Source organism: Onychomys torridus, chromosome 1 (assembly GCF_903995425.1).
Source record: "Onychomys torridus chromosome 1, mOncTor1.1, whole genome shotgun sequence".
NCBI classification, from domain to species: Eukaryota; Metazoa; Chordata; class Mammalia; order Rodentia; family Cricetidae; genus Onychomys; species Onychomys torridus.
In genome coordinates, this window is record NC_050443.1 from 2,433,413 (window position 1) to 2,566,847 (window position 133,435).

Genomic DNA, 133,435 nt, shown 5'->3' on the forward strand with positions numbered 1-133,435 from the left:
TATGCTTGTATCAACACTGGACAAGGAAACCCTGTAAGAGGAACAGGGTCCCAAGTGTAGATATAAGAATAAGAGACAGCGCCAACTCCCAATTCTAGGAGTCCGAGAAGAACACCAAGCTACACATCCATAACACATATGCAGAGTAACTATCTTAGACCCATTCAGGTCCCCTGGTGGACTCTTCAGTCTCTGTAACTGAAGGCCATGAGCCCATCCTTGTTGAATCCTTGGGTCATGTTCTGGTGACGCCTTTGGCCTCTTTGGCTCCCACAATCCTTCCTTCCCTTCTTCTTTGGGCTCCTGGAGCACTGCCTAATGTTTGGTTGTGGATGTCTGCATCTGGTCCCATCTGTTGATATATCTGGTTTGATGTTGAGCTCTTTGATCCACTTAGACTTTAGTTTTGAAGGGTGATAGATATACATCCATATGCATTCTTCTGCATGGAGGCATCCAGTTAGACCATTTGTTGAAGATGCTTTTTTCCATTGTATATTTCTGTCTTCTTTATCAAAAATCAGGTGTTCATAAGTTTGCAGATTGACATTTTGGGTCTTCAATTACATTCTATTGATCAACCACTCTATTTCATTTTTTCATTTTTTTTGTTTTTTTAAAACAGTGTATATCTGTGTAGTTTTGTTTCCAAATTGCATTCATACAGAAAAAGTGGACAGCCTTGTGTTTTTCCTGATATTAGTGGAATTTCCTTTAAATTGATGTTGACTAAAGACGTTCTGTATATTGCTTTTGTTATATTTCAGTATGTTCCTTGTATCCCTGATGTCCCTTTATCATGAAGCCACATTAGATTAATTTCAAAAGCTTTCTCAGCATCTAATAAGAAAATTATGTGGATTTTTTCTGAATTATATGGTGGATTACATTTTCAGATTTTCAGATGTAGAAACACTCATACATCTCTGTGATGGAGCCTACTTGATCACTGTAGATGATCTTTATGACATGTTCTTGGATGCATTTTGCTAGTATTTAGTGGAATATTTTTCATCAATATTCCTGAGGGAGATTGGCCTGCACAGTGACATACTTCTCCCAACAAGGCCACACCTACTCTGTTGAGACATACCTCCTATAAGTGACATTTCCTATATGCCATGCAATTAAACAGATGAGTCTCTAGGGACCATAACTATTAAAAAACCACCGTCTTTCACAATCATCACTTTAAAATGTCCCTATTGTGTACAACACATACAAATATACTCAACTCATAAAAGAAATCCATAGCAGCCCAAACAGTGATTGCACCAAAGATTAACTCTGTGAATACATGGGTTTACTGATAGCAGTGTGAATTACAGGTTACTCACTGAAGCAAAGGTGACTCAAACCTTACTTGAAGCACACCCCAATATGAGTGATTATCATGAAGCCAAAACCCTGGAGCTCAGTGCTCCACTTGCAGGCAGCCCAACACGTTTTAGACATTAACACTTAGAGATCAGCTGGTCCAGTATCTTAATCCTTCTATAGAGCTGGGAAGGGCCACTGATGAATCTCGAATGTTCCAACTTTGCATGACATAGAAAGTTTGTTTATTTCTGAATCTCCTAAACATCTCATCCTCTTACATTGAAGCAGGGATGTATCAATTCAGAGAAAAGTGTTATACAAAGGACCCCAAAGAGGAGAAAACTGGAGACACAGCTCTCAGGGATGAAGAAGCATCATTCAATATTTTCTCTGTGCATCTCTCTGCAGGATATCATTACAAGCCTTCACTCTCTGCCTGGCCAAGCCATATTGTTCGTTTTGGACAGCATGTGGAACTTCGATGTGACTCTCATAGTAACTATTACATATACAAGTTGTACAAAGAACATGGTAATCCTATTCCTCAGATCCAGGGAAGACCATTCCAGAACAAATTAGTCTTGGATCCTGTGACATCAGCACATGCAGGGACATACAGATGCTTTGGTTTTAATCATCATTACCCTTTTAAAATTTCAGCCAAGAGTGACCCTGTGAAGATCATAATTTCAGGTTAGAGATGATGTTTTGAGTGCCTTTCATTTCTCCAAATCTCACAACCCTGGAATTTTCAGAAACAGTGTTAGTAAGAGGTTTGGAATTATAAAGGAATATTCAACACAGAGAAATATGTAATGCTCTGGGCATAATAAGATATACAAGGTCATGCATTTTTCTAGTCCCTAAGGCTTCCTGTTTGTTCAATAAGCCAAGGAAAATTTGGGCTGGAAGATGGAACTCAGACCTTAACAAGTTGATATCAGGAGACAAGAATATCTTTAATTATTCCTGGTCTATAGAACTAAAAGGGTTGATATAACAAAATAGGGAAAAATTCAGTTGTGGCAAAACAAATCATCATGAGGGAGACACTGTGTCACAAACTCTAAACATGGAGAAAGGGGCCAAGGGCCAAGGAATGCATGAAGCGCTAGAAGCTGGAAGGCAAAAAAGATGGGTACTTTCCTAGTGATTTCAGTAGATACTATCCTTGAAGAAACCTGATTTCTTATCTCCACAACACTTGTATTCTTTTTAAGAATGAAATTTGTGGTAATTTGTTATGTTAGGAATTGGAAAATAATAAAGGTACTCGTGTCAAGGGCAAATTTAGAAACTTGGAAGGGATGCTCTGAGAGCACTAAAGTCAGGATGCTAATTCATCAACATGTTGGGAGGAAACAATACTTTTAATTCTGGATCAGGAATGCCTTATAGAGATTTTAAACCATGCATAGGGCTAGAAGTGTTTTGTTGAAAACCATGTTCACTACTAATTCCTTCATTCTGCCAAGGATTATACTTTATCCAAAGTTGCATTAAAAGGACACATAGAGCAGCCCTGGTGTGAAAATTGCCATGTTTCCTGCACTTTCCAGTCTTAGAAAAAGACAATAGTGTCTATGGAAAAAAAAGGGTTCAAAAGACACACTCTTGCATCATGTCAGTGGGAAAATATTGTGGTAGTCCTAGAGTCATATAAGTAGGAAATGGACACAGAAAGATGGAGGAGTCTGTGTCCAGAGTTGAAATAGACAAGAACAAGTGCACTGGAGCACTAACAGGGAGCACAGAACAACTGAGGGAGAACCATAGGTCTTCAAGGGCACAGAGATTTTGATCAGGTTCATATAATTTCTTTATTTTAGGAATCTACAGAAAGCCTGTCCTTTTGGCCTTACAAACTCCCCTGGTGAATATAGGAGAGAAGGTAACCCTGGAGTGTCATTCAGAGATTATGTTTGAAACCTTCATTTTGACATCACACAAAAATGGGACAATCAATGACTCTTTCGAGCTTTCTGCAGAACATCATCTTGGGGGTTCCCAGGCCAACTTCAATGTAGGTCCTGTGACACCTGACCATGCTGGAACTTACAAATGCTACGGTTCTTACACTCACACACCATATGAGTGGTCAGACTGTAGTGACCCCATTGACATAAAGATCACAGGTAAGAGGGTGCATACTTGCTTTTCATTCTCTTTGTGATACAGAAAAATATTCTATACAATAAAAGCTGTGGGAGGTCACAAAAAATGAGTGTGGGAAATTTACATGAAGGCAACCTTGTTGAGTGTTTTACTGACACAGAGAATGAAAATATATACACAAGAACAGACCCTTGGTTATAACATAAAGCATAGATACAGGAAGGTGCAAAGGGGTCATAAGTAGAGATACACAGAAAATGGCAATTGGGTGAACGGAATATGAACCAGAGAGAATGAAGCCTTTCTACTAACATTCAGGAAATTTGTGACTTCTACCTCTATAAGAAGTCTGTCAAGAGAGCCAGACAGATCATGTGTCTGACCAGACTCCAAATGCATAATTGGGCTTGTTATGAATGAATCCTTATGCCTTCACACAGGTGGAACCCAGGAAGGACTATGAATTAGTAAAGATGGAATGTGTGCTAAGAGAAAAACTACAAAAAGACAGAAGCCTGAATGGAAACTTTGAAAGTAGAGATGAAAAATTATAGCAAATGTTAAATATGCCAAGATAGAGCTTGCCAGACACATGATATGCCTGTTTCCCTTGGTAGAAGTCTTATAAAGGTAAAAGTGAAAACCAAATTCTAAACTAAGTGCTTAGGAAGTAGATTACGGATCACATTTGAGCAATACACAAATTAAGACTAACAATACAGGGAAGATCACCATGGCCATTGTTCAAGAGAAATATAGATAGTTATGGATTATAATGTACTTTGAAAAGAGAGATTAATTAACACAGATATGTAAACAAATACAAGACCTGCAAAGAAAAATAGAATGATATTAGATTATAGATTTTTTCTTTCTTTTGTTTAATTTTTTCTTTATTATTATGTGTTTTAAATTTTATACATCAGCCATGGGTTCCCCTGTCCTCCCCTCTCCAGCACCCACCCCCTATTCCCCCCCAGCCCATTCCTTCCATTCCCATGTCCTCCAGGATCAAGACACCGCTGGGGATTCATTTAAACCTGGGGGATTCAGTACAGGCAGATCCTGTCACCTCCTTCCAGACTGAGCAAAGTGTCCCTGTGTAAGCCCAAGATTTCAAACAGCCAGTTCATGCACTAAGGACAGATCCTGGTCCCACAGACTGGGTGCCTCCCAAATAGATCAAGCTATTCAATTGTCTCACTTGTCCAGAGGGCCTGATCCAGCTGGGAGCTCCACAGCCTTTGGTTCATAATTCATGTGCTTCCATTCGTTTGGCTATTTGTCCCTGTACTTTTTCCAATCATAGATTCAACAATTCACGCTCTTGCAGACCCTCCTCTTTCTTAACAGTTGGAAACCTGGAGCTCCATCTGGGGCCTGGCTGAGGATCTCTGCATCCACTTCCATCAGTTATTGTATGAGAGTTCCAAGACGACTGTTAGGATGTTTCCTCATCTGATCACCAGACTAGGTGAGATAAGGCTTTCTCTAGACCATTGCCAGCAGTCTACAGAGGATATTTCATTGTGGATTTCTGGGGAAATCTCCAGCACTCTGCCTATTCCTGTTCTCATGTAGTCTTCATTTATCATGGTCTGTTATTCCTCATTCTCCCTTTCTGTTCTTAATGCAGCTGGGATCTCCTGCTCCCCTTAGCTTTCTTTCCCTCAAATCTTGCCCTTCATTACTCCCACTGTCGTCCAGGTTGTTCATGTAGATCTCATCCATTTCTCTGTCATTTGGGTGATCCCTGGGTCTTTCCTAGGGTTCCGTTTTCTAGGTAGCCTCCCTGGAGTTGTGTAGCAGTCTAGTCATCTTTGTTTTACATCTAGTATCTTCCTATGAGTGAGTACATACCATGTTTGTCTTTCTGGGGTTACCTCACTCATGATGATTTTCTCTAGATCCATCCATTTGCCTGCTAACCTCATGATGTCATTGTTTTTCTCTGCTGAGTAGTACTCCATTGTGTATATGTACCATATTTTCTTTACCCATTCTTCAGTTGAAGGGCATCTAGGTTGTGTCCAGGTTCTGGCTATTACAAACAAAGCTGATACAAACATAGCTGAGCAAATGCCCTTGTGGTATGATTGAGCATTCCTTGGGTATTTGACCAAGAGTGCTATAGCTGGGTCTTGGGGGAGATGGATTCCCAATTTTCTAAGAAAGCGCCATATTGATTTCCAAAGTGGCTGTACAAGCTTGCATTCCCACCAGCAGTGGAGGAGAGTTCCCCTTGCTCCACATCCTCTCCACCATAAGCTGTCTTCTGTGCTTTTGATCTTAGCCATTCTGACAGGTATAAGGTGGAATCTCAGAGTCATTTTGATTTGCATTTCCCTGATGACTAAGGATATTGAGCAATTCCTTAAATGTCTTTCAGCCATTTGAACTTCCTCTGTGGAGATATCTCCGTTTAGTTCTATAGCCCATTTCTTAATTGGACTGTTGAGCATTTTGATGTCTAATTTCTTGAGTTCTTTATATATTCTGGATATCATCCCTCTGTCAGATGTGGGGTTGGTGGAGAACTTTTCCCATTCTGTAGGCTGTCGCTTTGTCTTGTTGACCGTGTCCTTTGCTCTACAAAAGCTTCTCAGTTTCAACAGGTCCCATTGATTGATTGTTTGTCTCAGTGTCTGTGATACTGGTGTTATATTTAGAAAGTGATCTCTGGTGCCAATGCATTCAAGAGTACTTCCTACTTTCTCTACTATCAGGTTCAGAGTAGCTGGATTGATGTTGAGGTCTTTGATCCAGTTGGATGTAAGTTTTGTGCACAGTGACAGATATGGATCTATTTGCAGCCTTCTACACATTGACATCCAGTTATGCCAGCACCATTTGTTGAAGATGCTTTCTTTTTTCCATTGTACATTTTTGGCTTCTTTGTCAAAAATTGTATGTTCATAGGTGTGCGGGTTAATGTCAGGGTCTTCAATTCGATTCCATTGGTCCACATGTTGGTTTTTATGCCAGTACCAAGCTGTTTTTATTATGGTAGTTCTATAGTAGCGCTTGAGGTCGGGGATTGTGATGCCTCCAGAGGTTGTTTTATTGTACAGGATTCTTTTGGCTATCCTGGGTTTTTTGTTTTTCCATATGAAGTTGAGTATTATTCTTTCCAGATCTGTGAAGAATTGTGTTGGTAATTTGATGAGAATTGCATTGAATCTGTAGATTCCTTTTGGTAAGCTCGCCATTTTTACTATGTTAATCCTGCCTATCCATGAGCATGGGAGATCTTTCCATTTTCTGACATTTTCTTCAGTTTCTTTTTTCAGGGACTTAAAGTTCTTGTCATATAGGTCCTTCACATGCTTAGTTAGAGTAACCCCAAGTTATTTTATAACATTTGTGGCTATTGTAACGGGTGATGTATCTCTGATTTCCTTCTCAGGCTGTTTGTCTACTGTATATAGAAGGGCTTCTGGTTTTTTGGAGTTGATCTTGTATCCTGCAATGTTGCTGAAGTTTTTTATTAGCTGTATCAGTTCCTTGGTTGAAATTTTGCAGTCACTCATGTATACTAACATGTCATCTGCAAATAGGGAGAACTTGACTTCTTCCTTTCCAATTTGTATCTCCTTAACCTCTTTATGTTGTCTGATAACTCTGGCTAGAACTTCAATACTATATTGAATAAGTAGGGGAGAGGGGACTTTTTGGGGGGATCTAGTGTGTTTGGTGTTCTCTAGGCTTCTTGTATCTTCATAGGCATTTCCTTCTTTAAGGTGGGAACGTTTTCTTCTATGATCTTGTTAAATATATTTTCTGTGCCTTTAAGTTGGTATTCTTCTCCTTCCGCTATCCCTATTATTCATAGGTTTGGTCTTTTCATGGTGTTCCAAATTTCTTGGACATTTTGGGTCATGACTTTGTTGGTTTTAGTGTTTTCTTTGACTGATGAATCTATTTCTTCTACCATATCTTCAACACCAGAGATCCTCTCTTCCATCTCTTGCATTCTGTTGGTTATACTTGCTTCGGAAATTCCTATTTGTTTACTCAGATTTTCTATTTCCAACATTCCTTCTGCTAGTATCTTCTTCATTTTTCCTATTTCCCTCTTCAGGTCTTGGATTGTCTCCATTGCTTTCTCATGATTTTCATTCAAGAATTTATTGTTTTCTTCTGCTTTAATTGTCCTTTCCTCTAGATTTTTTAGCTTTCTTCCCATTTTTTGTTTGTCTGTTCCTCTACTTTATTTTTGATTTCTTCTATATAAGGCTCTGGCCTCTTCATGATGTTACTTATAAGTTTGTTTTCTTCTTCTTCTTCTTCCATTCCGTGATGTTGAGGTCTAGCTTTTGGAGAAGGGCTAGGTTCTGGTGATGCTGTATTGCTCTTTATTTTGTTGTATGTACTTCTGCCTTGACATCTGCCCATCTCATCCTGTGTTCGTTCTTGGTCTTATCAGTGTACTTGATCCAGAGAAAGTTGACGGATTTAGGGTGCCTCTCTCTGGTCTAGATGGAAGTTCTGTGCGAGATGGGAGTGCTTGTCTAGATGAGAGTGCTGGCCAGATAGAAGCTGGGGGGCTGGACTCTGAGTCTCAGGAAGTCCCTGGGGTCTCCTTATTTTGTCCAGATGGGATCTCCTCTTGTCCAGATGGGAGTTCCTCTGGTCTCTGGTCCAGATGGGAGTTCCAGGGCAGAATGGAAGCTTGGGGCTGGACTCTGATTCTCAGGAAGTGTCTGGGGTCTCCAGCAGTTTGGTGTTGTGGCAGGGTGTGGAGACTGCAGTGTCTGCCTGCAGTCTTGGAAAAGGGGAGCCTTCCTGCAGGGCCTGCTGATTGGTGGTAAACTGGGGCCAAGTTGGTCAGGTCCTCCCAGGATGGCCTGTGTCCAGCAGTGGGACCCAAGGGCAGTTGCCTCTCTGGCTATAAGCCCAGGCACTCACCTCTGGTCCAGATGGGAGTTCCGGGGCAGACCTCTTTTTTATTATTATTATAATGTTTTTAAATGTTACACATCAGCCATGGGTTCCCCTGTCCTCCCCCCTCCTGGCCCCACTCCCACCTTCCCCCCAGCCCCTCCCCTCCATTCCCATGTCCTCCAGGATCAAGGCACCCCTGGGGATTCATTTAAATCTGGTAGATTCAGTACAGGCAGGTCCTGTCACCTCCTTCCAGACTGAGCAAGGTGTCCCTGTGTAAGCCCAAGGTTTCAAACAGCATACTCATGCACTAAGATTTTTATTATATATAGGATGGCAAAGTTTTAGGTCATGAAATTAGCAAGGGACCAAGAGAGGAAGAAAAATTTAATAGAGCGGGATGGGAAACAAATGAAAGACATATGACATGGAAGAGGAAATGAGGGGAGTAAAGAGATCAGCAAATCTGGTACAAGGAAGGGAAGAAGGAGGAAAATGAACAAAAGAAGCTGTATGAGAATGTCATGATGAAGACTGTTACTTGGTATGCTAATTAAAACAAAATCATGAATAACTCTAATTGAACCCATTGTCTTGCAAAACAATTGGAAATATTGAAATATAGAGAAGACAAATTGGTATATGAATGTGATTGTTGGAAGTAGAATGGCAATAAAGAATACTAGCCTTAATATAGTTAATATTATACATCTATAATTATATATGTAACAACAGTTTTTAAAAACATTAAATGATATATAGTTCAATTTCAAAACTTAAAACAAGCATAAAATGTATTATGTATGCATAGGAATATTTCATAGTGAAGTTGATTGCTACATAAAATTAATTATGCTCATAAAAACAAATTTTAAAAGACATATGGTATGAACCCATGCAAATAGAGGCAGAAAATGTCCGTAAGCAAAAATTGGCGTGAGTTTGAGGCTAGCCTGTGCTACCAAGTGAGTTCCAGGAAAGGCACAAAGCTACACAGAGAAACACTTTCTCGGAAAAATAATTGGCATAAATATTTGAGTACAGAGTGAGGTCATAAACTAAAGATGGTAACATGAAAATAAAGAGAGAGAAGGAGAGAAAGAGAGCAGGGGAGAAACAGAGAAATAGAGAGAGGAAGATGATCAGAAGCAGAGAGAGATCAAAGAAATAGAAGCAGGTAGAGGGAACACTGAGGAGTGAATGAACACTGGGGTAACTAACTATCTAACCTTCTCTGCCTTTTTTCTTCCAGGGTTATACAAGAAACCTTCTCTGTCAGTCCTGATGGGCCCTGGGGTGATGTCAGAAGAGAACATGACCTTGTCCTGTGTCTCTGACCTTCAGTTTGACATGTTCCATTTGTCCAGAGGAGGAGTACCCAAGGAACATGGGCTGCCTTCAGTGCAGAACCACAATGGGACATTCCAGGCAAACTTTCATCTTGGTCCTGTGGTCCAGGCAGGGAACTATACATGCTATGGTTCTTTTAGGAACTCTTCCTATGTGTGGTCCACTCCAAGTGATGCCTTGTACCTTCCTGTCACAGGTAAGAGAACTTCATATATCTCATACTTCGTGACTAATGAAATACTGAAGCCATGTCTCAGAATCCTCCAATTGATAATAGAGATAAAGTAACATTGGGAGCTACAGAGGATTGCTGAGTCCTAATGTCATGTGTGTGTGTGTGTTACATTTATATATGTGTATGCATATGTGATGTTTATATATTTACATGTATGTATACATGCATGTGTATATATGACATGTGTACATATATGTGTGAATATGCATATCTTTAGACAAATGTGTGTAACAATAATTTTTGATGAAAAAGAGGCTATCAACTTAAGAGTGATGTGGGCATATGAAAAAGCTTGGAGGAAGGGTTGCTGGGAGGGACTGGAGAGAGGAAAGGGAGGGGAAAGGCAAAGAATTATATTTCAACTGAAAACCTTTTGTAAAAAAAAAAAAAACATGGAATTTGGGACTTGGTAGCAGATTACAAAGTAACAGACAAGGAGCCTCCCAAAAACTCCTTATATGACTTTGCATCCACACTGGGATATCTATGTATACAGTCAGATATAAAAATGGGGCAGGACAGGCTCATTAAGTATGAGGTTCAAATCAGTTTGGGCAGAGAAGAGATGGAACAGCCCTCCTGAACTCTTGCTCACATAGATCTTCACACAGCATTCCTATGAATCATCACAACTTGAAATCCAAGGAGAGAGCCAACACCTAGAAGCAATCCACTAAATGTCATCCTATAACTCTACAGGCTCAGCACTTAAGAGGTGGAGGGTGGGTAGTGGTCACTGTCCAAATTTAAAAACTTTACATAAGGGGAAGGCAGACAGCCTTTGATGAACTTTCTCCCTCTCCTGTCCCCTTCTCTAGTAAACTCAACAAGAAACTGCATTTCTTGCATAGAAGCAGACTCCACAACTCGTGAGTAATTGATTCCTCTTCTCTATTGTGGAAACTTAGTGACCCAAAGCTCTTTGGTTCATTTTTGTCTCAGCTCTTCTTGACTCTGTAGTCTTATCATCATCATCTCCCCTCTCCTACTCTTGATCTCTTCAATGTTAGATGTAATTTAGGAACAGCATGGAGGATATAAGGACTATTTATCTCTAATTTCTGTACCTGAGACCTCTGTGAGTGAAAAGGAGAGTAAATGTTACTCTCTTCCCAGGATCAATGAAGTGCTCCTTCTAGCTCTGTTCCTCCTGGAGAGCCAGTGATGGGGCCTGAAGAAGGAAACAAGTGAGCAGACGGGGGAATTTTTATATAAAAGTACTACTTCTGACAGATTAGAGTTGACTTCACTTTTTCCCTACAAGAGAATTAAATGTTTAGCTCAAGGTAATACAGAAACAAAGCAGATCTAATGAGCACTGCTGTCAATCTCAGATTTAGCTACTGAACATATGATTTGCACCTAGTGTCCTGCAGTTTTCTGCCACTGGCATAACACCAATATATTCCTGGATGTGTGGGCTTCTGCTGGAGCATAGTCAATTTACTAGTAGCAACACTCCTAAAACTGACACCCATTCCCCAACAGTCACCACTAGCGTATAGCCCCTTGACTAGGGGTGGAAATTTATGTTCACCTCCACTCTCCACTGGGATTTGGTCATGCTTGAGCTTGCACCACTCTTGGGCATTCTATCTCAACCTCCTGTGAAGTTCATATATTCACCTGCCCTCGGGGTACAGAAGACAACTCTCTTATAGTTATCCATAGCCTCTTTTTGCAGTCTCTTCTTCAATATCTTTCACAACGATGCTGAACATTTGGAGAAGGATTTGAGATGTAAACATCTCATTGAGTGCCATAGTTCTATAGTCTCTTGAACTCCACAACTTGCCCAGCTGTTGGTATCTGTATTAATCACCATCTATCACAAATATAGATTCCTCTGGTGAGAGCTGAGAAATATATTCATATATAGGTATAATGGTAATTCATTAGAAGCAGAATATTATTAGTGGGTTCTCCGTCAAGACTCTTGTCCTAAAGCAATATTACATCAATTATCCATCAATCGATAAATACTATGCAATCTGTCAAAATGGGGATACTAAGATTATCCTCTTATTGGGTTCATGTCTTCCTCCAGATAACCACAGGAACATGTATATTCTGATTGGACTGTCAGTGACCACGATCCTTGTCTTCCTCATCTTCCTCCTTTATTCTTGTTGCTCCGCCGAAAAGAGTAAGTCTCAGGAACAAGCCAGTGAGTGTCGTCTGAGTAGTGTGAGAAAACAAGACCAAAGAAATAGAGGTACGCTTTCTTAATTTATTTAAAAAAAAATTCAACCAAGACAGGTAAACTAAGGCAGAGCTTTCTAGAGAAAATCCACATCCCTTGCTCTTCCCCACAGTTTTCAGACCACTGAATAATTCCTCAATGCATCTTCTGCATCTTTGCATCCAAAGCATGCACTAATATCAAGGAGAAGGTTCAATGAGAGATAGAGAGAGAGAGAGAGAGAGAGAGAGAGATCGAGATCAGGAGGCAGGGAGAGAAGGAGGGAAGGAGGAGGAGGGCAGAGAGTAGGTGCTGAAGAAAGAATTTCTAGGGTACAGCATTATAGAATGGGGCTGTGAACATAAAGCAACAGAACATCTGGTTCAAATTTGCAGTGGGTGAGCAACCTTGGGTTTTACCATATGTCTCACCAGTACCTTGAATTTGAAATGAGAGTGCAGAAGTACTTTATTACATGGGTTTGCTTACTTCTGTCTCCTAAATTGCAGTCATCATGGACCAAGACTCTGATGTGAGAACAACACTGAACAGTCTGGTAATGACCTGAGTCTGCCCTCTTCCATACAGCCTAATATGCCTTCATTCTTTGCAAGATTCTGTGCACACACAACATCACTTAACGTTTACCTCTTCCTAGGACCCTGAAAGACAAGAAGTGCAGGAGGTGACATACTTAGAATTTGATCAGATGAGCTTCAAACAAAAATTGACCAATCCCATTTCTCAGATTCCCAAGGAATTTTCCACAGATCCCAGTGTGTACATGGAAGTCAGGAAATGTTAAGCTGAGATGAAAGATCTTCACCCCATGAGTTCTCAAAGAAAGCTCCGAGGAAGTCCTCTGTGGAGACCACAGTTCTTGATCCAGTAAAGACTGATAGATGCAGTGAAACAACAGCTGGAATGTGAAGACAGAGGTCTCTAACTTTGGGACCAAGCTTCATTATTGTAATATGGTTATGAGCATGGCTTTTTTTTACTTACAAAGGTTATGGTCCTCACTACCCATTCTACAGAAATCGAAATCTTTTGCTTAGTTCATGGGTCTCTATTTCATTTCATTCTGACAGACCTCTACAACCTGACTAACTGTAAGTTCTTGATGTTCTAGAATCTGTAACCACATTGAGTATCTCATGATTGCGGATCAACAAGAGGCTCACTCTTTTATTGGTATATATTACTAATATGTAATAATGTTAGACAACATAATGGGTTTCAAAACAATGTGATAGATAGATAGATACATAGATACATAGATAGATAGATAGATACATAGATACATAGATAGATAGATAGATAGATACATAGATACATAGATAGATACATAGATACATAGATAGATACATAGATAGATACATAGATAGATACATAGATAGATACATAGATAGATACATAGATAGATAGATCATATTCACACTCAATTACCCAAACTTGTCTTTCTAACTCTCCTGCTGATACCATTCTGAAAGCCCACTCTTAACATTAGGTTTTTCTCATTTGCTGTACTGTGTACCCCAAATGCTGTATGTCAATGTCTTCTCTCATCAGAACCATCCTATTTCTTTTTTTGATTGTCTCCATCTGTTTATTTTTTCTCTCCTTTTTAAAAATTTATTATATTTGTGTCTTAATTTTACACATGAGCCATGGGTTCCCCTGTCCTCCCCCCTCCTGCCCCCACTCCCACCTTCCCCCCAGCCCCTCCCCTCCATTCCCATGTCCTCCAGGATCAAGGCACCCCTGGGGATTCATTTAAACCTGGTGGATTCAGTACAGGCAGGTCCTGTCCCCTCCTTGCAGGCTGAGCATGTGTCCCTGTGTAAGTCCAAGGTTCCAAACAGCCAGCTCATGCACTAAGGACAGGTCCAGGTCCCACAGCCTGGATGCCTCCCAAACAGTTCAAGCTATTCAATTGTCTCACTTATCCAGAGGGCCTGATCCAGCTGGGGGCTCCACAGCCTTTGGTTCATAATTCATGTGCTTCCATTTGTTTGGCTATTTGTCCCTGTGCTTTTCCAATCTTGGTGTCAACAATTCACACTCTTACAGTTCCTCCTCTTTCTTGACAATTGGACACCTGGAGCTCAACCTGGGGCCTGGCCATAGACTGCTGGCAATGGTCAAGAGAAAGCCTGATCTGACCTAGTCTGGTGATCATATGGCCAAACACCCTAACGGTCATGCCGGAACTCTCATCCATCCTCATATTTCTTTAATATTTCAATTTATACATCCCCATTATTGAAACATTTTCTAAGGTGTGGTTGAAGTAAGCACCTCATTCTCTTATTTTTCATTTACCTTCCTGTTGAAAAGTTCATTCTTCAGAATTGGAACATTGCCTTTTGGAAAAGAAATGATTAAGTCACCAGAAATAACCTAAACTTCAAAAGGCTCAGGAAGATGGTGAAACATACGTTATTCACAAGGGTCCTTCCTAATTTCATATGAGTAATAATAAAAACAGAGGAGACCCACCAGTTTACCAAGCTGCACCATAAGCAGGAGCCCCTGGGATGCAGGTTTCCTTTCTTTTCACCCATGCTGACATGGCTTTCAGGGGTGCACCAAATTTTGTGTCATTCATGCTCCCGTAAATATCTCTTCATACACTGGGATGATTAATGTTACATTGATGGCTAACTATATGTTTAAAAGTTTAAATTTTCTGTGATTAAGATAACTAGATATCAAAATTGAATTTGCAAATGTTTAAGTCTGCTTAGTGATTATTTTTTCATTGTCTGCATTATATAAATTTAACATTTTTTTCTGTTTCTGCAAATAAAAGCTTTCTTGGTACCAGATGACATTCTGTTTGCACATAGACAGGTACTTGGCCTTTAAAAATCACCAGACTGAGGTGTCTGGGTACTGCTTGGTCTCTGGGATTCCTAGTACAGTGTGGCCTTCAGTATAGTAAAAATTATCTGACAAAGTTGTGGTGTGGAATATGGAGCTCAGAGTGTGCAGTTGGGAGCTGTTGGGTCAGCTTTAGCTGGCAGTGAGTAGTGTCTTACCCTAGGTCCCTAGATCAGCCTTGCTTTAAGTATGCAGAAGGCTTCTTCTGAAGTTGTGGGGAAGAATATGAAGCCCAGGAGAAGGGATGCTCTTGGGGGCTGTTAGATGGATTTTAAGGGATGTTAGTATCAGTAGACAATGTCTTACTTTGGGTCCCTAGAACAATAAACATAAAACAGAAGTGTTCTGTCAAAGTTATAGTTTAGAAAATAGAGCCCAGGGCAGAGGGTGAATTCTGAAGTGGTTGGGCAGGATTTAAGGTGTATTAATGGGCAGTGGGTGGTGTCTTAACTTGGATTATTAGAAGCAGCCTGGCTTCTGATAAAACAGCCAGAGTTGTGGCAAATTCAGGGATCAACACATTGACCTATAATCATCCAAAAACCAGATGCCTAAATACCAGTGTAAGAACACAATCAACAACAGAAAGGGCGACAATGACACCACCAGAGCCCAGCTATCCTACTATGTCAAGACCAGAACATTCCAACACACATGAAGCAAAGTAAATGATCTTAAAATGAACTTTATGAATATGATAGAGGTCCATAAGGGGGAAATATTTTTTAAAAAGCTTAAGGAAATTGAAGAAAAGACAAATAAAACATATGAAGAAATAAATAAATCTCATAAGTGATGCCAAAAAAAGCTAATAGAAAAACCGACAGGTAAAGAAAACTCTTCAAGACATAAAAATGGAAGTAGAAGCAATAAAGAAAACCAAAAGGAGGGATTTCTGGAAATAGAAAATCTGGGTAAGTAAACCGGAACTACAGATGCAAACATGACCAACAGAATATACGAGATAGTAGAGAGAATCACAGGCATAGATGATATATTGGAGGAAGGAAGATTAATTGGTCAAGGGAAAATGTTAATTCTAAAATATTTTGAACACCAAACATCCAGGAAATCTGAGACATTATGAAAAGGCCAAACCTATGAATAAGAGGAATATAAGAAGGAGAAGAATCCCAGATCAAAGGAACAGAAAATATATTCAACAAAATCATAGAAGAAAATTTTCCCAACCTAAAGAACAATACACCTATAAGGAACAAGAACTTATAGAACACCAAAGAGATAAGACCAGAAAAAAATGTCCCCACACCATATAATAATCAAAACTATAACATATGCGGAGGGCCTAGGTCAGTACCATGCGAGCTCTCTGGTTGTGAGTTCAGGCTCTGCAAGCCTCTCTGAGTCCAGGTTAGTTCATATTATGGGCTTTCTTGTGGTGTCCTTTACCTCTCTTGCTCCCACAATTCTCCCTCCCCTTCTGCAACAGGATTCCCTGAAATCTGCCTTTTTTAAATTGGGATTGAAGATTTAACAGTTACAGTTACAGTCTTCTCTAGAAGACTTAGCTAGAACATATTAAGTATTAGATTCAGGTTCTTCAGGATAGGGCACCCTTTAGAATGATCTCTGTAATGTGACATCTACCCATGCTCCAAACTTCTCTGGATTTTCGTATGTGTCTCTTGTTTGATATTGTGTGTGGTGGTTATAGTTCCATCTTGTCTAGGTCTTTATCCCTTAATACACCTGGACAATATTTCATAATCAATCTTATTGTATATAGTTTTGTATTAGGCTAGAACTTTCTTCTTTAAACCAAAGGGGGATGTGTAGTGGGTAGCTGTTCCAGCTTTGACCTGGAAGTACTACCCCTAATGAGGCTTCTGGTAACTGTCAATCCTTCAAGGCTGGGACAAGACAGGAGCCCTTAAGACCTAAGATCCAGATGTGCTGGTGCTCTTGGTTCCTGGATCCTGGATGCTGGAGGTAGACCAAACAGAGTTCTTCAGAGAACACTGCTGGACTGCACTTCACCTTTTCCAGATCCTGTAACCTTCCCTTTACTGTAAGTTACCAAACAAAATAAACCTCCCTTTTAACTACATGGGGTTGCCTTAATACTTCGACCAATACACCTGTACTTATTCTTGCAGTGTTTAGAGTAGCCAAGATTGGGAATCAGGATAGATGCCTATCAGCACATGAGTGTGTTAAAAAATGCTGTTCTTGCATCTCGAGAGGATTTTTATGCAGCCATAAAGGAGAATAAAGCTATGCCATATGCAGGAAAATGTATAGTCCTGGGGGTCCTCAAGCTAAATGAAATAAGTTAGGACAGTAAAGATAAATCTTATATTTTCGTTCAAAGGCATAATCTTGATATGAATGTGTATGTGTCATGAAATGTGTATTTTCTCATGGTGAAATTCAACACTCTGTCCTTACATGTCAGTGGTGTAAAATCGGAAGAACTCCGGAGATGTTTGGGGAATAGGCAGCAAAAAACTGAGGTGTAAAAGAAAAGCAGAGAAGATATTAGATATTAGAGGGAGGAGACAAGAACAGGGGACAGTATGTACTATGAAAATATCATGATACCATTATTTTGTACACTAAGAAAATACCTTCATTTCAAAAGAGAAAAATTCATGTGCATAAAACATACACAAGCCTCTAGAACATAAGTCCTGGGACACAGTCAGTCCCCAGGAATCCCCAAATAACCCTGCTCCTGTAGTCAGCCAGCAAGGAAAACTCTTGTGGGAAGTCTCCTCCACCAAAACCACCCTTTGGACCCACCAATCTACAAGACCCACACCCTAACTCAATACTCATGGCCCTGCAACATCAGTGGCTATGAGACACAGAAACTGCCAGCTTTGACGGGAACAAGAGCCCTGATAAGACCAAGAGTGACTCCCTAAGCCACAAAATCAGCTAGCTTGAATTGGGACAAGAGCAGCTCCCTGAGATACAGAAGCTGCCCAACTTCAATTAGACCAAGAAGTAAGATTAGATCCAGAGGAGACCCCTGAGACATAGACACAACAAGCAAAGATTGGACAAATAGCAGCTCACTCAGACACAAGCATCTCTTGCACCTATTGGAGGAATAGATGGGTAGATGTCAATGCAAAAATACATACAACAACATATAAAGCAATATGGTATCACCAGAACCTAGCCCTTCTACAACAGCAAGACCTGAACATCACAACATAGAAGAAGCAGAAGAAAACAAACTTAAAAAGAAATCCATGAAGATGCGAGAGGATTTAAAGAAGAAATTAAAAATTCCCTTAAAGAAATTGAGGAAAAGACAAACAAGAAATTGGAAGAAACCAATAAATCACTTGCCAGCTCTCATTTGGACTAGAGGTGAGTGACTCTGTTCATACCCAGTGAGCATTTCCCCAGGACCCATTCCTGGGCTCCAGCCATTCCCCCGGAAACACCCACCCAACTTGGCCCCAGTTGCCGGTTAATAGACAAATAACCACTAAGGAAATAGAAACAGTCATTAAAAGTCTCCCAACCAAAAGAGTCCAAGGCAAGATGGCTTCAGTGCAGATTTCTACCTGGTTTTCAAAGAAGACTTAATTCTAGTACTCTTCAAATTGTTCCACACAATAGAAACAGAAGGAACATTACCAAACTCCTTTTATGAGGCTACAGTTATTCTGATTCCCAAGCCACACAAGATGCAACAAATAAAGAGAATTAGAGACCAAACTCCCTCATGAACATTGATGGAAAAATACTCAATAAAATATTGGCAAACATACTCCAAGAACATATCAAAACAAATATCCAACATAGTCAAGTAGGCTTCATTCCAGAGATTCAAGGTTGGTTCAACATAAGAAAATCTGTCAATGTAATACACCTTATGAACAAACTGAAAGAAAAAACAACATGATCATATCATTAGAGCCTGAAAAGGCCTTTGAAAAAAAATCCAACACTCCTTCATGATGAAGGTCTTAGAGATATCAGGAATATAAGTAAAATACCTAAACATAATAAAGGCAATTTACAGCAAGCCAACAGCCAACATCAAATTAAACAGAGAGAAACTCAAAGTGATTCAACTAAAATCAGGAACAAGACAAGACTGCCTGCTCTCCCCCATATTTATCCAATATAGTACTTGAAGTTATATCTAGAGTAATAAGACAACAAAAGGAGATCAAAGGGATAGGAATTGGAAAGGAGGAAATCAAACTTTTACTATTTGCAGATGATATGATAGTTTACATAAGTGAAACCAAAAATTCTACCAGTGAACATATATAGCTGATAAACCATTTAATAATTTGGCAGGATAAATGATTAACTCAAATAAATCAGTAGCTCTCCTATATACAAATGATAAATGGGCTAAGAAAGAAATTAGAGAAACATCACCATTTACAATAGCCACAAATAATATAAAATACCTTGGGGTAACTCTAAGTAACCAAGTGAAAAACCTGTATGACAAGAACTTTAAGTCTCTGAAGAAAGAAATCAAAGAGGACAGCAAGAAATGGAAAGATCTCCCATGCTCATGGATAGATAGGATTAACATGGTAAAAATGGCAGTCTTACCAAAAGCAATTTACAGATTCAATGCAATTCACATCAAAATTCCAACACAATTCCTCAAAGACATGGAAAGAACAGAAAACCCAAAATAACTAAAAGAATCCTGTACAACAAAGCCAATTCTGGTGGCATCAGCATTCCTGACATCAAGCTCTAATACAGATCTACAGTATTTAAAAAAAAAAGAACAGCTTGGTATTGGCATAAAAACTGACATGTGGACCAATGTAATTGAATTGAAGACCCTGAAATTAACACACATACCTGTGAACACCTGATTTTTTACAAAAAAAGTCAAAACTGTACTATGGAAAAAAGAATGCATCTTCAACAAATGGTGCTGGCATAACTGTAGAACATGTAGAAGATTGTAAATATATCCATTACTACTGCCATGCCCAAAATTCAAGTCCAATTGATCAAAGACCTCAATATAAAACCAGTTACAATGAACTTTATAGAAGAGAAAGTAGGAAGTAGTCTTGAATGCATTGGTATAGGAGACTACTTCCTAAATATAACACCAGTAGCATAGACACTGAAAGAAACAATTAATAAATGGAAACTCCTGAGACTGAGAAGCTTCTGCAGGGCAAAGGACATAGTAAATAAGACAAAAAGACAGCCTACATAATGGGAAAAGACCTTCACCAACACCACATCTGACAGAGGGGTGATCTCCAAAATATATAAAGAACTCAAAAAACTAGACATCAAAATAATGAACAATCCAATTAATAAATGGACTATAGAGCTAAACAGAGAATTCTCAAAGGAAGAATTTCAAATGGCCAAACAACAAATAATGAATTGCTCAGCATCCTTAGTCATCAGGGAGATGCAAATAAAAACAACTCTGAGATGCCATCTTACACCTGTCAGAGTGGCTAAGATCAAAAGCACTGAAGACAACTTATGATGGAGAGGATTTGGAGTAAGGAGAACACTCCTCCACTGTTGGTGGGAGAGAAAACTTGTGCAGCCACTTTGGAAATCAGTGTCATGGTTTCTCAGAAAATTGGGAAAAGTCTTCCTCAAGAACCAGCTATACCACTCTTGGACATATACTGAAGGAATACTCAATCATGCCACAGGGACACATGCTCAGGTAAGTTCATAGTAGCATTATTCCTAATAGCCAGAACCTGGAAACAACCTAGAAGCCCCAAAACTGAAGAATGGAATAAAAAATGTGGTATATATACACAATGGAGTACTACTCAGCAGTGAAAACAATGATATCATGAGGTTTGCAGGCAAATGGATTGAACTAGAAAATATCCTAAGTGAGGTATCTCAGACTCACAAGGATAGATATGGTATGTACTCACTCAAGCAAATATTAAATAAAAGCAAAAAATAACCAGACAACAACCCACAACTCCAGAGAAGCTAACTAACAAGGAAAACCCAAAGAGGGATGCATGGATCACCCTTGGAAGGGGAAATAGTTTAGATTTCCATGAGTACACAGTTTACTAGTTTTGGGCAATGGAGGGTAGTGGGTAGGGGGTGAGAACATAAGGGATTGGGTTGGTCAAGCTGGAACAGTGTTGGTATGGGAAAGCTATGAAGAGATACCATTATAGAAGAAGACATCACGGGAATAAAGAGAAACCCAGTGCTAGGGAAGTTTCCAGGAAACCCCAAGTATCACCCCAGCTTGGACTACTAGAAATAGTGAACAGAGTGCCTGAACTGAACTGGCTTACTCCAATGATCAAATCGGTGAATACCCTAACTGTCATCACAGAGCTATTCTCCAGTGACGGATGGAAGCAGATACAGAGATCCACAGCCAAACAGGAGGCAGAGCTCCAGGAGTCCAGTGGAGGAGAGAGTAGTGGGATTCTATGAGCAAGTGCATCAGAATCTTGATGGGGAAACCTGCAGGGAGACCAAACCAAACCAGTGGGAACTCATAAAAGTTGAATCAATGGCTGTGGAGCCTGCATTGGTTAGACTAGGCCCTCTGCATGGGGAGGCAATTGTGTAGCTGGATCTGCTTGGGTGCTCCTGGTAGTAGGATCAGAATCCATCTCCAGTGCATGAGCAGGGTTTTTGGAGCACAGTACCTATGATGGGTCACCTAGTGCAAACTTGAGGCAGGGAAAGTGCTTGGACGTAGCTCTACTGGATGTGCCTCCCCATGGGAGCCCTTGCATTCTTGTGTGGAGGAATGGGGGTAGGTTAGCATGGGCATGCTGGGGATGGTCAGGAGGAGGGAAGAGTGGATCTTTGATTGGATTGTAAAAAGAATGAAAAAAATTCTTAATAAAAAATATACAACACAAACCCAAAAACTGTCAAAAATTTATTGCTTTAACAAGATCATAAAATAAGTAGCAATATCTTTTTATTCTTAAAACATAATACTTTGAGAAAAATATTACTAGTGGTCAGACTGCTGATTTTCTGAACAATACCAGATCCATAACACCATGATCCTGTAAGTAATCCTAATAAACTCATTAGTTCTTAAAATAGACCTGGGTGGGTCATTTATTTGACCTGGCATTGGTGCCCTATTTAAGATCAAAAGGGGTTTGCTAATATCTTTTCAAAAATCGTCACACAACTTATGTACACACTACCAATGTTAGATATGGATTCAATTTACTGTGATAAAACCCCATGACCAAAAGCTAATTGGGGTAAAGGGGTTCTTTGGATCTTACATATCCCAGATCACAATTCGTTGAAGGAATCAAAGCAGGAATCTGGAGACAAGAACAGAAGTAGATTCAATGAAGATTCAGCACATACTGGATTGTTCCTCATACCTTGCTCAGCCTACCTCCTTATATAATCTAGGATGACTTGCAGAGGAGTGGCGTCACCCACAGTGGTGTAGGCCTTCCTATATCAACCATCAATTAAGAAAATAACCGCCCCAGTTTCTGGCTATTTGGTTGGCCCTGCAGAAAGGCTCACCTTTTCCAAGAATGCAGGCAGACCCTGGAATCTCCACACCCTGCTCTCACACGCATCTGCCCCAGACCCCAGCCACTTCCTGAGACTCAGAGACCATCCCCCAGCTCCCATCCTGCCCTGGAACTCTCATCTGGACCAGAGATTCTATCCTGCCCCAGAACTCCCATCTGGACAAGAGGAGCTACCATTGGGACAAGATAAGGAGATCCCAGGGACTTCTTGAGACTAAGAGTCCAGCCCCCAGCTCCCATCAGGCCAGCACTCTCATCTGGTCCAGAGCTCCCATCCAACCCAGACCTTCCATCTGGACCAGAGAGAGGCTCTCTAAATCTGTCAACTCTGTCTGGACCAAGTGCACTGATAAGAGCAAGAACGAATCCATGAGGAGATGGGCAGATGCCAACACAGAAGTACATACAACAAAATAAAGAGCAATACAGCATCACCAGAACCTAGCCCTTCTCCAACAGCTAAACCTGAACATCACGGAATGGAAGAAGCAGAAGAAGACAGCCTTATAAGTAACATCATGAAGAGGCCAGAGCCTTATATAGAAGAAATCAAAAATAAAGTGGAGGAACAGACAAACAAAAAATGGGAAGAACACTATAAAAAAAAAACTAGAGGAAAGGACAATTAAAGCAGAAGAAAACAATAAGTCCCAAAAAGAAAATCATGAAAAAGCAAAAAAACAGACTACAGTAACAGTCCAAGACCTGAAGAGGGAAATAGAAAAAATGAAGAAGACACTAGGAGAAGGAATGTTGGAAATAGAAAATCTGAGTAAACAAACAGGAAACTCAGAGGCAAGTGTAACCAACAGAATGCAAGAGATAGAAGAGAGGATCTCTGGTGTTGAAGATACGGTAGAAGAAATAGATTCATCAGTCAAAGAAAACACATAAACCAACAAAGTCATGATCCAAAATGTCCAAGAAATGTGGGACACCATGAAAAGACCAAACCTATGAATAATAGGGATAGAGGAAGGAGAAGAATACCAACTCAAAGACACAGAAAATATATTTAACAAGATCATAGAAGAAAACTTTCCCAACATAAAGAAGGAAATGCCTATGAAGATTCAAGAAACCTATAGAACACCAAACACACTAGACCCCCCAAAAAAGTCCCCGTGCCACATAATAATTAAACAACTAAATGTGCAGAATAAAGAAAGAATATTAAGTGCAGCAAAGGAAAAAGGCCAAGTGACTTATAAAGGCAAACCCATCAGAATAATACCCAATTTCTCAATGGAGACTTTGAAAGCCAGAAGGACCTGGACAGATATAATGCAGACACTAAGAGACCATGGATGCCAGCCTAGATTAATATACTCAGCAAAAATTTCAATCATCATACACCGAGTGAACAAGACCTTCCAAGACAAAACCAGATTTAAACAATACTTAGCCACAAACCCAGCCTTACAGAAAGCACTAGAAGGAAAATTCCAACCTAAGGAAGTCAGATAGACTCTCAAAAACACAGGCAATAGATAACACCACAGCTGTAAACAACAAAGAAGAGAAGTACACACACGACCACCAAAAAATAAAAATAATAACACGAATGAACAATCACTGGTCATTAATATCCCTTAATATCAATAGACTTAATTCACCTATAAAAAGACATGGACTAACAGAATGGATACGAAAACAGGACCCATCTTTCTGCTGCATACAAGAAACACACCTCAATTTCAAAGATAGACACCACCTAAGAATAAAAAGCTGGGAAAAGATATTCCAATCAAATGGTCCTAACAAGCAAGCTGGTGTAGCCATCCTGATATCCAGCAAAATAGACTTCAAACTAAAAACAATCAAAAGACATGAGGAAGGACATTACATACTCATCGCAGGAAAGATCCACCAAGATGAAGTCTCATTTCTGAACATTTATGCCCCAAACACAAGGGCACCCGAATATGTAAAAGAAACATTACTAAAGCTTAAATCACACATAAAACTCCACACATTAATAGTGGGAGACTTCAATACCCCACTTTCACCTCTGGACAGATCTGCCAAATTGAAATGTAACAGAGAAATAATGGACTAACTGATGTTATACCTCAAATGGACTTAATAGATACGTACAGAACATTCCACCCAAACAAAAAAGAATATACCTTCTTCTCAGCACCCCACGGAACCTTCTCTAAAATCAACCACATACTTGGCCACAAAGCAAATCTAAACAGATACAAAACAATTGGAATAACCTCCTGTGTTATTTCAGACCACCATGGTTTAAAGTTAGATTTCAACAACAGAAAAAAACTTCAGAAATCCTACAATCTCATGGAAACTGAATAATGCTCAACTGAATCACCAATGGATTAAGGAAGAAATAAAGAAAGAAATTAAAGACTTCCTAGAGATCAATGAAAATGAAGTCACAACATAACCAAACTTATGGGACACTATGAAAGCAGTGCTAAGAGGGAAATTCATAGCACTAAATGCCCACATAAATAGTTGGAGAAATCTCACACTAGTGACTTGACAGGAAGAAGCAAAGTCTCCCAGGAGGAACAGATGCCAGGAAATTATCAAATTGATAGCTGAAATCAATAAAATAGAAATAAAGAGAACAATACAAAGGATTAATGAAACAGAGATGGTTCTTTGAGAAGATCAACAATATAGACAAGCCCTTATCCAAACTAACCAAAAGACAGAGAGAGAGCATGCAAATTAACAGAATCACAAATGAAAAGGAGGACATAACTACACACAATGAGGAAATCCAGAGAATCATCAGGGCATACGTCAAAAACGTTACTTCCATAAAACTGGAAAATCTAAAACAAATGGATAATTTTCGGGATAGGGACCACATAACTAAGTTAAATCAAGACCAGATAAACCATTGAAATAGTCCAATAACCCCTAAGGAAATAGAATCAGGCATTAAAGGTCTCCCAACCAAAAAAAAGCCCAGAACCAGATGGTTTCAGTGCAGAATTCTACCAGATCTTCAAAGAAGACTTAATACCAATACTCTTTAAATTGTTCCACACAAGAGAAGCAGAAGGAATATTACAAAACTCCTTCTATGAGGCTACAATTACCCTGATTCCTAAACCAAACAAAGATGCAAGAAAGAGAACTACAGACCAAACTCCCTCATGAACATTGATGCAAAAATACTCAATAAAATTCTAGCAAGGAGACTCCAAGAACACATCAAAACAATTATCCACCATAATCAAGTAGGCTTCATCCCAGGGATGCAAGGGTGATTCAACATAATAAAGGTCTTGGAGCGATCAGGAATACATGGAACATAACTAAACATAAGAAAGGCAATCTACAGCAAGCCAACAGCCAACATCAAATTAAATGGAGAGAAACTAAAAGCAATTCCACTAATATCAGAACAAGGCAAGGCTCTCTTCTCTCCTCATACTTAATCAATATAGTACTTGAAGTTCTAGCCAGAGCAATAAGACAACGTAAGGAGATTAAGGGGATACAAATTGGAAAGGAAGAAGTCAAGCTTTCCATATTTGCAGATGACATGATAGTATACATGAGTGACCCCAAAAATTCAACCAAGGAACTGATACAGCTTATAAACACCTTCAGTAACATAGCAGGATACACGGTCAACTCAAAAAAATCAGTAGCCCTCCTATATACAATAGACAAATAGGCTGAGAAGGAAATCAGAGATACATCACCCTTTACAATAGCTACAAATGATATAAAATAACTTGGGGTTACTCTAACTTAGCATGTGAAGGACCTATATGACAAAAGTGTAAATCCCTGAAAATAGAAATTGAAGAAGATGTCAGAAAATGGAAAGATCTCCCATGCTCATGGATAGCCAGGATTAACATAGTAAAAATGGTGATCTTACCAAAAGGAATCTACAGATTCAACTCAATCCCCATCAAATTACCAACACAATTCTTCACAGACCTGGAAAGAATAATACTCAACTTCATATGGAAAAACAAAAAACCCAGGATAGCCAAAAGAATCCTGTACAGTAAAGCAACCTCTGGAGGCATCACAATCCCCGACCTCAAGCTCTACTATAGAGCTACTGTAATAAAACTTCTTAATTTGGCTTTCTTTCAGTGAGAAATTTTACTTTCTCCACATGAAGATGTTTTCATGCAACTCATTAGCAGCCTTTACATTTAGTTTGAAGAACTCCACAGAATTTCCTGTGCTTATGGTGACGAACTCTATCTGCTACTCTTTTTCCGAGAAATTCACTATCTCTATTTCTGAAGCACAGCGTTGCTGATATTGATAGGCAGGTTTTTCTTTTTTCTCAACTCATTGAATAAATCTTCCTGGTAACTTGAGGTGTGAAAAGACCTGCCCACTATTTAAGGAATGACAGAATTCCCTAAGCAGGATATCCTGGACTATCTAACAGTAAAGAAAACAAGGTGAGCATAAGCATACGTTCATTGATCTCTGTTTTTTAACTGTGGGTGCAATGTGACTGAATGTCTGTCTCTAGGGAATATCTCTGTGACTCACCCACAATGATGGAACTGTGAGTCAAATAAACCTTGTCTCAATTAAAAAGATAAATTGTTAAATACAAGTGCAGTAATTTTCTCCTTATTCCCAGCATTTGGCTGGCTGAAGGAGAAGAATCTGAGTTTAAAGCCAGTCTGTGCTTAATAAACTGGGTGTAAACTGAACTGTATAATAAATCTCACCAGAAAAAAAACTTAAAATGGAATTTAAGGTAAAAATAGAATCAGAAACATGAGCACTGGAAGACGTGCTTTGAGGAAAACCTTCCTACATGTCAGAAATATAAACAGAAGGACTCTTCTGTCTCTCCTAAGAGTCCAACCAAGATCAATTGAAAACTAAATATTTCAAGAAGGAACTGTTCTTTTGCCTTTGGATTAACAGATATAGAAATATGTGGTCAGTATATCAGAACTCATCATCCTATGCATTCTACTCTAGCAGAAGTGTCTGTTGTTTTGAATGCACATAGACAGGAAGCTAAGTGGACAGAGGCTATATCAACCTGATGACCACACTGGACACCACCTTCCTGCTTCTTGGTGAGTCCTGAAATGAAAGTAGGTTAGCAAGTAAGACAGGGCTCCCACAAAAGCTAGACCTTCGATTAACACAAAGACTAGCTAATTGTAGTAGCATCTTAGGATAGTATAATCTCTTTGGGTTCCACTGAGGTGGCTTTACCTGGGTATTGAGCTGTGGAGCTTGGTTATCTCTATTCAACCCATGATGTATCATCTGAGTTTCAGGATGACTGGTGGGATTCTGGAAAGGAGACACTAAGAGCAAAAAATTTAAGGGTGGTTCTCAAGACTGTGCTTATTTTAGATATAAATGCTTATGGATATACAGACCAATACGAGAGCTATAGCTAGATAAAAGAAAGGATAGACAGCAGACAGTGATTCCATCCACGAGCAATCTCCCAAATACCTAAGTAATTATTTTTAAAATTAGTCATAGTGGACACATTGAGCCATTTATGGTCAAGAAGCATTACTGGGAAGGTATTGCTGATGTTTCAGCATTTCTAAAGGTAAAGGATGGAAACTGTGTTTAGTCTCTTCATGACCACCACAACACAGTAACCTTATGTGTGCAAAAGTGACACACATATCTTAGTGGCAGATCATAGCTTTCTAACTGGATTTAAGCTCTGCTCAAACACAAGAAAATGTGGCCTGGTTCTGGAAATCTAGCCAATTATCCAGAGCTAGTGAGGCATTTAATCTTGGAGAAATCTACAACTGCCACTTTCCCAAATAAGTTAATGCCTAATTGCATTCCAAATATCACCATATTTTTCCTTACACCCATACATTAAATCTAGCTCCAACATCCAAATAAACTTTGTTTGGCCTCAAAAGAAAACACTATTAGAAAATGGAAATAAATACAAATATAGATAACAAGTAATTGTACAGAATACATCTCCAGCAGATGCATCTACAACAGAGATTTTTCTGCAACTAAGGCTGAAGGAACATCCTGTCAGAAAGGGTGTAAGGATTGTGAGAACCAGCGGAAAAGGAAGCTTACTGTGAGGTCACGTTTCCTTGGAAGATGGTCAACACTAAATTTATATACATATAATAACATTATACACAGATTAGTCAGACTGTCTTTTATATTAAGAATGTGTGTGTGTGTGTGTGTGTGTGTGTGTGTGTGTGTGTGTGTGTACATAAGGGTGACTAAAGATAAAGATGTATTCAGTTTTTAAGTTTGAGATAGAACAGAGACAGAGTGGGAGAGCAATGAAAGAGAAACCACGATAGAGGGAGACATCATACAGGGAGAAAACGGGAGCGAGGGAAGTTCCCAAGAATCCACAAGGATGACTCCACCTTGGACTACTAGCAATAGTGGAGAGGGTGCCTCAGTTAGCCTACTCCAGTGTTCAGATCGGTGCATACCCTAACTGTCATGACAGAGCCTTCATTCAGTAACTGATGGATGGGTGGGAGGAGGAGGGAGGAGAATGGTATCTGTGGTTAGAACGTAATCTGAATAGAAAATTTATTAATAAAAATATGTATTTGAGAGAACAAAATACAGGAGAGATTGAGAGGAATGAAAGGAAGAGAAATGATAGAATTATAATTTATTTTTTAAAATATACTAACAAAAACTTTAAGTTTAGACATGTAGAGTAATATATAAAAACAATGCAAAAAAATATAGGAGATAATAAATACTACATATACATAGTACATTCCCAGAATTTGTGTAGCCAATAGTTAGTCCTGTTTCAAAATCCCATTTCCTTGCAATGTCTTTCAGCTTCTTGTCCTCTGACAGATTCTTGTAGAAATACATTGTTAGAATACTGATGTTTCTTATCTCAGTTTACTATTGTGTGTTTAATATGTCCTACTTAATTAAAGAATTAGTGATGTAGACTCAGGAACTAGCACTATAAAATAATAATCTGTAAAAATACAAAAATAATTTGTAGAATTGTACAAATTGAACAATCTCAGAAATTTCTATGTCAATCATTAAAAAATAAAGTGGAAAAACACAGCACAATAAATATGTATCTGGGTGTTTGATAAAGAATGGTAAGTGCACAGGGCTGCAGAGATCACTCAGGGGTGAAGTGTGCTCTGCAGTTGCAGATGACCCAATGTTAATCGCCAATGCCTACACCAGAGGCTCACAACTGTGAGACTCTAGCTGCAGGAGATCCAATCAATGCCCACTTTGGGCCTTCTAGGGCACCAGAACTCACATGCACACACTCACACAGCCATGTGTATATTCACATATAATTTTAAATGAAAATTTTTAAAGAATGTAAATCTTTAAAAATTTCAGTTAAAACAAAAATATTCTTGGTTTATTTCTTTGATTTTTGAAAATAAGTGGAATTTTATTATTCTAGAAATCTACACAATCAAGTAAAAAATTGAATAATTATAACTTGACACTGGATTACTAACAGAATGGTCATTTTGATTGACACATTAGGATTGCTGTTATAACATGAATAATACTGATTGGACATGTTGCACAGAAAACCAGAGGTGACATTGAGCCTAAGATGCAAAAAGTAACAATATGCAAACATTTAATATAAAATCAAATTTGATTATTTGAAATAAAAAGTGTTGGGTCCAGACTGCAACTCAGTTATCGTCATGTTGTCTGAAGAATTCCAAGAAGCTGTGATCCTCTAAGGCCATCGTAAAATGGGGACCACTTATGAAACCTCATATGGCAACATGCACCTTTAATCCAGGCACACAGGATGCACTCTAAGGTGCACTTTGAATTTAAAGCCAGCCTGGTCTACAAAGTAAGTTCCAGGATAAAAAGGGCTACAGAGAAACTGTGTGGAAAAAAATCGATAAACGTGGGAGTGACAGCGGATGTGCTCTGTTGGTTAGCTTTCCGTGCTGTGGTCAAGTAGATGCTTTGAGCCTCTCACAACATCCTGTAAGTTTTATTCTGGCTCTGCCTCTTGTCAGCTGAAGCAACACCATGCTGTCTGTGCTTCTAAACCATGTATGTACCGGTGAGTTCTCCGGGGAATGAAGGGTGTTGAATACCAGAGTTGAAATGTCGTCCTGGGAAGCTAGATCCATCCTCTGCAGAAACACTGACTTCTATGGTGGATATTGGTTCATGAGTTCATCTTAACTAAGTTAACTCTGATTCTACTCTACAGAGGCCCAACAGGAAAGAGAAGGGTCATATGGCTACACTATTAGAAGGAGATGGATCATCCAGCATGACTTTTTCTTTGCAGGCTTCTTCCTAATCCTGAGGACATTGACAGAAGCAGGTGGGTCCATCATTAAAACCTTGAGATACTACCCATCCCAATAGACAGGTGTCATTCTAACAGCAGAGCACATATCATAGGGTGTTAACTGGTGGCTTCTGTGAGTGACTCCTTGGTGAGTCTTTTGAACTTCTAAGTTAGGATCCAAGAAACCAGCCTCTCAGTTCTCTCCAAGATACTGGCACTCTCTGGCACTGTCCCTGGCATCAGCTTTGATCAATTAATTTTTGGGGGTTTTTCTAGACAGGTTTTCTCTAACCTTGACTATACAAGAGTTACTTTTTACACTAGACTGCCCATGAACTCAGATATTTGCCTGCCTGCGCCACCCAACTGCTATGATTAAAAGTGAGCCATAACACATGGCAGATAATTAATATTTTTAAATTAAAATAATCTTCCCCATTTCTATGCTCTCAAATGGCCATTTCCACATATTTGAAATTTTTATGTAATAATTTATGACTTTTTTAAATATGTGAGTCACTTGACAACCAGTGAAGTTACTACTTTTATCTTCACACATCTATGCTACAAATAGAATCTGTTTACCACTTTGCAACTTCTTAATTTGGCTTGCTTTCAGTGAGAAATTTTACTTTCTCCACATGAAGATGTTTTCATGCAACTCATTAGCAGCCTTTACATTTAGTTTGAAGAACTCCACAGAATTTCCTGTGCTTATGGTGATGAACTCTATCTGTTACTCTTTTTCTGATAAATTCACTATCTCTATTTCTGAAGCACAGGGTTGCTGACACTTATAGGCAGGTTTTCCTTTTTCTACTCACCTCATTGAATAAATCTTCCTTGTCACTCAAAGGCCAGAAATCTTTGCTCAGATGTATACTGCTAGGTGTGTTGAAATTCCCTCATGGGTTCTTTGCTTCTTTTATTATTCTGATTTCAGGATAATAATGTGCTCTGTGATTGTGATTATTTGGGTTGGACTTCTTTTGTGCCCTTTGACCTTCTTGGATTTGACCATGTTCATTATATTCCAAGTTTCAACAATGTACTAAACTTTCTTCTCTATGATGTTTTCTCTTTATTTTTATTAGTTCTCTTATTTCTGTCTGTTAATATTTTACTGATTCTTCTAGAATTTCACACATTGTACTAATTATATTCACCCCTGCCTAAATTCATCCTAGTTCTAAACCTCACCTACACAACCAAGAAAACTTCTATATTTCTTTACTCTTTCTTGAATTTTTATGACTCATAATTTGGTATTGGGATGGTATGAAAAAATTCTGCCATTCTTCTTCATTGAATTTTAATTTAGTTTCTGTATTTACCCATTAGATTATAGAATTCCTGGTCTAAGCACACTCATTCTCCTATTGTATAAATATGCTATTGAAACAACCTTCTAAATATCACAATGAGAGTCACAGCAGAGGAATGCAGAGAGTCAGGCATGGCAGCAAGACCCTTTTCCTATTTAGACATCAAGACGTCCCACATGTTTTTTCCAACTCAATAGTTGTATTCATGACTTAAGAGGGATATCACCAAAATATTTATCTTGTTGAATGATTAACTTCCAAATTTCATAAAATATTCTAGACAGTTTCTTTTTTAAGTTACATCATGTCTTTATTTTACAAAATATCTTCCTGTTTAAATTTAATTTCTTGAGACTTTCATAAATGAGGATTATATTTGCATCATTCCTAGCCATTGGAATATATCAAAAGAACTTGACATCTTATGCCATGGATACATTCCATGTCATGTTCTTTGCCTCTCTATCCTCAATGACTAGGATAAAAAAACAACCTGAATGTGTTTCAGCTGATGAATGAACAATAAAAATGTGTCACAGACATATTGTGGAATAACAATGAAACCATGAAATTTTCAGAAAAATAAATGCAACTATAAAATATTTAACTGAGATAACCTTGACCCAGAAAAAATGCCATATTTTCTCTTATCTGTGGGTCATAGCCCCAAATATTTATTCATGGTTTCTTATAATTCTATCACTTCATTAAAAATACTACTGTGAATTATTTGTTGTGGGCTTCATAGGTCTTTCTTTCCTCTGTGTTTACTACCAAAGTTTCAGCATTGTTCTCTGTCAGGTTTGACTTTCTGACCCATGCTTAAGTTCTTACAAAACACACCTGTGTATTGAAGAGAACCACCTCCTCTGCCACATGCAGAAGTTCTTTGTTTGGAAATAGACCTTTACTATTTCGTCTAACCTGGGAATGAAGAAGGGGAAATTGGTTGCAATTCTGTACCGGGTGACCTTTATGTCAATTTCTGCTTTTGGCTAGCTTGCTTCCTCTGTTTTGAGATCAGATATTGTTGTTACCTGGGCTTCTGGTTCGGTAAGATCACTGACCACACTCCACAATTGGGGACAATTTCTCACTGGGTCCATAATCACCTCTGCCAGGGTAGTGCTGCAAGATGTCCTCACTGGCTGGAGTCCATATTGTCTTCACTGTAGTGTTTTGCTATTGTGTCTTTCCTCAGGAACATCTACTATATGGATACAGAACATAGACCAAGATTCATAGGCTTTCAATCATGAGTCCAAATCTTTTTTATCACCAAGTGACCCAAGTGACAGAGCATTCTGCACTCTCAATGTTCCACATGCAAGGAGCACTAAAATGGTGGAGAAGCTATATGTCTGCCTCTAACTTATCACTTTCAGTGTAGGAAAATGAGCAAGCAGGTGGCCCAAGTGGCAGAGCAATGCTAGACTCTCAATGTTTCACATGCATGGGGTCTTAAATGGTGGAGAAACTATATGTCTGCCTCTAACTTATCACTTTCAGTGTAGGAAAATGAGCAAGCAGGTGGCCCAAGTGGCAGAGCAATGCTAGACTCTCAATGTTTCACATGCATGGGGTCTTAAATAGTGGAGAAACTACATGTCTGCCTCTAAATTATCACACTTAGTGTGTAAACACAGACCAGTTTGACCTCTGCAAATGAAGCTCTGTACAAGAGTACAGAATGGACAGAGTAGTTCAAAGGACTGTTTTCCTCCTATTTTGTTGTGGTTTTTCTCAATTCTGTGGTCCTATGGGCCAGCTCATCCTCACCCTGAGGTCTGGAATAGTCACAATGCAATTCTAATCTGAGTATTGTTAGATTTCTAGAGTCAGTGAGGGTGAATCAAGAGCATTTCCTTTTCTTCTGTCTTAGCGACCAAATCCATCTGTTATCTTACAGATGAATCTTCTACTCTAGCATCCGATGTAATTTATTTTTAAATACAATGTTTCATGACCAAATCTACTTTGTTATTTAATACTTACTCTAAATTCTCAGTTCACATATCTTAAGCATAGAAAGATATACCATATATGGTAGCTGGGGAACACTCATTACATGAAAATGACCATATTGTATTTGAGACTATCCTTGGGAACATACAACACATGAATATCTGCTCACCCCATAAATGAAGCCTATGACAGACCAAGCTGATTGCATCAAAGTTTAAATAGATGAATTTATGAGTTAAATGAGATTACTAATAGCAGTATGGATGAGGGCTTATTTGCAGACGCAAAAGTTGACTCAAAGCATTAATGAAAGCACCCCTCAAAGTAGGTGATGATCATGAAAGCCAAAATCAGGGAGGTCTCTGCACAACTTGCAGGGAGCTAAACAGGTGTTACATATCTCCACTTAGAATTCTACAGGTTGAGTAGCTTACTGTTCCTACAGAACTGGGAAAGGCTGATCAGTCTTGCAAGTTTCATATGATGTTTGTTTAGCTCCTGTATCCCCTGATCATTTCTACCTCTCACATTGAAACAGGGATGCTTCAGTTCTGAGAAAATGGCTGTATAAATGACCCTGAAGAAGTGAAAATTGACACTCAGCTCTCAGGAATGAAGATGGATCATTAATTTTTTTCTGTATCTTTCCGCAGGAAGTCATGACAAGCCTTCACTGTCTGCTTGGCCAAGCCATGTTGTTCCACTGGGACAACATGTGGATCTTAAATGTGACTATCATAAGGATCCTTACATATTAAAGCTGTACAAAGAACTTGGACCTCCTATCCCTCAGTTCCATGACAGAATAGTCCACAAAACCCTTCTCTTGGGTCCTGTGACACCAGAATATGGAGGAACCTACAGATGCTATAATTACAATCATCAGTACCCTAATGAACTGTCATCACACAGTGACCCGCTGCAGATCATAATTTCAGGTCAGAGATCATAATGGGAGTGAAATTTCATTTCCCCCAAAGCTCCTCATGTTTGAATTTTCAGAACGAGTTTTAGTCAGAGTCTCAGCAGTATAAAGGAATATTCAACACAGGGAAATGGACCCTATGGTGGGCATAACATAAACCCAAGGACATGCACTTTCTTGTGCCTAAGCCTTCATGACTGTTAAGGCAATGTTAAGGGGTGTTATATCAAAGATAAATTGGGCTTGAAGATAGAATTCAGACATTAAAAAGTTGATATCAGGATGGGAGATTATGCTGACTCTGTAGAACCACAATGGCTCATATACCAAATAAGGAAAATGCTGTTGTGGGCAGAACAAAGTATCATGAGGGAGATGCCCTACTGCTCATTCTGACAGTGGAGGAAGAGTCCAAGTGCTAAGAAATGCTTGAGATCTCTAGAAGCTGGAAGGAAAAAAGTAATGGATACTTCCCTAGTGATACCAGCAGTAAGGTATCTCTGTAGACAACTGATTTATTCTGTTTGTTTCAAAATTCTGATCTTTACAACACTTGTGTTCTTTTTATAAATATCATTTGTTATGAAAGTGATTTGAAACTAATATAGAAATCCACATCAAGGGAAAATTGAAAACTTGGCAGGGATGTGCAGAGAGCAAAAAAAACCAAGTTGGTTTTTTTGTTGTTTTTTATTGTTGTTGTTTTGTTGGGTTTTTTTTTTTTTTTGCATCAACGTGGAGGAAACAATGCTCATGATGCTAGATCTGGAATGCCTTATAGAACTTTGAATAATAGAGAAGGTTAGAAGAGTTGCCCTGATATATCTACCTTCACTACAAATTCCCTTATCTTGCCAATTATTATACTTAGTCCAAAGTAGTATTAAAAGGTCTCATGATTCAATTCAACCTGGTAGATTCAATACAGGCAGGTCCAGTCCCCTCCTTCCAGACTGAGCAAAGTGTCCCTGTGTAAGCCCAAGGTTCCAAACAGCCAGCTCATGCACTAAGGATAGGTCCAGGTCCCACTGCCTGGGTGCCTCCCAAACAGTTCAAGCTATTCCATTAGCTCACTTATCCTGGAGGAGATGGAAATGGAGGGGAGGGGTTCGGGGAAAGGTAGGGATAGGGGCAGGAGGGAGGAGGACAGGGGAACCCATGGCTGATGTGTAAAAATAAAACACAAATATAATAAATAAAAAAGGAGGGGAAAAAAAGGTCTCATGAAGGAGCATGACATAAAGTTTGCCAAGTTTCCCGAATTCCCCAAACATAGAAAGGAACAACAGGAACTGTGGTAGACGGTATCAGCAGATACATTCTCACAACAATCCATTGGGGAAATATTGTGCTGCTACTAGAGTCACAGAATTGGGAAAGGTTCAGAGAATGATGGGGAGTCTGTGTACAAAATTAACACAAACAGAGACAAGGAAACTGGGACACTGACGGGAAGAACAGGTCAAGGGAGGAAAACAGATTTTCTTGGATGCATAGACTGGCATCAGGTTCATACTCACAATCTCCTTATTCCTAGGAATCTACAGAAAGCCTTTTTTGTTGGTCCTACAAACTTCCCTGGTAAAAGCAGGAGAGAAAGTGACCCTGGCGTGTCATTCAGAGATCATGTTTGGAACCTTCATTTTGACTTCACATAGAAAGAAAATAATAAAGGCTTCTTTTGAGCTTTCGGCAGAATCTCATCTTGGGAGGTCCCATGCAAACTTCTCAATAGGTCCTGTGACACCTGACCATGCTGGGACTTACACATGCTATGGTTCTTACAATCACACACCATATGAGTGGTCCGAATCCAGTGACCCTGTTGACATAAAGATCACAGGTAAGTGAGTGTTACGTACTGCTCATGCTCTCTGTGATACAGAGTAGTTATTCTATATGCTGGAAGTCCTGGGAAGTAACGTGGAAGATGAGCATGGGAAATGTAGAGAAAGACAGCCTTGGTGAGAATATTACTGACATAAATAAAATGGAGACACAATAAGAGAACATTTGTTATATCATATAGCACAGATACAGAGCAGTCAAAGGAATCATAACTGGAGGTAAAGAGAAAGGGGTAACTTGGTGAGCTTGGTAGGAATCAGAGACAATTATTTTTTTCTACTAATGTTCAAAGGCCTCAACAGTTTGTATTTTTGTTTACCTTCTACCTCCATGAGACATCTGTCAGAAGACCTAGACAAATCATTTGTCTGACTTGAGTTTATGTGTTGGGTAGGGCTGATTCTTCATGAGTCCTGAGACCTTGGTGCAGGTGACAGACACAGAATTTTTATGTTGATTAACAATCTTCCTTTCTTGTGGTTGACTGATTATTCATCCTAGAAAAGCATTACCTTAGGAAATTGAGTAGACCTCCAATCGCTATCTGTTTTATACATCTCCAAACTGTTTTCTGTCCATGTTCCAATTATTCAGACATTCTAGGATGGCTGAAAAAATGCTACAGGGTTGTCCCTTGGGATAAGCTGATACAAATAAAGCCGAAACACGGACGTATATACATACAGTAAGTCAGAAAGAGGGATTGAGGGAAAGACTCAGAGCTAGAGAGGGCTGAGGAAATAGTGAACACAGCATGTGATGGGAGAGAAAACCCGCCAAAGACTTAATCTGGACTAGAAAATTTGAAAGTAGAAATGGAGAAATAATGGGAGATATTGGATTTTTCAACATACAGCTCGGGAAGCAGATGATAGGTCACTCTAAAGTACACACACCAAGAGGAACAAGAGAGGGGAGATCATCATGGCCCCTGATCAAGGGAAATAAATACATTCATAGAACATTCCATGCTTTGAAAGAGAGATCGATTAATATGGAAATGTAAAAAGAGACAAGATAGGATTTGAATAACTTAGAATGAACTCAGATTCTGGATTATCAGCATACATAGGATGAAGGAATCATGAAACTGGAAACTAACCATGAGGGAGGAGGAGATTTACAAGGAGGGATGGGGAAAGAGGTGGAATACATATGCCATGGAAGAGGAAATGGGGGAAAAGGACCAGCAAAGGTGGTACAAGTGAAGGAACCAGGAAGAACTGTGTGAGGACGTCTTAATGAAGCCCATTACATTGCATTCTAATTAAAACAAAATAATCAGTGCTTCTAATTAAAAGAATTGATTGACAAAACATTTGGAAAAACTGAAATGACAAAAGAGAACAGAATGAAATCAGTGGAAGTTCATGGACAAGAGAGAATAACAGCATAGATAATATATAAAGAACAGCACTTAAAGAAAAAGAAGCCATGAAATTATTTAATTATATTTTAAATTCAAGTTTTTAATGAAAACAAATATACTAATACATCATATATACAGATGAATATTTTATAATAAATTCAATTGCTACATAATATTAATATATGTTAGTGAAACAAAATTAGAAAGACAGATGGTATGAACCTATGCATATGGGGCAGAAACTGATAAAAAAAATGTAGGGTTCCATGATTGAAGTCAGAGACTCAGCAAAATAATGTAGGAGGAAAGGGGGAGAGGGGAATGTTGCACGAATCCTAATTGATCTTTTAATAAAACCTGGAGCCAGGTATCAGGGTGAAATCTGAAAGTTCAGAGAAGCAGAACAGCCACAGCCGCCACCTCTTACCTCACCAACTCCTCAGCCTGAAGGCCCCACTTCCTGTCTCCTCCAGCCTTATATTCCTTTCTCTGCTCAGCCATATCACTTTCTGTCTCAACTTTTCTAGTGCTGAGATTAAAGGGGTGTGATCCCAAGTGTGCCGCCACTGCCTGACTGTTTCTCTTTTAGACTGGATTAATCTTGTGTAGCCCAGTGTGGCCTTGAACTCACAGAGAGCCAGAGGGATCTCTGCCTCTGCCTCACAAGTGCTAGGATTAAAGGTGTGTACCACCATCACCCAAACCTCTATGGCTAGCTCTGTCCTCTTATCTTCAAGCAAGCTTTATTTCCCAGATTACAAACAATATATCACCACAGGGGAATAGATGGTGAAGTAGAAAGAAGGACAGTAAAGGTGTAGCAGAGAGAGAGAGGGAGATCACAGACCAGGAAGGAGAGAAAATGAGGAGGGAATTAGCAATGGGAAGGACCTGCCCCTCTAACTGTCTCTGCCTCTTTTTCTTCAAGGTTTATACAAGAAACCTTCTCTGTCAGCCCTGATGGGCCCTGTGGTGATGTCAGGAGAAAAAGTGACCTTGTCCTGCATCTCTGACCATCAGTTTGACATGTTCCATCTGTCCAGGGATGAAGTGCCTCAGGGGCATGGGCTGCCTGCAGAGCAGAGCCACAATGGGACATTCCAGGCCAAATTCCTGGTCGGTCCCATGATCCAGAAAGGCAATTATAGATGCTATGGCTCTTTCAGGAACTCTTCCCATGTGTGGTCATCCCCAAGTGACCCCTGGTACATTCCTGTCACAGGTAAGAAGGCCTCACAATTATTACATGTCTTTGACTAGTGAAGTCCTAAAGCCATGTCTGAGAACCATCCAAATGATGATGGAGAGAAAGTATCATAGGCTGCTACAGAGAAGGGTTGCTGGGAGTCATTTTGTAATATACATACAAATATAACATATATATTAAAACATTGGTCTCAGTAAGATACATGTGTGTGTGTGTGTGTGTGTGTGTGTGTGTGTGTGTGTGTGTGTACATGTAACAATACTAATCAAAGGCAAAGAGGCTATCAACTTAAGGGAGTATGTAGAAATCTTGGCAAAAGATTATGTGGCAAAGGCTGGAGACAAAGGAGGGGGAAAGGGGGATAATTATATTTCATTTAAAAATATTTCAATGGATATCAGATTACAAAATAATCAACAAGGAGCCTCCCAAACAATCCTTATCTTGCTTGCCCAGCCACACTGAGATGTGTATGTATCCAGGGTGAAAAAGGTCAGGAAAGACTCATTAGGTGTAATCTTGCAATCAGTTTGTGTAGATCAAAGAAGGAGCAACCCTCCTGAGCTCTCATCACATAGACCTCTCCACAGTATTCCCATTGACCCATCACAACTTGAAATCCAAGGAGAGAGTCTGTTCCTCAATTCAAACCACGTAATGTCATCCTTTCATTCTAAAGGGCCAGCACTAAGAGGTGTAGTGGGTTCTGGTTACTGTGCAGATTCATAGGACTTATCATAAGTAGAAAGCAGATAGCCTTTTGATGACCTCTCCTGTCCCCTTCCCTAGTAAACTCATCAAGAAACTGCACTTTGTGCACAGAACTGGACTCCAAAACTTGTGAGTAATTGATTCCTCTTCTCTATTGTAGAAATTCAAGGACCAAAGAAATACTCTTGCATTCATGTTTTGGCCCAGCTCCCTCCTAGCTCTGTGGTCTTAACATCATATCCCCTCTGATTCTTAAACTCTGTAACATCAGAAATTTTTGGAAACAACATGGAAACGGTACCCAAGATCTCCTACAAGTGAAAAGGAGAGCAAATGTTATTGTCTTACCAAGAAAATGGGGTCATGCTAGTTCTGTGTCCCCTGGAGAGGGGGTGATGGGTCATGATACAGGAAGAAAGCGAGCAGAAGAGAAGACTTTTTAAAAATATTATCTGTGGCAGAATAGACTTGACTTCCTTTTATCCCTTTGGGAGAATTTGTTGTCTGTTTCAAATGTGTTGTAGATGTACAAGTTGCTAAACAGGTTAACTGAGCAGTGGTCTCAATCTCAGATAAAGAGATTGAATACATGACCTTTACCTGATGTCCTGCAGTTTACTGCCACAGGCAGAATGTCCATATATTCTTGGATGTGTGGACATCTGCTGGAGCATGGTCAACTTACTAGTAACAACACCCTTGAAACTGACACTCATGCCCTCCACAGTTATCACTTGCCTATATCTCCTTGACTAGGGGTGGGACTTCACATCTACCTCCACTCTTCATGCTGGGATTTTGTCTTGTTTGATCTTGCACCACTTTTGGGTGTGCTATGGTAACCTCTTCATCAGTTCATATATTCAACTGCCCTGCAGTGTACAGAGACAGTTTCCCTATAATAATCCACAGGCATTTTGGGGAATCTTTTCTGTAATCTCTTTCACAGTGATGCTGAACAATTGGAGAAGGATTTGAGATATAAACAGCTGATTTAGGGGCAAGATTTTTACAGTCTCATATTCTCCACAACTTTCCCAGTTGTGGGTATCTGAACTAATCACCATCTATCACAAACATAGACTTCACTGTTGAGAGTTGAAAATGCATTAATAGGAGCCAGGAGGTAGTGGTGCATGTCTTTAATCCCAGCACGCAGGAGGCAGAGCCAGGCAGATCTCTGTGAGTTCGAGGCCAGCCTGGGCTACAGAGTGAGTTCCAAGAAAGGTACCAAACCTGCACAGAGAAACCCTGTCTTAAAAAAATGCATTAATATATGGGTATAATGATAAGCCATTAGGAGTCAGTTTAATACTATTTTCATTGAACAGTATATTATTCATAAGTTTTCCATCAAGACTCTTGCCTGAAAGAAATATTATGTTAATTATCTATCAATCAGAAAATATTATGCAATCTATCAAAATGGAGATACTAAGATTTGCCTCTTATTGGGTTCACACCTTCCTCCAGATAATCACAGGATCCTGCATATTCTGATTGGGCTATCAGTGACCATGATCCTTGTCTTCCTCATCATCCTCCTTTATTCTTGTTGCTCTGCCAAAAAGAGTAAGTCTCAGGAACAAGCCAGTGAGTGTCATCTGAGTAGTGTGAGAAAACAAGAGCAGAGAAATACAGGTGTGTATTCTTTACTTACAAAAGGACACTTGGGCTAAGACAGGGAAACTGAGGCAGGGTTTTCTAGAGAGGAACCAGAGTCCTTGGTCTTCCCCTCAGCTCTTAGACCACTAATTCCTCACTGCACCTTCTGCATCTTTACATCCAAAGCATGCACTAATATCCAGAAGAAGGTTTTATTTTACAAAACATAATGAGACAGGAGGGGAGAGGAAGAGAGAATGTGCTGAAGAAAGAATTACTGGGGTACAGCATTTGTAGGGCAGGGCTGTCAAAACAGAGTAGCAGAAAATCTGGTTCTAATTTGCTGCAGATGAGCAACCTTGGGTTTCACCATATCTCTCACTAGTAATTTGGATTTGAAATGAGAGTGCAGAAGTACTTTATTATGTGGGTTTGATTACTTCTGTCTCCTAAAATGCAGTCATCATGGATCAAGACTCTGAAGTGAGAGCAACACTGAACAGACAGGTAGGTCCTCCTGAGTCTGCTCTCTCCCATACAGTCTAATATTCCTTCATTCTCTGCAAGAATATGTGCACACAACATCACTTAACATTTACCTCTTTCTAGGATCCTGAAAGACAAGGAGTGCAGGAGGTGGCATACTTCGAATTTGATCAGATGATCTTCAAACAAAAACTGACCACTCCCAATTCCCAGATTCCCAAGAAATTTTCCACAGATCCCAGTATGTACATGGAAGTCAGGAAATGATAAACTGAGATCAAAGATTGTCTGTACTCCATGAGTTCTCCAAGATCTGAGGAAGTCTTCTGTGGAGACCACAGCCCTTTTTCCAGGAAAGACTGATAGATGCGGTGAAATAACAGCTGGAATCTGAAGACAGAGGTCTCTAACTTTAGACCGTTCTTCATGATTCTTATATGGTTCTCAAAGTGGCTTTCCTTTACTCACAGATTTTATGGTCCTTACTACCCACTCAACAGAAATCAAACTCCATGGGTCTCTATCTCATTTCACTCTGATAGACCTCTACAACCTGACTAGCTGTAAATTCTAAACCTATTTAAAGCTGTAACCATGATAAGTGTTTCACAATTCTATATTAACAAGAAGCTCGCTTTTTTATTAGTATATATTTCCAACATGTTATATGTTACACAATATACTTCATCTCATGACAGTTTCTTATATATATACATATATATATATATATATATATATATATATATATATATATATATGTGTGTGTGTGTATGTATTTTGATCATACTCACAAAGTAGTCTCCTATCTTGACTTTTTCATTCAGTTATTCTTTTTTATTAAGGAATTTTATTCATTTTATATACCAATCCCAGATACCCTCTCTTCCCTTATCCTGCCCCTTCAACCATCCTCCCCAAATCACTCCCCCCCCCATTTCCTTTTCCAACAAGGCAAGGCTTCCCATGGGAGTCAGCAGAGCCTGGTACGTTCAGTAGAGGCAGGTCCAAGCCCCTCCCCCTGCATCAAGGCCGTGCAAGGTGTTCCGTCAAAGGCAGTAGGCTCCAAAATCCCAGCTCATGCACTAGGAATGGATCCCGATCACACTGTCAGGGGGCCCCTCAAAACTTTCTATCATTCCTACTAATATCTTTCAAGAAGGCCACTCTTAACACTGGGCCTTATCATATACTGTTCTATGTATAAAAGTATTCTCTCACCAGGGGTACATACATATTTCTTTAATATTTTAATACAGACTTCTCTATTAAAAAACATTTTCTAGGATATAATGGAGGTAATAAATCTCCTCCTTCTCACATTTCCATTACATGCTTTTGAAAATTTAGTTCCTCTGTATCAAAAACTTGCCTTTTGGAAGAGAACTCATTAAGACTCAGGAAGTAAACAATATCTCACAAGTCTCAGGAAAATCCTGAAACATACAAGATTGACAAGGGTCCTCCCCAATACTATGAGAAATAACAACAGCTGAGGAGAGGAGCTTCTCTGATTAACTAAGCTGCGAGAAATTCATTCAGGTAGCTCCAGGGATGCAGCTTTCATGGGTCATCACACATATTGGCATGGGCTTTTTGAGATGCAGCCACCTTTGAGTCACCCATGTTCCGATATTTATGCAATCATCCATGGTGCTGTAATTAATCCTAATAAACTCATTAATTCAGTGAAATAGACTTGAACTGTTCAATTTTGACCTGTCATTGGTGCCCTGTCTGGGATTAACTGTTTGCTCATATCTGCCCAGAAAGAGCCACACAATCTATGTATACACTACCAGTCATTGAATTGTTTTATATTGATAAAATAAAACCCCATTACCAAAAGCTAATTGGGGTAAAGGGTTTATTTGGTTTACATATCTTACACAATTCCAGTACAAAATCCATTGATGAAAGCAAAGGCAGGAAACTGGTGGCTGGCCATGAAGCAGACTCCATGGAGTTTCATGTCATACTGGATTGTCCCTCATGCCTTGTTCAGCCTACATTCTTGTACAATTTTAAATGACCTGCCAAGGAGTGGTGCCATCCACAGTAGTCTATGCCTTCCCACATCAACCATGAATCAAGAAATGCCCAACAGACTTGCCTATAATCATATAGACAAATTTTTTCAGTTGAGACTCTTGCTTCTCAAATGACTATAGCTTGTATCAAATTGAACAAAAACCAACTATTACAGTACCCCATACATTCTCTTCTGCATTTTCCTGAACTGACTGTGAGAAATATTTGCCTGTCTGTCTCTTTGCTGTTTTGAAACAGGGGCATGCTAGGTAGCCTCCAACTTGTAATCTTGCTGCCTCAGTATTCCAAGAGTTAAGATTACAGAGCTACCATCAGATGTAATTATATGTTATCTTCTAATACTCCCTTGGCGGTCTTTTACAGGAAGGCTGCATCTGGGTGTGCCAGAAGGAGACCACTCATATAATGGACCTAAAGGACATCCCTGGAGACATTTACCAAACCTTGAGAAACATAACTGACCAATAGTGGAGCTACTCTTCATTCCTTGGAGCAAAATAATCCATTGATATCTCTTAACTGGTTTATGCATATTAGGTTCCCACACAGTAAAGGCAAAATTATCTTGGTCCTGTGACGCCGGGGGAATTTGAAAAAAGCAATCCCTACTATCTAAAACTAAAGTATAGCCACATAGTGGTGGCACATACCTTCAATCCCAGCACTTGGGAGGAAGAGCCAGGTGGATCACTGTGAGTTCAAGGCCATCCTGGTCTACAGAGCAAAATCCAGGACAGGCACCAAAACTACACAGAGAAACCCCATCTCAAACAAACAAAAAAACTAAAACATAGTAAGATGGAGGAATATCACTAAGGTGGGGGAGACCTGGCTGTGTAGACCCCATCTTTTCCATTTTACCATTAACTACATGAAGATCCTGCAGGAGGCAGTAGAGGCCCAATCTCTCAGGGATAACAAATATGGGAGTATTATGTTTACTTGTGGATGGTTCTGTGTGCCCTCTCTTTAGCTGTTCTGCAACTAATTCTTTTAGGATTGACAGCTTTGGTCAATTATAGGCCACTGTTCCACCCATCCTTCTTGATCCAAGATCCAAGTGAATGGAATGGGTCTAGGGGGCTCGGTCATGGTTGATCTCATAAGTACATTGACCCTTAAAATTGGGGGTGCAGATCTCATGCAGGGTCAAAGACCATAAGACCCACCTTTTCATAGACCTTGGTGTCATCAAAAAAGATCCTGTCATCTGTAATTAGAACAATACCCATATCCTCCAAAATATCTCTGCCTGACAGGTTCCTAGGCACAGTGGAAATGATAATGTGCATTGCCATCAAGGTCCTTCCAATAGACCAGATGGGTGGTCATCTTAGAATCTTGTTGGCCTCCCACACCACTGAAGGGGGTGGGCTGGATTTACACTCCCAATGAGGGAAGCAAGTGCCTCAGTCTTGGTTAAAATAGTCTGCACCAGTGTCCACTAAGCCTTTAACAGCTTGTCCATCAAGATAGATTGGTCAGCATCAGGGAGTGTGGGGAAAAAATGGGCATTGTCCAATAGATCCTTGGATTACCAGAGCCTCCTCTTACTGGTAGGGCAGAGGAGTACCCTGCCTGGAGTATAAAGGGGCTGGTACAAATCAATACCTCAGGAACTCTAATCAGCACCAGCTAAGGTGTTTATGTTTTAGTTGCAATGGTTCCAGAACTAGATAGAAGTTGTGTCTATTTTTTCCCATAAAGGGACCAATGATTAATCCACTGAGTTATTCCCATTATAAGGTAAAACAAAAAAACAAAAACTCAGCTCTGGGACAGTCAAGACACAGCTCATGCTGTGGCAGACACTCACAGGCCAGTCCTGGGAACTCAGGGGTCCCCTCAGATGCCTTTCCAAGCTCCATGATCTGCCAGACCTGACCCTCTAAAAAGGCAGAGGACCAGTGAATTCCACTCAAATGATTTTAGAGCCCAAGCCCCAAATGGGTGTGCTGGTCTGGAATCTAAGCAGCTGCAGACTCCTTTTGGTCCACCTAGCTGAGTCCTGCCCAAATGTGTTCAGCAGAAAATTTGCTCCCTCTCTGTCTCTCTCTCTGTCTCACTCTCTCTGTCTCTCTCTATCTCTCTCTGTCTCTCTCTCTCTCTCTGTCTCTCTCTCTCTCTCCAAGTCTCATTTTACTATTTTGATTTTATTCCACCTGAGAAGATCCAAGCAAAATATTACCGTGTTATGACTTGAAAAATAATTGACAGTGATTTTATTTCTCCTTTTATAGGCACTCCATACATTAGTTCCTAGGACTATAAAGTTACAGAGCTGTTGCTATGAATATTTTGATACTTTTACGTTGGATCTTAGCAAACATCCAAATATTTTACAAAATGATTTGTCTCATAGGACTGATTAGAACCCATATTAATTCCACTCTAACAGTTGTGAATCCTTGAGTGTGAGACCCAAGTTTCATTAACTTGATTTCTATTTAAAGAAAAATGTTCTAACCTTCTCTGAGGACTGAGGTCCTCACATGGTTTGCCTGCTGTAGAGATCCTTGCAAATGCAAAAACAAATCTCAAAGGCAGTAAGAAAACATGGTTCAGTATGACTTTGTTGGCTTGGCTGGTACAAACTTCTGGAGTCTAACACCAAGCAGTTTATTTTAAGCATATTAAAATACTAAGCATAGCAAACTTAGAGGGGGAAAAGCTTTCTTGTATAATATAACCCCCAGCACAAAAGGAAGTATAATAACATCACTACTCAACTCAAAGTACATCTCATTTCTTCCAAGAAGATAGGCTCTAGAGATAGTCTATCTGTATTAGTTTAAGGGTCTAAGGAAGGATCTGGCATGGTCTCAGACAAACAAATAGTATAGAGGTCATTTGAGCTAATTAGCCACTTCTGGTCCTGGTGGTGGGATCCTGGGGGAGCTCCTGGCTATACAGATAATGTAAGGTTCATGTAGATGATTAAGCATCTGCAGTTCTGGTTATAGAAGCATGATATGCCCTAGAATTTCAGATAACAATGAGATCCCCTAGACTACCGGTTACCTCTACTCCTGTTGGTGAGAGATTGTCATGATCTGTCCCTGCAGATCGCACAAATCACCAAGCTATTCATCTCCTCTAATTCCAAGACTTCTAGGGGGAAATACAGGTGATACATCTTTTTCTTTGAAAACACAATTCTCTGTGTTTAACATTCCTGGTTTTGCAAATGTTCAGTGGTCACAAGGACCTTGGTACTCTCAACAAGATGTCATAAGGAAATTTAAAAAGAAAATTTGCAGCAAAATGGGTGTAACAAGAAATCATTACTCACCATAACAAGCTAGATTCAGAAAACTAAATACTGCATGCTTAGGTATATGGAAGCTATACTTATAATTGTTCCTCTATTTTAATTTTTATTAGCTATTTGGGTTAGCTTATAAATATGGGGTTTCATTATGGCATCTTTATACATATGTGTCATATTATGTACTCTTGTGTGTGTGTGTGTGTGTGTGTGTGTGTGTGTGTGTATCTATGGTTACAAAACTATAAAGTCATGAGTGTTGGAGGGCCCTGTTGCTTGGTGGTCACAGCCCACCATGTCTGAACAGCTCTCTGAAGATCAGAGCAAAATGGAGAACTCCCTTCCCCCAACAATGGTTTCCTGCTCTCTGTCTGACCTTCCTTAGAAGCTGCCTTTGATTACAAATGCCTGAGTTACCTTGAGTGTGACCTTTGACATAGTTCTCTGCCAGAGCTCTCCCCTGGTGCCCATGTTAGGTGGCATTGAGCTCCAGCTGTATGATAGGAGCGTGCTGCCAAATGCAAATTAAGTGATACCCCAGCCACTGTTCCCAACCTAAGGGTTCCCGTTACTCTGGAATAAAGCTGAGCTGTCTCACTGAAGTTATATTCCAGAAGGCTATTTCCTTCGTGCTCACAGGCCATACAAAGCCCTGTTCATGGTTTCTACCACCTTTGTCATCATGGCCTAATGACCAAACGACCATGTGGGGAAGGAGAACTCACAATGAGGAGAAATGAATAGACCTTAATAAGTATTTTTTAATTGTAATGCTGAAGTGAAGGCATCTTTTTGATCCTGTTTTCCTAAGTCACTGGCTTATATAATCCTTAATTCCTCATAGTTTATGATGATCCCTGAAACTTGCAGGGAGGGTGTGATATAGAGAGGAAAGGAGCTTAAGGAGGGTGGAAAACATAGTGGGTAATGGAATGCAGGTGACACAAAAGCAGAAAGAACTAGAGGAAAGGAAACCAGCAGGATCAGGGAAGACTGTGATCTAAAGTCTTCCAAGTACAAATTGAATCATTTTGTACTAACATCAGTGCAATTGACCTAAAATCCTATATAGAGACAAAGACCCATCTTGGAACATCTGCATCAATGCCTTCAAAGCCACAGAGAACTTCACAAAAGAAGGGAAGTGGAAAGAACTTAGGAGCTGGAGGATGGGGAGGTGACCTGTGTGTGAGTGGCTGGTCTCTGGATATAACATGGTTGTGACAAAAATGAACTGTATCCATGGCATGCTGACTAAAAGTCCTTCAGCTACATTCTCAAGAGTGTTGTAGTGGGATAAAGTAGTGAGACTTGTTTCTGAATACTTTTGGCAGCTGTAATTGATAGTGTTACCTTGGTATTTCTGCCAGTGTGAATGTTAATTGAAAATGTTACCAACCCATGATCTCGGATCACCCAAAAATAGAATCTGACAGAAAATCTTTCTAAATCAGAAAGAGTTGTCCAATGGTTAAGTATGAGGGTAAATTTTTTCTGTTTAGTTTAATTGTTGTGAGAAGACCTGCCCACTGTGTAGGGAGTAGCATCATTCCAGAAGCAGGATATCCTTAAATGATTGGCAGTGAAGAACACAAGCTGAGCATATGCATGCATTCTTTTTTTTTTTTTTTCATTTTTCGAGACAGGGTTTCTCTGTGTAGCTTTGCACCTTTCCTGGAACTTGCTTTGTAGACCAGGCTGGCCTCGAACTCACAGACATCCGCCTGGCTCTGCCCCCCTAGTGCTGGGATTAAAGGCGTGCACCACCACCACCCTTTTTTTTATGCATGCATTCTTGATCTCTGCTTTTTAATTGTGGGTCCAACATGATCAATTACCTTTCTCAAGTTATTACCTCTGTAATTCACTCAAAGTGATGGAATAGGCAGGAATGAAGACCTTTTGTACATTGAAAACAGCAGTAAGAATGGTTAAAAGTGAGGGTGGTAATGCACATCTGTGTTCTAGAATTTAGTAAGCAGAAGGAGAAGGAATTCAGTTTGAGTACAGTCTGTGTTTCATAAATAAGTACTGGGATAAACTGGGCTGCATAATAAACCCTGACAGTAATAAACAACAAGAAAATTTTTGTTAAAATAGAAACAGGAATTTGAGTACCACTAGGCATTGCCTTGAGGAAAGAACTACTTTAAGGTTAGAAATATAAACTGAATTCTTGGTCTCTTCTGTGAGTCCAGCCAAGACCAACTGAGAACTAATATTTCAAAAAGGAACTATTCCTTTTGTCTTTGGAGTAGCAGATAGAGAAATGTGTGGTCAGGAACTAAGACCTCACACATCCTGTGGGTCCTACTCCATCACGAATATCTGTTCTTATGAAGACACACAGGCAGGATGCTAACAGGCTGAGGCTGTATCAGCATGGCCACACAGGACACCAACTTCCTGTGTCTCAATGAAACTGGAAACTTCACTGCAAAGCGCCCTGTACTAGCACTCGCTTCTGTTGCTTGCTTCAAAGGTCAATGTGTTCATAAAACCACAGTTGCTACAGCTTGGTCTGTGACCCTAGGACTCTCTTGCACATCATGTGAGCTTACTTACTTGTTACTAAGTCTTGAAATGAAAGTGGCTTAGCAGGGAAGACAGGACTCCCACAAAAGCTGAACTCTCTCTCATCACAAAGACTAGGTGATTTTAGTAGTAGTCAAAGACAGTCTAGTCTGAGCAGTGGGAAATGTTTGCCTCTATTCAACCCATCACAAACTGTCTGAGGTTCAAGGTGACTGTAGGCTTCTGAAAAAAAGATACTGAGGAACTGAAAACTTACTAGGGACCCTCAAAACTGTGCTTATTTTGAAAAAAAATGTGTTGCAGCTATGCAAACATACACATGATAGCAGAGTTGTTAAAAGAAATGACAGGGTTGGGGATTTAGCTCAGTGGTAGAGCACTTGCCTAGCAAGCACAAGGCCCTGGGTTCGATCCTCAGCTCAAAAAATAAAGAAAGAAATGACAGGCAGACAGGTGAAAGTAGATGATGGATGTAAGAAAAGATAAATAGGTAATTGAGAGATAGATTTATACATCACAAATACATAAATGTTTGCCTGAAACATTGGCTGATTGATAGAATGAAAAGAATAGATAAAAGATTATTAATAATTGATATCTATATATGTGTGATAGATGACATATAGATAAATAGATGATTGATAGATTTCGATAGATAGATAGATAGATGATAGATAGATAGATAAAAAATAGATAATAAATGGTAGAGTGATAGATAAAACATGATTACAGATGAAAGTGATATATATAATTGGCATACCCAAACGTATAGAACACACTAAAGGTGTTCATAACACTAAGCAAATGAATGAAAGTACTTTATTGATATAATACAAGAGACAGCTGTATTCCTAAAAGTTCTGGAACAAAAAGAAGAAATCACACCCTAAAAGAGTAGAGGACAATAAATAATCAAATTTCTGGCATTGTTTAATAGAATTGTAGCAAAATAAATACAAAGAATCAATGCAACAAAAGTTTATTCATTGAGAAAATCAATAAGCTTGACAAACCCTTCCACAAACTAACTAAAACACAGAAATAATATCCATATTAAGAAATTAGAAATGAGCTGGGAAGTGCTGATGCATGCCTTTAATCCCAGCACTCAGGAGGCAGAGGCAGGCAGATCTCTGTGAGTTTGAGGCCAGCGTGGTCTACAAAGCGAATTCCAGGAAAGGTGCAAAGGTACACAGAGAAACCCTGTCTCAAATAAATAAATAAATAAATAAATAAATAAATAAATAAATAAATAAATAGAAAGAAAAAAAGGAAGGAAGGAAGGAAGGAAGGAAGGAAGGAAGGAAGGAAGGAAGGAAGGAAGGAAGACAGAAAAAAGAAATTATAAATGAGCATAGGGACATAACAACAGAAAAGGGTAAACCCAGTCAATCTGGAACAGGGACAGAGTGGGAGAACAAGGAAAGAGATACTTGCAAACTGTATCCAAGAACATAACAAAAAAATCATCCACTATGTTCATGTAGGCCCACTCTAGAGAGGAAGGGATGCTTTAACATATGGAAATCATTAATATAATTCACCATGTAAACAAGAACAAAAAACACACAACCATCTCATTAGATGCATCAGAGATCTTTGAAAAACTCCAACACCCCTTCACAATAAAAGTCCTACAGAGTTTATGGATGCAAGTGTCATGTCTTAACATAATAAAGTCAGTTTCCATCTAGTACATAGTAAACATCAACTTAAAGTGAGACAAATTCTAAGCAATTCCACTCCAATCAGGAACAAGACAAACTTGTCCACTCTCCCATATTTATTCAATATAGTACTTAAGGTCTTACATAAGGTAACTAAAGGAGATTCAGGGGATGCAAATTGGAAAGGAATAAGTCAAAGCATCTTGATGGGCAGATGATAAAATGGGATGACCCCCCCAAATCCACAAGAAAATAGCTAAAAATGACAGATGGACCAGGAAAGAAATCAGGGAAACAGCACATTTCATAATAGCCTCAAATAATATAAAATATCTCAGAGTATGTCTAACAAGGCAAGTGAAAAACTTGGATGATAAAAACATCAAGTCATTGGGGAAATATCAAAAGATGGAAAGAACGTTCCTGCTCATGCATTAGTGGGGATAACATAGTAAATAAAAATGACCATTCTACCAAAAATAATCTACAGAATGAATGCAGTCCCCACCAAAATTCCAACACAATTCTACACGGATCTTAAAAAGACAAATTTCAACTTCATCTGTGAACACATAAAAAAACAATACGATAGATAAAATAGTCCTGAACAATTGAAGAACTGATGGGGGTTGCACCATTCCTGATTTCATGTTGTACTACAGAGCTATATTAATAAACACAACATGGTATTGATACAAAGATAAACATCCCATTCATCAGTGGAATCAAATTGAAGACACAGACATGAGTCCACACATTTAAGCACATCTGATCTTTGCTAAAGAAACTGGAAACACACACTGGAAAAGACGGTTTCTTCAAGAAATGGTTCTAGTCAAATTGGGTGGCTTCATGTAGAAGAATACAAATAGACCCATACTTATAACCTGGCACAAAACTCAGCTCCAATGTTTCAAAGACCTGAACATATTTCCTGGTTCTGAAAATCTAATCACTGTCCATGGCTAGTGAGGTCAGTGATTTTAAAGAAACCTTCTACAGCCTCTTTATTAAATAAGTATAATTCCTAATTGCATCCTAAATACCTGTTTCCCTTGTATCCACAAGGAAATGCACCACTAACCTTAAAAAGAAATTTGATTAGCCTAAAGCAATCACCAATACAAAAAGTAAAAGCAATAAAAATACAGATAATGGATGATTGTGTAATGTCCAGCTCCAGCTGGTCAATCTACAAAATAACTCCTAAACCTAAGGCTCAAGGAACATCAAGAATGGGAGGAAAGATTGTAGGAACCAGAGGAAAGGGAGTTTACTGTGAGGTTGCATCTACTAGGAATGTGGTCAGCCCTAAAATGATATACAAAAGAATAACAATGTACTTAAAATTCAGTTTATATTTATATATTTAGAAAATCATATGTGTGTGTCTGTGTGTGTAGATATATAAAGGTAATTAAAGATAAAGATGAATTTGAGAGATCAAAAGAGCTACATAGGAGAGATTGAGAAGAGTAAGGCAAGGAGAGATGGTATAATCATAATTTATTTGAAAACTATATTAATAAACTGGTAAGTTTTGACAGGTAGAGTAATAGGTAAGAAATAAGCCTAAAAATGTAACAAAATATAGCAGATAATAAACACTATACAAGCAAACTAAACTGCCAGGTTTGTGTGGCCAAGTGTCAGTACTCTTTAAATGTTCCCACTTCTTTGCAGTGTCTTGCAAGTTCCTCTGACAAATTCTTCTAGAAATGCATCAGTGGAATACTGGTGTTTCTTATCTAGTTTCATTATTGTGTATTTAATATGTCCTACTAAAATAAAGAATAACAGCTTTGTAAAATAAAATTTTCTGGAAAAAAATGCAGAACCAAGTTGTCAAATTGCAAATATTAATCATGTTCAGATATTTCTATATCAACCATTCAACAATGAAGTAAAACAACAACAAAACCTAATATATATATGAAGGATTTGGTAAGGAATTCTAAGTGTACATGTCTGGAGCGGTCACTTGGAGGTTAAGAGTGTGTTTTGCCCTTGCAGAGGACACAATGCCCACACCAGAAGGCTCACCACTGCCTGTGACTCTAGCTCCAGGGCATCCCATCAATGCCCTCTGCTGGCCTTGCAAGGCAAAAACACTCACATATACATCTTCACATAATTTAAAATGAAATATTTTTAAAAATGTGAATATCTTAAAACAAATTTCAATTAAAGCAAAAATATACTTGCTTTGTTTCTTAGATTTATTTTAAAAAAGTGGAATTTTATTATCAAGTAAGATGAATAATTTGACTGACACATTAGGATTGCTGTTACAACTTAGATAATTAGACATTGGACATACTGCACAGAACCCCAGAGGAGGCACTGAGTTGCAATTTAAAAGGCAACAGGATGCATCAAAACTTTTAATATATCAAACAAATTTGATTTTTTTTAATAAAAGGGGTAGGTTAAGATGCAACCCAGTTGTAGTCTTGGAAAATGCTGAAGTCTGAATAACTTCCAAGAAACTATGGTAGTCCAAGACCATGGAAAAGGCCAGTGATCATGAAGCCTGGGAGAGTGGCACACATCATTAATCTCAGCACTTCTGAGGCAGACTAGGAAGATCTTGGAATTCAAAGCCTGTCTGGTCTACACAGTGTGTTCCAGTACAGTCAGGGTTACAGAGAAACCCTGTCTCAAAAAGAATCAATAAACATGGGGTGAGGGCAGATGCACTGTGTTGGTAAGCTTTCCATGCTGTGGTTAAGTAGATGCTTTGAGCCTCTCACAACATCCTGTAAGTTTTATTCTGGCTCTGCCTCTAGTCACCTGAAGCAACACCATGCTGTCTGTGCTCCTAAATTTTGTGTGTACTAGTGAGTCCAGCTGGGAACACAGGGTGTGGAATAGCAGGGTGGAAATATCATCCTGTGAGTTTGGGTCTGTTCACAGCAGAAACACTGGCTGCCATTGTTAATATTGGTGCCTGAGTTCATCTTAACTAAGGGAGCTCTTGTTCTACTGTAGAGGCCCAACAGGGATGAGTAGGGTCAAATGGCCAGGCTCCTGGAAGAAGATAGATAATCCACTATATTTTTTTTTTTTGTTTCCAGGCCTCGTCCTGGTGACATTGGCACAAGCAGGTGAGTCCATCCTTAAAATATTGAGTAACTACACATCCCAATAGATAGGTTTCATTTTAGCAGGAGAGCAAATACCAGGGTTTCAGATGGCAGGTTTTGTGAGTTACTTGTTGGTGAGTCATCTGAACTGTGAAATTAGTACCCTGGAGACCTGCATCTCAGTTTTCTCCCAGACTGTCCCAGATACTTCCCTTGGCTGAATCAGTCCTCAACTTTGATTAGGTAAACATTTTTTTCTATGTGTTTTAAGATAAGGTTCTCTTTGTAGCCCTGGCTGTCCTAGAACTTACTTTGTAGACCAAGCTGGTTGTTAAATCAGATATTCACCTGCCTCTGCTTCCCAATTGCTGAGAATAAAAGTGTGGGCCATAAAACCTGGTAGATAATCAATTTTTATATAAAAAAAATCTTTCCTTTTGCTATACTTGTGCTGGAACACTGCCACATATGTTGAGATTTTGATGTTATAATTTATGATTTTTTTTACATATCAATTACTGAGCATACTGATTTTGCTTTAGACATCTATGCTATGGATAGAATTTATGTGTTTGTATGAACACTGATGCTGTATTACAGAAACAGATTTTCAAGTTGAACCATCCCTTGTATGTCTGTTATGGAACCCACTTCACCAGGGCCTGTGACCTATTTGATGGGTTCTTGGATGTGGTTCTGAGTATCTTATTGAGTATTTTTGCATCAATGTTAATGAGAAAAATTGATCTATAATTCTTTTCATTGAATCTTTGTGTGGTTTGGGTATCATGATGACTGTGACATCCTAAAAACAATATGGAAATGTTCCTTCTGTTTTTATTTTGTGAAATAATTTGAGGAATATTGGCATTAACTCTTCTGGCAAAATCTTTTTCAAAGTCATGTAGAATATTTATTAAAGCCCCTGACCCTGTGATTTCTTTTTGGTATTGACTTTTAATGAATGTTTTTATTTTCTTAAGAGTTATGAGTCTTTTTAAAATGTTTATATAATCTTGATTTTATTTGGCAAATGTACCTATCTAGAAAGTTTTCCATTTCTTTTAGATTTTTTCTTTTTTATTTATTAAGAAAATTTTTCATTCATTTTACACACCAATCAAAGATCCCCCTCTTTGCTCCTCCTGCCCCCCCAGTCTTCCCTTCCTAACCTAACCCCCACTTCCCCCCCACAAGAAGACAAGGCCTCCCATGGGGAGGCACATACAGTACAGACAAGTCCAAGCCCTTCCCCTTGCCTCAAGGCTACACCAGGTGTCCCATCATAGGTAGCAGGCTCCAAAAAGCCTGCTCATACATCATGGATGGATTATGATTCTACCACCAGGGGGCCCCCCAAGCAGATCATGCTGCACAATTGTCTCGCCATGTGGAGGGCCTAGTCTAGTCCCATGCAGGCTCCACAGCCATTGATCCGACTTTCATGAGTTCCCACTAGTTTAGTTTAGTTATCTCTGCAGGTTTCCCCATCATGATCCTGATGCACTTGCTCATAGCATCCCTCTTCTCTCTCTCTTTGGACTCTTGGAGCTCTGTCTGGTGTTTGGCCGTGGATCTCTGCATCTGCTTCCGTCAGTCATTGGAGAAAAGCTCTGTGATGACAGGGGATTCACTGCTCTGATCACTGGGATAAGCCACTTCAGTTCATACACCCTCTTTTAGATTTTAAAATTTTGTTGGGTACAGGTTTTTAACATATGCCCTAATGGTTCTGTGGATATCCTCCAGGTCTGTTGTTATGCCCCCATTTTGTTTCATTGATTCTTTCATTGATCTCTTTGTTTCTATTTTATTGATTTCAGCCCACAGTTTCCAGACTTCTACTCCTTTGGGTGTGTCTGCTTCCTTTTGTTCTAGAGCTTTCAGGTGTGCTGTTAAGTTGCTAGTATGAGAGCTCTCCAATTTCTTCATGTAGGTACTTAGTTCTGTGACATTGTCTGTTCCCATAAATTGGGTTATGTTGTGCCTTCATTTTCATTCAATTCTATGACATGTTTAACTTCTTTCATCACTTCTGTCTTGACCCAGTTTTCATTCACTAGACAGTTCTTCAGTTGTCCTGAGCTTGCAGACTTTCTTTGGTTTCTGTTTTTCTGCAATTCCAGCTTTATTACATGGTGGAGTGATATGATGCAGGGCTTATTTCAGTTTCCTTGTATCTGAAGAGGTTTACTTTGTGACTGAGTACGTGGTCAATTTTTGAAAAGTTCAATGTGGTGCTGTGGTGATATTTTATTTGTACTGAAATGTGGTGATATTTTATTTGTATGTTAATAAATAAAGTTTGCCTGGAGATCAGAGGAAATAGCAAGCCGTTTTAAGTAAACACAGAAGTCAGGCAGTGGTAGCACATATGCTTAATCAGATCTCTTGGCAGGCAGGGTCTCTGTGTGTTCAAGGCCATACTAGGGAACAGAGCCAAGTGTGGTGACACACGCCTTTAATCCCAGTACCAACCATAGAGACCTGGAGGTCTGTACAGACAGGCAGTGACAAGGAAGTGAGGTAGCTGGGCCAAGAGCCAATGAGAGGGCAGGAGAGCAAGACAATAAAGTCATGGGTACACAGGAAGTAATTCACTTATGAGAGCTGCAGAGCTAGTGAGGTGAGGTTGGTTGGTGGCTCTCACTATTTCCCTGATCTCTAAGGCTTTCACTCCTATAGTTGACTATGTTTTTTTTTATTTAATAAGACCATTTAGAAAGTGTTTGGTTGAACTGTTATGTAGATCTATTAGGTCTCTTTGGTATGTAACATGAGATTGTTCCAGTATTTCTCTGTTTAGTGTTTGTCTTCATTATCTGCCCATTGATAGAAGTCAGGTATTGAAGTTTCATACTATTAATGTGTGTGGGTCAATGTGTGATTTAAGCTTTACTAAATTTTCCTTTACAAATGTGGGTGCCCTTTAATTTGAGGCATAGTTGTTAAAAATTGAAAGATCATCTTGTTGGATTATTCCCTTGATGAATATGAAATGTTCTTCCTCATCTCTTTTGATTAACTTTGGTTTGAAGTCTATTTTGTTACCTATTGGTAACCTAATGGCTACAACAACTTGCTCTTGGGTCCATTTGCTTGGGAAAACTTTTTCCAATCTTTGACTCTGAGGTAACGTCTGTCTTTGAGATTGAGGTGTGTTTCTTTGCAGCAACATAAGGATGGATCCTATTTTCACATACATTGTGTTATTCTGTGTCTTTTTATTGGGGAATTTAGTCCCTTGGTAGCAAGAAATATTAATGACCAATGATTGTTAATTCCTGTTCTTTTGTTATTGGTAGTGGTGATGTGTGGGATTACTTATTTCCTGTGTTTTTATGGGGGTAGCTAATTTCCTTGCATTGGAGTTTTCTTTCTAGTATCTTTTGTAGAGCTTAATCTGTACATAGATATTGTTTGTATTTGACTATATAATGGAATATCTTGTTTTCTCAATCTATGGTGACTGAAAGATTTTCTGGGTTTGGGAGCAGGAAGGGATGGAAGCATACTGGGTCTTTGGAAACAGAACCAGGGGAGTTGCAGAGATCCTCGCGTAGGTGGGAAGTCAATCAGTTCTTGTTCTTCTGACTGGTGTGGCCTGTACATGAGTGGCAGATAACCACCCAAGTTTTATTCATGCTTGCTTCTACTTCTGTAGCTTCATTAAAAAATAGTACTTGAATTATTTGTCATGTGCTACAAAGCTCTTCCTTTCCTTTGTGTTTACTGCCTAGCCTGACGATTGTTCTCTGTGATATTTTACTTCCCTGATTTTAATGCTTGTGTTCTTGCACAGTGATACCTTTGCATTGATGATAATGAGCTCCTCTGTCATATACAGCAGTTCTCTGATGGTAAATAGTCTAACCTGGGATAGCAGTCAGGCCAACTGGTTGCAACCCTGGACAGCGTGACCTTGGTGTCAGCTTCTCTAGTTTGGCTGTGATGCTTCCTGTGTTTTGAGATCAGATACTGTTGCTGGCTGTGCCTCCTGATTTAGTAAGAATGCTGGACCCACTCTGCAGTCAGAGACACTTTCTGGCTGGGGTTTATGATGGCCCCTGGCTGTGCAGTGGTGCAAGATATCCACCATGGCTGACTTGTATTATTGCTTGGGGTCTATATGGCCTTCACTGTAGTGTCTTGCCATTCTCCATATCCTCAAGAATATCCACCAAGCAGATACATAACAATGACCAAGACTCCTAGACTGGCCATCATGATGGCAAATCCATTCTATCTCCAAGTCACCCAAGTGGCCAAATAATGTAGAACTCCAAATGTTACACATACAAGGAGCCTTGAAATGACAGTGAAACTGTATGTCTGCCTCTAACTTACCACACTTAGTGTATATGAGCCAGTGTGACCTCTGAGTAAAAAGTTCTTTACAAAAGTATATAAGAGACAGAGTAGTTCAAAAGACTCATTACCCCTTCTAGTGGATTTTGTCAATTCTGTAGTCCTATGGGCTATCTCTTCCTCATACATGAGTTCTGGAATATTTACAATGTGCTTCTCATCTAAATATTGTTAGATTTCTAGAGTTGGTAACTTTGGATCAAGAGAATTTCTTTTCTGCTCCCTTGGTGGCATCAATTCCTATCTGTCATCTCACTCACATGAATCTTTCCTTCTAATCTTCTGGTGTAATTTCACTTTAGATTACAATATTTTCATGATCAAATTCACTTTGTTACTCAATACTTACTCAAAATTCTCAGCTAGCATATCCTAGCATGAAATATATGCCATATGTATGTATATGGTAGTTGGGGACCACTTACACTCTTTCACACCCATCACCTAATGGTATTTGAGACTTCCTTTGAGGAGATCCAGCACATATAAATCTGCTAACCTCATAAAGGAAATTCACGACAAAGCAAACAGTGGTTGTGCCAAAGTACAAGTACATCAATCTGTGAGTTTACTGAGGTTCAAATAGAAGTGAATAGATAAGAGGTTATTTACAGAAGCAAGGGATGGCACAAAACACTATTTAAAGCACACCTCAATATGGGTGAGTAACATGAAGGCCAAAACCCTGGAGCTCTCTGCACAACTTTAAGGCAGCTCAACACATCTTAGATAGTAACAGAGCTCTTCTGGCCTAGTTGCTTACTCTTTTTTTGAGTTAGTAAGGGACAATGGTGAATTTTCAAGTTTCAGCTTTCTAGTACATATGATATTTGTTTATCTCCTGGGTCCCCTGAGGCTCTCATCCTCTCACATTAAAACAGGAATGTTTTGATTCAGAGAAAATTGTTGTACAGAGGATCCTGATAAGGATGAGTTAAAATTGGAGGCTTACCTCTCAGAATGAAGAGGGATCATTAAATTTTTTACTCTGTTCAGCTTTCTATAGGAATTCATGACAAGCCTACACTGTCTGCCTGGCCAAGCTATGTTGTTCCCCAGGGACACCATGAAGAACTTCAATGTGACTCTCATAGTGACTGTTATATATTCAAGCTGTACAAAAAACATGGAGATCTTATCTCTCAATTCCATGACAGAATATTCCAGAAGAACCTTAACTTGGGCCCTGTGACCCCAGCATATTCAGGAGCCTATAGATGCTATAGTTACAATCATCAATGCTCTAATGAACTCTCAGTACACAGTGACCCTCTGAACATCATAGTTTCAGGTCAGAGATCACGTTTGAAGTATCACATCATCCCTCCAATCTCCCCATTTTAGAATTTTCAGAACAAGATGTAGTCAAGTCTCAGCATTATAAAGGAATATTTAACACAGGTATTGGATAGTATGGTGGGAGTAACATGATACCGGGACATGCACTTTCCTGTCCCTACAACTTCCTGAATGTTGAATAATTTAAAGAAAAAATGTGCCTAAAGATAGAATTTGTTGTTATTAAAATGACATCAGAATGGGAGAATATCCAGAATTATCCTGACTGTAGAACCACAAGGGTTCATATAACAAAATAAAGAAAAATGCAGTTATAGACAAAACAAAGAACTATGCGGGAGACACCCTATTGCTAACTCTGACAGTGGAGGAAGGGTCCAGGTGTCAAGGAATGCATGAGGCCCCTAGAAACTGGAAGGGAAAAAGAAGTAGATACTTTCCCAGTGATTTCAGCAGTAATGCCTCACTGCAGAGAATTTATTTATGCCATTTGGGTTTGTTTGGGAGTTCTAATCCTCTTATACAAGACTTGTGTTCTTTCAAGAATCACTTGAGATAATATGTTATGGTAGTGATTACAAACTAATACAGAAATCCATGTCAAGGCCAAATTAAGAACTGGGCAGGAAAGTGCAGAGGTCAGTCAAGTAAGGAAGGTAATTCATCCATATTTTTGGAGGAAACTATACTAACGGTGCCAGATTTGAAATGCCTTACAGAAGTCTGATCTATAGAGAAGACCAGAAGAGATTCCCTGTTGCCAGCATTCACAACTAACTCTCTTATCTTGCCAATGATTGTACTCAGTCCAAAATAGCATTAAAAGGACTATGAAGGAACCTGGCATAAAGTCTGCCATGTTTTCTGCCTTTTCCAACTTAGAAAGGGACAAGAATTGCTAGAGTAGACAGGTCCAGCAGACGCAGTCTTGCACCAGGCCAGTGGGAAAATATAGTGCTGCTACAAGAGTCATAGAAGCGGAAAATGGTCAAAGAAAGATGGAGGAGTCTGTGTACAAAGTTGACATAAACAGTGACAGAAACACTGGGGCACTGACAGGAAGAACAGGCTAAGGGGAGAAAAGATGGGTTTCCTGGGATTCATAGGCCAGGGTCAGGTTCATATTCACAATCTCTTTATTTCTAGGAATCTATAGGAAGCCTTTCCTCTTGGCCCTACCAAATCCCCTGGTAAATTCAGAAGAGAAGGTGACCCTGAAGTGTCACTCAGTGATTATGTTTGACAACTTCATTTTGACTCTGCAAAAAATAAGATAATCAAGGACTCTTTCCAGATTTCTGTAGAATCTCATTTTGGGGGGTCCCATGCCAACTTGTCAATAGGTCCTGTGACACCTGACCATGCTGGGACGTACACATGCTATGGTTCTTACAATCACACACCATATGAGTGGTCAGAATCCAGTGACCCTGTTGACATAAAGGTCACAGGTAAGAGGGTGTTACCTGCTCATCATCCTTTTTGTGATATAGAGCAGTTATTTTATAGACTGCAAGTCCTGGGATGTCATGAGGAATATGAAGAATATGAAACTTAGAGAAAAGCAGCCTTGTTGCAAATATTACTGACATAAACAATGAAAACAGAGATACAAAAACAGACCATTGGTTATAATGTGAAGCACAGATACAGAGAGGTCAAAGGAGTCAAAACTAGAGGTAAAAAGAAAAGGATGGCTTGCCTAGCTTCATATGAATCAGAGACAATGGCATCATTCTACTAGTGTTCAAAGTCCTGGACAGTTCAAAATTTTGTTTGGCTTTTATCTCTACAAGACACCTGCCAGAAGTCCTAGACACAACATGTGTCTGACATCAGTTTATATGTTGAGTGGGGCTAGTTCTTCATGAGTCCTGAGGCTTTGGTACAGATGTCACTGATAGAATTTGTCTACATTGACAGGTCTTCCTTTCTTGTGGTTGACCAATTATTCATCCTAGAATAACAGAACCCTGGGTAAATGAGGAGACTACCAATTGCTGTCTGTTTTCTACATCTCCAAACTGTTGTCACTACATGTTCCAATGTAACTCAGACATTCTGGGATGGCTGAAAAAATCCTACAGGCTTTCCTCCTGGGAAGCAGATACAAATAAAGCAGGGACATGGAAATATATACAGACAGTAGGACTGGGAGAAAGACTCAGAGATAGAAATGGCTGAGAACATGGGAAACATAGCATGGGAGGGAAGAGAAAATTTGCAAAAGTCTTAAGCTTGAATGGAACATTTGAAAGTAAAAATAATGGCAGATGTTGGATACTTCAAAACAGCTAGGAAGGCAGATGATAGATCACACTTGTGCAGTACACACACTAAGAGGAACAAAAAAGGGGAGATCATTGTGGCCACTGTTCAAAGGAAACAAGCACAATCCTGGAAATATTCTGTACTTAGAAAAGTGAGATTATTTAACACAAATGTGTAAAAAGAGACAATATAGAAAATGAATAACTTAGAATGAAGTCAGATTCTAGATTTTCAATATACATCGGATGAGGAAGTTCTAGGACATGAAGTTGAAAATTAACCATGAGAGTGGAAAGGAAATTAACAAAGAGTGGTGGGGAAAGAGGTGGAATACAGATGCCATTGAAGAAAAAAATGGGTAGGATGGAAAAGGGAATAGTAAAGCCAGTAAAAGGGAGGGGATTGGCAAAAATGGACAAAATGAACTGTATGAGGGTGTCTTATTGAAGTCCATTACTTTGTATGCTAATTAAAACACAATACATACCTGTAATCAAACACATTGATTGACTAAACATTTGGAAAAGCTGAATGTACAAAATGTAAATAAATTGGTCGCAACTCTGTAGGTTTGGTCCCAGGTTTCAGCACCAACAATGTAAGTAAATTTGTTGCAACAACTCTAGGGAAAGGTGTCCTGACTACCTAGGGAGTCAGGCAACATCTTGAGCTGCTTAGGACAGCTCTGATGGCTGGAACTGCAAGACACAGTCCAGCCCTGGAGGGGGAGGTATTCTGGACACCTCAGGCTGCTTAGAACAACAGCTCTGCCCTGAAGGTGTTCCACATACCTAGAGCTGTTTAACACAGTTCTGACAGCTGTAACTGCAAAGAAGCAGCCCAACCCTAGAAGGGAAATTTTTCTGACTTCTCAGGAAAGTCATGCCTGGAAGTGCTTCAGCAGGGAATGGTATCCTGACTGTTTGGGTAAGTCAGGATATACCTGGTGCAATGGGGGATGGTCTCCTCACAGGATATAGCAGTCCTGCTCCTCTACACTACAGCTGAGCTTTTCTCAGCCCCCACTTTAGGGGGTTCCTACCAGAGTTCTGTTTCTCCAGCCTAAGATGTTGCTTCTTTTGATTCACTCTGCAAAAGGGGAAACCCCTACAGAAATGTAGCAATCTCCTCTGGTTCCTGAGAAAAGTGTTACTTTTCAGCCCTCTCTTGCTCTTTCCACCGAAGGAAGTCTCAACCAAGATCTTCTGTTCAGCTCCTCCTTGCTCTGCTCCTTCAGCTCTCCCTTGTTTTGTCCACTGAGGGACGTCTCAGCAAGGATCTTCTCTACAAGATTGAATGAAGATCTTCACCCAAAACTCTTTTGAGAAAGAGATTTATTTGAGAAGGAGGATTCTAGGAAAGCAGCTGCCTCTAACAAGGTGGAGAAAACAGCCTTTTTTCTAACTAACTAGGCAGAGCAGTTTACACAGGATATCTTGGGGGATAGAGTCAACCAGGGGTTGACTTGGGCCCAGGGTTCTACTGTTCTGCTCTGTGATTGGTTAGTTTCACAAGTCAGTTGGCCAGGGGCAGAGATGATTCTGATCTGACTCAGTCAAACTGTGTTTCTTTCTACCCTGATCTAGGCCTTCTTTCCCTAGTTCTGGGCTGCAGGGTCAGGGTGGGTTTCTTTAGCCAGACTTTTTCCCTACACAAAATAAAACAATTGGGAAAAGGAATAGAATCAGTAGAAGTTGATGGAAAAGAAGAATGATGGCATAAATATGATCAAGATTACACATATAAATTATATGCAAAAACACTTCAAGAAAAAGAGGCCAGGAAATGATGTAGTTATATTTTAATTTCAAATTTTTAAATGAAGACAAATCTAAAAATACATTATATATTTTAATATTTCATAATGAACTCAATTGCTACACAAAATTAATAAATGTTAATAAAAACAAACTTTAAAGGCATTTGGAATGACCCAATGCATATAAAGACAGAAACTGTCACAAAACAAAACCTTGGGTAAAATATATGGTTACAGGACTGAAGTCGGAGATTTAGTAAGATAATAGAAAAGAAAAGAGGGAGATGGGAAGAGATAGGGAAGTAGAAAGAAGAGTTAAAGGTGGAACACAAAGAGAGAAAAATCACAGAAAAGGAAGCAGATATAGAGAACTTATGTTTGAATGAACACTGGTAAGGAACTGTCCCTCTAACTGTCTCTGCCTCTTTTCTTCCAGATTTATAGAAGAAACAATCTTGGTCATCTCTGATGGGCCCTGTGGTGATGTCAGGAGAGAACATGATCTTGTCCTGCATCTCTGACCATCAGTTTGACATGTTCCATTTGTCCAGGGGAGGGGTGCCTCAGGGGCATGGGCTGCCTGCAGTGCAGAGCCACAGTGGGACGTTCAAGGCCAACTTCCTTCTTGGTCCTGTGATCCAGAAAGGGAACTATAGATGCTGTGGCTCTTACAGTAACTCTTCCCGTGTGTGGTCATCCCCAAGTGACCTCTTGTACCTTCCTGACTAAGAGAGCCTCATGAGATAGATATAGATATAGATATAGATATAGATATAGATATAGATATAGATATAGATATAGATATAGATATAGATATAGATAGATATACCATGTCTTATGACAAATGAAATCCTAAAGCCATGTCTCTACTGATGGTAGAGACAAAGTATCATAGACAACTACAGACAAGGGTTTCCGGGAGTTATTTTGCAAGATAGATAGAAGATAGATAGATAGATAGCGAGAGAGAGAGATAGACATATACAGAGATACATGCAAGGTCTTAGTAAGATATACATAAACATATATATAAATATGTGTGTATACACATATTTTTAAAGATTTATTTATTTATTATGTATACAGTTTTCTGTCTGCATGTATGACTGCAGGCCAAAAGAGGGCACCAGATCTCATTATAGATGGTTGTGAGCCACTGTGTGGTTGTTGGGAATGGAACTCAGGACCTCTGGAAGAACAATCAGTGTTCTTAACCCCTGAGCCATTTCTCCAGCCCTATGTACACACACTTAATATTAATCAAAGAAAAGAGGTTATCAACATAAGGGAGTGTATGAAAGAGCTTGGAGGAAGATTACCTCAGAGGGAATGGAGAGATGAAAGGGAGAGGGAAAGAGAGATCATTATACTTCATTTAAGAACTTTGAAAAAAAAGATGGAGTTTGAAAATGGATATCAGAGAGATCCACAGCTAATCACTAGAGAGAGCGCCAGGAGTCCAGTCAAAGAGAGAGAAGAGGGATTCTATGAGCAAGTGCATCAGGATCATGATGAGGAAACATGCAGGGATGACCAAACCAAACTAGAGGGAACTCATGAAAGTTGGATCAATGGCTGTGGAGCCTACATGGGACTGGATGAGGCCTTTTTCATGGTGAGACAGTTGTGTAACTTGATCTGCTTGGGAGGCCCCCTGGCAGTAGGATCAGAATCCATCTTTGGATGGATGAACAGGCTTTGTGGAGCCCACTACCTATGATGGGACACCTGGTGCAGCCTTGAGACGGGGGAAGGGTTTGGACTTGCCTCTACTGAATGTGTCTCCATATAGGAGGCCTTGCCTTCTTGTGGGAAGGAGTGGGGGATGGGTTGGGAGGGGAGGTTGTGAGGTGGGAAGAGAGAAGAGGGGGATCTTTGACTGGTGTGTAAAATGAATGAAAGTTTATTCTTAATAAAAAAAATTGGACATCAGATTACAAAGTAATAGACAAGGATCCACCCAAACGTTCCTCATCTTACTTGGCCAGCCACACTGGAACATGTATGTACCAAGGAGAGTTAGAAAAAGGTCAGGACAGATTCATTAGGGATAAGGTCGCAATCAGTTTGGGCAAATCAGAGAGGACACAGCCCTCCTGAGCTCTCACTCACATAGATCTCTCCACAGTATTACTATTGACCCATCACAACTTGAAATCCAAGTAGAGAGTCAATACGGCAAAGCAAACCACATAATGGCATCCTACCTCTGAAAGCTCAGCACTAAGAGATGGAGTGAGTGCTGGTCACTGTCCAAACTGAAAGCACCTCTTGATGAAGTCTCTCCCTCTCCTGTCCCCTTCCGTAGTAAACTCATCAAGAAACTGCACTTCTTGCACAGAACAAGACTCCAAAACTAGGGAGAAAATAATTCCTCTTCACTATTATGGAAACTTAGGGACCAAAAACTCTTTGGTTCATGTTTTGGCTCAGCTCCCTCACTGCTAAGTAGGCACATGGTCTTTGAACTTTCTCCCTCTCCTGTCCCCTGCTCTAGTAAACTCAACAAGAAATTGCACTTCTTGCACAGAGCCAGACTCCAAAACTTGTAAGTAATTGATTCCTCTTCTCTACTGTGGAAACTTAGAGACCAAAAACTCTTGTGTTCCTGTTTTGGCTCAACTGCCTCACAGCTCAGTGGTGTTAAAATCAACATCTCCCATCTCTGATTCTAAAACTGTGCAACATCAGAAGATTTTTAGGAGCAGCATGGGAACTGTACTGAGACCCCCTACAAGTGAAAATGAGAGCAGATTTTACTCCCTTCCCAGGAGCACTGAAGTGCTTATTCTAGCTCAGTTCCTTCTGGAGAGGAGGTGATGGGGCCTAAAAAAGGAAGCAAACAAGCAGAAGGGAAGATTTCATAAAAAGTATTACCTGTAGCTGGGTGGTGGTTGCACATGCCTTTAATCCCAGCACTCAGGGGACAGAGCCAGGAAGATCTCTGTAAGTTCCAGGCCAGCCTGGTCTGCAGTGCAAGATCTGGACAGGCACCAAAACAACACAGAGAAACCCTGTCTCAAAAAAAATTACCTGTGATGAAATAGACATGACTTTGCTTTGGCCCTTTGGGAGAACTTTTTGTTTGGTTCAAGGGAGTTGTAGATGTAGAAGTTGCTAAGCAGATTTACTGAGCACTCATATCAAACTCAGATTAAGATCGTGATTACACGACCTCTACCTGGTGTTCTGCGGGTTTCTGCAACTGGCATAATATCCATATACACTTAAATGTGTAAGCCTCCGCTGGAGCATGGTCAACTTACTAGTAACAATTCTCCTAAAACTGACACTCCTTCTCCCAACAGTTATCAATTATGTATAGCCCCTGGACTAGGGGTGGGACTTCATGTTCACCTCCACACTCCATGCTAGGATTTTGTCTAGCTTGAGACTACACTGTTCTTGGGCATGCTAGTTCAAACTGTTGTGAAGTGTCAACTGCCCTGCAGTGTACAGAAGACAGTGTCACTAGAGTTATCCATAGCCTCTCTTTCAAGCTCTTCTTCCATCTCTTTCACACTTTAGAACATTTGGAGGATTTGAGATTTAAGCATCTCATTCAGTACCAAGAATTCTATAGTCTCTTCTTCTCTGCAACTTGACCAGTTGTGGGTATCTGTATTAATCACCATCTATCACAAATATAAGATCCTCTACTTGCAGTTGAGACTTGCATTCATGTATGGGTATAAGTCATTTGGGGTCAGTTTAATACTATTTCTATTGAGTAGAATATTATTAGTAGGTTCTTGATCAAGACTCTTGTCAATATTATATTAAGTATCCTCCAATCAATAAATATTATGCAATTTATCAAAATGGGGACCCTAAGATGTACCTCTTATTGGGTTCACGTCTTCCTCCAGATAACCACAGGATCCTGCATATTCTGATTGGACTGTCAGTGTCCATGATCCTTGTCTTCCTCATCATCCTCCTTTATTCTTGTTGCTCCGTCAAAAAGAGTAAGTCTCAGGAACAAGCCAGTGACTGTCATCTTAGTAGTGTGAGAAAACAAGAGCAGAGAAATACAGGTGTGTATTCTTTACTTACAAAAGGACACTTGGGCCAAGACAGGGAACCTGAGGCAGGGCTTTCAAAAGAGTGCACCAGAGCCTTTGTACTTTCCCTCAGCTCTCAAACTACTGACTAATTTCTCACTGTATCTTTTGCATCTCCGCATCCAAATAATATCTAGGAAGATGTTTTACAAGAGTAGGTGGGCAGCAAGAGAGAGAGAAAGAGATTATTCTGAAGAAAGAATTACAAGGTGCAGCATGTGTGGGATATGGCTGTGAATATACAGAGTCAGGACATCTGATTCTAATTTGGGGCAGGTGAGAAACCTTGGGTTTTATCGTATCTCTCACTAGTACTTTGGATTTGAAATGAGAGTGCTGATGAACTTTTTTATATGTGTGTTTGATTACTTCTTTCCTCTAAAAATGCAGCCATCATGGACCAAGACTCTGAAGTGAGAACAACACTGAACATACAGGTAGGTCCTCCTGAGTCTGCTCTCTTCCATACAGTCTAATATTCCTTCATTCTCTGCAAGAATGTGTGCACACAACATCACTTAACATTTACCTCTTTCTAGGATCCTGAAAGACAAGAAGTGCAGGAGGTGACATACTTAAAATTTGAGCAGATGATCTTCAAACAAAAATTGACCATTCCTAATTCCCAGATTCCCAAGGAATTTTCCACAGATCCCACTGTGTACACAAAAATCAAGAAATAATAAGCTGAGATCAAAGATTGTCTATTCTCAATGAATTCCCAAAGAATGGTCTGAGGAAGTTTTCTGTGGTAACCACAGCCCTTTCTCTAACAAGACTGATATTTGCAGTGAAACAACTGTTAGAATCTGAAGACACAGGTCTCTAACTTTGGGACAATCCTTCATTATATATCTCCAATATAGTTCTGAGAGTGGCTTTCCTTTGCTTATAAATGTTATGTTCCTCACTGTCCACTGGACAGAAATCTAACTCTATTTCTTAATCCATGGGTCTCTACATCATTTCACTCTGGTGAACTCTACAATCTGATTAGCTTTAAGTCAGGACCTACCTGAAGCTATAATCATGTTGAGTATTTCACAATTCCCTACCAACAAGAGGCTCTGCTTTTTATTAGTATATATTTCTAATATGTATTGATGTTATACAACATGCTGGATCTCATGACAATTTCTTATATGTATCTGTATTTTGATCCTATTTACACACAATTACCCTATCCTGACTTTCTTCCATTCCTGCTGATATTCAAGAATCTCACTCTTGGTGGATTCAGTACAGGCAGGTCCAGTCCCCTCCTTCCAGGCTGAGCAAAGTGTCCCTGTGTAAGCCCCAGGTTCCAAACAGCCAACGCATGGACTGAGGACAGGTCCAGGTCCCACAGCCTGGATGCCTCCCAAACAGTCCAAGCCATTCAGCTGTCTCATTTATCCAGAGGGCCTGATCCAGCTGGGGGCTCCACAGCCTTTGGTTCACAATTCATGTGCTTCCGTTCATCTGGCCTTTTGTCCCCGTGCTTTTTCCAATCCTTGGCTCAACAATTCATGCTCCCATAGTCCCTCCTCCTTCTTGACAACTGGACACACGGAGCTCCACCTGGGGCCTGACTGAGGATCTCTGCATCCACTTCCATCAGTTATTGGATGAGAGTTCCAGCACAACTGGTAGGGTGTTTTGCCATCTGATCACCAGACTAGGTGAGATCAGGCTTTCTCTTGACCATTGCAGGCAGTCTACAGAGGATGTATCATTGTGGATTTAAGGGGACATCTCCAGCACTCTGCCTATTCCTGTTCTCATGTGGTCTTCATTTATCATGGTCTGTTATTCCTTGTTTTCCCCTTCTGTTCTTGATCCAGCAGGGATCTCCTGCTCCCCTAAGCTTTCTTTCCCTCAAAACTTGCCCTTCATTACTCCCACTGTCTTCCAGGTTGTTCATGTAGATCTCATCCATTTCTCTGTCATTGGGTGATCCCTGGGTCTTTACTAGGGTCCCGTTTTCCAGGTAGCCTCCCTGGAGTTGTGAAGCAGTCTAGCCATCTTTGTTTTATATCTAATATCCTCCTATGAGTGAGTACATACCATGTTTGTCCTTCTGAGTCTGGGTTACCTCACTCAGGATGATTTTTTCCACCAAGTTTAAATGAATCCCCAGGGGAGTCTTGGCCCTGGAGGAGATGGGAATGGAGGGGACGGGATGGGGGGAAGGTGGGGATGGGGGCGGGAGGGGGAAGACAGGGGAACCCATGGCTGATATGTAAAATTAAAACACAAATATAATAATAAAAAAAGAAAAAAGATCTCACTCTTAAGACTGGACTTTATCATACACTGTTCTGTGTATACCAAATGGTGTTTGTCAAAGTATCCTCTCAACAGTATCATCTATATATTTCTTTAATATTTCAATGTAGATTTCTCTATTGAGAAACATTTTCTAGGATGTAATGGAGGTAGGAAATCTCCTCCTTCTCACATATTTCTATTCCTATGAATTTGAAAACTTAGTTCCTCTGAATTGATTCATTGCCTTTGGAAGAGAACTCATTAAATAAAATCTCACAAGTCTCAGGAAGATCCTGAAACACACAATATTGACAGGGCCCTCTCCAAGTTCTATGTGCCATAACATTAGCTGAGGAGAGGAGACCTTCCAATTAATCAAGCTGCCAGCAACTCATTCAAGTAGCTCCAGGAATGCAGATTTTATAAGTCTTCACCCATGCTGGCATGGGCTTTTTGAGATGCATCCACCTTTGAGGCACCCATGCTCCAATAATTATCCTACCATCCATGATCCTGTAATTAAATCTAATAAACTCATTAGTTCAGTGAAACAGACCTGGGTGGATCATTTTTGACATGCCATTGGTGCCATACCTGGGATCAACAAATGTTTTCTCATATCTCTCCAGAAAGAGTCACACAATCTATGTACACACTACCAACCTTTGATATATTTTATATTGCTGTGATAAACCCCCATTACTCCATGATAAAAAGCTATTTAGGGTAATAGGTTTATTTGTGAGAGTGCCAGGCAAATATCATGACAACCTGCCCTAATAACTCAGTTAAGAACTAGGCCTCAGCCTCTACTTCTTGGAACTAAGCAGGCAGTTTCTGAGAAAGAGCCATGAACAAAAGACAATCAATTTCCAACACCCCCAACAGCAAGGACAAGGAGCCAGGTACATGCAGGACCAAGCTTCAGCCACAACAGCTCAAGGTTATAACCATCATAAGGACAAATCCTGGGACTTGTCCAGGCCTGCCCCAAAATGGAAAAACTATAGCCTTAACCAGCCCCTAACTAATCCTAGTCAATATACTAATATGATTGTCACTTGCTTGAGCCAATAATATCTAAAATAACCTAACCTCCCTAAGAACTCCCCTTAGCTGTGCTTAGAAGAAACCCACACATGCCACTCAGGGTCGTAGCCACTTTGTCTTTGTGTAAAATGGTCAGCCCCAGCATGCTGAAATTTTCTTGAGATAATAAACAGTCTTGTTGATTGCATAGGTAAATGGTGGTCTTTTGTGGGACTTCTCTAGGACCATAACAATTTAGATTACACATTTTACACAATCCAAGGACAAAATCCATTCCTGGAAGCAAAGGCAGGAATATGGAGGCTGGACCTGAAGCAGACACCATGAGGTTCACCACAAACTGAATTGTTCCTCATGCCTTCCTTGCTCAGCCTGCTTTCTTATACAATTTAGGATGACCTGCCAAGGTATGAAACTACCCCCATATGTTTTCTTTTGCATATTTCTCTTTTGGATTTTTGCATTTTCAGTCCATCCTGCATGGACTATGAGAGGCATCTCTGTTTGTCTGTCTGTCTGGTTGCCTCCAACTTGACATCTTCCTGCCGCAGCCTCCCAAAGTTAAGATTACAGAGACTGTGAATATGGTGAAGATGGAATTTAATTTGAAGGCTCTTTAATCCAAGTCCCTTACCAAGAATGAATCAGAAAGATGATTTTAGGTGCAAGTGACAACAAAATTTCTGTATTAATAAAGAAAAATCAAATAGAACATTTGCAGGAAAATAGATGCAACTTGAAATCATTATGTGTATCAAAATAAGCCAGATTTGGAAAGATAAACACACATATAACTTTATATGTAGAAACTAGATTTTAATTATACTTTTACTTTTTAATTTTGTACTAACTTTTTACATTATCACACAAAGCATTAGGTTTAATTATGACATTTTATACATATTTCTCATAGCTTGTGTGTGTGACAAAACTAGAAAAAGAATGAGGAAAAAAAGAACTCTTCTTAATATAAGACTTCTTTAATTTTAAGGAAATTACACAGGTGCATGCAATGTATTTTGATCATATTCAATGCTTATTCCTCTCCCACAAATGGCTGTCTTGCAAAGTATATCAGCTTCTTACAGGACTCAGAGAACATCATAAAATAAGGGGCAGTGAGACAAATGTAAGAGCTAGAGGATGGGAAGGGGTGTTGTGAGAGGCTGTGTTCATGGTGTGCTAATGATGAAAAGTCCTTCAGGGATATTCTCGAGTGGTCTAGCTGGATAAAGTGGTGAGACTTGTGTCTAAACCTTTTAGGCAATTGTAAAAGGTACTGCTATCTTGGCATTATTGCTATTGTGATTTGTAGTTTTAAATGTCATCCTGCCACAATCTAGAATCACTTTAAAATAGAGTGTGGAAGAGAGTTTGTCTAAATCAGAGAGTTGGTGTATGGGCATGTCTGAGGAAATTTTTCCTATTTAAGTTAATTATTGTGAAGAGATCTTCCCAATATTTAGGGAATGCTGCCATTTCCTAAGCAGGAAATTCTGAACTATCTGAGAGTGAATAAAGCAAGCTGAGCAAAGGCATGTGTTCCTTTATCTCTGTTCTAACTATGGATGCAATGTGACCTGTTCAAGTGACTGTCTCTGTAACTCACCAATAATGATGGAACTGTTAGTCAAATAAACCTTAACTCCCTTAAAAGTTGGAATAAAAGTGGTTAAAAGTAAATATGGTTGTGCACGCTTATATTCCCTCATTTGGCAAGGTGAATGAGAAGGAACTCATTTTGAGTCCAGGCTGTGCCTCATAGGTGAGTTATGAGATACACTGGGATGCATAATAAAGACTTCCAGCAAAAATTAAAAAGAATTTTCAGATGCAGAAAGAGACCAGAATTTGAGCACCATCCGACATTACATTAAGGAAAACCCTCCTTTCATGTCTGAAATATAAACAGGATTCTTGGCCTCTTCTAGAAGTCCACCCAAGAGCAGCTGAGAACTTTTCAAAAAGGAACTGTTCCATTTGCCTATGGAGCAAAAGATGTAGAAATCCTGTGGTCAGGAACACAGACTTCACACATCCTGTGAGTCCTACAGAGTCACAAGTATCTGTTGTCTATGAATGCACACAGACAGGAAATTGAGGACATATCAACACCATGGCTCCACAGGACACCACCTTCCTGTGTTTCGGTGAGTCCTGAAATGAAACTGGGTTAGCAAGAAAGACAGAGCTCCCACAAAAGTTAGAACCTCTCTTAACACAAAAGCTAGCTGATTTTAGTGGCAGCCAAGGATAGCTTAATCTCCTTAGCATTCTGCTGAGGTGGTAGTAACTGTGTCTCTGTAGAATCTTGTGGGACTTGCTTGCCTCTATTCAATACACTCCATACTGTCTGGGTTTCATGATGACTGCAGGGTAGAGACAGGGAGACTGAAAATGTAAGGGTGACCCTCAAGGTGTGGTTGTTTTTGGAAAAAATATTCTTGTGGATATACAGACATACATTTGAAAGCTAGAGTTAGACAGAAGAAATGATACACCACAGACAAACTAGTTTATCTATAGAGGTGATAAATCAGTGATTGAAACGGACTGGCAGATTGATTAATAGATTGCAGATAATTGATAAAAGATGATCAATTAATAGATAATACCTATATGGGTAGGTAGAAGGAGATGATCAACACATAAATATATGCAAACATACATACATAATAGACAGGTAATAGATTATAGAGAGATAACTGAAAGTACTATAGATAACAGCTATATAGATAATAGATAGGTTGTAGATAAATGAATAGATAGGTAGACAGACACATACACACATGCATACTTACAAACATACAGATTTATTCCATAACTCAGTATGCAGGGAGATTTGTACCAGAGTTTGGATGTTGCAAGGTTAAATTTTCACCAGTGGTTCTCTTACAGCATTCTTCCTGGGCCAAACAATTTGGGCACAAGAAGGTAAGTGCCCTCTATGTCCTGTCCATCACAACACCTTAAATACTATTCATGACAGCTGTTGAGTAGAATATTGGAAAGAAAGTGTAAAGCCCAAATAAGTTCTGCTTCTACTCCTATTCTATTATTTTCTGTTTCCATCACTGTGTTATCTAATTAAGGGAACCCCAGGCCCCTCTGTAGATACAGCTTTGGCTTCTACTAGCTGCGTGTCTAACAAAGACCTGTGTTTTACTAAATATTCATAAGAGGAAGCATAAGAGTTGTTTTTGCCTAACATCCTTCTGAGTGTTGATTCCTTTTTTCCTCCGAAACCAACATTTGTTTACTTCACCTATTTAGAGGAAGTCAGTCTACTCTAGCTCTATTGTACAGCCATGTACTCTACCACATTGTTGAGCCCTAAGTAGTACTGAGGGAAGCATTGACTTAAATGGAAGAAAGTACTAATCAGGTTAAATTCTGCATATTTTGTCACTCTGACTCCGGTTTTGACCTCCTAGTACATGTGAACCTCTCACCTACCATGTCTTCTCTCTCCAGAATCCTTCGAAAGACTGGGTTATTTGTATGCTTAAGACACAATTCTACATATCTCCCTCTGGTAGCTCCTCAGATGTGTCTTAGGTGCAATGTTCTAAGTCACCTCCCACTTCCTCTTCCTGGCTTGAATCTGCTTCTCCAGAGTGTCTGTCTCTTTCCCCTCTTCACCCATGCATTCACCTTCTACTTTGTGCATTTATCAACCCTCAGCCTTTCCTGTAATGCCCCTTCTCTCTACAGTGCTCCATCCCACCTGTGCACCCCTCCCACACAGTTCCTCCACTTCCCTGTCAGAACTTCCACACCGGTCACCTGATCTCCTTTTCTATAACTTGACACTGCTGATCACAGAGCCACACATGTGTACTTGGGATCTCAACTGCACAAATTTACAGGGTACAATGTGATGAAATACTCAATGTATTCAGACCACATGTGCTAACCAAACCAGATTAATTAATATTTATATCTCCATAGATATGAAAATGCCACAGCATGCATCTGGAGGTCAAAGGACAACCTTGAATGTCTGTCCTTGCCTTTTACCTTAGTATATCATATTTAGGGCTTTTCAAATTCCTTTCACCTGTTTATTCACAAAATATATAATAGATTATTGAAAGCTGTAGTCATCTAACTGTGGTATAGACAACTAGCATTTATTGAACTGTCTATTTTTCATCCTGTGCCTGTCCCCACTCCCTCTAGTGATCATTATTCTATATTCAGGTCAAATTATTGTCATCGTCAATTATTGTTTATTCAATCTTGTATCTATAGGGCAAAATGTGATGTCAGGTATATGCTAAGTACTCTGTCAATGTCTTCTAAATGACTGATTGATTGATTGTTAAGATCAGGTATGAAATTACTCAGCTGTTTTAACTATATGAAATCATGGAGGTAGTCACAAACCTCATTGTGGGTCTATGGACAGTTATTGGGTTCTGGGGAAGGGATGTCATTTCCTTCAGTAGTGTAGTCTCTGCTAAGTCACACACATGCCATTAAATAGCATCCCACACATATCCAATAAAGTTTGATCAAAATTGGTGGGTCAAAAGAAGACATCACCAGGTTTCTCTCTAACCCCAAAATGTTCCCTCTATCAAGACTTCTCTTTCATTACTCTCTTACTCCATCCTTCCCCCAACTACCTCCCATGCCCAGCCCATCCAACCCAATCCCTCATGTTCCTGTCCCCCCACCCCATAACCAACCCCAACCCCAGTTTACCCTAGAGATCTGTTCTATTTCCCCTTCTCAGCGAAATCCATGCATCCCTTTGGGGGCCCTCTTTATTATCTAGCCTATCTGGGGCTGTGGATTGTAGGTTGGTTATCCTGTACTTTACTCCTAATATCCACTTATGAGTGAGTACATACCATGTTTGTCTTTCTGAGTCTGGGTTACCCCACTCAGAATAAATTTTCCTAATTACTCTATTTGCCTGCAAGTTTCATGAGGTCATTGTTTTTTACATCTGAGTAATATTCCTTTGTGTCAATGTACCAAATTACTTTATCCATTTTTTTGGTTGAAGGGAATCTAGGTTGTTTTCAAGTTCTGGCTATTACAAATAATGCTGCTATGAACACAGCTGAGCAAGTGTCCTTGTGGTATGTATGACTGAGCATCCTGTGGGTATATGCTCAAGATTGGTAAAGCTGGGCCTGGAGGTAGATTGATTTCCAATTTTCTGAGAAACTGCCATATTGATTTCCAAAATGGCTGTACAAGTTTTCACTCCCACCAGCAGTGGAGGAGTGTTCTCCTTACTCTACATCCTCTCTAACATAAGTGGTCATACTGTTTCTTATCTTAGCCACTGTGTATATGTACCACATTTTCTTTATCCATTCTTCAGCTGATGGGCATCTAGGTTGTTTCCATGTTATGGCTATTATGAATAATGCTGCTATGAACATAGTTGAGCATGTGTTCTTGTGGTATGATTGAGCATTCCTTGGGTATATGCCAAAGAATGGTACCATTGGGTCTTGAGGTAGATTGGTTCCCAATTTTCTGAGAAACCACCATACTGAATTCCAAGCGGCTGTGTGGGGGGTCTTGCCCCACTGGGAACTTAGGTCACTCCTGAAGAGTTGGCCTGGAACTGAGGAAAGGTAAGTGTGCTGCTCACCCATTTCCCAGCCTTCCTCTTAGCCAGAGACAATCAGATGCAGCAGGGAGTCAAGTCAAGCAAGAACTCATTTATTGTTAGGTAGCAAGCCTCTTTTATAGCAGAAAACCTTCAGAACCCTAGGAGGAGGTGGAAGGAACCAACCGATCATTTTAAAGGTTACCCTATAGCATAAATAACTTGAGCTAACTTCCTCTTGGAATCATTTGTATCTGATCTCTGCATAAACAACTTGGGCTAACTTCTTCTCAGCACCATCTTTGTAGCTCATGTATGTCCCACAGTGGCTGTATAAGTTTCCACTCCAACCAACAGTGTAGGAGTGTTCTCCTTGCTCCACATCCTCTCCAACATAAGCTGTCTTCAGTGTTTTTAATCTTAGCCATTCTGACAGCATAGTCACTAGGGAAATGCAAATCAAAATAGCTCTGAGATACTATCTTATACCTTTCAGAATGGCTAAGATAAGAAACAGTATGACCGCTTATGTTAGAGAGGATGTAGAGTAAGGAGAACACTCCTCCACTGCTGGTGGGATTTTGATAAAAATTGTATTGAATCTGTAGATTGCTTTTGGTAAGATTGCCATTATTAATATGTTAATCCTACCTATCCATGAGCATGGGAGATCTTCTCATTTTCTGATATCTTCTTCAATTTCTTTCTTCAAAGACTTAAAGTTCTTGTCATATAGGTCTTTCACTTGTTTGGTTAGAGTTACCCACAAGATATTTTCTGTTACCTGAGGCTATTGTGAAGGGTGATGTTTCTCTGATTTCTTTCTTATCCCATTTACCATTTGTATGTAGAAGGGCTACTGATTTTTTTAGTTAATTTTGTATCCTACAATATTACTGAAGGTGTTTATCAGCTGGTGCTTAGAAGGCTTAAGGGAACCTGTTCCCCATGCTGGATGACCTCACCCAGCCTTGGCATAAGGGGAAGAGCTTGGTCTTGCCTCAACTTGATGTGCCATGTTTTGTTCATCCCCGTGAGAGGCCTGCCCTTTTCTGAATGGAGATGATGGATGAGGAGTGGATGGGGAGGGGGTAGATAGGAGGTAGGGAGAGGATGGGAAGAGAGGAGGGAGGGGGAACTGTGGTCAGTATGTAAAATAAATGAAAAAATAATTAAAAATAAAAAATGAAACAAGCCCACATGGTGAAGGGCAAAAAGTGGACATCAAAGTACAAAAGGGCTTATTGACAAGAGTGAATTCAGCAACAGAGCAGGGAGATCAGAGAGGGAAAAGGAGGATGGGGAAAATGACCAAAATGTATTAAATGCACATGTGAAAATGAAAAGGCATTTTAAAATCACCTTTCTAAACATCCACATAATAGAGTGAGCAGATAGTACTTACATTTTAGTTTGGTTTGGCTTTGTGATACCAAAGGTCACACCCAGGACTTCCTGTGTGATAGGAAGCACTCCACCAACTGAGCTGCACCCACAGAGCAGATATCCATGATGAAGGGAAGCTGAGGGTTTTGAGTGCCCCATTGCCTATTCCATATACTGATTAAAAACTGAGAATAAAGTCTTAAAGATGCAAAAATCACTTGCTCAAGGCTATCAACAGTAAAGCCAGGAAGGTAACTAACATGTTCTGCTTCCCTGTGAGGTCCTGGACTCAGCACCAAGATCTGCCCATTTCCGGTTCCAGGTCACCTGGCCCTAGCCCTCAGAACTCTTCATTCCTCTATCAGATACATGTATATGTGTGCATTTATACATGTATGTGTGTATGTATTATTATAAAATATACACGAATATGAATGCAAGCACACACACACATATCTCTTTTACAATTTTGTTTATTTGGGGTACTTAGAGACAAGAAATGGGTTTGAGGTCCAGATGCTGACTAAGGGAGAGTGACAATTTACTGCTTCATGATTACAGGGTTTCTAGTTGAGGTTGTGAAACTATCATAAAAGGTGATGATGATTGTACAGCATGACGAAGCAATCAATGCAACTAAATTAACACCAACAGTCATTTTTTTAAAGCCTAGCATGGTGGTACACATCTGTAACCCAAATCTGTGGGAGGCAAAATGGTTGTGAGTTTGAAGCTACATAGTAAAACCCTGTATATATTTCAATGTATGAAATATACCCCAAAACAACTGCTTTCTTTGGAAGGGTTGTTCATGTATGTGCAGGTAAGCATGCATATTTGTGTGCATATAGTGGACACAGGACAAAATTGCTGTTGTTCCCTGTCAGGTGATGTCTACCTTCTTGTTCTTTTAAAAATACTTAATTACACTTGTTCTTTGACAAGTTCATACCTGTATACAGTAAATTCTTATTGATGACACTCCCTCACCTTCTCACCTCCCTCCCACACCTCTTACTCTCCACTTCTTCCTACAAGTCTCTTTCACATGTTCATGCCTTTTTGGTTTGTGTGTGTGTGTGAGGGGGGGAGAGACAGAAAGAGGGAGAGAGGGAGGAAGGGAGTGTTTGTATGTGTGTGTATGGCCCAATGAGTTTAACCAGGGCCTCCTGAATAACCATGGGTTTACAGGCATCCACTGGAGCCTGCTGGACTCATTAGTGGGTACATAACTCAAGATAATGCCTACCCTTTCCTCAGAATCCATTAGTAATCAATAATTCAGCAAAGAGGGGTGACGCCAGGTGGGCTCTTCTCCCATCTATCATTAGTTATTGACAAGCTGTCTTCTGAAGGCTGCTGCTGCTGTGAAATATGTTTGCATTGGCTATGTCAGCCCCAAAGGATGACATTTGACAGCTCTTCTCCCTGTCTTCCACCTCTTACCTACTCTCCACACACTTTCCAATTATGTTGCCTGAGACTTAGTGGAGGTGGTTTAAGTCTCCCATTTAGGGCTGTACACTCAGCCTTCAAAAATTATCAGCATCACAGGCAACCATGAGTCTCTGCATTCACTGCTGTTCTTTGAAGCAGAATTTCTCACTGGCCTGGGGCTAACTGATTAAGCTAGCCTGACTGGCCCGAAAGCCCTGGAATCTGCTTGTTTCTGCCTCCAAAATGGGTTTATAAGTGCACCTCACCACTTCTAGTTGTTGGTATGGGTTCTGGGGAGGCAGTTAGGTATTCGTTCTTGCAAATCAAGGGAGCTAGAGAGATGCCTCAATGGGTAAGAGTGCTGGCTGCTCTTCCAAAGGACCCAAGTTCAATTCCCAGCACCCATGTGGCAGCTCACAACTGTCTGTAACTCCAAGATCTGACACCTTACACAGACACATATGCAGGCAACACGCCAATGCATATAAAAGAAAAAGAAATGAAACTAAACACAGAGCTTGCAAGTCAAGCATTTTAGCAACTGAGACAATTTATCTCCAGACACAACAATACTATTTTAAATTGAAATGGTTATAGGTCCTTTGCAGTTTAATTCATGGCCCCTAACACAGATGAAATAAAATAGCTTCGGCAAGCCATCTGAGCCTAGGCTCTGTTTCCTTTCAGAACTTCCCATTCCTACTATATCTGCTGCCACAAGTCCTGTGGTTCCCTGGAATGGTTCTGTGAGGATTCTCTGCCGGGGAATACCTGAAGCCTTCCTTTATCAGTTGTCCCTGATAAAAAACTCTACACACACAGTCATCGAGAAGAAATTAGGATTTCGGAAAGAGGCTGAATTCATCATCAACCACATGAATACAACCATGGCAGGAGGCTATCAGTGTCAGTATAAGAAGAAGTACTACTGGTCAAAGCAGAGCAAACCCCTGGAGGTGGTGGTGACAGGTAAGGAGACATCTTGGGAACCTGGCCTTCTGATACTTTTGTCTTAATTAGCAGACTTTACTTTTTGTTTGTATTTTTGTTAATTACAGTTGTTAGTAGGTAACTTCATACAGTGTACACAATGCATCCTAACCACTCTCACTCCCACTTCTATTCATTTTGTTTTGTGACCCACTGAGATTAACCAGGGCCATTCCTATTACTAAGGGTTTGTAGATAATTTCTGGAGCCTGGTGGGCTCTTCAGTAGGTACACAACTAAAGACAATGATTCCTCCTCTCCCAGAGTCTGTCAATAGCCAGTAATTCCACCATAAAGGGCAGGAGCCCTTGATTACTCCCTCATTCCCCAAGTTCCCTGCTTCCTTGACTTACTGTTGACAGGGTTTCTCTTGTATGGACTGAATGCAGGTAATTACAGTTATATGTTAATAATTGTGATGGTTCTGTCAAGTCTAGAAGAGGGCTCTTCTGATTTGGGACACAAGAATCTCTTAACCTTTTCTTTTAACAATGTGCTTGGGTTTAGAGAAGGAGTGAGCCAATTCCATCTCCAAAGCCAGTTGGGAATTGGGTGCAGTTTTTCTTACTACTTCCTGCTGGAAGGGGGTGCTGTATCTTATGGGGACATAAAGAAAATTTTAGGATTATGGAGTAGTCCATGAGGGTAAACCTCTGAGCCAGTTGCCTTGAAACGATTTTGAATGTTCGATCATCTGAACCATTGTGTCATCGGAGACCTTTCAGGTGGTCTTGGCTGATCAAGCATGATGTATCTTAATCTGGAACAAATCCATAGCCTCTGGCTTTCTGTGGAAACAAAAGCAGAGACTCTCTTCCAAAGCAACATATCCTTATATCCAAATTTTGAAGTCAAGGTACCTTTAAATTTTACATATTTGTTTAACTCAACAGCTTTTACAATCAAATCTTTTTCTGCAGTTAAAAATCCCAAAGACAACATAAACCAGATTCTCTGTGTAATATCCATCTTTGTAAGACTGAAACGCTGCTGTGGCTGCTGGCTCCACCCACCTCAGCTTCCCAAAGTGGCGGTGGTACAGTTTCCCGCCAGCTTTTTTTTTTTTTTTTTTTTTAACTAGCAAAGGCTAAATCCACCACGCAGCAGAGTAAAGTGCCGCTTATAGATTCCTCATTCCTGCCACACTGCAGGTCAGACACACACGCCAGAAACCCCCCATAGTAGCTTAAACTGGCAGGTTGCCGCTAACTTGAGAGAGACAACTAGCAAGCTATTTTTAGCTCCGTTTTAGAACCTTTTTTCTCAGGTTTTAGGTGGAAATTCTTGCCCCACGTTGGGCGCCTTTTGTAGTTAGAGTTTTCCTGCCTGGCCCAGTCAGGACAAATTTCTCTCACCCGCCAGTCCCACAGTCGCTCAGACCCAACCAAGTAAACACACAGAAATTTATATTGCTTACAAACTGTATGGCTGTGGCAGGCTTCTTGTTATCTACTTCTATCTTAAATTAACCCATTTCTGTTAGTCTATACTTTGCCACATGGCTTCTGGCTTACCAGTGTCTTTACATGTTGCTTCTCATGGCAGCAGCTGGCAATGTCTCCTCCCAGCCTTCCTGTTCCCAGCCTTCTCCTCTTCCTTGTCCTGCCTACCCTATCCTTCCTGCCTGGCTACTGGCCAATCAGCACTTTATTTATACAGAGTGATATCCACAGCAACATTTACTAGCCTGTCTTCTGACTCTTAAATACTTCCCATTCACCTTTGAATGTTCCCTAAGTCTTAGACAGGGATGGTATAAATGTCTTGTTTATGTTTGGGACCACAGCCATCTTTCTTCTCTGCATCTTGGGCAGCTGTGATTCAATGCTGCTCATACTTTTTTATTTTTATTTAAATTGTTTTCATACAATACATTCTTAACATATTCTTTTTCCTCCCCCAATTCTTCCCAGATCTTCCCCACCTCCCATATTTTTAGGATACCTTCAGGTTCAGAAAAACTGAGAAGATGTTGAAGGCTGAGAAGATCAATAATAATGAATAAATATTGATCTCTCTCTTAGCTGATGTCTAAAGTATATTCAGGGCTCCTTAGTTGCTATCTAATGGCCTTTATCTACTCCAGGACCCCATCTGAGATCTCACATTGTATTTAGTTCTCTCTTGTTTTTGATAGCCTTGGCAGTTTTGAAGAGTACGGGTAAGTATTTTTCTGGGACTTTCCATTCTTAGAAATTGCCTGATACTTTTCTCCTTTTCTCATGACTACATTGGGTCATGGGTCATTACAAGAAAACCAGAGGCAATGCATGTTGTATTTCAACTGTTCTTTACCACAAAAATCGTAACTGTGTCAGGTGATAAATGCACTATTCACTCTAATTAGCCATTACATAATGTATACATGTATCAATGGTTTACATGATAGATACACAACATCATAGTATACGTGATAAATACACAAAACCTTTTTAGTTTTAAAAATAAGCCAGATGTGATGATACACTCTAGTAATCCAATAGTCCCAGAGGTGGAGGCAGGAGAAGCAGTTCTAGGTCATCTGTTGCTTCATAGTTAATTTGAGGTCAGTCCTGCTACATCAGAGTCTTTTGACAGAAACAGAGAGGAGGCAAAGGAAGGGAAGGAGTGAGAAGATGACAGGAGAGGAGAGAGGAATGGAAATGGGTTAGTAGGGAAAGGCAAGAGGAGGAGAGAGGATAGGGGACAAGAAGGGATTAAAAAAAATTGTGTGTGTTGGTACACATCAGTAATCCCAGCACTCAAGGTGAGACAGAAGGATCATAAGGTCAAAGCCAATCTGAGTTACATTTCAAGACCCTGTCTCAAAGTTTAAATAAATAAAAAAATCGACCCACAAGCCTGCCTTGCCCTGCTCAGCCTGGGTGGGTGGAATTCACCCACAGCCCCTCCCAGGACCTCAAGATAACAATATGGTGGAGAAATGGGAGAAAAAGAGAAGCAGAGCCAATCATGTGCTGTGAGAGAGGCCGAACCGAAGAAGCAAAGGCGTTGAGAAAGTCACTGATGTGGGTGGCCACCCAGAGTCATGGTGATATTCAGCCGGGCTTCTACGAAGAAACATGTCTGTGTCTGTGACACTACAGCAGCCGGGATCTGTGTGGATGTCCATGGCTCCTGTTACCACTGAAGGCCATGAAGATGCCAAGCATCTGGGTCACCACCTGAGACGTGTTGGTATCTGAGTGTCATGCTGACCCCAGGTCATACTGACTTTGGCCTGTGCTGCCACCCAGAGCCATGGCGACATCTAGGCTCGAACTGCTGCAGAGCGCCATGTCTGCATCTGTGGCCTGCCTCAGTCAGGGTCTGTGTTGATGTCTGTAGCTCCTGTTAGCATCAAAGACTATACAGCTGCCAGAGGTCTGAGTGGCCACTTGTGGCCATGCTGCTGCCAGAGCCATACTGATCTGTGTGGCCTGTACTGGCCCAGAACCAGAGTGACATCTGAGTCGGAGCTGCTGCCAAGGGCCATGTCTGGGTCCATGGTCCTACTGTAGTTGGGGTCTGTGTTGATGTCTGTAGCCCACGTTACCACCTGGGGGAGGAGGGGATGCAAATCATGCATGTTGAAATCCAAGGGACATGCTGAGCTAGCCCCACCCTTCACTGGCCCTGCCCATCACTGGCTGCTGCAGCAGGAGACTTGGCCCCACCCCACATGGGAGAGTTGGCCCTGACAGCCTTGGCCCTGGGAGATCTAGCCACAACCCTCACCATGGACACAGGAGAGCTGACCCCAATGGTGGGGAATGCAGGAGAGCTAGCTCTGCTCCTTGCCTGAGGGGTGTGGTCCCAGCAGAAGCTAGGAATGACTAGCTCAGCTACTACACAGGTAGTGCATCATATCCAGTGCTTTGAGGTGGCCCACCCCTACATCTACCCTATCTATGGAGCACATGAAGGGACTGGTCCTGTAGAACCAGAGCTGCAGGATCTCCATGACGCTGGGCAACAGCGGGATACTTAAAAGGAGTTTTGTGAGGGGCCAGGATTGATGGTGTACCAAAAGCCAAAGGCCTTGACCCAGACCAACAACTTACACTGGACAATTCCAAGTAAAGCCGTTTGGACAAAAGGGTCTACTTCGTGACACACCACAGCTTCTGGTGCCACTAAGATGAACGCAGAGGTGTTGGAGATGTGGGAAAGACAAAGGAGTGAAGTGTTTGGGGGGGAAGGGTTGTTTGTTTGTTAATGTTTTTTCTTTTGGGGGGAGCTAAAAGGGGGGAGAGCACATATGGAGGGACTGGAAATGAGTGGGATTGCAGTGCATGACGTCAATCTCCCAATTAAAAAAATTATATTTAATTTTTAAAATCTTTAAAAATTAGGGGGGAAAGTCAATACTGAAAAGTAGTATGGTATTTGCCTCTTATACATGAAGCCCTGGATTCAATCCCCATAACAAATAATAAGTTCGCTTTTGTTCTTGTTGGTGTGTGTGTGTGTGTGTGTGTGTGTGTGTGTGTGTGTGTGGTACTACTTCTCTTTTCACATCACATAGTCAGACATTAATTTATGTATATATGCTGCAGAGCACCATGTCTGCATCTGTGGCCTGCCTCAGTCAGGGTCTTTGTTGATGTCTGTAGCTCCTGTTAGCATCAAAGACTATACAGCTGCCAGGGGTCTGAGTGGCCACTTGCGGCCATGCTGCTGCCAGAGCCACACTGATCTGTGTAGCTCTTTTGTGTATATATATATATATATATATATATATATATATATATATATATGATCCACAAATGAGAGAAAACATGATTTTTTTCTGAGTCAGACTAAATTTACTTAATACAAAAATCTCCAGTTGGATCCATTTTTGTCTTTGTGGTTGGAAACAACCCTGTTGTACATCGAATGCCCCAGACAAACGTAGAGTTGTGCTGTGGATATCACTCTGTATAAATAAAGTGCTGATTGGCTAGTAGCCAGGCAGGAAGGATAGGGTAGGCGGGACAAGGAAGAGGAGAAGGCTGGGAACAGGAAGGCTGGAGGAGACACTGCCAGCCACTGCCATGAGAAGCAACATGTAAAGACACCAGTAAGCCACAAGCCATGTGGCAAAGTATAGACTAACAGAAATGGACTAAATATAAGAGTAAGAGCTAGACAATGGTAGGCCTGAGCTAATGGCCAAGCAGTTTAAATAATACAAGTGTCTGTATGATTATTTTATACATGGGTTGTGGGACCACGGGGTCTTGGTGGAACCTGGAGAGAAGCTCTCCAACTACAGAGTTGATTCCATAAAATTTCTACTTGTGAGACAGAGTCTCACTCAGTATCCCACACGAACCTTGACTCATGACTTTCCTACCTCCCCTCCCAAGTGCTGAGGTTACATCCACAAACCATAATGCCTGGCTGCAAATAATTTTTTAAATAGCAAAAGGAGAACATCTTTTAGTTAATTTATTCAACTGAATTGTTTTTCTTGTTAAAAGGATTTATTTCTGTATGTGAGTGTTTTGTCTGAATGTATATCTGCATATCAGAAGGGTACATCAGATCCCATGGGACTACAGTTATGGATGCTTGGGAGCCACCATGTGGGTTCTGGGAATTGAACTCAGGACCTCTGAAGGAGCAGCCAGTGCTCTTAATGGCTGATCCCTCTCTCCAGCACCATCAACTGAATTTTTATTATTTTCTGTATATGGACTTTTTTGCCTGCATGTATGTCAGTGGACCATGTGAATGCAGTGCTCTTGGAAGCCAGAAGAGGGCATCAAATCCCCTAGAACTGAAGTTACAAACAGTTGTGACTCTGATAGAGCAGCCAGTGCTTTTAACTGCAGACCCACTGCCCCAAACCCCTGAAAATAATTGTTTAAAGAACAAAATTTTGCTAACAGCTCAATGTCTTCTCTTTCAGGCTTATACAAAAAACCTGTCCTCTCCACAGATCAAAACCTTGCACTGATACCAGGAGAAAACATTTCTTTCCAGTGCAGTTCAGCACACACCCTGTTCAGCAGATTTTCACTGGCCAAGGAGGGAGAAACTTCATCACCATGGCACCAACATGAAGAGTATCAAGGCAGCTTCAGTCTTGGTCCTGTGAACGCTGACTTCTCCGGGAACTACAGGTGCTATGGTTGGCACAGCAGCCGCCCCCATGTGTGGTCAGCCCCCAGTAATGCCCTGGAGATCATTGTCACAGGTAGATGCATCACAGCCCAGCTCTTTGTTTTCCACCAATGCTGCCTGTGGGTGGGAGTGTGAAGAAGTGTTCTGAGATAGAGGAGTATGGCAGTAAAGGCTCACTCTCCTGAGGAGCATGAAGAGAAAGGGGCTTCTCACTTGCTCCAAACAAATCTTTCACATGTTTTCTGGAGTCTTCCAGAATACCCTTCAGAAACCTGTGATCTATTTTTTAAAGTCTCTCTCTCTCTCTCTCTCTCTCTCTCTCTCTCTCTCTCTCTCTCTCTCTCTCTCTCTCTCTCTCTCTCTCTCTCTCTCTCTCTCTCTCTCTCTCTCTGTGTATGTGTGTGTGTGTGTGTGTGTGTGTGTGTGTGTGTGTGTGTACAATGCCAGAAGAGGGTGATTGATTCCCTGGAGCTGAATTTACAGGTGATTCTGAACCACCCAATATGGGTGCTGGAAACTGAACTCAAGACCCCTGCAAGTGTAGTAAATGCTTTTAACCGCTGCACTGTCCCTCCAGCTTCTCAGTCTATTGATAAAGGAGAGGCCCACATTCAGAATCACTTATTTTAGTGGCTAGTAATCTTTAAATTCACTTTGAGAATCCACTGGGAGTGATTGAATAAAAAGATTGAATCATAAGACTCTTTTATTATGTTATTGACATACAAAACTGCACTTGAAGGAGCAAAGAAAGGTGAGATTTCTGGCAGAGGAAACTAGTTGCTGGTAGCTGAGTGGGTTGACCACATTCTGCTTCTCCTGCCTATCTTTTGAAAAAAGTGTCATCATCCCAGTGATGCTGTGAGCTATGTATGCAGTGCGGTAGCTGTGCATTGCAATGTTATAAAGCTAGAGGGGTCTTTTCAATGAGTAGCAGAGAGACAACTGATTTCCATACAGAAGAATTAAAGTTCAATTAAACAAGAACACATTGCTGATGGATTAGAGGCTTAACTGCCAAGTATATCCTGTGGGAGACCACAGAAGAGAATTATCTTGACCCTGACATAGGGAATGGCTTCTAAAACAAGATACAGGACTTGCTTGCTCTAAAGAAAAGAAATAATGAGCTCAACCAAACCAAACCTTAAAATACATGTTCATGATAATAATAAAAGAAAAAAATCACATTTCATATAATTGACTAGGTCATGGAATCTATTTGTTTTTCTGAGTTAGAGACTCATAAACTCATGCATGCTAGACAAACCCTCATTTAACAGGAGAATACTGTTGAACATTGAATTTTTCTAAACATTGTCAGCTCACATATTGCATTATAGCCATGGGAGTGGGGAAAACAGGTTTATAAAGATAAAGACCAACTAACATGTGAAAAAATAAAAATAAGTAGCTCACTTGAGCACCATTGTCTGCAAACGTCATACAATAATTGGAAATGAGAAGTTGGAACGAAATTGAGCAACAGAGCACCTGCCTAGCATGCATAAGGCAATTGGCTCCATCATCATCGCAAGGGTCATTTTTAAGTAGAGAAACGTTTTAGCTAAATTTATCTTAAATCTCACAGTGACTGTGTGTCTATTTTGCCACATTTGAGAGGAACATAAACTGTCGTGTAGGGTGAGGAAAGTATGAAGGGAAAAATTCAGAGCTCCTGACACAGGGAGGTATTGAAGAAATACAGTTGGGTGGTCAATGAAACCACCAAATGAGGTGAGAAAACAAAGCACAAACTCCCCATAATCACCTCCTCTCCCTGGAACCACAATTTCTCAGCCTTGGTCTTCCTCTATCTTACACACTCTAGAAGCGTGGTGACTGTGAATATGTGAGCTCATTAAAAAGGGCTAGGACTGAGTTTGGGCAATGTATAGAGGAAAGAGTCCCTACTTTGGGATGCAGAACTGAGATAGAATGGATCATGGCCAATAATTACACACTTCTCTCCTTTATGTCTCTAGACTCCAGCAAGCAAGACGCCATAATGGAGAATTCAATCCGAATGGGTATGGCAGGGCTGGTCCTTGTGGTTCTCTTGGTGATAGTAGCTGAAGATTGGAACAGCCACAGGGTATCACACAAGGAAGACTTTCAGGAATTTGCTGCACAGAGATGGAGCAAATAGTGACTGTGGGTAAACACTGGGAGCTACAGGTAGGGATGCATCTTACACAAAGGGAAAGCCATTAGAAGCTTCGATCATCTGCAGAATGTAAAGTTTGAGTGTAAAGTGTCCATCACAGGCTAATGTGTTTGAACACTTACTCCCCAGCAGAGGGTGCTGTTTGGGGAGATGTGATATATGTAGGCCACTGGAGGCTACTCTTTGAAGGTTATGCTCACTTTGGGTTCCCATCTAACTCTCTGCCACTGTTACTCCCATGGAGCTGCTCCTATTACATGCTTTCCTGCCATCACAAAATACTCTCTCTGAAAACATGGGCCAGAATTAGCCTTGTCTTCCTTTCTTTCAAGACAACAATAATCCGTAGTACACAGAGTTATCAGACAGTGTGGTCCTAGGTGGATCTAATGCTATTTCTTCTCTACTGGTTAATATGAGGGTTAGTTTTTTTTAATATATTTTTTCTTTTATTTGTGAGATTACAATATAACTATATCATTTACTTTCCCTTGATTAGTGGGGTTTTTTTTGGTTGTGTTTTCTTGGCAGGGGTGGTCAACTAGACACAAGCTAGGGTTATCTGGGAAGAGGAGATATCAATTGAGAAAATGTCTCAATCAGATTGTCCCGTAGGCAAATCTGTGGGGCATTTTCTTGATTAATGATTGATGTGGGGGGCCACGGATCACTGTGGGTGGTGCCAACTGGGGCAGGTGGCTCTGAGTTTTATAAAATGCAAACTGAGCAAGCCATTACACATCACTCTTCCATGGCCTCTGCTTCAGGTCCTGCATCCATGTTCCTGCCTTGATTTCCTACCTCAGCTTTCCCTGATGACGGACTGTAAACTGTAAGCCAAATAAATCTTTTCCTCCTCAAGTTGCTTCTGTCATGGTGTTTTACTACAGCTGTAGAAAGCATGCCAAGACCATTGATTATAATTATAATTTTCCATTTTTAACATCCTTTTTTCCCTCCTTTTGTGATCCTGGGGGTGGGTTGAGCTGAAGGTCTCATGCATGCTAGATGAGTTGTCTACAGCTGAGTTACATCCCCAGCCCTCTTTTCATTTTAAGAGCAGTTTTCATAGAGTTGTCCAGGCTAGACTCAAACTCACCTTGTGGCCCAGTCTAACCTCAAACTTGTGATCCTCTGTAAGAATTTTTTTTAAGAAATGCTATTTACAGTTTGCCTTTACACATCAAACTCTCATCCAATTTATAATCAATAGTGTGCTTTGAGATCTTCATAGCTATGCACTAATTCTTCTGACAGCCTATATACTCAGCCTGTTCAAAATTAGCTGGCTTCTAGGATAACCTTATAATCAATCATATTGTACTTTGGACATACAAGGTAAGTAGCACCGTCAAGCTCAGCTGAATGAACAACCTCAATTTTACCATATTTCCTATTTCACATGTGTGACACATTTATGCCTTGACTCAAAAAGTGTGTGAATGTGAGGGGGAGTTGGAGGAAGGGAGATGTTGTGACCAGGTCTAAGATTATGTGCTACAATCATCAAGGTGTTGAAAGCAATGACCCACACACCAAGTATGTTGGAAACCTCATGTGGATATAGATTGATGATATGTGATTATGGCTTTGTGTGCTGTTCTGAGTAAGTAGGGCCAGGAACATAATTTTCTACCTTATGAGACTCCTGTAAATTAAGACAACAGTTCCTCATTCTTTTTTGTTATTGTATTTGCTGTGCTGTTTGGTATATATAGAGTATGACCTTTATTCACACTACTTCTTAGATTACACAGTTGTCTTTTACACTAGGCTTCTTTTATATTAAACAAATATTAGATTGGAACATGAGAGACCAAAACCCTTCTGAGCATATCAGGCCCATATTTGAGTAACCCAAACCAAGAGTCACTCTTCTTTTATGTAGCATCACCACAATCCTCCTGCCTCAGCCTCTTGGGTAGCTAGGATAACAGGTCTGCACCACTAGACTAGGACTTTTCCTTTACTTCTTGTGTTTTCTTCTTTATCCTTATAGTTCTTCTTTATAGTTTTATTTTTTACTGTTTGAGAATTCCACGTATGAATATATTTTGATAAAATCCACTCCCATCTCCTTCAATTCCTTCCTTCTCCATACCACCACTCCCTCACCCCCACTTAATTCATATACTGTATTTTAAAACTCACTGAGCCTAGACAGTAACCAGTATGTGCCTGGTGAGGGAGCCATACACTGGAACATGGGCTGCCTCCCAATGACTGCACCCTGGGGGAAATACTGACTCCCTCTCCCAGCAAATGCTGAAACAGTTCCTCAGCTAGGGGTGGGACTTCATGACACCCATTCCCCACCTACACTGGGATTTGGATTTTTTTAATGTGTGTCCACCAATTCTAAATAACTGATAAGCTTGCTGCAATAATAAGTCCCCTCCATTGTTTAAGGTATTGGTTGTGTCTAAATGTAAATTAAATACATAAACACAAGAACAATGAAGGTCACGATCCAATCCTATTTGGGAAATATGAAACTGTATTAAATGACAACTTCATTTGGGGCACAAAGTTGACATTTACAACCTTAAAAGATGCTAGCATTCTGACTTGTAACAGCACCAATGTATTTGACACTATTGAACCAATAATTTTATATTTCAAAAAGTTAGAAGAAATAAACCAGTCTCACAAACACCAGAAACATATATTTTCTATTATATATGTATCTGGAGTGGGAGAATGACATAAAAGTAAAATGAGGATTATTAGAGATGTGGAAGGAGAAAATGGGAGGGGGTAATAAAATGTAACAGAGAGGGTGGATATCTTCAGGACCAGGAAACAGTTCATGCCTATAAGGAAATGTCACACCAAAAGCCTTATTTATGCAATTAACATATGCTAATAAAATTGGGAAAAACTCAAAGAAATTATGAAAACATTTATAGCATTAAAGAAATCGTGAGGGCTGGAGAGATGGCTCAGCCATTAAAGGCTAGGCTCACAACCAGAAATGTAAGAAATAGTGAGTTTGAGAAAATGGGGTGTGAGTTCCTGACTTGATGCTCCAGTTGTGGTAGATTTCAATGGGGAAGTGTTAGCTAAATAAACCATTCCTCCCCTAGGTTTCCTTTGCCAGGGTAACTCAGCACAGCAACAGGAGTGAAAGTAGAAGAGTGACCAAAAGACGAAAACTGAGCACCCACCAGATGGCAAGAACATTGTCAAATGCACCACAGGTCTGGATAACCTATAAAATCAACTCGGAGCAGAAGGTTCCCAAGTCTAGAGAAAGACCTAGACATCCAAACACAAGAGTTATCTTGAACTCCAAGTAGACATGATCAGAGGAGAACTCTGCATGACATAATACAGTCAAGATATCAAAAACACAAAGCAAAGAAAGACTACTAAAAGCCATATAAAGACACATATATCAGAATAATGTACGCCCTCTCAGCAACCCAAAAGGCAGAAAAGTGTGGGATGATGTATTTCAAGACTTGAAATCAATTAACTAATGCTGCTATATCCAGGAAAGTTTTGCCATGAAGTTAACAAGGAAATAAGAACATTTCAAGATAAACACAAACTGAGGCTGGTCATGACCACCAAGCAAGCCTCACAGAAGATGACAAAGTTAATATCATGCACATAAGAGGAAGAAAGATGCTCTCAGTCACAAGGGTACAGGAAATAATAAATTTCATGAGGGGAAGAGATAATCGAGACAGGAAGAGGGAATCCATAGTGTCTAACATAGTAAACCAGCAAACCCCAACATTAATGGAGTAGAAAGGGAAGGAAAGCAATCTAACCAACAAGTCAGTAAAATGCTTGCCTTACAACTATGAGGACCTCAGTTCAATCTCCCAAAGCCAGGTAGAACCTGGGAGGATGGCTCAACAGTGAAGATCACCCACATCAGGAGGCTCACAACCACCTGTAATTCCAGCTCCAGGGAATCCTATGCACTTTTGAGGCCTCTACAGGCACTACACTCACATGCACATACACACACATGGACACACATAATTTAAAATGAAATCTCTAAAGCATCAAAACCAAGGGTGGTAACACATGCTTATGGTCACTGTGCTGGGGAGGCAAGATGTGGCTACCTAGGGCTTGTGGGTAAGCTAGCTAAGCTAGCCTATTGGCAAGTTCCTGGCTCTTGAGGAACATTGTATCCAAAAGTACACAGATATGTGCACACACACACACACACACACACACACACACACACACACACACACATCTAATAGGTTTGTGGAGATAGCTCAGTGATTAAAATGTTTGCAAGACTAGAATAAAGACCTGAGTCTAACTCCCTAAAACCCATGTAAAACATCATACAGACATGGAAGCCCACCTGTAATTCCAGCCTGGGAATGCAGAGGCAAGGAATTCCCCAGGACCAGTTATCTAGTGAAACTCATCATATGGGTAAGCTCTGAGTTTGATTGAGAGACCCTGCCTCAGTGAATAATGTGGAAGAGCAATCAAAGGTGATCCATGGCATCAACTGCAGGCCTTTACATGCACACGTGTCCATGGATGTTTCTATATACATGCAAACATACATACACACACATATGCACACCACACATGCACATGAAAATAAAAATAATAGAATAAGAGCATTGTACTGGAATAAAATAGCAAAATTTTTAATATCACATTAGTGTTGCTTTCTGATTAAACCAATCATCAAATCCAAACACATACATGTTACACACAGGAATATGAAAGTTAAAATTCCCATTTTGGGAAATCCTCAGACATTTTGCTCTGTAATTCTCCCCCATGCCTTCCCCTGAATGAATTAAAGGTTGACCGAGAAACAGGTTTCAGACTGGGCAGATGATGGTCAAGGGAACCTTTTAGACTCAAAATGTGGTTAAATGTGTTGTGTGAACCACAACTTTGCCTGAAGCCCAAGGTCAGTGGTGAGGGGAGATCTGTGACTCTTTCTGTTTTTAAAAAAAAAAAGTGTGAAAGTCCCATGGAGATTGGTGTTAGAGCTCACCCACCACATCCTGTGCATCTCCCTCACCCACTGGACTCAGTACACACACACACAAATGCGCGCACACACACACAGAGTTCAGCATTGGTCTTGCCAGTGGTATGCTGTCCACACTCACTGCCCTAATCTGCCTCCGTAAGTCCTTCATAAAAGGGGGGTGGAATCAAGAGCACAAGTGGGGGAGACATTGTATCATTCTTACTGTTTTCTAGAGCTATGTTGGAGCCAGAGGATCAACACAGAAAAACGTAAGTCCTTCCTCCCTTGAGAGCCTCAGGACCGTTCATCTCAGGTTCATCTCAGAGTCCATCTGAGAACATCCCAGAAACAGAGATGAGCATTCTGCCTCACTATGATGGCCTCAAACTGGCTGAGGGTAAGTAGAGAAGATAGGTAATGGTTCACCTGGGACTCCTGCCTTTGGTTCCTTTTCAGAGAATCTCCTGAAACCCATCATCTGGGCCCAACCCACTACCAGGGTCACAAAAGGAACCCCTGTGTCCATCTGGTGCCAGGGGCCTCAGAGTGCCTCTGAGTATCAACTGTACTTTAGAGGAAACATTTTGGCCTTGAAGAGACCAGAGTCACGTAGATCCAGGAGCAAAGTAAACTTCTTCATTCCACAAATGACCTTACACACTGCAGGGGAGTACACTTGCTTCTATCAGAGTGGGGAGCTTCAATCAGAACCCAGTGATCCCCTGGTTCTGGTAGTTACTGGTGAGTGTCTTGGTTTTTATATCGAGAGGCATGTTGGTATGAATCATGGGGAGTGCCTGTGTTCACAAATTCCAAAATCTCTTTAAGCCCCACTCTGATACTGCTTATCTTGGCTAGGAGTCAGGGGATGTGTCCAATTACAGCTACTTCCTACAAGGATAAACTACATGGGTCAGCTCTCTGCCCTGGCATCAAAATGTGTCTTAGGTCAAGATCTCTGAAAGATGTTTCTAAAATAGGCCACTCTGTGCTGGGGTAAGGCTAAGTAAGGACTGATAGGCAAGAGAATCAAAGCTAGACAGGAAGAGGTTAGCCTTTGATGGAGTTTCATCAGAAAATGTAGCCACACACATGGTTCTCAAATTTATCCAAGCTTGAAAATTATCTAGAGACCTTGTAAAAACACAGAGAGCTCTCACACATGCGTGTTCATGGGAGCATTAGTCACAATAGCCAACAGGTAGTCACCTGTTGATGGCTCATGAATAGGAGAGCTTGCTGTTCAAGTAGGAGAAACTGCATTCAAATCCTCAGAAACCACATAAAAAGTCAGGTGTGTCTGTAACACTAGAACTGGGCAGGGACCAATGCCAGATTGCTGTGGCTTCATAGCCACCAGCCTAGCTGTAGGTTCAATAGCCCCTGTCTCAAGGGAATAAGATAAAGAGTGAAAAAGCAGGACATGCAACTCTGGCCTCCACACATGAGCACCCAGGTACACACAATGATACACACACAGGAGCATACACTACATATACCACACACAATCACACAGAGGGAAAAATAGAGAAACTAAATAAATAAGTAACCTCATACCAAAAGGAAGTAATAACACTACTGTCTCTTGGATACTGGAGATCAAGCCCAGACCTGAGGATCAAACTCAGGTCTTTACCAAGTTACCTCCCTCAAAATGATGTCTTTAGGGCAGGGGAAAGTCCAGGAGGCCTCAACCCTACACACAGAACTAAAGGCAACTGAGAGAGGCTGACAGCAGGAGATAGTCTTATCCAGCAGAGACCACACCAATTGGATATCCCATACCAATGGTCAGCTCTGAAAACATATCAACAAGTAACAGTATACTGACTGAACAGGTTGTACTCATGTATTTGGGAACATGTATAATCATATATGTATGTGTGTGTGTATAAGTATATATGTGTGTATGTATATGTATACATACACAGATATGTATGTAACAACAAATACTGAAATAAGGGAGACCACCAGTTTGAAAGGGAGCAAGGGGGTATATAGGAGGTTTGGGAGAGAGAAAGGGGAAATAGTGTAATTGTAATATCAAAAAATTATAATTTTTAAAATTTTAAAGACTGTCCTAGAGTTTCTGATGCAGTGGTTCTGGGTAGGGGCAGAGCATCTTCAGGCTTCTAGGTGATGTGAGTGGTTTTGGTCCTGAGAAACAAATTCAGAGCCAAAGAGTAGAGATGCAGAAGCTATGGCCTAAGTCCCTCAGTTCTAAAGGATAATGGATCTATCTGTGACAAGCACAAGTTTAGGAAGCAGAATCAGCCCAGATTCCAATATATTTGCTCACAGGGACAGGGAAGCAGTAGATTGAGGAGTCAGGGTGTGATAAAGCTCTCTATACCAGCTCTCCTTCTCCCACAGGTCTGTATGACATACCCAAACTCCAGGTTCACCCAGGGCACGAAGTAACCTTGGGGGAGAATGTGACCTTCTTCTGCCATCTGGTGGCTGGGACAAGCAAATTCTTTCTGCTCAAGGAAGGACGATCCAACCATGTCCAGCAAAGATATGGGAACAGCCAAGCAAAGTTCCCCATGGGCCCTATGACCAGAGCCCACAGAGGAACATACAGATGCTTTGGCTCTTACAGTGACTATACCTGGTCTTTCCCCAGTGAGCCTGTGACACTACTCATTCCAGGTAAGGACATTCTCACCTGTGTCTTAACCACAGCCCTAGAGGATACCCTTGACAGTGATTTTTTTTAAAGATAGCAAAGAGTTCTCTGCTTCTTAAAGATCCAACCAGCCACTTGGGAACACAAGAGGGGCAGAGAAAGATGAAGGAATAAAGGATACAGGAGGAGACGTAAAATTCTATTTAAAAAAAAAAAGAATTATTTTCTGTTTCTAGGTGTTGGGAACACCAGCTTTGCACCTACAGACCCTACTTCTTCTCTTGGTGAGTCACTTCCAAATTGACCAGAAAGGACCTGGGGAATTGGCTATTGGTGAAGGGCTCACCACACTAGCTTGAGGACCCAAGCTGGATCCACAGTCAAGCACAGAAAGAAACAAACACATCCATGCTACTTGTTTGTGATCTCATCAAGTGTTCTCCTGTCCTATACTGTTCATACAACCATGCCCAGGGAATGGTGACATCCACAATAGACTGGGTCTTCACACATCAATTAATAATTAAAGCAATCCCACACAGACAAGCCCACAGGCCCACCTGATCTAAATAATTCCTCACTTGAACTCACTTTTCAGACAACTATAGAGTATGGCAAATTGACATTTAAACCTAAGCATCACAGAAACGATGATGTGGATGGGGGAGCAGCTCACTTCAGATGGTGAAGAAAATGTCATGTATGGATTTGTCTTCCTGTGAGAAGAAAATTACATTGAATAGATGAGGAAAATGAGGCTTCCCCAGAGTTTCCATCTGGCATGAAGATACATGTATTTGTACTGTTGGTGAATCCAAACTTGAGTGCGTCCATCTCTTTACTAGTCTACTCTATTGCCATATAAAGCCCCTGAGACTTGGAATTCTGGGTGAGGACCAACATTGGAACGCCATAGGATGCCATGGGACATACACAGAAAAAAAAGTTTCAAAGGAAGGATGCAACACTATCCTCTGTTCACTCATCCCTTCTTCTTTTCCTTATCCTCAGATTATAGGGTGTTCGACTCCACAGCTGAAGAATCAGGATTACAAGAGGGTAAGCAAACAGCTAGAAGCATAGACTCTGAGGAAAGGTGCAAGGCAAAGCGGGAGTGCTAAGCAGAAGAGGGAGGATGGCTGGGTGTAGCGTCTGTCAGCAGTCACCCTGTCTTCTGACTCCAGACTCTGTCTTCTGGGATCATACTACCCAGAATCTCATTCGGATTGGTCTGGCATGCGTAGTCCTGATGGCTCTAGTATGGCTTTTGGCTGAAGACTGGCTCAACAGGAAGAAGGCTCAAGAGGGGATCAACGAATCAGCAACTTGGGAAGGCAGGAGGAGAAGATGGAGAGTGCAACGTTCCCTTGAAGAGGAACAAAGGGATGCAATCTCTCTGAGGGAAGTGAAGGCAGCTCCTGGACCTGGGACCATATGAGCTTTATGCTGCCCCCTGGAGGAAGGAAGAGGTCATTGCAGGAATGAAGGGGTAGTGTCACCAAGTTTGGCAAAGCATCCTAAAGGGCATGGTGAGATGAAGCCTCTAAGTTTCTACTGCAGGCAAATTATTGCTGTCTCTGTTACGCTTTAAGTGCTTTAATGCTTATTTACTGCAAGCCACACTTTTAACAGCTCTGGTCTTTCCTAGAAATAGCTACCTTCCAATGTTCTGGCCATGGGAATATTTCCTTGTTACTTTGGTCTTCATGATATTTTTCTCTAATTTTATTTATGTGGATGGGTGTTTTTCAGGCATGTATATCTGTGCACGATGTGTGTACCTAGTGTCAGATTCCCAGGGACTGGAGTTACAGATGGCTGTGAGCTGCCAGGAATTGAACCCAAGTGCTCTGAAAGAGCAACAAGTGCTCTGAACCATTGTGCTGCTGCAGAATATTTGTTAACACCATGTAAAGATGTGTCACTGTGATTGGTTTAATAAAGAGCTCAATAGTCAAAAGCTAGGCAGGAGAGACTAGGTAGAGCTTCCCAGCAAAGAGAGAAACTCAGGATGAATCTAGTCTAAATAGAGATGCCAGGAAGACATGAAACAAGCCAGGGATACATGATGGGAGAGAGGTAAAAGCCACGTGGCAAAATATAGATTAGTAAAAGCAGGTTAATTTAAGTTATAAGAGCTAGTTGGAGAAAAGCCTAAGCTAAGGCCAAGCTTTATAATTAATAATGTCTCCGTGTTGTTATTTGTGAGCTGGTCCAAAAAAAGACTGGCTACAATGAGTCATGTCTCCAGCTCTACCCTCAATTCACTTTTCATATTGTGTGTCCATGTGTGATGTATGTGATGTCATGTCACTCATAAGGTCAGAGGATACCTTTGTGCGTTTTCTTTCTGTTATTTTTTGAGATTATATCTCCCTCACTTCCCTTTCCTCTCTTCAAACACTCCCATATACCCCTCCTTGCACTCTTTCAAATGCATGGCCTCTTTTTTCATTAACTGTTGCTACACATATATGTATATGTGTATACATATATGTTCCTAAATGCATAAATTTTATGTGGGTTCCAAAGGTTGAATACAGGTTGTTAAATATGTGCAGCAATTGTTTTTAACCTCTTGAGCCTTCTCCTTGCTAGCCTACCCTATTTTTTCTTCTTTCCTTTGTCTGCAAGAATCCCATTCAAAATAAGTTACAAACAACAATACTAATAAGTTTACATGTACTGCTTGGCTAGTATTATGTCAACTTGATACAAGTTAGAGTCACTTTGGAAGAGGGAACATCAGTTGAGAAAATGCCCCCACAATATTGGCCTGTAGGAAAACCTACAGTGCACGTTCTTGGATGATGTGATGTAGAGGGCCCAGTCCACTGTGGGCAGTGTCATCCCTAGGCTAGTGGTCCTAGGTTCTATAAGAAAGGCTGAGCAAGCCTTGAGGAAAAAGCCAGTAAACAGCACCCCTTCCTGGTCTCTGCATCAGCTCCTGCCTCCAGGTTCCTGTCTTGATTTCTCTCAGTGCTGGACTGTGGTAGGGAATTGTAAGCTGAAATAAACCCTTTTCCCCCCAAGTTACTTTTGGTCATGGTGTTTTATCACATTAGAAACCTTGACTAAAACATTATGAAATGGCTCAAAAACCATTGTAGCCACAACCAACCAGTAGAAATGCAAACTATGAACACATAGTCCAGAGACATAGGAGTGTCCTAGCTGAATCTCAGCCAAACCTTGGTTTCCCTGTCTAGACAGCATGTGGGTCCTGGGGACGGAACTCATCATCATGCTTGGTGGCAAGCTGTTTTTCTAGCTGAGCCACTGAACCTGCCCTTAATATTTCCTATAATAGCCCCAGAACCCTGTCAGTGTTCACACCTCCATGTTCCCATCTGTAATATGGGTTTCATGTGAATTGAGTCAATCAACTTGATGATGTTCTCAGTCGTCAGAGAGATATCGGGAAACACACTGATGAATGGGTACATGAATACAACACAGAACTTGAGACTTCTGAGTCTTGATATAGGGTATAGGGTCCAGCAGGTTTTTTTTTCTCTTTGAACTATTTGCCTCATTAATATACTAACATGGATCACCATTCCATTCTGTACAGACACATCAGGCAGGTTAAATCCATCTCTAAAGCTAAATTTCCTATTAAGTATCAAGAAATATTCCTAAACCCAAAGAAATGCTATAAGGCTTTTTACTGTTTTGTTGTTGTTGTTGTTGTTGGTTGGGACTGTTTTGTTGGTTTTTTTTTTGAGACAGAGTCTCACTACATGGCCCATGATGCCCTCAAACTCATGGTCCTCCATCCTCAGCCTCTCAAGAGTTGGGATTCCAGGCATGTTCTATCATTTAATGGGGATTAATATGGAGAAACTAGCCTAAACTCTGATGTACATGTCACTCACTGCACTGTAGGCCACTGATAGTTGTACTCACTGCTGGGAAGGGGGGGGGGCGCTCCGAATTGAATTTTATTTTCTCTTTTCCTATTGGCAGAACTTTCTAACTTATTATCAAATTATGATAATCCCAACACCCTATTCAACCCAAGATTAAATGGATTGGTTTAAAGTGAGTTTATGACATGTTGAATCTTCCCTATTCTAGTTTATGGCAAGAAAACTGTTGTCATCTTAAGCAAAAGAGTGTGCAAATTAGAAATAGTTTATATCCCTCTACCTAAAGTCAGAACTTGGTCTTGGTAAAGGTGCCTCCTCAAGGGAATGAGGAAACTGGTCCTGAGCAGACCTAACCCTGAATTTTTAACTCATTCTAATCAAATCTCTCACACAGATCACAAGCAAGATCCAAGAGCTCTGTATTGCATTTACATTTTGTGAGACACTGATCATGGTATCTTAAATATCAAAATGAAGGATGCAGAGAAAACACAACAAAAACCTTCAGTTGCTAAGTTAAATTATATATAAAAGCACTATTTTAAAAATTCAAAATGAACACAACTTCCATAATGGACAAAGTATCAAAATCTTAAAGATGGTGCATATTGTTTGTTAGAAATGCCACAAAATACTACAGGACTGGTAACATAATAGAAATGTGTTATCTCAAGATCATGATATGCTCTGAGATATTGGCTATTGATAGACTCTGTGAGAGGGAAGAAATCTCTGTCTTTAGGTGTCTGCCCACTACAGGCTCCAGAGCACAGCTCCAAACCCACCATCACACATATAGACCTGATTAACCTCAGTGGGTCACAAAACAAAATGAACATAAGTTTGTGGGTATGGGGGGGTGAGCATGAGTGGTGGAAAGGTGGGGGTGGTAGTGACTTCCATGCAAGGTGTACATGTGCAAAACTGTCTAAAAATAATTTAATTAATTTTTAACATAGATATGTGGACAGGGTTTGTTTCTCATGAGACCCCTCTCTTTGGCTACCTTCTCTTTCTTCACATGTCTCATGTGTGGGTATGTATTGTGTGTTCCCCCAACAGGACACAAGACAAATTAAAGTTTTTCCCAAGGCCCCTCTCTGGCCAGCTAGTCTCTATGTCTCCATGTCTTCTTCCATTATTCTCTCATTTCATCCTCCTCTCCCACCTATGTCTCTGTCTCTCTCGCTCCATGTGTGCCTGTCTCTGTCTGTCTCTGTCTCTGTGTGTGTCTCTCTCTTGTCCCTTCCTCTCTCTGCTGCCTGTGGATATGGATATAAGACTCTCAGTTATTGCCCTAGCTGCATCTCTCTCTGCTTCCTGCCATGATGATCATAGAGTAACCTTCTAAATCTGTAAACAAGTCCCCAGTAAAATTTCTTTGATAAGGGTTGCCTTAGCCATGGTGTTTCTACACCGCACAGGACAGTAACTAGGACAAGCCATCTTGCACCCTCTTTTATGTATGGATCTGGAGTTCAGTCCCCCATGATATTACCCAACACAGCGATACATGCTTTGATTCCTCATCTGCCTCCCCAAACCCCCTGGAAATCATCCTCTCTCCACCACTGTTTGCCCTCAAACCGCTATTGTAATAATCGCTAATAAGTTTCTGGTGAGGTAGCACACCATGGGCTCTTCACCTCTTGTTGGTTAGATCTGATACGTTGTCTGCTTCTTCCCCGAGATTGTCATTGTTCTGATTTCTTTCATCCCACTGCTTGTTCTTCAAATGGTTATAGTATTACCGTGTTTTCAAGCTTCAACACCAGTTCCACTTAAAAAATAATAATAAAAACATGTTATTTGTGTGAGGTGTGTGTGTGAGTGTGTGAGTGAGTGTGAGAGTGTGTGTGTGAGTGAGAGTGTGAGAGTGTGTGTGAGTGTGTGTGTGAGAGTGTGAGTGTGAGTGTGAGTGTGTGTGTGTGAGTGTGAGTGTGAGTGTGTGTGTGTGAGTGAGAGTGTGAGAGTGTGTGTGTGTGAGTGTGTGAGTGAGTGTGAGAGTGTGTGTGTGAGTGAGAGTGTGAGAGTGTGTGTGTGTGTGAGTGTGTGAGTGAGTGTGAGAGTGTGTGTGTGAGTGAGTGTGTGAGAGTGTGTGTGAGAGTGTGTGAGTGAGTGAGTGTGTGAGTGTGTGAGAGTGAGTGTGTGAGTGTGTGAGAGTGAGTGTGTGTGTGTGAGTGTGTGTGTGAGTGTGTGTGTGAGAGTGAGTGTGAGTGTGAGTGTGTGTGTGTGTGAGTGTGTGTGAGTGTGTGTGTGAGTGAGAGTGTGAGAGTGTGTGTGAGAGAGTGTGTGTGTGAGTGTGTGAGTGTGTGTGTGAGTGTGTGTGTGAGTGAGAGTGTGAGAGTGTGTGTGAGAGAGTGTGTGTGTGAGTGTGTGAGTGTGTGAGTGAGTGTGAGAGTGTGTGTGTGAGTATGTGAGTGAGTGTGTGAGAGTGTGAGTGTGAGTGTGTGTGTGAGTGTGTGTGTGAGAGTGAGTGTGTGTGTGTGTGTGTGTGAGTGTGTGTGAGTGTGAGAGAGAGAGAGAGAGAGAGAAGGCGCCTGTGGAGGTCAAAGGGTGGAATCACATCCCCTGGAACAGAAATTATGGCTATGAACTACTTTCCATCACTAAGCTATCTACAGATGCAAACACAGGAACACCTGCTGGCATGCCTCCCCTCTATGATGGACTACACACCCGCAAACCATGACTCAATCTAAACCTCACCTCCCCAAATTTGCATCTTGTCAGATATCTGGGCACAAGAACGAGAAAAGTAGCTGACAAGGTAAGCTGACAGATTCTTTCAGTCCAGTGCCAGATCTTTCACATTCTCTGATAATATGCCCTGTCCATAGATGAAAGCCTGGGTTGTTGCTAGCCGAGCATATTTCTTCAATTTTCCTCACATTGATGCTCAAGTCTATTTCTCTGAACTGTAGAACTTTTAGCCTCAGAACTTCAGATAATTTTTATCAGCTTCTTCCATTAAACTAGTGTTCATAATTTTCTTTTAATTTTTATTTGCATGTAATATATGCATGAAAGTGTCCATGAAGTCAAGAATAGGGATGTCACATTCAATGGAGCTGAGATTGCAAGCAGTTATGCAGCATCCAACCTTCATTCTGGAACTGAACTCTGATCCTCTGCAAAAGCAACAAATGCTCTTGACCACTGAGCCGTCACTCCAATCCCTAGATCCAGCACTTTCTCATAGCCAAAATAGTTCCTCCAATTTTGAGAAACCTTAACCCCATTCACAGTCACTCTTCTCTCTCATACGGACACATGTGCAGAAAGACCCCACAGATCAGCTAACATGAATCATCAGACCCTCACCACTGGCGGAGACATAAAATAAATTTGTTGTAACACGTTCATGCGAGCCTATCACTGTGCTTGGCTCATAGTCACCCTGTCAGTGCCCGCTTTACCCCCTTTTCCCCATAAATAACCTTCCTCTTTCATGTCATTTGCAATAAGTCTACATCCCAAATATGAGAAAACATGTATGTCTTTCTCTCCACCATTACTCCTTTTCACTTGTGTTCCTGCAATACACTTAAAAGGTCTCTCAAACCTGCTGGGGACTGATCTAGGCCCTCTGAATGTGGGTGACAGCTATGTGGCTTGGTCTGTTTGTGGGGCCCCTGACAGTGGGACCAGGATTTATCCCTGGTGCATGAACTGGCCTTTTGGAACACATTCCCTATGGAAAGATACCTTGCTCAGCCTTGATGTGGACGGGGGGGGGGGGGGCTTGGTCCTGCCTCAACTTGATATACCAGACTTTATTGACTCCCCATGGGGAGGCCTTACCCTCTCTAAGGGGAGGATGGGGAGTAGAGTTGGGGGAGGTAGAGGATAATGGGAGGAGAGGAGAGAGGGAGAACTATGATTAGTATGTAAAATTAAAAAAAAATGAAATTTTAAAAAGGTGCTCAGTTCCAATTGCATTACTTTTGATAGTCACAGGCCAAACTGTTCAGTAAATGAAAATATCAAAAAGGAAAAAAAAAGTCTGGGTATTATCATACTAAAAGCAGTCAAAATAAAAAATAAAAGGTCTCTGATACCACAGTGCTTTTATATTTCTTGTCAACCTTGATTTTCTTCAGGTAACCTATTTTATCAAACATATCATTTGTATTGCAAAAGTTAGTTGCATCATTGTTTTGAGAGTGGCCTCATATAGCCCAGGCTAGCATTAAACTTACTATTAGCTCAGGATGACCTTAAACTTCTGATTTTCCAGCCCCACCTTCCAAGTGAAGGATTATATCATGAAACCACCCTGCCTAAATTCATTTTCTTTTCTTTATAAAAAGCCAGTTATAAAGACACAAGACTATACAGCATCCCCCTTGTTCTACCCACCACCTTACACAATAGTCTCCTTCATCCTCAACTTCAATTTTCAGAGTCTCAGCTACACGTGATCAACCATCATCCAAAAACATCAAGCCTTTAATCCCAGCATTCAGGAGGCAAAGGCAGGTGGATCTTTGTTAGTCCCAGGCCAGCTCATAGCTACATAGTGAGGCCCTGTCTCCAAAAATATTACCACAGTGCAGTGAAGATTTCAGACATTTTGAGACAGAGGCACCCTATTTCATAGTTATTTTTACTGTATTGTTAATCTCTTATCATGCCTAAATTATAAAGTTTGGGGTCTGGAGAGATGGTTCAGTGTTTGAAATGTTTGCCATAAAAGTGTGAGGACCTGAGTATAAAACTTCAGAACTGATGTAAATGCTAGCTGTACATAGAAGCCCACCTGTAATTCCAACCTCAAAAGGTGGGCACAGAGAGTCCCTAGAGGAAGCAGCTGGAAGATGAGCCCTATCAGCAAGCTCCATAGGAAACAGGTGGGGGCAAGATAGGTCAACAAAAACAATGTATGAAGGGGCCATAATGAAACCCATTGATTTGTATACTAACTTTAGTGTGTGTGTGTGTGCACGTGTGTGCCCATGTGCATCTGTATGTGCACTGCATGCACTAAGCTCCCATGGAATCCAGAAGAGGGTATCAGACTCCTCCAAACTAGAGCTACAGATAATTGCTAACTGCCTGATATAGGTGCTGGGAACCAAATCCAGGTCGTTTGGAAGAGCAGCATGCACTCAACCACTTATTCATCTCTCCAGCCTCCTGTATGCTAGCTTTAAAACTCATACAAACACTTAATAAAATAAGTTTATGCACAGTTTTGAAGTTAAGTGTGCATGTGTGTGTGTGTGCGCATGCGCATGTACTCACACACATGCTCCACAGCACACATGTGGAGGTCAGGGGACAACCTGCAAAGTTGGTTCTCTCCAATCATCCTGTGGGTCCTGGGGACTGAACTCAGTACATCAGGTTTGTCTGAAATCAGCCTTCCCCACTGAGCCATCTCATCGGCCTCATCAGTGAGAATTTTTGTAAAAAATCATCTCTTAAACCATTGGCTATGCATATGTGGATTGATGTGGGATTACCCACCAGAGAACTTACCAGTGGCTACACTCCCAAAGAAAAAATAACCCCATCACCTATTTACTGCAAATAGTTCCTCAGCTTGTAGTTGGGGCTTTCATAGCCATTGATGCTGGAAACTTACTGGCTTGATCTTGTACAGGATATTTTTAAATCTTTTAATTTTTTCTATTTCAAAATTCAATGATCACTTATAGCACATTATGTATAGATGCCACACTATATATTCAGTGTAGACTAAGATGTTGATCATCAACTGAGGGATATTCTGCCCTCCCTGCCACCCACCACCCCCACACACTATCACCACCCTACAAATTTAAGAACATTTCAACCCTTTACTGCCCAGTGGCTTTTTGCACTCACCATTGTGTGTGACATCACTACTATCTACATCCTCAGCTTTTATATCAGCCAAAAAGGTAATTATAGAGAGCTGGCCAGGTGACTCAGCAGGTAAAAAGATCTACTGCCAAAACCAAAAACCTGAGTTCAAGCTCTGTGACTCCCAAGGTAAAAGGAGAGAGCCAACTCTAGAAAGTTCTCCTGACCTCCACAAGGGTACTATGACATGTGCACACCAACACACAAACACATAAAATTAAAAGTGTAATAGAAAAATTTTTAAGAATGCTACATCCAGTGAACAAGTTATTCTGAATTTCTCCTCTAACCCCAGCAACCATTAACTGGCATCTACACATTTGACTATTTAAAAAATATATCTGTCTTTCTGGTTCTATAAGTTTATGATGACCAGAAACTGCAAGACTAATAAAATCTTACAATGTATACTACCCACTCAGTGAAGAATCTAGCTCTTAATGTCAATCATACTGATGTTGAAACCTCTGATATAGAGAATAAACGGCTTAGGGTTTCCTACCTAAAAACTCTTCAGGATTTTACACACACACACACACACACACACACACACACACACACACACACACACACACACAGTATTAATACTGGATGAAGAAATTTATCTCTGGGGTACCCAATGGTCCCCACTTCCCACATCTGTTTCTTTAAAACCAGAACTGCAGGGTTTCTGTAGAACAACAGTCTGTAGTACTGAAATATGGACCAAGATCTTTCTTTGCTAGAAGTAGAGGATGCTGTCCTCTGTGTTGATAAATTGGATGTTATGAGAAGAACCCTGATCTCCATCCATTAGTGCTAACAGCACCTCCTAGTTGTGACAACCAGAAATGCATACAAATATTATGTGATAGCTCTATAAGCTTTTTGACGTGGATAGAGGTTAATACAGAGACTCAACTAGTCAAAATGCAGAGAACATATGACTGTGGGGTGCTCCACTCTAATACCACATCCCTTTTCAACAAGGGTCAGATAACATCGTGGAAGAGGGAGCAGGAGGACTGTAAGAGTCTAAGGACAGGGAGGTCTGTTGTGAAATACTGTCTACAGGACATGACAGGACCACTGCACTGGTGAACTCACAACAACAACAATTGCCTACAAAAGACCAAGCCAGTAAACATTCTAGCAAGGGTGTGGGAGGGATTCATCAGACTTCTCCCATAGCTGACGAGCTGTTGATGGCTGCTGAGAAGAGTCAGTTTTCCTTAGTGGTATGGCCCCTGGTAGCGCGCCCATACTTCAGTGGTCAGCCCTATACCCACAGCATGCTAGAAGTATCAATTGGACTAAAGTGTGCTATCAATACACACAGAGACAGACACAGAGACAGAGATGGATGCTGGAGGAGAGTCTGGGAGGAGTTTCAGTGGAAATAAGTACAGATATGACCAAAATACATTGTATATATGTATGACATTCTCAATAAAATTTAATAGTACTGGGGGGTGTATCCCAAAGACCCATCCAGCCTGTACAAGACCATGAAATAAATCCCTTAGCATGGCAAAAGAAAAATATTTAAACTATACATTTCAACGTGGACTCTCTAATGAGATCTGCTCTACCCAAATGTTATTAGATGTTGGACTGAGTCAAACTTGTTGAAATCTTAATTCTTAATTTCTCCAACATTGTTTTATTATTGTGAACTATGTATCAGACTTCTTTGCCTAACTTCATCCCACTATAGTTACCCCAAAGCCTGAGTTAACACCAGCCGAGTGTAATCCCAAATACTACAGAAATCTTGAATATTTGACAAGATTACTACTGTGGACCCATCGAAAATGGAGGTGCTACATGAAAGTAATTTAAAGTTGGACATCTATAGTACAGACTGCTCAAGGCTCAGGGAACACTGAGGAGTGAGAAAAGATTGTTAGAGTCAGGAGATCAGGGATGACCAATGCAAAACAGTGTCTCCTGGGTGGGGCAAAGCTGTACAAGATCAAACCAGCCAACATTCCAGTGTGGGTGGGGGAGAGGCTCTTAATGTGCCCCCAACCTCCCCGTGAAAAGATGCAGACCTTCAATGACTGCTAGGGAAGAGCCAGTTTTCTTTAGGGATGGAGGCCATGGGAAGATGCTCTTGCTCCAGCAGACGGCCCCACACCCATGGCACATACAGGCAGTACTAACTGGACTCAGTGGGTTACAAAAAAGAGACACAAAGTTAAGAAGGTGATGTGTTGGGAGCATTCAGGATGAGTTAGAGGAAGGAAAGTGGAGGAGTCTATGTGACCAAAATACATTGTAGACTCTGAAATTCTCAAAGAAGATTTTAAAGTTGTCTCTTATGTTTTCAACCTGCATAATTGGTGATAAGAATATTGATGTAGGGATGCTGACTCAAGTAGTGGTTGTCTACTTGAGTCTGGTGTAAAAATCATGGGAGGTTGAGGATCAATTACCTTGTGTCAATGCCTGGGAACAAATGCTAAATTAAATGGTAACTTTGAACTATTTCTCTAAGAAAAAATTCATAAGTGGACCTGAATTTTCAATAGAAATGATTCTTGGCAACATAGGGGAAAGTATGTTTCCCACCAAAAAAGTGAGGTGGGGGGGTGCAGGCATATAGAGAGAGGTACAGAGATTGACAGAGACAACGGCGATAGTTTAAAAACTGACATGGTGAAATGCTGGAAGTAGTGGCACTCACCTCTTTAGTCTTCAGCTGGAGGCAGAAGGATCAAGAGTTCCAGATGACTGGACTCCCAGAGCTCAGCCTGGTGCTTGGCCATGGATTTCTGCATCTGCTTCTATCAGTCCCTGGATGAAGGGTCAATGAGGACAGTGAGGGCATTCACCAATCTGCTTACCAGGGTAGGCCAGTTCAGGCACCCTCTCCACTATTGCTAGTAGTCTAAGCTGGGGTCATCCTTGTGGATTCCTAGGAACTTTCTAAGTATGTCAATCATGAAATGTATTGCCAAATGGGCTCTGAGATTGTTAATAAATGAAACGTTAAATTGCAGAGATCCACAGCCAAGCACTGGGCTGAACTCTGAGCCCTGTTGAAGAAAGGAATGACTGTATGGGCAAGGGGGACAAGGTCATGACAGGGGAACCCACAGAGACAGCCGACTTGAGCTGGTGGGTGCTCATGACTCTGGACCAACACTAGGGAGCCTGCATGGGACCAGCCTAGGCCCTCTGCATGTGTGTGAGAGTTGTGTAGCTTGATCTGTTTATAGGGCTCCTAGCAGTGGGATCAGGACCTGTCCCTGGCACTTGGGCTGGCTTTTGGAAACCCATTCCCCATGCTGGATAGCCTCACCCAACCTTGATGCAGGGAGAGAAGCTTGGTCCCACCTCAACTTGATATGCCATACTTTGTTGACTCCCATGGGAGGCCTGCCGCTTTCTGAATGGAGATGGAGGAGGAGTGTATGGGGAGGGGGTAGAAGAGAGGTGGTGGGGAGGGAACAGGAGGAGAGAAGGGGAAACAGCAGTCAGTATTTGAAAAAAAATAAATAAATGAAGCTTTAAATGGAGTGCCTTAAAACTTTTATTATGCTGGTGAGAACACGTTGTGGACAAAAGTGGGTTGTGATGTGTGCCGAATTCACCATTAAGCAATGAGAAAAGGTCATTGTCTTACGACTTGACACTCAGTGACTATCACTTGGTGCTCCAGATGTCTTCCAGCTCAGATTGCTTTCCCTAAGCTGTCAGAGGGACAGTTTCGGCATACTCAGAGATGAGGTCACAAGGCGACGGTGCTGGTGGCATTGGCAACCCTCAAGCTGGGTTTGCTCTATCTTCAACAGTTTCTCCATTATCAGGCTCAAATTACCTATCTTCAACCTGTAAGACCAGGGAGCTTAAATCATGCTGTCTTCAAGACATTCATTCCTAACGGCTCCCACCAAAGATAAGAATCTGTTTCAGGATGGCAGAAAACTTGTTAGCGCCAAGATAACAAAGCTTCTCAATAGCATCTGTAATGTAAATTATATCATTAAATTGGTGTTTTCTCAGGAAGCTCTGGCCCCTAACTGAAGAGTTATAGATGGCTGCAGGGGGTGGGAAGGGATCCTATGGCTTCCAGGATTTGACCCCATAGGCTCCAGTGGAAGACCCTATGCACACATTGGCAGCACAGGATGGGCTCAGTGGGTGGAAAGGGGGCACATGGCATGAGACAGAAGAGTGGTAAGGTGGGTATGGGCGGGACACAGGAGAAGCAGAAAGGGGAGGATGGGGCGTTGAATTTGGTCAGAACACTTATGTATGAGATTGGCAAACAGTAAGAAAAACTGTGCATGCTATTTGTTGTCTTAATCAGCCCTTCCAGTCATCTCTGTTGGGTGGGCTACACCCCGATTTGACCAGACAAGACTTCCAGCGGGGAACTAGGTCAACAGCCCAGCCACAAACATGTCTACCTACAATCTGTCCTGCCTACAAGGTGTGCTGGGGTAAAGGTGGCACAGAAATTGTGGGAGTGACCAGCTAATGACTGGCCTAACTGGAGAGACCAGTACCCTGAGAAGGAGCTCACCCCTGAGGGCAGGACCCAGAGGCAGGATACCCCAGAGACCTAGGATAGAACCAAATATGGCGGGGTGAGTTCCAGTAATCCTTGAGAAGAGGGGGGGAAGGTTGTAGGAGCCAGTGGGGCCAAGGACACCAGGAGAAAACCCACAGAACCAACTAACCTGGGCTCAGATGAGCTGGCAGAGACTGAACTGAAACTAGGGAGCCTGCAGGGGACTGACCTCAGCCCTCTGCACATTGGTTAGTTGTGTAACTTGGTCTTCCTGTGCAGATCCTAGAAGAGGGAGCAGGGTCTGTCTCTGACTGTGTTGCCTGCTTTGGGGACCCATTCCTCCTACCAGATTGCCTCATTCAACCTTAATACAAGAAGAGATTCATAGTTTCACTGACATTGCATGTACCATAGCTAGATGATATCCATGGAAAGCCTGTATGTGTCTGAAGAGAAACAGAGGAGGAGGAGTGGATGGGGTAATAGAAGGTGGTGAGAGGAACTGGGAGAAAAAAAAAGAGAAGGGAAAATTTTGTTGGGATGTAAAAACAAAAAATTAAACAAAATTAATTTTTCAAAGATCAATTAAATGATTCCTAATGATATTCTGCTATACTCATGGATCACTACCTAGCCCAACAGCCAGAGAGGCTTTATCCAGCAACTGATGGAGACAGAGGCAGAGACCCACAGCTAAACACTAGGCTTAGGCAGAGCTTGGGGAGCCAGTAGAGCCAAGGGCATCCCCCCCAAAAAAAGCCTTATGGCACCATGACACCTCCAACTCACTCTCTGCTCCCTGCATGTAGTTGCAATGTGAGCTCTCAGCTTCTTGCTCATTGGCTCTTTGCTATCCTGTGGATTAGTGCCATGCTTCTCACCATGATAGACCCTTATCCCTCTGGAACCTATGTCCAAATAAACTCTTCTTTCTATAAGTTTCCTTGGCCACAGTGTTTTATCACAGCAACAGAAAAGTAATACAACTAGTTAAGGCCACTTTTAACAGTCAAGACGTTGAGTACTGACATTTTTGAGTAGCTATGACAATGGTCTGTTCATGAGAAATGCTTCATGAGTAGTAAGCAATACTCAGAATCCTGGGCTCACATCACTACTATTGTTCCATCTGGAAATAAATAATGGAAGCAGAGGTGATGAAGGACCAGAGCGGAGGCCAGCAAGCTCCAGCAGACTGGTGAAAACCAGCCACCTACCTGGTTTTGTTTCTTTGTTTTTCAGAAAAGCTTTATTAAAAACACAATGCTTACATATTGCCTATGAAGTAGCCTATTCTCTTTACTGCCTGGTCCTTGGAAATTTTAAAACCAAGCATGATGACACATAGCTATAATGTCAGCTCTTAGGAGATTGAAGTGAGGGAATTTCCATAAGTTCAAAGCCAGCCTGCACTAGCTACATAGTGAGCTTTAGAACAACCTGGAATACAGAAGGAGATACTGTCTGAATGAAAAAGCAGACAGACATCCACAGTCTTAAAATGTTAAATTTAGATTTGCCTCACTAAAATACGGTAAATGATATTAGAGTTCTCTGCATATAACCAAATAATGCAAAAGTGAATATTTAAATAAGTTGTTGAGGTTGAAAGTCCATTTGTAGGACAAGTTTCTAAAAGTCAGAGACCTAGAGCTCCCTTGGGGATAACTGCTTAGTCACAGTGGGATATGATGTAATACCTGTGTGAACTTGTGGGTATCTGCACATGCAAGCTTCTGTTCTGTAGGATGTGCCTCAGGATTGTTATAAACACAGCCCAATGCAAAAAACATCACAAATTTTGGGCTGCAGAGATGGTTACACAGTTAAGAGCACTGACTGCTCTTCTAGAAGACCCAGATTTGATTCCCAGGACCCACATGGTGGCTCACAAGCATTCATGGTTCCCGTTTTCAGGATATCTCATGCTCTCTTTTGGCCTTCACTGGCAGCACTACCCATACATGGTGCACAGACATGCAGGCAAACACACCCATTTGCATAAAATAGAAATAAGTCCATTTAAAAACATCATAATCTTAAGATATTGAGGTATTTTGTGATTTTGTAATTTGATTGTACAGTTCTTAAGGATAAAGTTTGCAACATGGCCTTGTCAACTGCTATGTCAAAAGGGTAGACACCCCTGGAAGGCATCAAACTGTGTATTCTTAACACTGAGTGTTCTGGGAAATGTTCTTTCCTTGGGATTGAATATTTTTTATATTTGGAGAGTAGGTAATCAACTTCTCCAAAGTAGGAGGATATCATCAGAAGGCTAACTTGACTGATGCTATTAGAAGGTGCCTCAACTTGGATCCTATAGTGTGTGCTCCCACTTAAACCTCCCCAAGACTTTAATCTCTTCATGGAAAATTCACCCAGTCAAGCAGAAAGGCCATACCTGATTGTCTTCAAGAGTACCCTATTAGCTTTTAAAGTATCTAAGGTCACTGTTACTCCACTCTTTCCCGAGATATTCTGGCCCAGGTCGAGAGTTTCTGGCTTTAGGTTGCTAGCAATAGCAGTTGCAAGTTCCTGACAATACAATGGACTGAAGGAGCATCCACAGAGCCTTGAAGAAAATAAAATAGCATTTACTGCTCAGTGATCTCTTGCTGAGGGCTTGTACAGTGTTGCTAAGGATGCTGCAGTAAAGAAATGTGGGACCAGACCAGAGCTACTTAAGGCCTGATCTCAAAAAAAAAAAATGTTTTGCTCAGGGGCTAAGGGTGTAACTCAGTGATGAAACACATGCCTAGAATCCACAGTAAGGGGTAGAGACATGTCTCAGCTATAGAGAAGTGTAGTGAAGTATGGTTCAGTGGCAGAGTGTCTATCTAGTATGCACAAGGTAATGAAAGGTTTCATACCCAGGTATTTAAAAAAAACACAAACTGAAAGTGCTTGCCCATAAAGTGTTTGGCTCATAACTAGTAAAAGGTTCACTTAAGAAAACTGGCTCTTCCTTCTAGAACATACCAATAGTCAATTGATCTTCAACTCTGGATGGGACTTCATGCTCACATCTCCCTCTGTACTGGTTAGTTTTATGTCAATTTGACACAAGCTAGAGTCAGAGAGGAGGGAGCTTCAACTGAAAAAAACGCCCCCAGAAGATCTGGCTGTAGACAAGACTGTAGGGCATTTTCTTAGTGATTGACGGGGAATGGCTCAGCCCACTGTTGGTGGTTCCATCCCTGAACTGGTGGTCTTGGGTTCTATAAGAAAGCATGATCAATCCATGAGGAAGAAGCCAGTAAGCAGAAACCCTCATGGCCTCCACTTCAGCCCCTGCCTCCAGGATCCTGCAGCCTTGTTGTGAGTTCCTGTCCTGACTTCCTCCAGCGATGAACAGTGATGTGGAAGTGTTAACCAGACAAACCCTCCCCCCACCCCCCGCTTTCTTTTTGGTCATGGTGTTTAACCACAGCAATAGTAACCCTAACCAAGATAGTCTCCAATGCTTGGATTTTGTCTGATTTGAGTTTTACCTGGTCTTGTACATACTGTAATGATCATGTTGAGTTCATATGCACCCTCTTTCAAAATGATCCTGGAACCTCAGGATGAGGAATTGTGATATATACATCCAGTTTATGTAGGATTAACCATACTCCAGTGAATGACTATACTTAAAGAATATACAGTTGGCACAAATTGATTGCACAAATTTAACTTAATGCTCACAAAGTTGGGTAGGTAGGGAAAGGGGAGTGGATCCTCCTTGTCAACTCCATGTTGCCTTTGCTCTTATAAGGCAAGGGAGGTTCCTATTAAAACAAACATCATTCTGCCAGTTCACTTCTAGTTCCATATAAACCTTGACAGAAATTGTTAAGAATTACCAGTCACAGTCGAAACAGAACAGAAGCATCTAATTTTAGTGTTTTCCTTTTCTCATCTCTGAAGTCATGAAATGATTTCACCACCCAGGTTCTCATCCCTAGAACCCTGGTGTCAAAGTAGGCTGCATCACTGAATTGTGTTTGGCTGAGACTTGGAAGAGAGAAGGGGAATGAGGTTCACCATGCTCTTTATGGGACCACTGCATTTTCTGGGTGTGGTATAACATTCAGTTGCCCAATTACTTAACAAGGACAGGACCTCTGCTTCCTGATCATTGCATCCCAACAGGAGCAGTGTTCTCCAGAAACTCACCTCACAGTAAATTGTTCCCATCCCATGCCTCAGTGCTCCTGCACAATATTGTGAGCACCCTGTCAGTTACCTATACTGAGTCCCAGAGGATTTTATCTAAGCAGAATGATATTTCTGCAATCTGAGATGTTCTAGAAGAAATTAAAGATTCCAAACTCTCTAAAAATAAACACCAGAACCTACCCTAGGCATTTTAGACTGCATTTTGGATGTTTAAAGTGTCACAGAACACCATCAGTCCAGCAGTTATGAGGTTCAGACTCAGGTTCAAGTGTGTTAAGTTAGAGTCTCCACAGAGCACCTCTGAGATATGTTTGATTCCATGAGTGGTTGTGTTGTACTTTATTCCACAGAACAAGCAATGAAGAAACACTTGTTAGCCCCTGAGAAGTTATTTTGAACACTACATCAAGCTATATGCTACCAGGTTTATTTGCACATAATAACATGCAAATTGACTGCACAATTATATCTAAGTGATAGAGGATCAAATCAAATTCTTCTGCTATGAAGAAACACACAGCTCCTGAATATGGGGTTTTCTAGGATAGAAGGGTGGAGGGAGGGTGGGGAGAGGGCCATGTGTACTTGGTGGATGTAGAGGAAGAAACTAGACATGAAGACTTACACCAGTATGTGTACTTTACAATCAGGGTAGCACAAGCCTTCACACAGGATTTTCATTTCACCATCTCCAAGATTGTTCCTGGTCAGGCTCAGATGCATCAGCTTCTGGATGACCATTAAAAAGGAAAAGAGCTCTTTGCAATAGGTTTCTGTGAGTTGACAATTTTCCATCCTTCAAAAGAATGGAACAGGTGGTCAGATAGAAAACACATTCTAATGCATAGCCTTCTCAGCTGCCTCCTAATGAAAGGAGCTCAAGCCATTGTTTATTCCCATATCCTTTATCACATAGTTGGGATCATATGATGGAATAAGAAGATCCATGAACCACTTTCCACAGACCAAACATGAGCAGGCATCTGTGTCAGTGGCTGGATCCATATTAGTTACTCAGCAAGTCTGATGTCACTATGTCTCATATCTAAAGACCTCAAACAGAGAAAATACTTACAACACTTTTAAAATATTGTCCAGGAAGCACCTGGGATACTTCAGAGTCATGCACAGCAACATGGCACCCTCACCCAGGAGCTTGGTGCCCAAGAAGTCCACACATGTCAGGAACTGGTTCATATGGAGAATCAAGAACTCATTCCATTGATGAATGGAGGCAGAACAAGATCCTAGCCTGTGACATAAACAGAAGCAAGGCATTCTCAGAGGACAAAAGGGGTAACTATGATTCCATTCCCTGAAGACCACCATCTTCATTCCTTATACCTCACATGTCCACCCCACCCTTCATTATTAAAGACACCTTTAAATACTTTCAAATACTCCCAAGAGAGCCCATTACCTATGGTGGGATGCCCTTGCTCAGCCTTGAAAGGAGCTTGGTCCTGCCTCAACTGAATGTACCAGGTTTTGCTTGACTCCCCATGCCTTACACTTTCAGAGAAGGGGATGGGAGGTTGGTCAGGGAGGAAGGCTGTGAGAGAGTGGGAAGAGGGATGAGAGGGAAATCTGTGGCTGGTATATAAATGAATTTAAATTTTTTTAAATAAAAAAAAATACTCCCAGGGTATTTGATCAATATACAACCTCATCTTCAAGCATAATAAAAACTAATATTGAATATAATTCTCTTCTATGACCAAAATGAGTAATTCTCAGTGATGGGAGAGTAGCTCAGTATTGAGACACTTTCCTAACATTTATGAAACCCTCAATTCCATTCCATGGACTGCCAAAATCTCCAACTCTCAAAGAGCGAGCCTTAAAAGTTGCTGAGAATTTTCAAAGTTCAAGAAACAAGAAAATTGATGATTACGCAGACAGATCTGAAGTGTGTCCAGTTTGGGTGTTGTAAGGATACAAGGAATTGGGAACTTGCCAAGTTGTTGGAAATGAAAATGTCATGTTGCTATTTGATATGTTGCTATCTGATATCAATTTAATATTTCTAACTTATTACATTTGGCTCTAGAACCTAGGTAATTTTGACAAACATACATTTAAAATCTTCAAATGTGTACTGAAGATCATAGTTACTAATAAAGTTAGATTATTATTGAAACCATGGCTCTACCTCTTGGGTTCAAAAATTTTCACAAGTCACCTAACCTTTTTGACATTAAGTTATTCCTATTAGTGCTTGAGGTGATTATAATCCCTTCATGTATGTGCCTAGTGGACTATTGGCTATTTAAGAGTGAAGTTCTTCAAAATTAGTACCTTTTTTCAATTGTGCCTTAATCTATTATAATGGAATTATAAATCTGATCCAGTAATTATAAGATGTAATTTTAACTGTCTCAAAAAATGAGCAGAGATAGGAAATTCTATTTCAGCCATCTATCCTTATGGAGTCTCAATGTATTAAGAAACATGATTTTATCAAAGACTGTAGATGGGTCAAATACCTTTCCAACATGAGGGTCAGAATATCTTGTAAGAGGGGTAAGCATAAATAATCTAAGTGCCAGAGGATAGGGAGGAGTCCTGTGAAATACTGTCCTCTGTATATATGTGGCTGCTACTACACACAGGAAATCATAGCAGCTTTAGTTACATACACAATACCAATCCAGTTTAAAAGTTCCAGAAATAGCCATGAGTTCTACCCTGGGAGGGGGGGCAGCACCGGCCATAGGTTCTACCCCCTGGGGGGGGGGCGGCAGCACCAACCATGGGTTCTACCCGCCAGGGGGCAGCGCCAACCATGGGTTCTACCCGCCAGGGGGCAGAGCCAACCATGAGTTCTACCCTCTAGGGGGCAGCGCCAACCATGAGTTCTCCTCCCCAGGGGGCAGCACCAACCATGAGTTCTACTCCTGAGAGCACCGTGGACCTTGGGTCCCCCATGGGACAGTACAGATCATGAGTTCTTCCTCAGAGAACAGAAAACTCCATGTGTTCAACCATAGAGCACCATAATGAGTTACCCTAGGGGACAGCAGTGACTGTGCAGCCTACCTCAGAACTGCAGCTTGCAGCCACTGTCTCATCCAGAAGCATCAACTGCAGCATCTTTCTCTCCTTGATATTCAATAAGAAAGAAAATGAGTTGCTGATTGACTGGCATCATCTTAAAAGCACGCTACAAAATATGTCCATTGTCACAACAGTGGCCATAAGGGCATGAATGTTATTGGAGCAACCAATGACTTTCTGGTGGGGTTTAAGTCCTGTCATACAGGACAGAACTAATGCTTGGCACTGTAAACCTGGGAAAGCAGCTATTTTGGGGACAATCATAGGGAGAAACTATTCTATTTTGTCATAAAGGCATAGCATCAAACTGCCTTCATAACATTTATCTTAATACCCTTATATTGGTACAGATCTCAGCACAAGAAGCTTTTTACAATAGACAGAGGTTAATACATAGACTGTCAAGTGGTCAAAATGCAGAAAATACATGATGGTGGGGTGCTTGACATCTATATCATACCCCCTTCACCTGAAAATCTCAGATAACATCTCAGAAGTTAGGGTTTAGAGATTGTAAGAGCCAGAGTTTGGGAGAACCAGTGTGAAACAGTGTCTTCTGGACATGACAGGGCCATCACACTCATGAACTCACAGCAACTGTAGTTACTTGTACAAGATCAAGCCAGTCCACATTTCAGAACGGATGTGGAACAAGCTGATGAGGCCCTGCCCCTTGCCAAGGCACTATTGGCAAGGTAATGGCTGCTGAGGAAGGAGAGCCACATTTTGGGGATGAGGCCATGGCCACGAGTAGCTTGCCCATTAGCCAGTGGGTACCCCTACACCTGTACATATATGGACATCACTAATTGGACTAAATAGGCTACAAAATAAGAAATGAAGCTGCAGTCCACCCCGGAACACCCATCTGGTCCAGAGGTGAGTTCCTGGGATACAATCAGAGAGGCAACTGCGCCTGGGTCCCACCACTGGACACAGGCCACCCCAGGAGGACCTGACCAACTTGGTCCCAGTTGCCTGCCAATTGGCGGGGCCCTGCAGGAAGGCTCCCATTTTCCAAGACTGCAGGCAGACAATGCAGTCTATGCACCCTACCCCCCACACCCATCTGCTGGAAACCCCAGCTACTTCCTGAGAATCAGAGACAAGCCCCAACCTTCCATCCTGCCCTGGAACTCCCATCTGGACCAGAGACCAGAGGAACTCCCATCTGGACAAGAGGAGCTCCCATCTGGACAAAATAAGGAGAACCAAGGGACTTCCAGAGACTCAGAGTCCAGCCACCCAGCTCCTATCGGGCCAGCACTCTCATCTGGACCAGCATTCCCATTTGGCCCAGAGCTTCCAACTGGACCAGAGAGAGGCTCCCTAAATCTGTCAACTCTCTCTGGACCAAGTACACTGATAAGACCAAGAATGAACACAAGAGGAGATGGGCAGACGTCAAGGCAGAAGTACATACAACAAAATAAAGAGCAAGACAGCATCACCAGAACCTAGCCCTTCTCCAACAGTGAGACCTGAACATCACAGAATGGAAGAAGAAGAAGAAGAAAACAACCTTATAAGTAACATCATGAAGAGCCTAAATAAAGTGGAGGAACAGACAAACAAAAAATGGGAAGAACGCTATAAAAAAACTAGAGGAAAGAACAAATAAAGCAGAAGAAAACAACAAATCTGTGAATGAAAATCATGAAAAAGCAAGGGAGACAGTCCAAGACCTGAAGAGGGAAATAGAAAAAATGAAGAAGACACTAGCAGAAGGAATGCTGGAAATAGAAATTCTGAGGAAACAAACAGGAACTTCAGAGGCAAGTATAACCAAAAGAATGCAAGAGATGGAAGAGAGGATCTCTGGTGTTGAAGATACAGTAGAAGAAATAGATTCATCAGTCAAAGAAAATACTAAAGCCTACAAAGTCATGACCCAAAATGTCCAAGAAATTTGGGACACCATGAAAAGAACAAACCTACAAATAATAGGGATAGAGGAAAGAGAAGAATACCAACTCAAAGGCACAGAAAATATATTTAACAAGATCATAGAAGAAAACTTTCCCAACTTAAAGAACAAAATGCCTATGAAGATACAATAAGCCTATAGAACACCAAACAGACTAGACCCCCAAAAAGAGTCCCTGTGCCACATAGTAATTAAAAAACTAAATGTACAGAATAAAGAAAGAATATTAAGGGTAGCAAAGGAAAAAGGCCAAGTGACTTAAAAAGACAAACCCATCAGAATAACACACAATTTCTCAATGGAGACTTTGAAAGCCAGAAGGACCTAGACAGACATAATGCAGACACTAAGAGACCATGGATGCCAGCCTAAACTAATGTTCCCAGCAAAACTTCCAATCATCATATATGGAGTGAACAAGACCTTTCAAGACAAAACCAGATTTAAACAATACTTATCCACAAACCCAGCCCTACAGAAAGCACTAGAATGAAAATTCCAACCTAAGGAAGGCAGATAGACCCATGAAAACACAGGCAATAGATAACACCACAACAGGAATCCCCAAAGAAGAGAAGTACACACACACTACCACCAAAAAATAAAAACAATAACAGGAACGAACAATCACTGGTTATTAATATCCCTAATATCTATGGACTTAATTCACCTATAAAAAGACACAGACTAACAGAATAGATATGAATACAGGACCCATCTTTCTGCTGCATACAAGAAACACACCACAAATTCAAAGATAGACACCTCCTAAGAATAAAAGGCTGGGAAAAGACTTTCCAATCAAATGGTCTTAAGAAGCAAGCTGGTGTAGCCATCCTAATGTCCAGCAAAATAGACTTCAAACTAAAATCAAAAGAGATGATGAAGGACATTACATACTCATCGCAGGAAAGATCCACCAAGATGAAGTCTCAATTCTGAACATCTATGCCCCAAACACAAGGGCACCCACATATGTAAAAGAAACATTACTAAAGCTTAAATCACATATAAAAACCCCACACATTAATAGTGGGAGACTTCAACACCCCACTTTCACCTCTGGACATATCGGACAAATTGAAACTTAACAGAGACATAATGGACTTAACTGATGTTATGGCTCAAATGGACTTAACCGATATCTACAGAACATTCTGCCCAATCAAAAAAGAATATACCTTCTTCTCAGCACCCTATGGAACCTTCTCTAAAATCGACCACATACTTGGCCACAAAGCAAATCTCAACAGATACAAAACAATTGGAATAACCTCCTGTGTTCTATCGGACCACCATGGTTTAAAGTTAGATTTCAACAACAGAAAAACCTACAGAAATCCTACAATCTCATGGAAACTGAACAATGCTCAACTGAATCACCAATGGGTTAAGGAAGAAATAAAGAAAGAAATTAAAGACTTCCTAAAGATCAATGAAAGTGAATACACCACATACCCAAACTTATGGGATACGATGAAAGCAGTGCTAAGAGGGAAATTCATAGCACTGAATGCCCACATAAAGAAGCTGGAGAAATCTTACGCTAGTGACTTGACAGCACACCTGAAAGCCCTGGAACAGGAAGAAGCAAAGTCTCCCAGGAGGAACAGACACCAGGAAATTATCAAATTGCGAGCTGAAATCAATAACATAGAAATAAAGAGAACAATACAAAGGATTAATGAAACAGAGTTGGTTCTTTGAGAAGATCAACAAGATAGACAAGCCCTTATCCAAACTAACCAAAAGACAGAGAGAGCATCCAAATTAACAAAATCAGAAATGAAAAGGGGGACATAACAACAGACAATGAGGAAATCCAGAGAATCATCAGGTCATACTTCAAAAACCTCTACTCCACAAAACTGGAAAATCTAAAAGAAATGGATACTTTTCTGGATAGGTACCACATACCTAAGTTAAATCAAGATGAGAAAAACCATTTAAATAGTCCAATAACCCCTAAGGAAATAGAATCAGTCATTAAAAGACTCCCAACCAAAAAAAGCCCTGGACCAGATGGTTTCACTGCAGAATTCTACCAGATCTTCAAAGACGAATTAATACCATTACTCTTTAAATTGTTCCACACAATAGAAGCAGAAAGTATATGACCAAACTCATTCTATGAAGCTACAATTACCCTGACTCCTAAACCAAACAAAGATGCAACAAAGAAAGAGAACTACAGGCCGATCTCCCTCATGAACATTGATGCAAAAATACTCAATAAAATTCTGGCAAATAGACTCCAAGAACACATCAAAACAATTATCCACCATGATCAAGTAGGCTTCATCCCAGGGACACAAAGGTGGTTCAACATATGAAAGCCAGTCAATGTAATACACCATATAAACAAACTCAAAGAAAAAAAAACACATGATCATCTCACTAGATGCAGAAAAGTCATTTGACAAAATCCAACACCCCTTCATGATAAAGGTCTTGGAGCAACCAGGAATACAGGGAACATACCTAAACATAATAAAGGCAATCTACAGCAAGCCAACAGCCAATATCAAATTAAATGGAGAGAAACTCAAAGCAATACCACTAAACTCAAGAACAAGGCAAGGCTGTCTCCTCTCCCCCTACTTATTCAATATAGTACTTGAAGTTCTAGCCAGAGCTATAAGACAACATAAAGAGATTAAGGGGATTCAAATTGGAAAGGAAGAATTCAAGCTTTCCCTATATGCAGATGACATGTTAGTATACATGAGTGACCCCAAAAATTCAACCAAGGAACTGATACAGCTAATAAAAACCTTCAGCAACATTGCAGGATACAAGATCAACTCAAAAAATCAGAAGCCCTTCTATATACAGTAAACAAACAGGCTGAGAAGGAAATCAGAGATACATCACCCTTTACAATAGCCACAAATAATATAAAATACCTTGGGGTTACTATATGACATGAACTTTAAGTCCCTGAACAAAGAAATTGAAGATGTCAGAAAATGGAAAGATCTCCCATGCTCAAGGATAGGCAGGATTAACATAGTAAAAATGGCGATTTTACTGAAAGCAATCTACAGATTCAATGAAATCCCCATCAAATTACCAACACAATTCTTCACACATCTGGAAAGAATAATACTCAACTTCATATGGAAAAACAAAAAACCCCGGATAGCCAAAAGAATCCTATACAATAAAACAACATCTGGAGGCATCACGATCCTGGACCTCAAGCTCTACTATAGAGCTACCATAATAAAAACAGCTTGGTACTGGCATAATAACTGACATGTGGAACAATGGAATCGAATTAAAGACCCTGACATTAACCTGCACACCTATGAACATACAATTTTTGACAAAGAAATCAAAACTGTACAATGGAAAAAAAGCATCTTCAATGGTGCTGGCATAACTGGATATCAATGTGTAGGAGGCTGCAAATAGATCCATATCTGTCACCATGCACAAAACTCAAGTCCAAGTGGATCAAAGACCTCAACATAAATCTAGTTACTCTGAACCTGATAGAAGAGAAAGTAGGAAGTAATCTTGAATTCATTGGATTGGAGATCACTTCCTAAATATATCACCAGTAGCACAGACACTGAGAGAAACAATCAATGGGACCTCTTGAAACTGAGAAGATTTTGTAGAGCAAAGGACACAATCAACAAGATAAAGCGACAGCCTACAGAATGGGAAAAGTTCTTCACCAACCACACATATGACAGAGGGCTGATATCCAGAATATATAAAGAACTCAAGAAGTTAGACATCAAAATGCCCAACAGTCCAATTAAGAAATGGGCTATAAAACTAAACAGAATTCTCAACAGGGGAAGCTCAAATGGCTGAAAGACATTTAAGGAATTGCTCAACATCCCTAATTATCTGGGAAATGCAAATCAAAACCACTCTGAAATACCACCTTACACCTGTCAGAATGGCTAAGATCAAAAACACAGGAGACAGCTTATGCTGGAGAGGATGTGGAGCAAGGGGAACTCTCCTCCACTCCTGGTGGAAATGCAAGCTTGTACAGCCACTTTGGAAATCAATATTGTGCTTCCTTAGAAAATTGGGAATCCATCTCCCCCAAGACCCAGCTGTAGCACTCTTGGGCATATACCCAAGGAATGATCAATCACACTGCAATCATATCAGCATTGTTTGTAATAGCCAGAACCTGAAAACAATCTAGATGCCCTTCAACTGAAGAATGGATAAAGAAAATATGGTACATATACACAATGGAGTACTACTCAGCAGAGAAAAACAATGACATCATGAGGTTTGCTGGCAAATGGATGGATCTAGAAAAAATCATCCTGAGTGAGGTAACCCAGACTCAGAAGGACAAACATGGTATGTACTCACTCATAGGAGGATATTAGATATAAAACAAAGATGACTAGACTGCTACACACCTCCAGGGAAGCTACCTAGAAAATGGGACACTAGGAAAGTCCCAGGGATCACCTAATGACAGAGAAATGATTAAGATCTACATGAACAACCTGGACGACAGTGGGAGTAATGAAGGGCAAGATTTGAGGGAAAGAAAGCTTAGGGGAGCAGGAGATCCCAGCTGGATCAAGAACAGAAAGGGAGAACAAGGAATAACAGACCATGATAAATGAAGACCACATGAGACCAGGAATAGGCAGAGTGCTCAAGAGGTCCCCAGAAATCCACAATGATATATCCTCTGTAGACTGCTGGCAATGGTGGAGAGAAAGCCTGATCTGACCTAGTCTGGTGATCAGATGGCCAAACACCCTACCAGTCGTGCTGGAACTCTCATCCAATAACTGATGGAAGTGGATGCAGAGATCCTCAGCCAGGCCCCAGGTGGAGCTCCAGGTGTCCAATCATTGAGAAAGAGGAGGGAATGTAAGAGCATAAATTGTTGAGACCAAGATTGGAGAGGCACAGGGACAAATAGCCAAATGAATGGAAACACATGAATTATGAACCAAAAGCTGTGGAGCCCCCAGCTAGATCAGGCCCTCTGGATAAGTGAGACATTTGAATAGCTTGGACTGTTTGGGTGGCAGCCAGGCAGTGGGACCAGGACCTGTCCTTAGTGCATGAGCTGGCTGTTTGGAAACTTGGGCTTATACAGGAGGGGATAGGACCTGCCTGTACTGAATCTATTAGGTTGAGCTGAATCCCCAGGGGAGTCTTGGCCCTGGAGGAGATGGGAATGGAAGGGAGGAGCTGAGGGGAATGATTGGGTGGGGACAGGAAAGGGGAGGACAGGGGAACCCATGGCTGATATGTAAAATTAAACACAAATATAATTTTTAAAAAAAGATTTATGCTAAAAAAAAATTCAAAAATGAAGTTCAACCCGAAAGCAGTAACAAACAACAAAGTTCAAGACAGGAATTAATGAGATGAAAACTAAAAAAAAATCCAACAGAACTGATTCTTTGGGGGTAATGAGATTGACAAATGCCTAGCGAAATTGACCAAAATAAAGAAGATTCCATTAATAGAATTGAAGACATTTCCCTCTCCTCCTCCCAATCCTCCCTAACCCACTACCAACTTTTAAAGAGGAAAGGCATACAGAGGATCATTATAGAAGACATAGAAAACTTAAAAAGAGAAGAAGTCAAAGTCTTAACCTAGAAAGAGTACTGGGAGTAATGAAGGAATATTAGCAAGAATATTGGTCAGGGGGTGGGGAAATAATCAGAACATTATAGATGTGCATGAAATTGTCAAATAACACAATTAAAAATCAGAAAAAAAAAGTTATGATCTTCTAGTCATATTTTAAAAGAACTAAAATTTCCAATAGAAATAGATAAATTCCTAGCTACTTATGACCTACCGATGTTTAATTGAGAAGTTCAACAAATTGATCCATATCGATCAAAGCAACAATTAAAAAACGCATGGATATGGAAAAGTGACTTGTAAGAAGGAAAAAGAATGACCACATTGGTGACTACCCCAATTGTCATAGATCCTTTATCCAAAAATTGATGGACACAGACCCAGAGATCCACAGCCAACCATTAGGCTGAACTCAAGGAATCCTGATGAAGAGAGGGAAGAAAAGTTATAGAAGCCAGAGGTGTCAAGGACATCACAAGAAATCCCACAGAAATGGCTAAGCTGGTTCATAGGAGCTCATAGAGTCTGAATCGACAACCAGGGAGCCTGTATGGGACCATCCTTGGACTTCTACATATGTGTGACAGTTGTGTACCTTGGTCTACTTGTGGGATTCCTACCAGTGGGACCACTGCTCGTTCCTAAAGCTTTGGCTGGCTTTTGGGAACCTATTCCTCATACTGGGTTGCCTCGCCCTTAATACAAAGAGAGGAGCTCAGTCCTACCTCAACTTGATATGCCGTGCTTTGTTGACACCCATGGCAGGCCTGCCCCTCCCTGAATAGAAACAGAGGAAGAATGGATGGGGGTGTTGAAGTTGGGAGGAGTGAATGTAAGGAGGGGAGGGAGGAAAACTGGTCAGGATATAAAACAAACAAATTTAAAATTAAAAAAAAGAAAAAGGGATGTGTGGGGGAGGAAGATGAGGGACAGGAGGGTGGACAGTAATCAGAATGCATGTTTATACATATAAACATGTCAAAGAACAAATTTAAATTACACACACACACACACACACACACTCACACTCACACACACACACACACACACACACACACACACACACACACACACAGTTAGCACAGGAGGTGTGATGCCTGGCTTAGAACTTGCTGCAGCTGCCACCTACACACAAAAGGAGGGAGGTTCTTCACCAAGATTTCAATCGGGGAAAGCCGAGAGAAAGAGTAGGAGAGTGAAAGGCTAGCTTCAAAAAGAACAAAATGAAAACTCCCGTGCAGCCAGCCACACCCCGAGTGACAAGAGAGGGTAACTTCGCCGTTCTGCCCTGGTACCCCAGTAATAGTGAGATAGGATTTCATTTTCAAAGTATGCAACATGAAATTATGATACACACACTTTAAATGACGAGCAAACCAAGCTGAATAACACATACATTTCCTCTATGTGGAGGAATCTCAAATTCTCAAGGACACACACATTCCATCAGCAGCAGTAACGACCACTCTACTTTTGGACACAACTGCTTTATCCCTTCTAGCCTTTGACCATCATCTACTCTCCCAGCCAGGCTCAGGCCCTTGTAACCACATACTGCTCTTTCTATGTAACTGTAGGGGCCAGAACTACTACAACATTGGAACTGGGGTAGATGTGAGTCACTAATGATGGCCAGTCAGCCCTGATCAAAACAGGAGCTGAACCAGAATAGCCTTGAGAGAGGTTTCCCTCGGCTAACAAAGCACAGGATCTCCTAGCAGGAAACAACATAACAGCCTGAGGCCTTAGAACAGGTGGGGTCTGCTTTTCAGTGAGCTGCTGCACGTGGCTTCACAGCTCCCCTTGCTATGTAGTCATCATGGGTGTTTAGAGGGGAATACAGACCCATGAACCCCCACCATAAGCATAGGCCACTCTCCCTCTGCCTCCATGACCAAAGCACCCACTGAAATGCAGGCCTTGCCTCCCAAATGATAGACAAGCGATGGGGAGTTGGAGACTGGCTTGCCCTGTGCCGGGTTACAAAAGGAATGCATACTCACTACTGATGGGTGGGGGAGGGGCTTTTTGTGGGATGGAAATGTTCTAAGACTGGGCCATGGTGATGCTGCAAATGTGCCATAAGTCTGCACTGAACAGGAGTTTTACAGTGTATAACTACAGTCAATAGAACTTTTTAAAGTGTACAACTACACACACACCCCATCTCGAGGCTCAGGAACCAACATGGAAGGTGGGGGGCAGAAAAACCGTAAAACACAGAGGCCTGGAAGCCTGCAGTGAAGCTGTCTTCTGGACACCACAGGACTGGAGGGTCACTGCGCTAATGAACTCAAAGCGGCTGTGGTTGCCTGCCCATGATCAAGTCAGTCAATACTGTAACATGCAGGAAGAGGGCTCATGAGTTCCCTCCCCAACTGAAGAGTTTCTGATTGTTCATGGTTCCCAGGGAAGGGAGTATAAGCTTTCTTTTAAGGGGTGACCCCTGGTAGGTCAACCACACTGGATGGCCCCACATTCATGAGTATTAAAAAAGGTATCAAATTGGAAGGTATATCTAGGACTTGGGGGCAGGGAGTAGGAACCATTATGGCCACAATGCAATACATGCTTATATGAAATTTGTTTTTTAAAAGTTCCTTTAAAATGTTATTGTGTGTGTGTGAATTGTAAGATTAATGGCTTTCAAAACAAAAATAAGTTTTAATTTAAACTACATAATGGAATTACAGGTAGTTAGATGGGTAGGGGGAACTTTGGGTCTGTGAAAAAAATCTTCCTAGAACCCCAACCAATCAGCGCTATTCACAGAGGCAGACAGAAGACACAGTACCGACCTCCTCAGTGCTGAGGCTCTCTCTTTGCTTGCAGACAAGTCGGACCAAGGACATGGCTGCCTGAAGGTTCTTCTACAGGGCTCAGCTCTAGAATAGCCTTTCCTCCTGTTTCCTGGAGCCCTGCTCCTAGAGTGGAGAGATGGTCCAGGATTGAATAGATATCAGCCACAAATGCTTAAGCACCTGTGCTCCATCCTTCACAAAGTTAACTTAATTGGCTGAGGTTGGGTTTGGGTGAGTCAGGATCTTTAGCCAGCACTCCCAGGTGACTCTAAGATGCAAGCCCCTTCCCAGACCACCTGAGTTGGATATAGTATGATGCTATTGTAGGAAACTTAAAATATATACATTTTATTTTCTTAGACAAGGTCTAAGAAAATGTAGCACAGACTGGTCATGAAGTGACTATGCTCAAAGATGACTTTGAGCCTCTGAAGTGCTGGGATTACAGGCATGCACAACCATGCCTGATTTATGTAGTGCTGGGATGTTGAACCCAAGGCTTTGCACATGCTTGGCAAGCACTTTGCAAACTAGGCTACATCCCACCCATGTAAAAATTGAGGATGTTATGAATGGTCCCTGACTTTCTGTAACGTCTACAGTGAAACAACAGGAATATCTTTTGTTAAAATACTTGACCTTGGGGTTGGGGATTTAGCTCAGTGGTAGAGCGAAAGGCCCTGGGTTTGATCCTCAGCTCAAAAAAGAAAAAGAAAGAAAAGAAAAAAATCTTGACCTTGGTTCCTTTTGGGAGTATAAGACAAAGATAAAAAGGCAAGTCCAGCTACACTTCAACCTAACTTAAAGTGATTTGGGGATAGGCCCAGGCAACTACAATACTGAAGGGCTCATTGCCACAGGACATTCCACATGTGGAACTTTCAGTCCCACTTCAACTTGACCTCCATGGAGGGAAGAAGGTCTGTCACTCAAGTGGATCACTGGTGGCCAGCAGTATAATCCCTCATGCCCACCTAAAGAAGCCTTCACAGAACCCTCACCCTGAAGTATGGGGCCTGGAGGAATTTTCTTGTCTGTGAACAAGAATACTCCCATATGGCAAGGGACTAGAGTACCCCAACTCCTTGAAAACAAGAGACTCTGGCTGGGGACCCTTGTGAATCTCACCTTGCCCCTTATACTGCCTTCCTCTGGCTGTTATCTGTGTCCTTCGGAACACTGTAATCAATGGGTGCAATAATGAGTTTAACTGAGTTCTGTGAGCCATCTAGAAAACTTAACTGAGCACAGGAGGGCATTGCAGAAGCTTCCAAATTACAGGCAGCTGGCTAGTCAGAAATACAGACTGCATCTTGAGACATGTGATTGAGGCTGGAAGTGGGGGAGATAACACAGCTCCCTCATTTTGCCAAAATTTCTTTCCTTTATATGTTTAAATGTTGGCAAAGAATAACACACACATGTACACACACAAATGAAGGTGTTTGCAGGAAAATGGGCATAACTAGAAATAAGCAGATCAACATCATTGAGTCATTTTCAGTAAGAAAAACAATGAGTTTTCTCTTATTTGCATATCCTTTATAGATACAGAAACTCATGTACTAATGACATGAGATGAGAAGTGAACCTGTCTGTGGACAAATGGGGTGGTGGTTGGTCATGTGGAGTGTGCACAAAGAACATTTGATGTTTGCATAAATGTGACTTTATGTAGCCAAGTACAATAATTATAAATTGTTAAATAACAATCATAAGACTACCCATGGATTCCAACTAGCCAACTAAAACCAAAATGGAGTCATGCATGCTAAAATTCTACATGGGCATGATGAAACCAAATTGTTCATCTGACTTTTTAAGAAATCAGTGCTCAAAGGAGAAGAAATCTCTGAAGGGGGGCAAATTGATTTGATTAATAATAAGTTTCCATCTACCTTAATTCTGCCACAAAAGAGATCACCTGAGGACTGAGATTTGACTAAGAGACAACACACCAGCCTGCCATGTATCAAGTCATAGGACTAATTGCCAACACAACAGCAAAAAGTGTGAAATTTCCAAAACATATCAGGGAAATTTATGTGTTTCAACTAACTCATTGAAAAGTTTAAGTTCAAAGGCATTGCAGAACTTTACAAAGTCTCAGAACTAAGCAAGTATGAGTCAGGCCTTGCATTCAGGAGGCTGAGGTAAGAGGATTGTCATGAGCTGGAAGTGAGTCTGAGCTACAGGGTGAGTTCAGATGAACCTACACTACAAAATGAGACAGTGTCAAAAGGAATTCTCAGGTTTGGCCATGGTGGTGCCTTAGTTTAATCCCAGCACTAAGGAAACAGAAGCAGGTGGATCTCTGTGTGTTTAAGTTCAGCCTGGTCTACATAGTGAGTTCCAGGACAATGAGGGTTGCATAGTGAGACCTTGACTAAAAAAAAAAATCTGAGAACTATAGAATAAGCAAAATCTCAGTTATAGAGATTAACATTCTTTTTACAAAGTTTCTTCTCTAATGATGGACTGGGTCATATGCTTCAGATCCTGACTATCAGAGAATCCTCAGATGAAATTCAGTAGCTTGGTAAATACATGACTTGAAGGCTAGTATTATGACTCAGTAATAGAATGCTTGCTTAGCATGTATGAAGCTGCTCTAGGTTCCATCCCCTAGTCACACACACACACACACACACACACACACACACACACACACACACACACACATCAGAAAGCCATGACTGATATTTTAGTCAGGGTCTCATTTTGTAACCCAGCTGACTTTAAACTTTAGATCAACTTCATTAAATGATGGGATGACAGGTGTAGGTTGTCACACTCAGAAGTTCATCTTAAATGTATGTGTGTGTTAATGTGTGTGTGTGTGTGTGTGTGTGTGTGTGTGTGTGTGTTCACTTAAATCTATATTCCTGGACCAGTGAGATGGCTCAGCAAGCTAGGGTGCTTACACCAAACCTGACAACCTAAGTTCAGTCCCCATCCTCAGGACCCACATAATGAAAGAAGATAACTACTTCACAGGTTGATGTCTGACTTTTACCTGTGTGCAACATGGTGCACACACAATAATAAATAATAATAATAATAATAATAATAATAATAATAATGACAAAATTAATAAATAAATCTAGATTCCTATAAGAGAGAAGACACAATTACTTGTCCTTCTTTTCCCTCATTACCATCTCTTCTCTTTACTCCTCTCAATTCCCCTTTGACTTTCATAGCTCTTTAATGTGTTGGCAGCCCACCTAACCTAAAAACAGACTCTTGGGACATCAGCACTGAGAAATGACACCCATCCACCCCCACCCTGCAATGGATCATTCTAATTGCAATCAAAATTGCAAACCACTGGTGTAGCTAGGAACAGCATGGGGCTGGGGTGGGGATCAGTCTCCACCCATACCTTTCCTAGATAGAAATTTCTCAGTGGTGGGATTGATTCCCAGGAGCCAATCACAGGGCTTGGGTGGGAAGGCAACCACTTTTAAAAGTGCTTTTCCACGCCTGTAGCACTGGAAGCCTGCATAGACGCCGGCTTTGGAGAGGTGAGCAACAGACCGGCTATTTACTCTTTTTTATTGGGGGTGGTGTCCCTGGGGTTCCCTCTTCCATTTCTTTGAATACTTGGATATCTTGCCAGGAAGAATTATGAGTTGTGAAATTTGCACTCAAATTTGATTTTTTGAAACAGGGTCTCATGAAGCCCAGGCTTGTTTTCAACTTGCCTTATAGCTAAGGATGTCTTTGAACTGATTCTCCTGCCTCTACCTCTAGTGTGCTGAGATTATAGGCTTGCATCTGCACTCAATTTATGCAGCATTTTGTGCATGCTAGGCAAGCACTCAACCAACTAAACCACATCCCTCAGAACTTCTCTGTGCTTGGAGGAGCCCTCCCCAATGACTCCTAAGATTTACAGCAGCTTTTCCTCCGCTGGAACCCAGGTCCGGGATAAAGTCAATGGTTCAGAGACTCAGAGGCAGGTGTGGTATTGAGCACAGCAAAAGTCTTGTGCCTTGGTCTTTGTGTTCCCTGAGGGAATTTAGAACACAGAGATACAGAAAACTGAAACACCTGAGCCTACAGGGTGTCGCACCAAGCTGTGGGCTGAGTCTGGAAAATGCTATGGTTTTGTTCTTAGAGTCCCTTCTGCTTTATACCCTTTCCTCACCCCCTTTTTTGGGACAGGGTCTTGCTGTAGTCCAGGCTACCTCAAACTCAAGGCAATCCTCCTGACTTAGCCTCTTGAGCCACATGACTTATATGATCCATCATGCCTGGGCTAAACATCTCCCCTTAACAGAGGACATCACATTTTGTTTATAGAGATGAAGTACCATCTTAAGGTCATTTTAGTTCAGCCTCAGGATCAAATCTATGATGATCTGTCCCAGTTACTGTCTGCATGTGGTTTACATGGATGCATGGGTTATCCTCTGTCATTCAACGTATTTCCAGATCAGGCATTTTCAGTGCCTCCTTAAACATTTAAGCAAGCGTAACTTTCCACTTAACCTGCCTATATCTGATTCACCTGGGCACAGTAGCCAGCACTGAGGATTGCCTAAGTAGCAGGTGTAATTTACCCAGAAC

General features: G+C 40.8%; 5 protein-coding genes across 5 annotated transcripts; all 5 read left to right on the forward strand.

Moving 5' to 3' along the window:
- The first annotated feature begins 1,610 nt into the window (after positions 1-1,610).
- Positions 1,611-12,654, forward strand: LOC118591540 (killer cell immunoglobulin-like receptor 3DL1). The gene is made up of 6 exons (XM_036199952.1): positions 1,611-2,013; positions 3,150-3,455; positions 9,572-9,865; positions 10,735-10,773; positions 11,952-12,119; positions 12,596-12,654. The coding sequence occupies exons 1-6, from the start codon at positions 1,611-1,613 to the stop codon at positions 12,652-12,654; spliced, it is 1,269 nt and encodes a 422-aa protein (XP_036055845.1).
- Positions 12,655-34,287: 21,633 nt separating this feature from the next.
- On the forward strand, positions 34,288-42,442 carry LOC118591712 (killer cell immunoglobulin-like receptor 3DL1). Its single transcript, XM_036200111.1, is given in 7 exon segments — positions 34,288-34,348; positions 34,678-34,962; positions 36,487-36,792; positions 39,095-39,388; positions 41,558-41,638; positions 42,102-42,196; positions 42,299-42,442. Coding segments are annotated over 7 exon segments (1,266 nt in total).
- Positions 42,443-59,805: 17,363 nt separating this feature from the next.
- On the forward strand, positions 59,806-69,224 carry LOC118591771 (killer cell immunoglobulin-like receptor 3DL1). The gene is given in 9 exon segments (XM_036200147.1): positions 59,806-59,809; positions 60,155-60,439; positions 61,594-61,701; positions 61,704-61,906; positions 64,922-65,201; positions 66,981-67,025; positions 68,347-68,472; positions 68,932-68,978; positions 69,081-69,224. Coding segments are annotated over 9 exon segments (1,242 nt in total).
- A 4,733-nt stretch (positions 69,225-73,957) lies between these two features.
- On the forward strand, positions 73,958-89,471 carry LOC118580195 (immunoglobulin alpha Fc receptor-like). The gene is made up of 5 exons (XM_036181928.1): positions 73,958-73,991; positions 74,740-74,775; positions 80,927-81,208; positions 87,108-87,395; positions 89,296-89,471. The coding sequence occupies exons 1-5, from the start codon at positions 73,958-73,960 to the stop codon at positions 89,469-89,471; spliced, it is 816 nt and encodes a 271-aa protein (XP_036037821.1).
- A 5,109-nt stretch (positions 89,472-94,580) lies between these two features.
- Positions 94,581-98,525, forward strand: LOC118591824 (natural cytotoxicity triggering receptor 1-like). Its single transcript, XM_036200234.1, has 7 exons — positions 94,581-94,614; positions 94,692-94,727; positions 94,915-95,199; positions 96,832-97,110; positions 97,324-97,371; positions 98,099-98,146; positions 98,272-98,525. Exons 1-7 carry the CDS (start codon positions 94,581-94,583, stop codon positions 98,523-98,525), a joined length of 984 nt encoding a protein of 327 aa, XP_036056127.1.
- The last annotated feature ends 34,910 nt before the right edge of the window (positions 98,526-133,435 follow it).

Excerpts from the sequence above, each read along its gene's own strand:
- LOC118591824 (XM_036200234.1), top strand. The coding sequence starts at position 94,581 with ATGCTGTCCACACTCACTGCCCTAATCTGCCTCC. Across the intron at positions 94,615-94,691 it reads CACTGCCCTAATCTGCCTCC|AGCTATGTTGGAGCCAGAGG; the intron begins GTAAGTCCTTCA and ends ACTGTTTTCTAG. Across the intron at positions 97,111-97,323 it reads TGTGACACTACTCATTCCAG|GTGTTGGGAACACCAGCTTT; the intron begins GTAAGGACATTC and ends TTCTGTTTCTAG.
- LOC118580195 (XM_036181928.1), top strand. The coding sequence starts at position 73,958 with ATGGCTCCACAGGACACCACCTTCCTGTGTTTCG. Across the intron at positions 73,992-74,739 it reads CACCACCTTCCTGTGTTTCG|CATTCTTCCTGGGCCAAACA; the intron begins GTGAGTCCTGAA and ends GTTCTCTTACAG. Across the intron at positions 81,209-87,107 it reads CCTGGAGGTGGTGGTGACAG|GCTTATACAAAAAACCTGTC; the intron begins GTAAGGAGACAT and ends CTTCTCTTTCAG.
- LOC118591540 (XM_036199952.1), top strand. The coding sequence starts at position 1,611 with ATGTATCAATTCAGAGAAAAGTGTTATACAAAGGACCCCAAAGAGGAG. Across the intron at positions 9,866-10,734 it reads CTTGTACCTTCCTGTCACAG|GAAACTGCATTTCTTGCATA; the intron begins GTAAGAGAACTT and ends TAAACTCAACAA. Across the intron at positions 12,120-12,595 it reads ACAAGACCAAAGAAATAGAG|TCATCATGGACCAAGACTCT; the intron begins GTACGCTTTCTT and ends CCTAAATTGCAG.